Source organism: Heteronotia binoei, chromosome 5, assembly GCF_032191835.1.
Source record: "Heteronotia binoei isolate CCM8104 ecotype False Entrance Well chromosome 5, APGP_CSIRO_Hbin_v1, whole genome shotgun sequence".
Lineage (NCBI taxonomy): Eukaryota > Metazoa > Chordata > Lepidosauria > Squamata > Gekkonidae > Heteronotia > Heteronotia binoei.
This window is the reverse complement of record NC_083227.1, coordinates 30,983,930-31,126,714: the sequence shown is the minus strand read 5'-3', so window position 1 is coordinate 31,126,714 and position 142,785 is coordinate 30,983,930. Positions and strand designations below refer to the sequence as shown.

At 46.7% G+C, this 142,785-nt stretch overlaps 4 protein-coding genes across 4 annotated transcripts; all 4 read right to left on the bottom strand.

Annotated features, from left to right (window-relative positions):
- Window positions 1–2,978: 2,978 nt before the first annotated feature.
- LOC132571309 (zinc finger protein RFP-like) lies at window positions 2,979–19,364 on the bottom strand. The gene is made up of 8 exons (XM_060238108.1): window positions 18,899–19,364; window positions 18,026–18,121; window positions 11,744–11,974; window positions 9,864–9,886; window positions 7,894–8,012; window positions 5,871–5,903; window positions 3,488–3,646; window positions 2,979–3,403 (listed from the first exon to the last, which is right to left on the bottom strand). Exons 1-8 carry the CDS (start codon window positions 19,310–19,312, stop codon window positions 3,009–3,011), a joined length of 1,470 nt encoding a protein of 489 aa, XP_060094091.1. The 5' UTR covers window positions 19,313–19,364; the 3' UTR covers window positions 2,979–3,008.
- Window positions 19,365–33,456: 14,092 nt separating this feature from the next.
- On the bottom strand, window positions 33,457–46,434 carry LOC132571326 (zinc finger protein RFP-like). The gene is made up of 7 exons (XM_060238133.1): window positions 45,992–46,434; window positions 43,994–44,089; window positions 42,603–42,833; window positions 40,612–40,634; window positions 37,946–38,064; window positions 35,179–35,211; window positions 33,457–33,937 (listed from the first exon to the last, which is right to left on the bottom strand). The coding sequence occupies exons 1-7, from the start codon at window positions 46,403–46,405 to the stop codon at window positions 33,711–33,713; spliced, it is 1,143 nt and encodes a 380-aa protein (XP_060094116.1). The 5' UTR covers window positions 46,406–46,434; the 3' UTR covers window positions 33,457–33,710.
- A 14,855-nt stretch (window positions 46,435–61,289) lies between these two features.
- LOC132571311 (zinc finger protein RFP-like) lies at window positions 61,290–86,346 on the bottom strand. The gene is made up of 7 exons (XM_060238112.1): window positions 85,933–86,346; window positions 80,529–80,624; window positions 78,769–78,999; window positions 76,638–76,660; window positions 71,093–71,211; window positions 64,044–64,076; window positions 61,290–61,798 (listed from the first exon to the last, which is right to left on the bottom strand). The coding sequence occupies exons 1-7, from the start codon at window positions 86,344–86,346 to the stop codon at window positions 61,290–61,292; spliced, it is 1,425 nt and encodes a 474-aa protein (XP_060094095.1).
- Window positions 86,347–96,132: 9,786 nt separating this feature from the next.
- On the bottom strand, window positions 96,133–127,605 carry LOC132571352 (methanethiol oxidase-like). The gene is made up of 10 exons (XM_060238156.1): window positions 127,535–127,605; window positions 120,574–120,759; window positions 118,987–119,107; window positions 117,356–117,538; window positions 115,059–115,237; window positions 110,075–110,153; window positions 107,082–107,203; window positions 105,793–105,885; window positions 96,723–96,841; window positions 96,133–96,348 (listed from the first exon to the last, which is right to left on the bottom strand). Exons 2-10 carry the CDS (start codon window positions 120,739–120,741, stop codon window positions 96,186–96,188), a joined length of 1,227 nt encoding a protein of 408 aa, XP_060094139.1. The 5' UTR covers window positions 120,742–120,759; window positions 127,535–127,605; the 3' UTR covers window positions 96,133–96,185.
- Between the last annotated feature and the right edge of the window lie 15,180 nt (window positions 127,606–142,785).

The following is a 142,785-nucleotide window of genomic DNA, read 5'->3' as shown; positions in this document are numbered from 1 at the left end:
AGTGATCTTGGATCCCAGAAATGTGAAGTCTGTCACTACTTCCATGTCTTCCCTTTCTATTTGCCAAGGTGTGATGGGGCCAGATGCCATGATCTTAGTTTTCTTGAAGTTGAGTTTCAAGCCTACTTTTGTGCTCTCCTCTTTCACCTTCAACAAGAGGTTCTTTAGGTCCTCCTCACTTTCTGCTGTTAGAGTGGTGTCATCTGCATATCTGAGGTTGTTGATGTTTTTCCCGGCAATCTTAATTCTGGCTTGTGCTTCGTCTAGGCCAGCATTCCGCATGATGTACTCTGCATATAAATTAAATAAGCAGGGTGACAATATACATCCTTGCCGAACTTCTTTTCCTATTCTAAACCAATCAGTTGTTCCATATCCTGTTCTGACAGTTGCTTCTTGACCCTTATACAGGTTTCTCAGGAGACATGTGAGGTGGTCCAGTACTCCCATCTCTTTAAGGACTTGCCAGTTTGTTGTGATCCACACAATCAAATGCTTTAGCATAGTCAATGAAACAGAAATAGACATTTTTCTGATACTTCCATGCTTTCTCCACAATCCAGCGAATGTTGGCAATTTGATCTCTAGTTCCTCTACCTCTCCGAAACCCAGCTTGAACTTCTGGTAGTTCCCGATCGACATACTGCTGAAGCCTAGATTGTAGGATCTCCAACATGGCCTTGCTGGCATGTGAAATGAGTGCAATGGTGCTATAGTTTGAACATTCCTTGGCATTACCCTTCTTTGGGATTGGAATATAAACTGATCTTTTCCAGTCCTGTGGCCACTGTTGTGTTTTCCAGATCCCCTGGAAATAAAAGTGTAAGATGCAGGGAGCACTGCAAATCCGGATGCTGGGACCAGCTCCTTGCCCAGCTGTGGCATAGGCTTCCCAATCTAGAGGTCCCAGTGAGTGATCCCCCAGTTTGCAGGCTCATTCCCACTTCCAGTCAGCTGGCCAGCAGGGGGAAGCCATGCCCACCATGTGCCTTTTCACTTTGGAAGGCTAGAAGCAACTTGCAAACTGCTTGCTTTTTAGAGGGTATGTATGCCTTTAAATTTGTAGGAGCCAGCCTGAATGGTGGTGGGGTGAGCTAGCAGAACAACATAGCTGCTCCCAGTGAACTGCTAGAAAGGAAGGAAACTATCATAACAGAGTGTTTGTTTTACATTCCTATCAGAAGTCATTTGCACAGTAAGATAGACTGTAAAGAGTAAACTAAAACATTTGGTTTCTTTGTGTTATTCTGAAGAACTCGGTTGAATATACAGCAGATGGTTACGTTCAACAACACTGTGAGTAAATTGCCCCGGGAAGATCACAAAAGTGTGGAATTGCAAACTGTTTATTCTGGCTGCTTTGTGGTGGTGGTAAAGCCCCAGCACAAGGGTTTTGGGCACCCTAGGCAACCACGCCCCCCCCCACAGCCGCTCCTCTGAAGTCTGGTTTGACATTCCCCAAGTGAACTCCCAAACGCCCCAGAGATCACCTAGAATGCCCCCCTGCCTTGGCCTTGGGAGAGGGTCCCTACCCCAGAGAGAAAAGAGGAAAGGTGTGGGGATGGCCCAAGGGGGAAGCAGTCCAGCCACCCCAGTAAGGGAAAGGAAGTGAGCATTGCCACCTCTCTTGCCCAACTGGAGGAGCATCCCTCTGACCCTCCTCAGCTGCCCCCACCAAGCCTGAAGTTCAAAGCCAGTTGTCAGATGGAAGGGAGGCAGCAAGCAAGAGCCCCCTACCCATGACCCTCCTCTGGCTCCTCTGCAGTAGGGAGAACATGGGCATATACTCCCACTAAACTATTCTGGGAACTCAGCCAGCAGTTTCTTGATGATTTAGACTCTATGTGGTTACCTTCCCTAGACAGTTTAGGACAGTGAAAATGTGTGGCCCAAGGGTCAGATCAGGCCCCCAGAAGGCTCTTATCAGGCCCACAAGCAACTCACTATCACCTGCTTCCTTCTCTCTCGCTTCTTTTTGCATCACAGCTTGCTTTGCCAGGCTTCCTCAATTGCACAGGAGCTACAGAGAAAAGCTTTTATTTTCTCCTTTGGCTAACCAGCACATGAAGCAACTTATGTACAAAAGTGCAAAACGCCCAGCCATTGCACATTTTTCTCTGGGTCTTAGGCGCAAAGCTTTGACCATGAGATTTCTGTAATGAATGTCAATAAATCAAAAGTTAGGTTTGCAGCTTACATACACCTGAACAACACCTGAACAGAATACTTAAGATTGCTACAGCACAGACCTTGTCTCCAGATTTTGATGCAATAATTCAGAGCAAGAGGTGTCAGTTATCAGACACTGTTAAAGAAACAAAAATATTGCAAGAGTCTCTACTCTTTTAAGCATGTATTAACTTGTAAAAAATCTTGAATTGTATTTGTTGATGCAGTACAGTCCCAACCGATCAGGGTGTTCCATTTTGCCACCACAAAATGACTTTTATATATAATCCTATATATAGGATTCTTGCACACCTTTGAATAAATTTCCTTTAATTATATTTGTGGTGTTTTGTCTCCAGGTGGCTCCAATCCTAATTCCAGTTCCTACACTAGGTGCTCACCTACCAGGTTAATTGTTTTGTCAAAACTCATTCTGCAACTAGCCTACCTTGCAGGGTTTAGTCCTGGGAAGGCTGGAAACTTGCCTCTTGGCTTCTGACTGTTGCGAAAGACAAAGCTACTGAGACTGGTGTGTGAAGACATACCCCAGGTTTTTGTAATCTTGTGTTCTGCAGACCCATAACACAAATTCCCTTGGATTAGAAGTCTGTGACAATGACATTTTATGCATTACTGTCCTTTTAACAGACAAGGCAACAAAAAGGGGGCGAAATAGACATCATCCATGTTCGTTTTAGGTGAATGGCAGCCTCTAGATTCTAGAAGGTTTTGCAGAGCCAGAAAAGGGGCTGTTGGGCAAGAAATGTGGTTGTTTTTTAAATTAGTTATCCTGATCTCATGAGAACATCAGCAGAGCCCATGAGAGAGTTTTGGCTGCCTTAAGGGCAGAGTCTGATGCAGCCGTTACCATACACAGCAAAGAAGGGATGAAGGGTCTCTCCAGAGAAGGAGGCTCCTGAGAACCTGCAGAGAAGGGCTGCTCTGTCAGCATCAAAAAAGGCTACTTGCCCCTCATCGTAGTTGAGAGAGACTCTGATCCTCTTGAGGTCCCCAGATAGGTTCAGGAGGGTGTAAAAACCCTTTCTGAAAGCCTTGTACTGGTTTATATTACCTACAGCCCAGATCCCTTCTTCATCCCTGATCCCTTCTTCACGAGTAAGGATTAAACTGCCTGTCAGAAGCTTTCTGGCCACCCCCACAGCCCACTTAGCCTCACTTCCCACATTGACTTCCCAGAAATGGCAGCCTGCTGTGAAGCCCTCACAGCCCAACACAGATGGGAAAGTGGAGCGGAAAGTGGGGGGAAAAGAGGGGCCAAGAGAGCGGCCTAAAATGCGAGTGTGGAATAAAGTGGGGTGAAAAGAACAAATCTCCTCTTCCTCTTCTTCAAGCAGGGCTTCACATTTAACGCTTCTTCTATCCTCAGACACAATGAGATTTCTGGTCAGAGCTGGAACCATACGTCTGATTGGATCCAGAGTCACATTTGTTGTGGCTGGATCCAGAGTCACATTTGCTATTGGGGGAAAATGAAGAGACAGAAAGGGAAAGAAAATCAGCCAGGAGGTTAATTTACTATCAGGAGCTCAACTAAATACATCAATGAATAAGCATCAACTGTCCCAGGAAAAACACACCCTTGTAGTCCTGTTTTAAAGCAACGGCTTGGCTTATTTATCTTATTCTTCCTCTCCTTATTTTTGTTTTATATATGAATATGATTTTTTTAAATACAAAAACAAACTCAAGCCCAGAAGATGAACTTCTCCCCAAATACTGTATATGAACCTCTGTACTTTGGATGCTACAGGAGACAGGTAGCAGAGTTCACTGGTGAGAGAAAGGCATTCTTTACATTCTCAGAGATACATTTCTTCCCATATTCAAGAAGTGATTGGGAAGCTGAGCTCAGTGGAGGTCTTCCTATAATTTTCTTTTGAAGGATCGGTGGTAGAATAAGAAAACAGCCAGCCGGAACTGTGTTCCTGTGCGTTCCTGCTCAAAAAAAGCCCTGATTGAGAGTAGCAAGGGATCAGTGCTCAATTTAGCTATAATTCATTAATGTGGAGTGGAAGTCCCAATTTTCTTCTGAAACCTCAAAGCTTTCATTGTAAGAGAAGAATTCATTGCAAGTTCACTGGCTTCCTCCCATTTTTTGCCAGGTACACTTCATTTTAATCTCTAGAATCATGGAGTTGGAGGGGACCTCCAAGGCCATCCAGTCCAGCTCCCCGCACAACACAGGAATTCTATCCAACCAAATCTGCAGATGAAAAGTCTTGGTGGTGGCAGTTGGTGGGAGAGGTGAGAGGGGGCACGCAATCTGAAGTGTGAGGCAGGATGCGAAAGCCAGACAAACAGGTGAATGGTGGAAGTGGGATTCCTCTCTTCCCACAAGTCTCCCTGGGTCCCTTCTTGGAGAACTTTAATACCCAACTTGAACCTGGAAGTCGAATCTGGGGAAACGAAATGAGCACCTGGTCCATGCCTCGCATCGGCTGGGTTCTCATGTTTCCTTTTCTCAAGAAACTTCTGTGTGAAGCAGCTCTCAGTACTGATGCCCACTGCATGTTTCATAGTAGTTTGGAAGTAGTTGTGATGACAACAGCACATCTCCTCAGACTTCAACTTCACTGTTATATTTCACTTTTCCTCCAAAGAGTCTCCCTTCTTTCAGTTAATCATCACGACAGCCCTGTGAGGTAGGCTAGGCGGAGGAAGAGTTGCTCAGGGTCCCCCACTAGTCTTGGCTGAGTGGGAATTTGAACTCAAGGTGGTGCCACACCTAGTCTGACACTTTGAACAATTACACTGCACTTGTTCTCTTTTAGAAAAAGCATTCAGAAACGAATTTGGATCAGGTAACTGAATGAGTGGCGGTGCAGCTATTCCAAGTCTTCCTGTGAGATACCTTCAATTGGATTTCAGGCTACAGGATGGAGACAGTGTTGGTAACCAAAACGTTAAACTATTGTAATATGTTCTATGTGGGTTTTCCTGCAAAGACTACTCAGAAACCACGGCTTAACACAAAACACCACAGATCTTTTCCTGTTGGGAACTAGGCAAAGTATGTGTATTATCACGTGTTCTGCCGTCACTGTCGCTTAGCGATTGGTTCAGCAGAATGTGTGAAATGCTATTTGTTAGGAGGGCATTTTTGCAACTGTAAAAGGAAAGTGGCAAAACTGAACTGCTGTTAGCTGTGAGAGCTAGTGGAGCCTCCATTCTCAGAGGCAGTATACCTCTGAGCAGCATCACAAGCCAATCAAGCCACAAAACTGACTGCCCTATGAACTCATGTCACTAGCCAACATCACCTTGACTCACCTAAATCTCCTTTTAGATAAAGGAAAGAAAGAGGCATCGTGTGTAATAGTTTCCCATATTGTCGTCTGGAAAAGATTCTGGCCTGTCCAAGGTCTGACACTGAGTACCAGGTTCTGGGGCCAAGAAAGTAGGAGGGGATTATTGCTGAGCTTTCCAAAAGCACCTGGATGTCCATTAATGGGAACAGGATTCTGGACCAGATGGACCTTGGATGGATCCAGCATGGCTCATCTTCATAGGATAAAAGACTCACATCTAGTATCAGTTATTGCTCCCATCTTTCCTCTTTTCCACTATTCAAAACCAACTGATTCATAATCCCCATGCTCACAGGATAGAATTCTAAAGAGCAGGGGAACATAAACAAGCCCACCAATGAATTTTGCCCATCGTAAGTCCCCAAAATTTACCTTTTTGCATTCGAAGTTCAGAAACCAGAGTGTCTGGGGAAGCAGAAGGAAGACAGATTAAGCATCAGAATGTTGTATTTATAAGGAATCTTTAGTAATTCACAAAATTATAGATGCAGAAAAATCTGGGGAGAGCAGAAATCACAGACTCATAGAGTTGGAAGGGGCCATACAAACCATCTAGTCCAACCCCTGCTCCATGCAGGATCAGCCTAAAGCAGCTCCCACAAATAATCATCCAGCCGCATTTTGTAATTTGAGCCCATTGCTTCGAGTCCTATCCTCAGCTGCCAAATGGAAAAGCTCCTTGCCCTTTTCTAAATGACAGCTTCAAATATTTAAAGAGAGCAATCATGTCCCCCCCTCAATTTCCTCTTCTCCAGACTGAACATTCCCAAGGCCCTCAGCCTTTCCTCGTAGGGTTCTTCCTCTCAAAGCTGCTTGCAAATATTGACATTCCTGTTGTTCTGATGGTTTGACCCAGATTACATTTTTCACCAGCAGCAGAACAGAAATTTTTAGCCCCTTTCTTTGAAATTGCTGACAGCCTGAGGCATCGCTTGGAGTGCCAGGATACCCGCATGCACCATTCTATCCCATAGTTTGGCCTTTGGATATCAAAGGCTTCTCTGATCGTCAAAGAGGAACATTTGGGCAGATGCCCTTGAAGTCCATTGTTGTTAGAACCTTATCACTAGAATCATAGAATTGGAAGGGACCTCTAGGGTCATCTAGTCCAACCCCCTGCACAATGCAGGAAACTCACAAATACCTCTCCCTAAAGAACTAAACAATTCTTGAGGAAACACTAAACAATTCTTGAGGAAACACTTCAGGATGAGCAGAAGAAGCTGGCTCATCATCTTTGAAGGTGATGCTGCATGCCAATCTCTTGGGCTTCATGCTAGCATCTCCTTTCAAGGTGCCATGTAACTCCCTATAATAGGGACATGTGGCTGGTGAATTACCAGACCACAAATTATGAACTACCATTCACTTGCACTCAAGCCACAGAATTTTAGTTTTTGTACAGCATTCCTCAAGCATCCACTCATGGCCACACCTAGGCATCTCTTCTGAAACCCTGTTATAGCAGTTATAATTCCTGTGAAAAGATTGCGGGGTTTCCTTGATTCTCTCTTCCTCCCCAAATTCCTTGATTCCTTCTTCCTCCCCAAGGAGGTCAAGAGTTTCCTGCTCCTTCCAAACTTCCCCCCTCACCCTGCTCATCCTTCTTGCAGTTGACCAACAAAACTAGCTGCATAGATGAGTACAGTAACCTTTTGCCAACTTCAACTCACAAAGAAAAGAAGTTTGTCTCCCTGCAATATAGGCATGAGATCCATTTGGCAACAAGTCCAGCCAATTGCATCTGGGCATGGATGGGTGAACATCAGGAGGTTTGTTACAGACACCTTCTTAAATTAGCAGCCTTGAACACCCACTGCATAATGAGCTACTTGTTTCCAGGTAACAACACCCATGATCTTACTGTCACAGTCTTAATGTATCAATAGAGTACATGAGATGCCTTGACTCCATTGAGTCACTGGAATCAAGGCACCTTATTGGTGCTGCTATAACTGAAGAGCTATATTGGTTTAGTGCTATAGCGCTCAACTTGGAATGTTAAAAAAAAATCAAGGAAGATTGTATGGTGAAAAAGGGTGGGAAAGAAAAGCAGCGCTATTTGAAATGACCATAGTGCTTCATAGATGTCTTATTAATGGAAGGAAATTCACTGTACGAAACCTCTGTCCCTGTATTGCTTTACTCAAAATTGGGCCAAAAGGAATAATATCCAGTTTAGAATGGTAATGTCAGAACAATGTCAGAGTATTGGACTGGATTGGACACTACTTGATGCAAATGGTGTCTCTTAAGATCTGAAGACCAATTTGGGCACTAAACTAGAATTGCCTTTTCAGTCAGCATTCTTGAGTGACGAAGAGTCTGCCTTGCCAGCCAATTTCTGGTTTGATATAATGACCTTCATGAAATTTCTGCAGCTATTCACTCTTACCTTTGCATTCCTTCATGATACTCCCCAGAAAGGAACCAATACCACAGCAGCCCTGGAGCCTGATTTTCAGGTCAGAAGAGAAAGCCACTGGATTCTTAAAGATCTCTTTCTCCTTATACCTAGCAAGAAAACACTGTCAGTATTCTTGGAAACCAGAATTTGTGAGGGAAGTAAGAGAACAGAAAAGGAAGTGAGCAGAATTCAGGCACTGTACAACAGGCAGCTGAAAGAAATGAGAGGAAGGTGTAAGTTCCAGAGGGGGATGGAAATGGTTTAGGAGACGCAGAAGGTCCCAGGTTCAATTCTTGGCATCTCCAAAAAGAGTCCAGGGAAATAGGTGTGAAAAACCTCAGCTTGAGACCCTGGAGAGCCGCTGCCAGTCTGAGTAGACAATACTGACTTTGATGGACCCAGGGGGGTCTGATTCAGTATAAGGCAGCTTCATATGTTCAGGAGGGGGAGTCCACCTCATTGCAAGCATCAAACTGGATGTTATGAGGAACACACTAGTGCCTTCTCGCAGGACTCCAGCGATGAAAAAGAAACATATTGGGGCACCACTGTACCAACAGTCTCCACACCTCAGCTTCATGTTTCTTGTGGAGAGGTACAGGCAACCTGGTCTAATGTTGTTGTGGTTTCACACATTTCTCTGAATTTTCTGAGTCTATGTGATACTTTATATGTACTTGGTATATTAGACTCTCTACATGCCCCTTGATTTGTCCATGACACCACCTAGAGATTTTAGGCAATTAGCAGAACAGTCCTAAAGCAGAGGGATGACAGTATCCTATAGCTTTAAGGCTTATTGGAACTGCTAAAAGGATTGTGTAACTCTTGCATACAGGTGTTTAAGTGTAAGCATGTGAGTATCATGTGAATGCCATTAACCAAGGAACAATGTGATTGGTTAAGGGGGATACAAATGCAGTAGCCTAACGTCTATCTTGTGTGGAGTTGAACAGACGGATAGAGCGTGGCATGCTGTTGGATTGATGATAAAGGACTGTGACTTGACCATTCTATTTGGACTGTGTATCTGTACCTCTTGCCTGGCTGGACTGATTGTAAGTGAATGATTCTTGGACTGTGACTTGACTGTGATTTCTGCCTGACCCTAATACAACTTTGTTGAACTGGCTGTCTTTGTGAGTGTCTTCATTAGAGCAACAACTGAGACTGGTCTGACCAGAGAGGCCCTGAAGGACGCTTCCACTACTATTCTGTCAAGGGACACCTTTCTAAGTATGTGGAAGTCAAGGGGCTGAGAAGGGGGTTACCGTGCTTAGGGCTGCACTTAGAGTCAGGGCCACCCTCCCAGCCTGGCACCATAAGCAAATGCCCAAATTTTGCTGCCTGGCATCCTCCCCGCCCACTCTCTGATGACTTCGATCATCAGAGAGTGAACGGGGATGGAGCCTGGGAGGCGTGCAGTCTCTGCAGCGTTCTTTGAGCTTCAGGACTACAGAGACTTTGAGCTTCAGGACTCACTACAGAGACTGTGAGCCAGCCGGGCACTCTCCCCGCCCACTCTCTGATGACTCCAATCATCAGAGAGCGAGCCGGGAGGGTGCTAGTTCTCCCACCTGGCAGGTAAGCTCCTGCCTCCATGCTCCATTCCCTGTGCTCTATCAACTGAGCCGCAACACATAAAATGGAAGGAAGTGACTTTGTGGACACTGTGCTGTCACTTCTGGGTGACTGGCTGCACACTCTAGGAATTTTCTTTAGTCTCTATGATCTTTACTATAGAGGTGGGGAAATTCCTAGAGCAGTGTGGCAGGTCATTTTCAGATGATCATCTGGAACTGACATCACAGCATCAGCAACCCCTCACCCTCTCCAGGATCCACCCTGTCTTCCAATAGCTCATGGGTTTGCTATCCCATCACAGGGCTGGCATTCCCCATAATTACACTGACCTTGTCCAAAATGATGTAGATGGAAAATGGATGCGATGCACTTACCTCTGCAAGCTGCTTTTGACATCCTGGAATTAAGAAACAGGAAGAAAGGGAAACTCAGATGCCATGGACCACACTAGTACATGGAAGTTTTTCTCTGCAGCTGGTTTATATGGAACATGCACATTTCCTCATGTGCCAACTGTTCTCTTTTTAGACTTCCCATGTCCTTGGTAAATCCCTTCTGAAACCTGGTTTGGTGCAACCAGTCCAAAAACAATGCAGCAAGCAGGTCAGTATACCATCTGGATGAGAATGTGCCCATATCTGAGGCTCCACTCTCATTGGTATAACTTTCCTTCTGTCAGACCATCAAGGCTGCCATTTCCCCTGCTGTGCCATCAAAAAGCTATTTTCCAATTGATAAATTGCTATCATGCTATAAGAACATAAGAGAAGCCATGTTGGATCAGGCCAATGGCCCATCCAGTTCAGCACTCTGTATCACACAGTGGCCAAGAAGAAGTACCTCCTTTTATCCGTTCTAATCCGACTGCTCAGCAATTTCATTGAATGCCCACAAGTTCTTGTATTGTGAGAAAGGGAGAAAAGTACTTCTTTCTCTACCTTCTCCATCCCATGCATAATCTTGTAAACCTCTATCATGTCACCCCACAGTCTATGTTTCTCCAAGCTAAAGAGCCCCAAGCGTTTTAACCTTTCTTCATAGGGAAAGTGTTCCAAACCTGTAATCATTCTAGTTGCCCTTTTCTGCACTTTTTCCAGTGCTATAATATCCTTTTGGAGGTGCGGTGACCAGAATTGCACACAGTATTCCAAATGAGACCGCACCATCGATTTATACAGGGGCATTACGATACTGGCTGATTTGTTTTCAATTCCCTTCCTAATAATTCCCAGCACGGCGTTGGCCGTTTTTATTGCACACTGCCTTGACATTTTCAGTGAGTTATCTACCATGACCCCAAAATCTCTCTCTTGGTCAGTCTCTGCCAGTTCACACCCCATCAACTTGTATTTGCAGCTGGATTCTTGGCCCCAATGTGCATTACTTTGCACTTGGCCACATTGAACCTCATCTGCCAAGTTGACGCCCACTCACCCAGCCTCAACAGATCCCTTTGGAGTTCCTCACAATCCTCTCTGGTTCTTACCACCCTGAACAATTTACTGTCATCCGCAAACTTGGCCACTTCACTGCTTACTCTCAACTCCAAATCATTTATGAACAAGTTAAAGAGCATGGGACCCAGTACTGAGCCCTGCGGCACTCCACTGCTTACCGTCCTCCACTGCGAAGACTGCCCATTTATACTCACTCTCTGCTTCCTATTAATTAGCCAGTTTTTGATCCGCAAGAGGACCTGTCCTTTTACTCCATGACCCTCAAGCTTACTAATGAGCCTTTGATGAGGAACTTTATCAAAAGCTTTCTGGAAGTCAAGGTAATTTTTGAAAAAAACTTTCTAGCCCTTTCTATTGCAGAGATACCAGGGCACTAGCCATGCAACAAAAAAACTACCCACTTCTGTTAAGAAATGAAAGCTAGCAGAGGAACTACCAGATAGCAACAGATCATTATGGCATTGTGTTGTAGTTTGACAGCAGCTAGCAATTTTTTAAAAAATTGGTGTCACAGGTTATGGGGGTGATACTGGGGAAATAGCAGCTGATGGAGGAAACTGCACCCAAAACTCTCCTGTGCACACTCCATTGCCAGTGCAAATGATTCTGCATTCAAGGGAAACACAATATCTGTCAGGTAGATGTAACCTCAAGAAAACATTTCAGGCCTATCACATTTCACTCAAGGACTGGGGACATGTCTTTATAGAATGTGGCCCTGTTTTCAACAGAAACAGCATGTGAACAGTGTCCCAATGAGGATGACCTTGAACTTTTTTTTTTAAATAGAGACTTACCTGCAGAATTTCACTCTGCGGCTGCTGATGCTTCCCCTCCATCTCTCGGATGAGGCTTTCAAGAGAGGAGAGTTCTTCGGAGAGCTTGGCCAGGTGATCGTCTCTTTTTCTGGCTACCTCCCTCTCCACCTCTTCTATCTGGGCCAGCAGACGGTTTTCTTGCTCTTCCAGCACCTGATGTAGTGTTCTGAACTCAGCCACTGTCTTTTGCCTCTCCGATTCCATAATTTTCTGAGAGAAAGAATTAATCAACACTGACGGCTTTCCCCAGAGAACAGATCAATATTCTCTATAGACCCAACATGAGGTAGAAGTAGGCTTAATAAGCACTGCTGATAGCAGGTGCTTCCCACCACTGCCTACCTGGATGTTGGTGGGAAAATGGCGGGGAACCATTTTCTACATGGGTCCTGAAGTGACATCTAAGTGTCACTGAGGAACACTGGGAGTGCTCTGGCATTTGAGCAAAACTCTATGGTTAAATCATAGAGTTTTACCCAAATGCCAGAGCATCCTCCTTGGTGATATTCTGACATCTCTTCTGGGTGCACTTTTTCCTGCTGGTTGGCAGGGGCAGCCTGGAAACACTATGCAGAAGTTAAAGCACTTGAAGTAGGGTCTGGGAGACCAAAGTTTGGATCTGAACGCTGCCTATGGAATCTTTTGGGGTGACTGTGGGTCAGGTACTCTGTTTTAGTCTAACCTACCTCATAGGGGTTTTTTGTGAAGGTGAAATAGAGTGGGAAGATCAATATTGTAAGCTTCTTTGTGTCCCCAAAGAACACCAGGTATAAACTTCTAAATAAATGCAAACATTCAAGCATTCCCAAGGTCTGTTCCGGAGTTGAACTACTGTAAGAATACACAATTAATGCACAGACACCACCTTACACCGGAAGCCTATTGACATATATGCCTCCAGTTACCATCCTAAACATACCAAATGATCCATTGTATACACTACAGTCCCAGTCTCAATTCCTCACCCACAGTAATGCAACGTCTAATTTGAACATGGACACTGGTACTAGAGCTTGCAATAAACCCAGATGCCAACTTTGCTGCCATATACACCCAGACACATTAATCACTGGTCCTAAAAATATCTACTATACCATCTCAGGCTCATTCACTTGCTTAACTTCTAACATTGTATATGCCATTAAGTGCCAACAATGCCCTTTGGTTCTCTACATAGGACAAACAGGTCACACCCTACGACAAAGGATAAATGGACATAAATCTGACATCAAGAATCACAAAACTGAGAAACCTGCGAGAGAACATTCAGTGGGTGACCTCAAAGTAGCTGTTTTATTGAAAAGAAACTTCAGGAGCAGACTGGGAAGGGAAACTGCTGAATTACAAGTTATTACAACATTCAGAACAAACACCCCCAGGACTTAACAGTGATATTGGTTTCTTATCTCATTACATATGCTAAACTAATTCTCACTCAAAATGATTATACAGCCTTTGTATTTTTATGCATATCCTTTTTTTTTTTTTTTGGTGGGGAAAAATATATTGCATTACTGTTCGTAATGGGGGGGGTGGGGGGGGCTCCCTCTGGGTATCCTACCCCCCCCAGGGAAAGTGTATGCACAATACATAGCCTCTCCTCTCCCGGTGTAGTGAACGCCGCGTGGTCACTGTCTGGCTATGCCTGGCAGATGGTCACTGCAATGGCCTTTCCTGCATTACTGCATCCGTAGCAGCACCTTCTCGCTGGTCCCCCCCGTTTTTCACAGAGTTTGCTACGTCATGGTGCGACCGAATTGTCCGGCGGTATAACCGGATGGGCAGGCTGAGCCCACCAACCTCGCCAGCCTAAGAGAAGGAAAACTCTAACATCAAACCCGGGCAGATAGAGCTCGTTAATGTAACACCTACCACCTGGAGGACTCGCTGCCGGCGTCCCGGCTTACTGGGCCATGGCAGATGACCCCCAGGTGAAAGGGTGGAGCCAGTAACGCGCACACTGCGCTTCACCTAAAAAATTCCTCTGCGCAGGCCTGAAGGGCATATCCACATACACAACCCACAACGCATCAAGTCCTGCAGCGATGGGCAAGGGGCGAAACGGCAGGTGGAAGGTGCCACTGGAAGCCGCAGTCCCGATCCTGCATGTAGGCGGTTCAGGGTATTGGTCGCCTGATGCTAATCCGGAGACGAAAGCATTTTTCGGCAGCACCCTGAACGACCAAGCAGCCTTATCTAGGGACAGCACTGCTTGCTCCACACGGAGAGGGGCCTAGAAAAGGCGGCCTAAACAAAGCTCGTCTCCTCCCCCCCAGTTGGCTAGCTGCGGTCAACGGGCATTCTTACTTGCGGTCAAAAAATAACAACAAAGAAAAGGCATGCACCTGCCTCACAAAGTGTGCAGAGACTAAAGCTTGCGTGTTGAAACATCAGAACCATGCTTGACACAGTAGACAGTGGTCGCCCTGAACGACGCTCTGCTCTAGTTGCCCACGAACTTCTCAGGTTGAATATCGACATAGCAGCTCTCAGTGAGGTCCGTTTCCCTGAGGAAGGTAGTCTTCAAGAACACGGTGCTGGCTATACCCTCTACTGGTCAGGTAAGTCAAAAGCTGAGAGCCGTCTTTCTGGCGTTGGCTTCATGGTCAGGAACTCCATTGCCTCCAAACTCGAAAACCTGCCAACAGGTCACTCAGATCGCATCATGTCCATGCGCCTCCCACTTCAAAACAAGCAGCATGCAACACTCTTCAGTGTGTATGCCCCAACCCTTCAAGCAGATCCTGCAGAAAAGAACAAGTTCTATGCTGATATACACAACCTCGTACGAAAGACCCCTACAGAGGACAAGGTGATCATCCTTGGCGACTTCAATGCCAGAGTAGGTAAAGACTCGGAAGCCTGGAAAGGAGTACTTGGCAAACACGGCATTGGCAACTGCAATGACAATGGGCGCCTCCTGCTAGAATTCTGCATGGAGCACCAGCTCACCATCACCAACACTATCTTCCAGCAGAAGAACAGTCTGAAGACAACCTGGATGCACCCACGGTCCAAGCACTGGCACCTTATCGAATACATTCTGGTGCGCCAGAGAGACCTTCGAGATGTCTTACACACCCGAGTAATGCCCAGTGCAGAATGTCATACGGATCATCGTCTTGTACGCTGCAATCTCTGTCTTCGCTTTAAACCCACACCCAGGAGAGGAGGTATCCCTCGGAGGAAGTTTCAGGTTGGCAGTCTCCAGTCAGCCGAAGTTAAAGCTGCCTTCCAGGCAAAACTCCAGTCAAGAATTGAGGACCCCAGTTGCCCCACAGACCCTTCTCCAGAAGCACTCTGGGAACACCTAAAAACTACCGTCCTGCAGATCTCTGAAGAAGTCCTCGGGTTCTCCACAAGGAAGAACAAGGACAGGTTTGACGAGAACAATCAAGAGATCCAAGATTTACTGGCGAAAAAGAGATCTGCCTACCAAGCACATCTTGCTCAGCCCTCCTGTCCTGGGAAAAAAGCAACCTTTCGCGCTGCATGTAGCAACCTCCAGCGCAAGCTTCGAGACATTCAGAACGATTGGTGGACCAAGCTTGCAGAGAGAACCCAGCTGTGTGCAGACACTGGTGATTTAAGAGGGTTCTACGAAGCCCTGAAGGCAGTATATGGTCCATCATATCAGGCTCAGAGTCCCTTGCGTAGTGCAGACGGCCAAGTGCTCCTCACAGACAAGGCATCCATACTGAACCGGTGGTCGGAGTATTTTCAGGTTCTCTTCAGTGCCAACCGCGTAGTTCAAGATTCAGCAATCCACCTCACCCCACTTCAACCGGTGAAAACAGAGTTGGATGAGATCCCCACCCTAGAAGAGACTGTTAAAGCCATCAAGCAACTGAAAAGTGGCAAGGCAGCGGGAGTTGATGGAATTCCACCAGAGATCTGGAAGCATGGGGGCACAGTACTACATAGCTCACTTCACAAAGTACTTGTCACCTGCTGGGAACAAGGCAAATTACCACAGGACTTTCGCGATGCAATCATCATCACCCTATACAAGAACAAAGGGGAAAAGTCAGACTGCTCCAACTACCGGGGGATAACCCTGCTCTCCATCGCAGGCAAAATCCTTGCCAGAATACTCCTGAACAGACTGGTGCCCACCATTGCAGAAGAACTCCTCCCAGAGAGCCAGTGTGGCTTCAGAGCTAACAGGAGCACCACCGACATGGTATTTGTTCTCAGGCAGCTCCAAGAGAAATGCAGGGAACAGAACAAGGCTCTGTATGTGACTTTTGTCGACCTTACCAAAGCTTTCGATACCGTTAGCAGGAAAGGCCTGTGGCAAATCTTGGAACGTTTAGGATGTCCCCCAAGGTTCCTCAGCATGATCATCCAGCTACACGAAGACCAGCGAGGCCAAGTCAGACACTGCAACGACCTCTTGGAGCCCTTCCCAATAGGCACAGGTGTAAAGCAAGGCTGCGTTCTCGTGCCAACTCTCTTTACGATCTTCTTTAACATGATGCTTCAAAGAGCCGCAGTAGATCTAGATGATGACGATGGTGTCTACATCCGCTATCGCACCGATGGCAGCCTGTTCAACCTGAGGCGACTAAAGGCCCACTCCAAGACAATGGAAAAACTCATCCGAGAACTACTGTTTGCTGATGATGCTGCACTCGTCTCCCACTCGGTATCAGCTCTGCAGCATATGACGTCCTGCTTTGCAGAGGCTGCCAAGCTATTCGGCCTAGAAGTTAGTCTGAAGAAGACAGAAGTTCTCCACCAGCCTGCACCCCAGGAAGATTATCACCCTCCCTGCATCACTGTGGGTGAATCAGTTCTGAAGACAGTCCAGCAGTTCAGCTACCTGGGGTGCATCATCTCCTCAGATGCCAAGATCGACAAGGAGATTGACAACAGGCTGGCAAAGGCAAACCGTGCATTTGGCCGACTGCACGAAAGAGTGTGGAGCAACAAGCATCTGAACAAAGGCACAAAGATCAATGTTTACAAAGCGGTTGTGATGACAACCCTCATCTACGGCTCCAAATCGTGGGTTTTATACCGTCATCACCTGCGACTCCTCGAGCGCTTTCATCAGCACTGCCTTCGCACCATCCTCAACATCCACTGGAGTGACTTTGTGACCAACACTGAAGTCCTCAAGCGGGCGGAGGTTACCAGCATCAAGGCACTGCTGCTGAAGACGCAGCTGCGCTGGGCAGGGCATATTTCTAGGATGGAAAACCACCGCCTTCCCAAGATTGCCCTGTATGGCGAACTCTCCACCGGCCATTGAAATAGAGGGGCACCAAAGAAGAGGTACAAGGACTCCTTGAAGAAATCCCTTGGCACCTGTCGCATCAACCATCACCAGTGGTCTGACCTAGCCTCAGATCGCAAAGCATGGAGGCACACCATCCACCAGGCTGTCTCTTCCTTTGAGAATGCACGCATAGCTGGTCTTGAGGACAAAAGGAGATTGAGGAAGAATCGCACTGCTACAGCACCAACCCTAAATCAGACTTTTCCCTGCAGCCACTGTGGCCGGACCTGCCTGTCCCGCATTGGTCTTGTCAGCCACCAGCGAGCCTGCAGCAGACGTGGACTATTGCACCCTTCTTAAATCTTCGTTCGTGAAGCCAAACCGAGAGACTGTTCGTAATGCAATGCAATATATAGGAATAGACTTTTCTAACAGAACACTTCTAAAGAATATATTGCTATAGTATTTAGAACAGCATATAGTGATTGTAATGTGATGCAATGAAACTTGAATTATATTTCCCTACATAACACTGCACCCCACCCCAATAAAAGAAAAAATGCTGTTTGTTACCTTCACACTTGAGAGGAGACAAATGAGGCATCATAACAGAATCCCAGTTAACTTCCCACAATTAGAAATAAATTGCCCCCTTTATTAAATCCATATAGAAGTTGATCCTATACACCTAACTTGTTATTCCTGTTTTGCCTCAAAACATCTTCATCATGTTATGTGCTAATTTGCTCCTCAACCTCTGTCTATAAGTTTGAATGGTTTTCTTCTATTTAATTCTGTGGATGCCTACTGTAAAAATGATTTTTAAAAACTCCAGGGAAAAAAGGAATACATGTAGTTTGGCCCTTGTAATGAATGCTGATGAATATTTTCTGTGACAGACCAGGTCACTCTGGATAACAGATATCTGTTCTGTGGACTGGGGCTATCTTGTGGTTTTGGACTCTTCCTGCATTCAGTATATCGTTTTTCCTGACAGTCCCAGTTCTTCTTCACTTCCCAGCAACCTGGGCACTTACAAGCATTTCTTGGCTTTCATTTTCAGCATCTGCTAAATATACCAGGATTTTATCTTTCTCAGTCCTCAGAGTCTTCAGGCAGTTGAAGATCTTGTCCTGAAAAAGGGGGGGAGGGAAACCTGGATCAGTTCCTTTGCCCCCCCCCCCAATTTTATTATACATATGCATTAAAACCCCCCCCCCCCATAAAATGAGAAAAGGAAAAACAGTTAATTGAAATGGCACACTTGACTCCTTTCCCTGCCCTGAAAGGTCTCATGTTGAGGAGAGTGAGGGTGTTCACTCAAGTCCCTGAGAGTCTCTGCAGATTGTATTTTTCCTCCATTGTCGTTAGCAGGTGTGTTTTTCCAGGGAAGCCAATGGATGTCAGCGCAGCATATAGCATGGCTCTCCCCTCCTCCATTTTATCCTCACAACAGCCCTGTGAGATAGGTTCGGCTGCAAGACAATGGCAGCTCCAAGCTCATTACTGTCACGCAGAGGTATCATCTCCACAGACAGACTTTGATCCAAACTGAAGATAGCAATGGGAGATAAAGAGGCAAATCTACCAAGCGCAGCTTGAAGCCCTGGATACTTATAATAAAGCCTCAACACAGTGGCACTCATGAAAGTGGGTATTTTTGGTCCTACCTCAGCAACCCCCAGGCACGAATGTGATGATTTTCAGTTTTTTTGTACTTTGGCTGTTTTAGCTTACTTCTCTCCCCCACCCCTCCCCTCCTACCAGGAAAACACTGGAGGCCGGCTAGTTACCCCAGTGCAAGGGAGGCCATCTTCGCTGAAGCACAAGAGCTTATCTACAGAGAAACTCTCAGGACCAACCTGGACATCTTCCCCATCCACATCAGGGCCCACACAGTTTCCTCCTACCTTGTACTCCTGGGCAGCCTCCTCAGCAGGAATCTTCTCATGGTCTTTGTGCTCCTTGGATCTGTCACAGACCATACAAACGAGGATTTCGTCAGTTTGGCAGAAAAGCTTCAGGGGCTCCCGGTGCTTCTCACAGATTCTCTCCTCAGCTTCTCCCCTTTGGAGATTGATTTTTTTGGCTATTTCCACAAATTTTGCCAGTTGTCGATTGGCAGGGAGGTGCCTTGGCTGAACAGTTTGTTTACACACCGGACAGGAAACCTTCACTGCCGCCTCTCCCCAGCTGCGGGTCAGGCAGGCACGGCAGAAGCTGTGGTCGCATTCGGTGAGGATGACCGGGTCCTTGAAATACTCCCGGCAGATGGGACAAGTGAGTTCCTCAGAGAGCTCCTGCACGGGACCCCCAGTGGCCATGGCTGCCTCACCTCTAAAAAGAAAGTCACGATCTTACTTTCGTTTTTACTGCTTTCAAACTGAGTTTAAGTGCTTCCCTTCCAGGAAATGCCTCCACGTCTCTCTGACTTGCAGCATTCGTCTAAGGGGTGAGATTTCCAGGGGATACTCCCCTTCGGGAGGAGAGAGCCTTGGAGGCTTACTGGGTCTTTGTTGTTGCTGCTGTTATTTTAAATGCATGTATAGTTTAGGCATAGACACACTCCCGGGCAACAGTTCTGCTACCCCAATTCAGCTCCCCACAGGGAGATATCTATGTTACGGCTTCCCCAGAATGCACTTTCCCCCTCCATTTGCTCAAGGGGCAATCAGGGTTCGCAATACTGTCAGGGGAGCCATAATCTTTTCACTGGATTTTTCCTAGAAGGTACGGTTTTTTTATCTAATGATTTGGATGAAGGAATAGAGGGAATGCTTATTAAATTTGCAGATGTTATTGATTTCACCATTTGTATAAATAGGGAGTTGCCCAAAAAGACCGCCACAACCACATTTAACTTTAAAAGGGGTAAATTCTCTGAGATGAGGAGGCATGTGAGGAGGAAACTGAAAGGAAAGGTAAATACGGTCAAAACCCTTGGGGAAGCTTGGAGACTATTTAAAACTATAATCCTAGAAGCTCAGATAAAATACATACCACAAGTTAGGAAAGGCACAAACAGGTATAAGAAGAGGCCAGCATGGTTAACAAACAAAGTAATGGAAGCTGTAAAAGGTAAGAAGGACTCCTTTAAGCGGTGGAAAACCAGTCCAAGTGAGATTAATAAAAGGGAACACAGGCAGTGGCAAATCAAATGCAAGACTGTGATCAGGCAGGCAAAAAGGGACTATGAGGAGCATATTGCAAAAAACATAAAGACCAACAATAAAAATTTCTTCAAATATATTAGAAGTAGGAAACCAGCCAGGGAAGCAGTGGGGCCCTTGGATGACCATGGGGTAAAAGGATTACTGAAGGAGGATGGGGAAATGGCTGAGAAGCTGAATGCATTTTTTGCCTCCGTCTTCACCATGGAAGATGAGAAGTGTTTGCCCGCCCCAGAACCACTAATATTGGAAGGGGTGTTGAAAGACCTGAGTCAGATTGAGGTGACAAAAGAGGAGGTCCTACAACTGATAGACAAATTAAAAACTAATAAGTCACCGGGTCCGGATGGCATACATCCGAGAGTTCTGAAAGAACTCAAAGTTGAACTTGTGGATCTTCTAACAAAAATCTGTAATCTTTCATTGAAATCTGCCTCCGTTCCTGAGGACTGGAAGGTAGCAAATGTCACCCCCATCTTTAAAAAGGGTTCCAGAGGAGATCCGGGAAATTACAGGCCAGTCAGTCTGACTTCAATACCGGGAAAGTTGGTAGAAACCATTATCAAGGACAGAATGAGTAGGCACATTGATGAACACGGGTTATTGAGGAAGACTCAGCATGGGTTCTGCAAGGGAAGATCTTGCCTCACTAACCTGTTACATTTCTTTGAGGGGGTGAACAAACATGTGGACAAAGGAGACCCGATAGATGTTGTTTACCTTGACTTCCAGAAAGCTTTTGATAAAGTTCCTCATCAAAGGCTCCTTAGAAAGCTTGAGAGTCATGGAGTAAAAGGACAGGTCCTCTTGTGGATCAAAAACTGGCTGAGTAATAGGAAGCAGAGAGTGAGTATAAATGGGCAGTCTTCGCAGTGGAGGACGGTAAGCAGTGGGGTGCCGCAGGGCTCGGTACTGGGTCCCATCCTCTTTAACTTGTTCATAAATGATTTAGAGTTGGGAGTGAGCAGTGAAGTGGCCAAATTTGCGGATGACACTAAATTGTTCAGGGTGGTGAGAACCAGAGAGGATTGTGAGGAACTCCAAAGGGATCTGTTGAGGCTGGGTGAGTGGGCGTCAACGTGGCAGATGCGGTTCAATGTGGCCAAGTGCAAAGTAATGCACATTGGGGCCAAGAATCCCAGCTACAAATACAAGTTGATGGGGTGTGAACTGGCAGAGACAGACCAAGAGAGAGATCTTGGGGTCATGGTAGATAATTCACTGAAAATGTCAAGACAGTGTGCGTTTGCAATAAAAAAGGCCAACGCCATGCTGGGAATTATTAGGAAGGGAATTGAAAACAAATCAGCCAGTATCATAATGCCTCTGTATAAATCGATGGTGCGGTCTCATTTGGAGTACTGTGTGCAGTTCTGGTCGCCGCACCTCAAAAAGGATATTATAGCATTGGAGAAAGTTCAGAAAAGGGCAACTAAAATGATTAAAGGGCTGGAACACCTTCCCTATGAAGAAAGGTTGAAACGCTTAGGGCTCTTTAGCTTGGAGAAACGTCGACTGAGGGGTGACATGATAGAAGTTTACAAGATAATGCATGGGATGGAGAAAGTAGAGAAAGAAGTACTTTTCTCCCTTTCTCACAATACAAGAACTCGTGGGCATTCGATGAAATTGCTGAGCAGACAGGTTAAAACGGATAAAAGGAAGTACTTCTTCACCCAAAGGGTGATTAACATGTGGAATTCACTGCCACAGGAGGTGGTGGCGTCCACAAGCATAGCCACCTTCAAGAAGGGGTTAGATAAAAATATGGAGCAGAGGTCCATCAGTGGCTATTAGCCACAGTGTGTGTGTGTGTGTGTATATATATATTTGGCCGCTGTGTGACACAGAATGTTGGACTGGATGGGCCATTGGCCTGATCTAACATGGCTTCTCTTATGTTCTTATGTTCTTATGATACGAAATTGGGAGGGGTTGCAAATACAGTAGAAGACAGAAACAGGATACAGGATGACCTTGACAGGCTGGAAAACTTGGCTAAAATCAATATCATGAATTTTAGCAGGGGTAAATGTAAAGTTCTGTATTTAGGTAGTCAGTCAGTCAGTCAGTTTGTATTTAGGTAGGAAAAAACCAATGCATGGTTATAAAATGGGGGAGACTTGTCTTAGCAATAGTATGTGTGAAAGGATCTAGGGGTCTTAGTGGATCATACGCTGAACATGAGTCAACAGTGTGATGTGGTGGCTAAAAAGGCAAATGCAATTTTGGGCTGTATCTGTAGAAGTATAGTGTACAGATCACGTGATGTGATGGTATCAATTTACTCTGTTCTGGTAAAACATCATCTGGAGTATTGTGTTCAGTTTTGGGCACCACATTATAAGAAGGATATAGACAAGCTGGAATGAGTCCAGAGGAGGGTGACAAAGATGGTGAGGGGTCTGGAGACCAAGTCCTATGAGGAAAGGTTGAAGGAGCTGGGGATGTTTAGCCTGGAGAGGAGGTGGCTGAGAGGTGATATGATCACCATCTTCAAGTACTTGAAGGACTGTCATCTAGAGGATGGTGTGGAATTGTTTTCTGTGGCCCTGGAAGGTAGGACCAGAACCAAAGGGGTGAAATTAAATCAAGAGTTTCCGGCTCAACATTAGGAAGAACTTCCCTTACTGCGATTCCTCGGTGGAACAGGCTTCCTTGGGAGGTGGTGGGCTCTCCTTCCTTGGAGGTTTTTAAACAGAGGCTAGATGGCCATCTGACAGCAATGAAGATCCTGTGAATTTAGGGGGGAGGTGTTTATGAGTTTCCTGCATTGTGTAGGGGGTTGGACTAGATGACCCTAGAGGTCCCTTCCAACTCTATGATCTGCATCCTGCTAAACCCTATTATTTTACTATTGCTAATCCAGCAGATACATCCTAGGAACTGTTTGACTGGACTTTGACCTTGCATGCTGAAATTGTGAATAAATTTGAAGCTGTGAATAAAGTTTCACGTATCCAGAAGAGGTATGTTGACCATCTTGTAAATAAGGTCACATTTCAGGGCCAAGAATACTAACCATTACACTGCACTGGCTCTCCTGGCTGTATTGTGGCTAGCTTTATTTTCTAATGAGTTATGCTTGCACTAATAAACTATAGTTTACTATGCAGCAAGCAGAGGCTGTTGAAGTTACATGGGCCAAGAAGTTCTCCTTCTCTCCATCTTTCGCATTGCAACTCCCATTATTGTCTGGGAATTGGTGGTCCATTGTGAGACTCCCGGCTTCAAGTTCTGCTTAATTCTGACTGCTGCAGATTATCAACCTTCGCTTCTGTTGCAAATAGCAATGGGGCTCTCCTGCGGGTAACCTAGGCCAGGATGTTCTGATTCACTGCCATTCCCACAATTGCCCTGAAGCTGGTGGACAATTCTGAGACTCTTCATGTTTTTGACACGCATTCCAGAGGTGGTCCTGTCAGGAAGTAATAGACTGGATCAGTTCACTTATTATAGGAAACTGGTAGGTTCTGAATTATTTGATAGGTGGCTTAAGAGGGGATGGTGACCCCACGGCATAATCTCTTGCTACACCTGCTTGTTTCATTTTCATCTAGGGTTTTTTTTTTCCTATAAGCACATTCAAGATACATATAACTGATAAAATAAACTTGAGTTCCTACCAGGTCATGGTCCACCTTCTGGTGCTACAGATGCTATAGAAGTTCATGGGTAGTGTTGTTTCCTCACCTATGGATACCTACTATTCTAAATTACTGTTCTAAAGCAGGTGCAGGGAGGTCTTAACTGCATCAAAATCTTTTCCATTTTGGACCTCAGAGGCTACTCTGTTATCTATTTAAAATAATTTAAGCCCTCCTTTCTCCTAAAACAGCTGAGACCCAAAACAGGTAGTAACATGAAAATCATGTGAACAGCATAGCAATTAAAAGTATCCCGGCAACATCAGAGAAGTTTACCCTCAAAGTCTCCAGGTATTTCCCAACCTGGAGTTGACAAGTCTAATTCAGACTGACATGGGGAATAAGCTGGTGTGTTTATGTAGGGAGTGGGAAACTGGAACCTTTTACCAAGAGAGGTGGCTGAGAGCAGCAAGTTTCAACAGAAAACAGATGACAGAGACCTGATTTAAAGGTTGAGAAAGGATTTTATTGAGGGATTCAATACATGAGTGGGAAGGCATCTATCCAACCAAATACTAAAGAAGAGCACAGACACATACAATGTTCCCTATCCAAACTAACAACATTAAGAACACAATGAAAAATCCTCCAGAGCGACTCTAATTTGGAGCAGGAGTTACTTTTAAGCCAAAGGTGTAAATGTGGGAGAAATGGGGAATAGGGCAGAGGTGCCCAGTCTTCCAGATGTGAGGCCTAAATAGCAGAGCAAAGCACCAGTTTGCTGCATGGTGCCGGATGGTTTGGATAATAAAGGGAGACAGATCAACATGGGGAGCAAAGATATACTTTCCCTAATCTGCATAAGAGTCATATGAAAAGAGGAAGGCTCTAGCATGTTGGAACTCTTGCATTGCAGTCCATCTTGTAGCCCAGGGCAGACTCAGATTTCTGGCTCTGAAGCCAGGCTAGTTGTACTGTTTTGGAGCCCACAGGATAATGTGGGTTCTTCTCAGGAAACAAAAGATTGCAACAGAAGAAGAGAATAGATTTATACCCTGCCCTTCACTCGGAGTCACAAAGCAGTTTACAGTCTCCTTCCCTTCCTCTCTCCACAACAGACACCCTGTGAGGTAGGTGGGGCTGAAAGAGCTCTTTCTAAAACAGCTCTGTGAACTTGTGACTGATTCAAGGTCACACCATCAGGTGCATGTGAAGGAGTGGGGAATCAAACCTGGTCCTTCCAGATTAGAACCTGCACTCTTTAACTATTACACCAAACTGGCTCTCTGAGGATAGGGTGTTGAGTAATTTATCAAGAAAAATCTCTAGAAATGACCAAATTACTATAGAAGGACAACAGGACTGGACATTTTTGATTGAATATAATTCAGAATTACAAAAACTGGAGACATGATACTGAATAATATGCAGGAACTCTGGGTCAACGGAAATATTTGAACTTAAGGTTCCAGGCCGCCCCAGGGCATTTAACATCCACTTTGTGTTACGGTCTCGGATGTCTCACCTTGTACAAGCAATAGGAAGAGAGATATCCTCTTCTAGCCTGGTGTGATTAATTGCTTTTTCCTGTTGATACCCTCACACTCCCTGATTTCTCACAAAAATACTTCCTTGAAAGTTGATGGTGTTATGGGGTTGTAGTATTTAAGAGTGTTGGACTGGAAGTATCTGGGAGATCCGAGTGCAAATTCCCACTTGTGTCATGGAAGCTCACTAGGTGGCCTTTGTCCGTCGCACTCTCTCTGCCTCACCTACCTTATGGGGTTGCTGTGAGGATAAAATGGAAGAGGGAACAATGTAAGTTGATTGGGGTTTCCAGTGGGGAGAAAGGTGGGGTGCAAACAAATTAAATACATTTCTGTGCTTCCTGCTGCAAATCCATTTTGAGACACAAATCATGGTCATTGCTCCTCTTGCTTGCCTTGCAGGGGCTGGGACTTGCTCATGATGTTCCTCATGAAGTGCATATATTCAGAATGAGAGAGAGAGAGAGCTCTGCAGGTGAAAAGTGGAGGGCTGGTAACAACCACGCCTCCTTGTATGGTGCCTGAATGTCCTCCCTGTGGAACAAACAGCAGTTTTTCAGGAGGGGTGAGCTGCAGTGCTATGCTGAGCAGATTTACATCCCTTAAGTTAACTGAAGCCAATGGATTTAGAAGGGCATCACTCTACTTAGGAGTTCACTGCTAGAGCACAAAAGTTACATGAAAGGGAAAGGTTAAACTCCCCCTTCCACGGCACTGATTCCCCGGGTCTGGCCGCTCCGCTAGTTTCATTAAATTAAAATATATCATTAAGTCTAATTCTCCAGATATGGGTTGTTAAATTCTATAGATTAGGGCCATGTGAAGACAAGACCGCTCTTTCTACAAACTTCGGAAAACTTGCAGATCTGCAGAAAAAACTGAAAACTCCTTTGGAAGGTGAGGGAGATTTAATTTTTTTTTTTAAAGGTGAGAACTCATGATAGAATGTCAGGTGCCATCTTTGCTAGGCAGCTCCCAAGATGCATTAGAAGGAGAGCGAGGGGAACATAACTGGAAGGAAAAGGCAGAGGGGAACCGCAGTTGGGAGGAATGTATGTTATTTCTTGCCTGCATCCCTTGAGCTTTGCTGCCTGTCTTGCTAGAAAGAGAACTTGACATATTCTTTTTTTGGTTGTCATTAGACATAAAACAATTTTTTTTTTTACAATTTGTTTGTATTTGATTTGACAGCAATGTGGATTCTATGACTCATTATAAATGTAGGCACATCATGACAGGAAGGGCAGGAAGGGAAGGGCTAGCACACTGCTCTTGCGGCCTTCTTTATATGCCCAGGGTAATGCCGATCACCATTCAGAGATCAGGAAGGAATTATCCTCCTGGCCAGATTGGCCCAGAGATCCTGGAGGTTTTTTCCCTTCCTCTGGGCATTCAGCAGAAGTCACTGGAGGAGTGGTGTGTAGCACTGGGCAGAAGGTTGGACTAGATGTCCCTTGGGATAACTTCAGGCTCTACATTTCTATGTATACTTCCACTTGGTTTACAGTCCTTTCTCTCATAAATAGAAAATTCTCAAAGATCCACTGAAACCACAGTCCTCTAAGGTGGGATGAGCTGCAAATATCTGTGTAAGCATAAGTTTGCAAGGGTTTCTTTCTGCATGGGGTGACAATCTAGCCAGCGAAGAAGAGGAGGAGGAGAAGGTGGTTTTGGAGGAGGAGGAGACGCCATAAAAACATTGTGACACGACATCACCCCAGAGTCGGAAACAACTGATGCTTGCACAGGGGACTCCTTTACTTTTATTCACTCAGTCTAAGAGTGGTTTACACTCTCCACAACAGATATCCTGTGAGGTAGGTGGGGCTGAGAGAGCTCTCAGAGAACTTGTGCCTGATCCAAGGTCTCTCTAGCAGCTGAATGCAGAGGAGAAGCATCCCCTTCAATCATACATTAATGAAGTATTTAATTTAAAAAAATCATACCAGAAACTTATTTCCCTGAGGATCTAATGGAACACCATTTATGAATCTTTATCACTGAATCTTTACTATCTCTTTGTCTTATACCTTTAAGAAGAGGTATCCAAGACACAGCTGCATAGAGTTACCAAGTTTAGTTTTCTCTGAGTTTGTTTTTAAGCTTTTTGGAGAGAACATTTTGCCAGTAAAATTCAGAAGGCTTTTGCATTTAGTTAGAGAAGAGATTCAGGAATAGCTGGCTCCTAATAGAAATGTAATGCAGAGAGCATTTGGCTAGGCAAATCCAGAAGGCTTTGGCATCTGGCTTGCTCATAGTATAAACACTTAAGTAAGATTAAGTTCTTCATAATAATCAAGAATATATATTTTAAAAATTATTCATTTAAATTTTTTAAAAGCTGTCCACTTCCATCCACCTTTGTGGTGTAGCTTGCTATAATCACCAGGCCCGGCGCTGAGGTTTCCAGCGCCTCAGGCCGAAATTTGCCCCCCACCCCTCTTTTTTTTAACAAACTTCCGCGCCCCTCTTCTCAGCCGTCTCCTGCATTGAAGCAGGAGAGAGCTAGGCACCCCTACCCACCCCCGATCTTGCCGAGGCTTGCAAAGCCTGGGCAAGAGTTGGAAGACAGCAGGCGCCCTCCTCCCCTCCGTCGCCAACCCACCCACGGCTGATCCTACCCCCCCTCCATCGTGGCACTGCAAGCCAGGTGGCAGTCCCTCCTTTTTACCCCACCCTGCTGCCGCCGCCACGAAGACTGGTCCTTACCAGCGTCAATGTGGTTGCGTGCAGCTTCTAAGCCTTTGAAGGGCTTGCGGCAGGAGAGTTCACTCCACCTCCTTCCTGGAACCAGAAGTGAGGGGGAGCGAACTCTCCTATCACGGGACCGTCAAAGGCTTAAGCCGCATGCAGCCACATTGACGCTGGTAAGGGCGGGGCAGGGGAGTGGCGCTGGCTTCCAGCACCGCAAAGGGAGGAAGGAAGGTGGTGGCGGGGCAACCACAGCCAATTGTGGCAGAGGGAAGTGACCCTGTGGGAGCTGGCGCCCTAGGCTGTCACCTAGTTCGTCAACTCCCATGCGCCGGGCCTGATAATCACCATGGTTTATTCCAGCTTGAGAAATTCTGAAGATAATAAAGAGGTTGCAGAGAGCATTTTGCCAGCCAAATTCAGAAAGCTTTTGCATCTGTAGAGAAGATGTTAAGGCCAGCTGTCTCCCAAAATTAACACTGAATTGTAATAAGAAGTTGATAACTTTGAAGAAAATAGAAATACTCCTGAGAAAGACTTTTGTTGAAATGAGCCTACATCCAGGTGCTCATTGGATGGACTTTTCTTTGCAATCTTGTAAAGCTGAACTTCTTTGTAATGTGTTTTAAAAGTTTTTTAAGACTTCTTAAAAATGTTTTACTAAATATACTGTTAGCCAGTATACCACAGTGTTTTTTTTTTTTTACATTTTCTGAACAGGAACAAGAAGCTAGGCTTCGTTAAGTCATACCAGTCAGGTGGCATTAAAATAGGCTTGGAAAGGGCCTTCTCCCCCCACCCTCTACTGATGGAACCAAGCTTGGCTGTAAGGATGCCAGGTCTAACTTAGAAAATACTTGGCGACTTTGGGGGTGAAGCCAGGAAACTTTCCCATCCCCCCAATATTAAAATACATTGCAGTTCCCCTGAATACGGTCTTTATTTCCTTATCCCCAACAACTGACTGCACTTCCACTAAATGAAAGTGAACTCTCTCTCTCTCTCTCCCTCTCACGCACACACACACATACCAGGGCCAGATCTAGGGGTGGGGGGGCAGAGGAGGGTGCTTGCCCCAGGCGCTGACGGAGGGGGGGCGCTGAAATTGCGTATAGAGTCCATTGTATTCTATGGGACCATAAGATAGAATGGCCCATAAGGGGACGTCATTTTTTAATTTTGCCCCTCCTCAGAAAACATGTAGTTCCAGTCCTGACACATACACACAAAGCAGCCAAAGAAACACAGTTTGCAAGCACACACTTTTGTGATCTCACTGGGGTGATTACTAACTGGAGCAATTTACTCACCAGAACCATCTGCTAAATTTCAACCAACTTCTTAAGACTAACAGGAAAATGAAAGCAGAGCAACTCCAAACAAACAGAGGGGCTCACTTCTCTTCCTTTTATACACTCACCAGGAAGATCCAGGACCCCTCAGCCATTTGGGGGCAGGCTTTCTGTGTCTGTTTCCCTCCTCCTCCCACCCTCAGCCATTGGAATGCAACAGACCTTGATTGATGGTTTGATTGGCTAAAGGTTGATACAGTACAGTCCCAACCAACCAGGGTGCTCCATTTTGCTACCACGAAAGGGCATGCATATGTGTGTGTGTGTGTATATATATGATGTCCAATGCAAATTCAGAATAAAAACAGACTAAAACCTTCATATAGGTAAGATCAAAAGCAATTTCTATCTTCCTCTGAAAAGGCTCCCAGCAGGTGGCAGTTTCAGTTTGTAGAAAATCTGACACAGCAAGTTCTTTACCTGCCATCAAAAATGAATTCAAAGAGTGGCCAGATGGCTCTCCCTAGGAATAAAGCTCCACAAAGTCTGAGTCACATCAGACGATATTACATTGGACTCTTCACAATGAAGAATTTTTCCCACAGGAGAGACTGCTTTCTTTCTTGTTTAAAGATTTGTTTGCTACCCCTCAACCTTCAGACTAAGGTCGCTGTTATGTATGTAAAGGTATGCCTGGACATGCTAGATGTTGTGTTCTGAGCTTGAGGAGCAACACAATAGACTGAGAGGATCCAAAAATCTGCATCCCAATTGGCTGCATAATTCAAACTGGCCAATCGGGAGGCAGTATCTGAAGATCCTAGGCTCTGCCAATGAGTATCCATATTCTAATGAAGGATCCCAAAAGGGCGCCATCACAAGATGTTTTCTGCTTCTTGGGGGCAGGGCTTCCCCATATATTGTTCCCCATAACTGTATGTATTGTTGCATGTTCTGGTGCTTGGGAGTAGTTTGTAGTCACTTAATAAACATGCTGAATCATTAATAAAGAGTTTTGATCACCAGGTAACCAGCCTCCTCAGGCATCGGACCCAGTATCTAGTACTGGCAATGAAGATGGGCTCCTGTTTAGCGAGCCCCGGCCAATGGCACCGCACCATGCATCGCTGTTCCACACTCCTCACAGACCGTGCATCACATCACCACCTCCAGCCATAGCTACCATTCCAGGAACATTTCTGGAGTTCGAGACCGCTCACCCCGAGCTGTGGGAAACGTGGGTGAAGCGCCTGAAATATTATATCATGTTCCATGGCATTGGGGACAAAAATGACGGTGAGAAGGCCTTGCTGCTGAGTTTCTGTGCCATCGCCACCCTGAGGCTGGCTGAGAGCCTGGGTGAACCAGCCATGCTGGAAACCTTGTCCTTTGACCAGATTATCGCCACGCTGACCAGCCATTTCTCCCCGCAACCTTCCCGGCTGACCCGGCGGCACCAGTTTTTCAACTGGCACCAGCTGCCCCAAGAATCCACAACCGACTACCTGGTCGCCCTGCGAGAACTTGGGGTAAAGTGTGAGTTCTAGCAATTGGAGGAGGCCCTGCTCGACCATTTCTCCTATTGCCTCCAGGATGAGCACGCTCGGCGAAAGATCACTGAGTTGGAAGACCCCACACTCCAGAAGGCCCTGAAGGTTGCCGCAGCTGCAGAAAAGGCTGGGAAGGATCATGCCCACCGACTCGATTCCAATGCAGGGTCAGGGGAGTGTTAATGTCCTTTATGAAAGCCTTATACTGGCCCAACCACTTCCCCACTGTCCAGACCTCTTCCTCAGGAGAAAGGATGAAATTGCCCTTCACAGTCTTTCTGGCCAACCCCATAGCCCAGCCATCATTACTTCCCACAAAGATGTCCCAGAAATGGCAGCCTGCTGTGAAGCCCTCAGAGCTCAGCATGTAGGTATACATATAAGTGTTCCCAGGATCTTCAGGCTGTTCTTGAGCTTTACTATGGCATTTAATGCTTCTCCAATCCTCAGACAGGACAGTAGTCATAGAAGGCATTCAAATACCTTTGCAGGCCCACACTTGTGCAAGAGAGGGTAGTAGTATCATTGGCATAGAGTAATAAGGGTACCGCTTGGCCTGCTGGTTTAGGCAGATGACCATTAATAGGGTTCAAAAATTGTACCAGGTCAGTTAAAAATAAATTAAAAAGATGCAGGGCCAGCACACAACCTTGTTTAACCCCCTTTAACACTGGGATTTTGCTAGTCAAGTCACCACTAGAAGAAAATTTCATTTGGCAAAAAGTATTAGAATGAAGTTTCCTCAAGAGAAACAGCAGACAAGGGTCCATTCCCAGGTAACCTAGCTTAATCCATAGTTAGGCTCTATCTATTGAATCAAATGTGCCCTTCAAGTCGATGAAGGCAGCATATCATTTTTTTGTACCAGTATGCATATATTTTTCAGCAAGGAAGGCCGGAGTGCAGCAATGGTCCATAGCAGATTTGCCTTTGGAGAAGCCGATTTGTTCAGGACCTATGATGTTGCCTAGGCGCATCCAGTCAGTTAATTGGAATTCTAAATGTTTGGCATACCATTTGCTCACTATAGATAATAAACTAACGGGGCAGAAATTTTCTGGTAACTCCAACCCCCCCTTTTTGTAAATTGGGATAATTATAAAATCAAGCCAAGAGTTTGGGATGGAGCCATGCAGATCAATGAAAGAGAACAATTTTGCAAGGGGCAAGAGCCACCAATTGGCAAACTTTGTGATACCTCAGCGGGAAGGCCATCAGGGCCTGGTGGTTTACCCACTTTTAAATCCTTCAATAAATCACTGATTTCCTCTAGAGTTACTGGAGGCCAGACCGGCATATCAGTAACTGTGGGGTTTGCTAAGATAGGAGGGGATACACATGGAGCAGCAAAAATGTTAGAGAAGTAATCAACCCATGTTTGCGCAGAAATATTTGGGTCAGTAACAGAATTGTTTTTTAGATTACCCGAAATGATTCTCCAGAAAGCCTTATTATCATTAGATTTTATTGAGTGGTAAAGTTGGTCCCATTTATTCTGAAAGAAAACTTTCTTTTTGGATGTAATAAGCTCCAGGAAGGCTGTCTTACAAGCAATATAGGCCTTAATTTTTGTTGGGTCTTTGGAGTGACAGGCCTCTTTAAATAGTGCTCTCAGTTCTTTTTTCCAAGCTAAACAATCTGTATTGAACCAGCTAGAGAGACTGGACCTAGACAAGATCACAGGTTTAGCTTTAGCACTACAGTAATCAATTAATAATGAGAATCCTGAAAGGATTGTATCATCTGAATTGGAATTTATGATTGAATCCCTTAATCTGCACAGTGCTTCAGAGCTAAAGAGGGAAGAAAACTCCCTTTCTAGGGCTGGGGACTACTTGAATTTTTTTAGAACATTCTCAGAGGCCTTCACAGATTTGTCAAGCATTGTATACCCCTTCTATATTGCTGAAGTCAGGCCTTAGAATTGTTATTGAATTTAGATGGTAGAAATGTTACTAACCCAAAGTTAAAATGTGAGCACATCAAAGTAGCAACCCCCACCTTTTTTCTTTCATTTGTACTAACAGATGCAGGAATGTCCTCTTTGAAGACCTCCTGGGACTTTTTCCCAGGCCTAGCAAGGCCTGAACCCAGGATGTGATAGCTGTAATAGAGATAAGTAACCCAGAGTGTGAATTTCACATGTGAATGTAGAATTGTTTATAGAACCTTTGATGTACAATTTTAAAACTTGTATTCTAGTGTTACAAAGTATCAGTCCCAATCTTCAGCTCGAACGAGCCACATGGATTATCAATAAGCCTAACTTTGTTCCAAAATCCAAGGACTGGTTATTTTGAAATCTCATGCTTGACATTTTGGGACTGATCCTTTATTACAAGTTCATCTGACCTGGCAACTTTTAAGCCGGATGGCTGAAAGAGCACCAGATAACAGAGAACCCACTGACCCATTCAAAGGAGTAGAAGTACGGACTCCCCACTGGCACATCGTTGGGACTAGGAGAGTCGGGGGCCGCAGATCCCCGCTACACGTACAACAGCTATTCATCACCCCGCAGAAGTGGGAGCCGTGCACCTCTACAGCCCTAATGGACGAGGCGCCAGCACGCCACGAAATCATCCTATTGAGGCCGGCGCGAGGGAGCAAGGATTCAAGAGGACCACCTTAAATGGTAAGTTGGATTTCACCAGAGCAGCCAGGCCTGCTTTACTGCAACCTTTAGAATGAGTTCTATAAGCAGGGAGATTAAAAACTTTAAAATCCATCAGTCTAAAACTGTCTTCCGCCCATGTTTCCTGAAGGAAGACACAATCAAAGGATTTCAAAACGTCCAAAAAATCTGAGTCATTCACTTTAGTCTTCCACCCAGCTATGTTCCAGGAGACAATGTGGATATTCCTTGTGGCTTCCCTAGCTAGTAATCAATTGATAATGGATATCCTTTCTAGCACCCTGGTATCATCAGTGAAAATACAGCCGTTATGATGGGGTGCCCTTGAGCCAGTTAGAGAGGCTTCCATAGTCAGATCAGTTAAGTCAGCCGATGGCGGACAAGAGGACAGGGGGTTGCCTGTAGGATCCAGGTTGATTGAAGGAACAGATTTCCCTGGCTCTAAAGACCTTTGCAGCTGCTGCTTTGTCACTTTTGCTACCAGATGAGAGAAGGAGACAGAAGGGGATGGAAAATCAGTTAGAAGGTTAATTAACTTTCAGAAACTCAACTAAATACATCAACATATAAGCACCAACTGTTGCAGGAGAACAACACCATTATAGTCCTATTTTTAAAGCACCAGGAGAACAACACTATTATAGTCCTGTTTTTAAAGCAACAGCTTAGCTTATTTTGTTCCTCTCTTTATTCCTGTTTTATATGTAAATATGTTTTAACAAACAAAAAACAACCTCAAGCCCAGAAGAGGAACTTCCCTCCTAAACCCTAGCTACAAACCTTTGTATTTTGGATGCCACAGGAGAAAGGTATCAAAATATAACAAAGTACCTGTGACAAACTACTAAGGACTGTAAACAAGAACTTATATACTTAGTTTAATCATAGAATCATACAATTGGAAGGGTCCTCCAGGGTCATCTAGTCCAACCCCTGCCCAATGCAGGAAACTCACAAATACCTTCCCCAAATTCACAGGATCTTTATTGCTGTCAGATGGCCATCTAGCCTCTGTTTAAAAACCTCCAAGGAAGGAGAGCCCACCACCTCTGGAGGAAGCCTGTTCCACTGAGGAATCGCTCTGTCAGGAAGTTCTTCCTAATGTTGAGCTGGAAACTCTATAATGTCCAAACCAAAGTGGGACTAACAAACAAGTCCCAAAAATCCAAAACGCACAAATTTGCAAGGAATTTTCCTCTTCAGTCCAGAAAGGTGGTTACCGTGCTGCAAATCGCTGGAGAACCAACTCACTCTGAACAACAACATTGCACTTGCTTGCCTTTGAACAAAGCATTCAGAAATTAATTTGGGCAGGGTAACTGAATGAGCAATGGTGCAGCTATTCGAAGTCTTCCTGCAAGACCGTCTTCTTCCAGCTGGCTTTTTAATGTGGAATTATTATACCATCGTTATGCAAAGCTATGTTATATTTGTAGCACCAAAGTAATCTGTGGTTTTAAATTCTTGTTTTATTGATGTTTCAATGTTTAACTGAGGAATAATTGTAAATTGGGGTATTTTATTTTGTTTTATTATTGTACTACTGTATGCTGTATTTTATGTTATGTGAGCCGCCCTGAGCCTGCTTTGGCGGGGAGGGCGGGATATAAATTAAAAATTATTATTATTATTATTCTCAAAAGTCAAGGAAACATAAACAGAAAATGGCTTGACAAGTTCACCCTCCTTCCTATGAATTTTTTTCCACCAAAATTTACCTTTTTGCATTTGAAGTTCAGAAACCAGAGTGTCTGGGGAAGCAAAAGGAACAGAAATTAAACATCAGAACACACTATTTATATGAAATCTTTAGCAATTCTTGAAATCATAGATACTGAAATACATCCAGAGAGAGCAGGAATTCTCCTCCCAAAGTTGCTTGCAAATATTTACATTCCCATTATTCCAATGGTTGGAGCCAGATTAAATTTTCTGCCGGTAGCAGAACAGAATTTACACCCCACTGCAGCCCACTGGCCTGTCCAAAATGGTGCTTATGGGCGGGGCTTTTTTGTAGAATAAGCCCAGCATGAATTAAAAGCCTGGCAGAAGAGCTCCGTCTTACAGGCCCTGTGAAACCTTGAGAAGTCCTGCAGGGCCTGGATCTCCAGCGGGAGCTCATTCCACAAGTAAGGGCCCAGACCGAAAAAGCCCTGGCCCTCGTTGAAGCCAGCTGGGCATCCTTAGGACCAGGGACTATGAGATGTTGAGCAGCAGACCTCAGAGCCGAGGGGGGTTCATATGGGAAGAGGCGGTTCCAAAGTTATGCAGGCCCCTGGCTGTAAAGGTAAAGACCAACACCTTGAACTATTAAAAATCACACCATCACAAACATTCAGTTTGAAAATCATACTGCCATCACATTGTGCTTTAACACAGGCAGAGGTTATCCAACAAATAATAGCAGTATTAGCAGCTTCATTTATAGCCTGCGTTTTTCACTGAGGCTCAGGGCAGAATACAATTAAAAACAATTTAATCAAATGGCAAGGGCCTCCAATAAGCAATTGGTGTAGGACTATAAACTCCAATAAGCAATGCATTAGGACTCGGATTACAAAACTGGAGAGCGATGCAAATGAATGACTTGATGAAGTTAACAAAAACAGTCTATCAAGCATGGCATAAAAGCCCTGACAAAAGTGAAGCCCTTTTAATTAATTTCAGTATGAAAGATAAGCCCATCCACTCTTCACTTGCTCCCTAAACCAAAAAGCGCAACATTTCAGAAGTGAGGTAAAGGACAAGGTAAGATTGCTCCGTGGCGCAGAGTGGTAAAACTGCAGTACTGCAGTCTGAGCTCTCTGCTCACGACCTGAGTTTGATCCCAGCGGAAGCTGGTTCAGGTAGCCGGCTCCAGGTTGACTCAGCCTTCCATCCTTCAGAGGTCGGTAAAATGAGTACCCAGCTTGCTGGGGGGAAAGTGTAGATGACTGGGGAAGGCAATGGCAAACCACCCCATAAAAAGTGTGCCATGAAAATGTCGTGATGTGACATAACCCCAGAGTTGGAAATGACTGGTGCTTGCACAGGGGACTACCTTTACCCTTTTAACTGATAGATATCTGAAGATATCTGAAGAACTGTGCATGCACATGAAAGCATATACCCGGAATTAAACTTAGTTGATCTTAAAGGTGCCACTGGACTCAAACTTTGTTCTCTTGATCCTGGGTTTAAGAAAGTATTCTAAAAAGCAGAATGGTCTTTAGTTCTGTTCCTACCCACTAATGATTTCTCTAGTACGTTTACTTTCCTGGAAACAAAGACAAGCAAGAACGTATTTAGAGTGGGTGAAGAATAATTTAAGTTTAGGTCTTCTTCTTCACTCACATAGCCAGAACAGCCAGCTAGACATTACACGTGGACACACACACACACACAGAGTGTGAGTAAACCTGCCTAGCATCAAAGAGCATTAAAAAGAAACCCATTTTAGTAATATTTTTGCAATATTATGCTCACACAGAATGGGGGTGGGAAGTTGCGTTTTAAACACTGAAAATAAATCAGTGTGGTTTTCAGTACTACACCAGCTTTGAGGGGGGGGGAGGGAACGGTTATCATTTAAACAAAGTTGGACTATAAGGAAGGCCGAGTGCAGAAGAATAGATGCTTTTGAGATGTGGTGCTAGAGAAGAATCTTGAAAGTTCCTTGGACTGCAAGATCAAATCAGTCAGTTCTAAGGGAAATCAACCCAGACTGTTCCCTGGAAGTTCAGATGCTGAAGCTGAAGCTCAAATACTTTGGCCACCAAATGAGAAGAGAGCACTCACTGGAGAAGACCCTGATGCTGGGAAAGACAGAAGGCAAAAGAAGAAGGGGACGGCAAAAAGATGAGATGGTTGGACAGTGTTACTGATGTAACTAGCATGAATTTGAGCAGACTTCGGAGGATGGTGGAAGACAGGAGGGCCTGGTGTGACTTGTTTCGGAATTGACTATGCAACTGAACAACAACAAACAATAAAGAACTGCAGCAGCTCCAAGTCTACCAGAGAGCCAGCACAGAGATGATAATCCTTTGTGCATTTGATTGGATTTGGCTACAGGGCGAGCAGGTGCAAAACTAAACCAGGATAACCCTCAGACCCTTAGAAAGTCAGATTTTTTTTTCCAGTAGGGGCATTTACATTTCTTAATACAGCAATAAAAGCTTGCATTGTGTGAAGAGGGACACCCTGCATTCTCTCACTATGTTTGCTTGTGTAGGAGAGAGAATTAACAAACAGACCAGACCAAAGACTGTGACTTTGGAAGCAGAGGAGATTTGTTGCCTGGGTGCCAGGCAGAGAGCCAGCCACTCACAGGCTGGTGCAACTTAATAAATACTTCTTAAAATGTGATAAGGGCAGCTGAAACAGGGGAGTGCAAATGTCATTGTGGTGGGGAGAGACTGCAAGGCTCTCCTAACCGCTGGTTTGTTGGGCAAGTTAGGACAAGGACAAGAGTGTGTGTGTGGGGGGGAATGCATTCACTCTTACCTTTGAATTGCTTCACGATACCCCCCAGAACGGGACCAATATCACAGCAGTCCCGGAGCCTTTGTCTCAGGTCAGAAGAGAAAGCCACTGGATTCTCAACAATTTCCTTCTCCTTACATCTTGCCAAAACAAAAACAACCCCCCCCCCCACGGTTAATGATCATGGAAGCCAGAATATATGAGACAACAAAAAGGGAATTGAGCAGAGCTCAGGCATTGTACAACAGGCAAGTGTAAATTCCAGAATGGGGTGGAAATGCTTTTAGGGAGGGAAGCAAAGCTGCAAAGAAAACATGAAATGGATTTTCCCTAAGAATCTATCTAGGCACAGAGACAGAGTAGTCCAGGGGTGGCCAATGATAACTCTCCAGATGTTTTTTGCCTACAACTCCCATCAGCCCCAGCCAGCAATGACTGAGGCTGATGGGAGTTGTAGGCAAAAAACATCTGGAGAGCTATCATTGGCCACCCCTGGACTACTCTGTCTCTGTGCCTAGATAGATTCTTAGGGAAAATCCATTTCATGTTTTCTTTGCAGCTTTGCAAGCCCATAATTGTTTTCTGTTTTAGCCTGCAAAGACAAGGAAGTAGGAGCTGGAACCTTTGGCAGCCTTGAAGCTTTGCAGCAGAAGGACAAAAGGGTGGCTAAAAGAGCCCCATGGGCCTGATTAAAGCCCTGGGTAAGCTGGTTCTGGCATGCAGGCCTGACATTTGACACCCATGATATAGATGGGCCACTTGTTCGATTAAGCAAAGCTCTTATGTTATGCTGCTGGAATGCTGGCACCAAGCTAGCAGAGGCTTAAGTCCATCTAGGATGACCTTTCCCTTCCTCTTCCTGTAGGTATTAAAAGCCTAGGTTGGGCTGGGCTGGAGGCAGGAACTCTCGGATGCAAGCTGAAGGGCAAGAAACTCTTGGCTCACAGCATGGGACACGCAATGGTCAGCTTGATCAATTCAGACCAACCTAGAGTTGTTCTGCCTTTTTTTGTTTGCTTGGTTGCTTTACGTGTAAGCCACTTCAAGTCCCCTTGGGGAGAAATGCTTCTTGAAACCTTGAAGAATCTGGAGCCTTATATAGAGATGGGCATGAATTTATTTATTTGGTTCGTTTATATTCCGCCCTTTCCCAGACAGGCTCAGGGTGGATCACATACAGATAAAAAACAGTCACATATAACAAAACCAATAAATACAATTAAAACAACAGCATTACATCAACATTAAATAACAGAGGCGGGCGGCATATAGTCCAAATTTAGGCTGGAATTGAATTATGAACTGAAATTCAGCATGAAACAGGCCCAGTTTGTGGTTTGCAAGCCTCAGTTTGTGCCCATCTGTCAATCACCCCTGTTCACTCAATAAACTGGCCATTGGGTATAAACGGTTCCGTTTAATAGGGGCTTCAGGTAGGTAATACAGATTGGACAGGGTCCGAGTTAAGACTAACATGAGTTAGAATAATTATACTTCGCCAGAAGCGATAATGTGCAAGATCAGGCCCCCTCCCATACACTTCCCATGGTCACTTTGCTTTGAGAACAATAGTGATACACAACTTAATTCTCAAGATAACATTCTTGGTAAACATTCTTAGGCTAGCGAATGCGCTAGCCTAAACATAGTCTAAACAGCAGGTGCAAGCTTGGGAAAGAAGGGAACTGATAATGGTAAGAGAGAAGCATTCAAAGACATACAATTTTCAGCATTAACTTCATCATGGCAGGGGTACTTGACACCATCCTATATGAACTTCTCATAACCCTCCATGTGGTTTTGGAGGTTTGTGGTTGGAAGTGGGGTGGGGGGGAGTGAATGGGATCGCTGAAATGGCTTGCATCTGTTTCAGCCTAACAAACTGAAATAGATGTAAGCTATTTCCGCAATCCCTCTTGCTCCCGCCCCCCTTCCTGCTTTTGCAAGTGGCCACTGTGTGGGAGTGGAGTCCACTTCCACATGAATTCACTAAACTCCCACATAGCACCTGCTTACAAAACCCATTTTAAGGGAACGTTCCCTTTAAATGGCTTTCGGAAGATCTCTCCCCCACCCCTTCCATTCTGCTGGCATCAAGGAGCTGCCATCAGCAGAGGAGGGAGGGAAGAGCCAGGAGCCTCACAAACCTGAACCAGTTTGCAAAGTGGGGGAAGGTTGTCGCAGTTCCTGGTTTGTAGGACCTTACAGACCACACACTGGGATGAACCTCAATTTTTTCTGTTCTTGTCCATCCCTAGTTGTACATGCTGTCACATGGAGCCTAAGGGCCACACACTTCTACTGCTGTCCTAAGGCTGCCTAAGGCTTGACAGGGAAGCTCCTCCCCCCTCCACTCCATTCCCCATGCTCAGTCAACTGAGCCACAAGACATAAAATGAAGGGAAGCAACAGTGTGACATCACTTCTGGGTGACTGGCTGGACACTCTAGGAATTCCTCTAGTCTCTATGATCTTCACTATAGAAGTGGGGAAAATACTACAGTGGTGTGGGAGGTCACTTTCAGGTCATCACCTGGAAGTGACATCACACCCCTAGCAGCACTCTCCAGGCTCTAGCCTGTCTCCCCAAAAGCTCAAGGGTTTGCATTGCCATTACAGGGCTGGCAACTTTATATTATTCAGACCCCATCCAAAATGATGAAGAAAAATGATTGTGATGTACTTACCTCTGCAAACTGCTTCTGATATCCTGGAATTAAGAAAGAGTAAGGGAAGATCAGTGACTGCCATGGACCACGCTAGCACAGAGGTGGCCAACGGTAGCTCTTCAGATGTTTTTGCCTACAACTCCCATCAGCCCCAGCCATCAGCCATGCTGGCTGGGGCTGATGGGAGTTGTAGGCAAAAAACATCTGGAGAGCTACCGTTGGTCACCCCTGCACTAGCACATGGAAGTTTTTCTCTACAGCTGGTTTATTTGGAACACTCACATTTCTTCATCCTCCAACTAACCTCTTTTCAGACTTTCCATGTCCTCAGTGCATTCCTTTCTCATATCTGCGCATTCCCTTCTCAAACTTGGTTTGGTGTAACCAATGAAGTCCAAACATCCTATTACTGTTAGATGGATCTGTAACTGGTTGACAGATCACACACAGAGTACTTGTGAGTGGTTCCTCATCCTCTTGGAGAGGAGTGACAAGTGAAGTGCCTCAAGGATCTGTCCTGAGGCCTGTTTTGTTTAACATCTTTATAAATGATTTGGATGAAGGAATAGATGGGATGCTTATTAAATTTGCAGATGATACTAAATTGGGAGGAGTTGCAAATACAGTAGAAGACAGAGTCAGGATACAGGATGATCTTGACATGCTGGAAAACTGGGCTAAAAGAAATAAAATAAATTTTAAAGTAAATTTGTGCATTTAGGTAGGAAAAAATCCAATGCATAATTATAGGATGGGGGAGACTTGTCTTGGCAGTAGTATGTGTAAAAAGGATCTAGGGGTCTTAGTGGACCATGCACTGAACATGAGTCAGCAGTGTGATGTGGTAATTAAAAAGGCCAATGCAATTTAGGGTTTTTGCCTTTGGTGACTTCGGGTGTGTTCCTTTTGGGTTTGTTATAATTCGTGGTTTATTCTAAGAAACATATTGCATTTTTTCTAAGAGTTGTTTGCAGTGTATTAATTTGGAGGCTGGTTCTCACGGAGGTTCGTTGTGACCTTGTTTTTCTGCTCCAGTATCTGCGTTGTTCTTTGTTGGTTGCTCAATTCTGTGAACTTCAGCAGATTGTGAGAAGGAGGGCAGAATGGGTTGCATCAGTGCTTAGTTCTTGTGCCCCTTTCTTACATGCTCAGGGAATGCTGATCACCACTTTGGGGTCAGGCAACAGTTTTTCTCCAGGCCAGCTTGGCCAGGGATTCTGAAGGGTTGTTGGGTTGGGGTTTTTTTTTTTGCCATCTTCTGGGAGTGGAGCAGTTGTCACTGGGGGTGTGGAGAAGAGCTATTTGTGAATTTCCTGCATTGTGCAGCAGTTTGGGACTATATGACCCTGGAGGTTCCTTCCAGCTCTATGATTCTAAGGAGGTTAGTATTCCGTATTGATGGGAAAGTGCCCATTTTTGAGGCTTCACACTCACTGGAACCATTCTCCTTTTGTCAGCCCATCATAACTACAGTCCTTAATGTTATGCCACCAAAAACCTACTTTTTCAATTGAAAAACTGCTATCATGCTGTAGCTTTCATTTTTAGAAAAAAGTCAGGGGACTAGCCATGCAACAAAAAGTGTTAACCACTTATTTTAAGAAATGACAGCTGGGTAGTCAGAGTGTAGCAACTAGCAGACTGTAGCAACAGATTGTTAAGGCATTTTGTTGTAGTATGATAGCAGCTTTTAAAAAGTCCTCTATGATGGGGGGAATACTAGGGAAACAGCAGTTGATGGAGGAAAATACACATAAATCTTTCCCATGGACACTGCACTGACAGTGCAAATAACTCTGCATTCATGCTGGTTATGACAGGTAAAGAAACAGAGTATCTTTGCCAAGTAGATGAAACCTCAAGAAAACACTTCAGAACTACCACAATTCACTCAATGACTGGGGATATATATTTACAGAATGAGACCCTGCTTTCAACAGAAACGAGATGTAAACAGTGCCTTCATTGTGGATGATCTTGAACTTTTTCTTTTTCAACCAGTGACTTACCAGCAGGATTTCACTCACTGGCTTCTGCTGCTTCTCCTCCATCTCCAGGATGAGGCTTTCAAGAGAGGAGAGCTCCTCAGAGAACGTGGCCAGGTGGTCATCCCTTTTTCTGGCTATCTCCTTCTCTACCTCTTCTATCTGGGCCAGCAGATGGTTTTCTTGCTTTTTCAGCAACTGGTATAAACTTCTGAACTCACCCACTGTCTTTTGCCTCTCTGATGCCATAATTGTCTACAAACAAGAAAGAAAAGACCAATGTCAGGAATGTAATTGGTTCTTAAAGGGTTAAATCATTTAGAAAGGACACTAGTGACTTTTCACAGAGACCACATCAATATTCTATATAGATCCAGCATAGGGTAGACGTAGGCTTACTAAGGCCCACTGATTGAGGGTGCTTCCCATCACTGCCTAGGTGGCTGGTGGAGATGGGAGGAAATGGTGGGAAACCAGAGATATATCGCCAGCATTCCAACATGCTGACGTCTCACTCGTTGCATCCTGAAGTGATATCAGCATGTTGGTGGGGAACACTGGGGATGCTCTGGCATTTGAGAAAAATGGAATGTTCTGGCATTTGAGCAAGATAACCCACAGAATTTTGCCCAAATACCACTTGTTGATAAGCTGACATCACTTCTCGTTACCCAGGGAAATCCAGAAACCTACGCAGAACTTAAAGTGCTTAGAGTAGGGTCTGGGAGACCCAGGTCCAAATCAGAACTCTGCCCATGGAATCTTTGTGGGTGACTGTGGGTCAGGTACTCCTTTTTTTAGCCCCAGTCTACCCCATAAGGTTATTATTGTGAAGGTCAAATAGAGCAGGGGAAAACAACATTGTAAGCTGCTTTGTGTCCCCAAAAAACACTGAGAATAAATTTCTAAATAAATGCAAACATTCAAGCATTCCCAAGGCCTGATCCAAAGGCTGACATGGTGTTCACAATTATGTGTGGTTTTTCTACAGGTTCCTTATAAATATGCAAAACTCAGGTTTCCGCACTAAAACTGCCTCCAACACTGCATAACTATTTTCATATTTCCTTTATAAGTGGAAGGAGTTAAAAACAAACAAACAAACAAACAAGAGTAGTGTAGTACAAGTCCCTCCCTCCTACATTTTCTAATTCAGACAGCAGCTTCTGGCTGTCTACTGTAAAGGGAGGGGGGAGACCTCCAGGAGAAAAGGAATACGACGTGTAGTTTGGCCCTTAGAATGAATTCTGTGTGAATGACTAGGCTATTCTGAATGGCAGAGATCCATTCTGAGTACCGGGGCTATCTTGCAGTTTTGGACTCTTCCTGCATTTGGGTTATTGTTTTCCCTGATATTGTTTTCCATGATGTTAGCCCCAATTATTTGTTCACTTCCCAGCAACTGTGGCACTTACAAGCATTTCTTGGCTTTCATCTTCAGTGTCTGCTAAATACACCAGAATTTTCTCTCTCTTCATCCTCAAAGTCTCCAGGAAGTTCAAGATCTTATCCTGAATGGGGGAAAAACCCTTCTGGATTAGTTCCTGTCAAGCATGCATATTTCTGTGTCTTAAAGTAGAATTAGAACAGGCCTGCAACTCATGTTATTCTGCCCTCCCTTTTTCAACAAGGGAGAGAACAGTAAATCCATCTGGTCTCCAGGATATTTAGGCCACGGCTGAATTGATATCGTTCTCATGATGCCTCTCCCCAAGGTTCACACAGCCAAGCAGTATCTCTATTGGGGGAAGTGTGAGAATGGAGTGGCATAGTCTGCATTCTTTAACAATACATAGATAATATGTTTGAAATGTTTTATATGATACACCTTTGATATGTTTTATATAGCAGTGCTGTAACCAATAAGTTTCATTACTCCCAAGGATTTGTTCCTTGGCACAGCTCCTGAATTTTCAAATAAAGCTTCCTTTTGATGACAACACAAAAGAGAGGTTATTGGAAATACCGGTGCTTGACAGTTCCTTTGAGATTTTTTCCCCCCTCTCCCCAGTTTTACTATACATAGGCATTAAAAAAAAAATCAGAGAAAAAAAATAAATAGTTCCTTGAAATGGGCACATTTAGTTTCCTTCCCGACCCTGCAGTCTTGTGAGGAGGCTGGGAAGTTCCCTGAGATTCTCTATAGGTTGATAGTATTTTTTCTCAGCTGTGGTTAATAGCTGTGTTGTTATAGGGGAGCCAGAGGGGCATACAATGTGGCTTTCCCTCTCCATAAGCAGACAAATTACAAATGTTAATTCACGTGGGTAACCATTTTGGTCTGAAACAGCAGAATAAAGTTCAGAAGGGGGCCTGTGCATGAAAGCTTATATCCAGAATTAACCTTTGTTAATCTTAAAGGTGCCACTGCACTACAAACTTTGTTCTTCTACCAAGCGTTGGATAGTTATAAAGGCTGAATGCAGCTGTGCTCATGAATTAGGGTTGCCAAGTCCAATTCAAGAAATATCTGGGGACATTGGGGGTGGAGCCAGGAGACTTTGGGGGTGGAGCCAGGAGTAAGGTTGTGAAAAACATAATTGAACTCCAAAGGGAGTTCTGGCCTTCACATTTAAAGGGACTCACACCCTTTTAAATGCCTTCCTTCCATAGGAAATCATGAAGAATAGGGGCACCTTCTTTTTGGGCTCACAGAATTGGACCTCCTGGTCCAATCCTTTTGAAACCTGGCGGGCATTTTGGGGAGAGGTGCTGGATGCTACACTGAAAATTTGGTGCCTCTACCTCAAAAAACAGACCCCCTCCTCGAGTCCCAGATACTTGCAGATCAATTCTCCATTATTTCCTATAGGAATAATAAGTCTCTGTAGGGAATAATAGAGTTCCCACAGACATTTCCCTCCCCTCCCCCGCTTTCTGATGACCCTAAAGGGGGGGAGGGCATCCAAACCGGGGGATCCCCAGCCCCTGCCTGGGAATTGGCAACCTTCAAGAGGGGGTTAGATAAAAATATGGAGCAGAGATCCACCAGTGGCTATTAGCCACAGTGTGTGTGTGTGTGTATATATATAATTTTTTTTTGGCCACTATATGTAATTTTTTTTTGGCCACTGTGTGACACAGAGTGTTGGACTGGATAGGCCATTGGCCTGATCTAACATGGATTCTCTTATGTTCTTATGTTCTTAACCCTATCATGAATGTGGAGATTTGGGAGCCTTCCTTCAGCCATCAGCAGGCACTAAAGTGATGATTTTCGGTCTCTTTGCAGTGTTGCTGTTTTGGCTTGCTGCTTTCCCGATTCTGTCATGAAAACATTGGATCTGGGTTCTTCAGCGTAGGGGTGACCATCTTAACTAAAGCACAGGATTCATAGGAGTAAATCCAAAGACACTCTCAAGAGCAACCCAGAGCTCTGCCCCACCCACATCAGGACGCACAAAGTTTCCTACCTTGTATTCCTGGGCAGCCTCGTCAGCAGGAATCACCTCGTGGTTTTTGTGCTCCTTGGATCTGTCACAGATCCTGCAGATGAGAAGTTCATCGGTTTGACAGAAAAGCTTCAGGGGCTCCCGGTGCTTCTCACAGAGTCGCTTCTCGGCTTCCGCCCCCTGGAGACTGAGTTTTTTGGCTATTTCGACAACATTCGCCAGCTGCCGATTCGGCCGGAGGTCCCTCGGCCGAGCCGTTTGTTTACACACCGGGCAGGAAGTTTTTGCTGCCGCCTCCCCCCAGCTCTGGGTCAGGCAGGCCCGGCAGAAGTTGTGGCCGCATTCGGTGAGGATCACAGGATCCCAGAAATAGTCCAGGCAGATGGGACAAGTGAGTTCCTCAGAGAGCTCTCGGACGGGACACGCACTAGCCATGACTGCCTCACCTCAAAGAGGAAGGCGGGGTCTTACTTTCGTTTTCGCTGCTTTCGTGGTTTCGCTTCCTGGAAATGACTCCACATCTCGGCTGTCTTGCTCCATTCCTCTGCTATATTCAGGGGATGAGAGATTCCAGGGATTGCTTCTCTTTGCAAGGAGAGAACCTTGGAAGCGGCGGCGGTGGGGAGGGAGGGGGGTGTCTTTAAATTTCAGCTTCCCTGAATTTCAGCTCCATACGAGAAGACTGCAGATTTATACCCCGCCCTTTTCTCTGAATCAGAGACTCAGAGCTGCTTACAATCTCCTGTATCTCCCCCCCCCACACACACAACAGACACCCTGTGAGGTGGGTGGGGCTGAGAGGGGCTCTTGCAGCACAGCTGCCCTTTCAAGGATAACTCCTGTGAGCTATGGCTAACCCAAGGCCATTCCAGCAGGTGCAAGTGGAGGAGTAGGGAATCAAACCTGGTTCTCCCAGATAAGAGTCTGCACAGGTAACTACTACACCAAACTGGCTCTGTGTTCCTGCCATGCATACCGCCCCCTCTGTACTCAAGGGGTAATCACACTGGTGGTGCGGGTGGGGAGCATAGTCTCTTTACTGGGTTTTCCATAGGAGATACAGGTCTTCATCTGTATTCTTGCTAAACCCCAATTATTTTACTATTTCTAGTCCAGCAGATTCATCACAGGAAGTGTAAATTTGCCTGGACATGGACCTTGCATGTTGAAACTGTGAATAAAGTTTCATTTATCAGGAATACCTATGTTGACTGTTTTGCAAAGGTCATACCTTGGGGTCAAGAATACTACACTACACTGGCTCTCCTGGCTGTATGGTGGCTAGTTTTAGTTACCATATCGAAAGCGGGGGGGGGGGGGGGGAGCACCATGGACATGGTGCAGAGTAGTAAGCAGCAGTACTGCAGCACAAGCTCTGCTCATGACATGAGCTCAATCCTGGCTGGAACCAGGTTCTGGTAGCTGGCTCAAGGTTGACCCAGCCTTCCATCCTTCCGAAGTCAGTAAAATGAGAATGAGCAGAAGCAGATTTTCTGTGCTGGGGAAGCACCATAAATTCTAGCAGGGAACAATTAGCTACAAGCTTCAAGGCCACAGATAAGACAGCTAATGAAGTAGAGCACAATGCGCAGGCTTGATAGACTTATGAATATTATCTAACACACCCTGAATAGCTAATAAACTCATTATAATGCACATACAATGTATGAACAGGAGGGGATATCATATCAATGAGCTAATGTGTAGTAGACGGTTGGGAAGGCTGCAACCTCCAAGTACCTCAACCAATGGGGAAAGGAGGAGGGATGACTGGCCAGAGCAGGGAATAAAATTAAAAGTTTTACTGTGTTCAGGCAGCTTGTCAATTATAGTTCCCGATGTTATTTAACATCTACATGATCCCCCTTGCCAGACTGTCCAGAGACTTGGGCTGGGGTGCCATCAATATGTGGATGACACCCAGCGGTATCTATTGATGGGAGGTCGGTCTGGCTGCGCCCTGGAAAATCTGGACCTGGCACTACAAGCCGTAGCAAAGTGGCTCAGGCAGTTGACTGAAATTGATCCCAACAAAGACGGAGGTCCTGTGCCTAAGCCACAGTAGTCTGGGAAGGGAGATCCCTCTACTGACCTTTGATGGGGCGCCTTTAGTGCCAGCTTCTAGGATCAAGAGCCTAGAGGTGCTCTTGGAGCCTGTAGTGTATCGGCAGCTCAATGGGACATGCGCGATGGCGACCGGGTGGCCGGGCGCCTAGAGCAGGGCACGACAAGCCCCGCCCATTACCAGCAGCGGCAGGAAGTTTAACGGGCCAGGATTGGCCTGACCTGTCCAGTAGGCTGTACCGGGGTTGTATATAAGCGGGACCCGGCCCGCGTGTTCTCTCTCTTGCAACGTGCTCCTAATAAAGAATGTTGCCCTACTTGCGTCTCCCGTCTGAGTACGTTACACTGGCGACGAGGATGGGATTCTAGCCTCATCGGCTATGAAGGAGACCAAGGGCACCACCCGGCCATGACCGCCGCCGCAGCCACCATGGCCAACCAGGGCGGAAACACCGGTCACATTGAGCCGTTCGACCCTGCGAATCCAGAGGCCTGGGAGTCCTACCTGGAACGGGTCGAATGCTACCTGAGGGCCAACAAGGTCACGGAGGACAGCATGAAGAGGGACGTTCTCCTGAGCGTTTGCGGAGCGGCCACATTTGAGATCGCTAAGGGTCTCTCGAACCCCGCTCGCCTCACAGAGAAGTCCTTCACAGAGGTCAGCCGACTCCTCACCGGCCACTTCTTGCCCGCCGGTTCCTGTTCCACAAAAGGGACCAGGCTGCAGGCTAATCGGCCGCCGACTACTTGGCGGCCCTCCGCAGGATCGCCGGGAACTGCAACTTCCCCCAGCTGGAAGACACCCTGGCCGATCGCTTCACGTGGGGCCTCCGCGACGAGAGGCTCCAGCAGAAGCTCTTCGCCAAAGAAGAGCTATCCCTCCAGAGCGCCTTCAACGAAGCAGTGGCGTTCGAGAGGACCGCGAGGACCTTCCCCAAGACCCGGTTGGACGCCGTGCACCACGAGGACCTGGACCAGAACCGCCCGGAGGAGGGAGAGGCCCACCAGCTGCGCCGGCCAGTCGGCCCACCTAATCGAGCTTCTCAGCGCCCCTGAGCGGCCGAACGACCTCCAGCGGCGGAGAGGCAGCCTGCCCCCAAGTGCGCCAGTTGCGGCGACCCCCACGACAGGCGGGACTGCCAGTACCGGACCTGGGACTGTCGGAGCTGCGGGAAGACCGGACACATCGCGAGGGCCTGCCGGGCCAGGCAGGGCCGTCGGAGGCCCGCCACCCACCAAGAGTCGGCGGACTACCAAGCCACCGCCTCCACCTCCCTCCAGGTACTGAACTTGCCCCCATGCATCCCCAACAAAATCAAAATGGCGGTCCTAATCGAGGGCGCCCCATGTCAAATGGAGGTGGACTCGGGTTCCTCCATTTCGATCATATCGGAGGAGACCCTGAGATACCTGTGCCCCGGGCGGTGGTTTCAGACAAGACCGGCGGACTTTGTTCTAAGGGGCTTTCAGAAGAACCCGGTCCAGAACGCGGGGTGGGCCCGGGTGCATGTAGAGCGGGGGTCCTTCAAGGGGCGGTTGGACATTCTGGCGGTCAAGCGCCAGCTAACCACCCTGTTGGGGCTGGCGTGGTTCAAACCCCTGGGAATACGGCTGGAAGGGGTGGGGCAAATCCTGTCCACCAGCGGGGTCGGGGATGTATGCCGCGAGTTCCCCGACGTGTTCGATGGGTCCCTGGGTAGTTACAAGGGGCCGGCCATCTCCCTACCGCTGGACCCCACAGTCCGACCAATTAGGCTCAAGGCCAGGCGGGTCCCGTTCGCGCTAAAGCCTAAGATAGAGGCTGAACTGGACCGCCTGACGGCTCAAGGGGTACTGGAGCCAGTAGACTACACCACGTGGGAGACCCCAATAGTCACACCGGTTAAGCCCAACGGAGAGGTGCAGATCTGCACCAACTACAAGTGCACCATAAACAGGGCACTTCAAGACAACCCGTACCCAGTACCGGTAGTAAGCCACGTCCTGGCAGCCCTAGCGGGGTCCAAGATCTTCGGGAAGCTGGACCTGGCACAGGCCTATCAGCAGCTCCCGGTAGACGAAAAAACGGCAGAGGCCCAAACTATAGTCACACACAGGGGGGCCTTCAGGGTGCGGAGGCTACAGTTCGGGGTGAGCGTGGCTCCGGGGATTTTCCAAAGCATAATGGATGCTCTCCTTAAAGGGATCCCCAGAGTCCAACCGTTTTTTGACGATGTTTTGATCGCGGCTCCCGACCCCGAAGAATTCAACAACTGCCTCCGAGAAGTGCTCCGCCGGTTCCAGTCAGCGGGGCTCAAAGTCAAGCGGGAAAAGTGCTTGCTGGGCGTTCCACGAGTGGAGTTCCTAGGGTTCGCGGTAGACGCAGCAGGGATACACCCAACGGAGGAGAAAACACGAGCCATTGTACAAGCCCCGGCCCCCACTTGCAAAGCTGAACTCCAAAGCTTCTTGGGGTTATTAAATTTTTATCACACGTTCCTCCCACACAAGGCAGCATTGGCGGAACCCCTACACAGGCTGCTGGACAAACACGCTCCTTGGGTATGGGGCAAATGCCAAGCCGCCGCGTTCCAGGCGGTTAAAGACACGTTGGTCTCAAATGCGGTGCTCCACCACTTTGACGAAAACCTCCCGGTCATACTAGCTTGCGACGCATTGCCATATGGGGTGGGCGCAGTCCTGGGGCACCAACTCCCGGACGGGAGGGAGGTGCCAGTCACGTATTACTCCCGCACTCTCACGCAGGCCGAGCGCAATTACGCGCAAATCGATAAGGAGGCGCTGGCCATTGTAGCGGGGGTCCACAAGTTTAATGATTACCTTTATGGGCGGAGGTTCACGATCGCCACCGACCACAAGCTGCTTCTGGGTCTGCTAGCGCCGGACCGCCAGACCCCCCAAATTCTGTCCCAGAGGGTATTGAGGTGGAACCAGTTCCTAAACTCCTACATGTACACTCTGGTCCACCGGGCGGGCAAATCCATGGGCCACGCGGACGCACTCAGTCGGTTGCCGCTACCCGAAGAGGGTCCAGACCCCGCCCCCGCACACCATATCATGCTAGTGGAGAGCCTCCCGGAGCAACCCCTACATGCGGCGGAGGTCGCCAAGGCCACTCAGAAACACAGGATACTGGCATGGGTGCTCGACTGGGTGGTGAGGGGTTGGCCTGAAGGGAACATGGGGGAGGAATTCAAACCATACAAGACCAGGAGGGAGGAACTAACAGCCCACAAGGGGTGCCTCTTATGGGGGAGCAGGGTGGTGGTTCCGCCCCCGCTACAAAAGCGGGTACTGGAGTCCTTACATGAGACCCACCCCGGCATAGTCCGCATGAAGGCCTTAGCCAGAAGCTACGTATGGTGGCCGGGAATGGACGGGGAGATTGAGAGCTGGGTGCGAGGGTGCCAGGCCTGCCAGGAGACGCGACCCGATCCGCCCAGCGCCCCCGCCACACGGTGGGAGTCCTCCAGGAAGCCGTGGTCGAGACTTCACCTCGATTTCGCGGGGCCCTTTCAGGGGCAAATCTTCCTGATAATCGTGGACGCCTACACTAAATGGCTGGAGGTTTTTCCCGTAGCGTCCACGTCCTCAGCTTCCGCCATCCGGGCGCTGCGCAGGGCGTTATGCACCCACGGCATCCCAGACACCATCGTCTCGGACAACGGGGCGGCTTTTACCTCGGGGGAATTCCAGGCGTTCCTCCAGAGGTACCTCATCAAACACATACGGTCCGCCCCGTTCCATCCGGCCACAAATGGCCAAGCTGAGCGCATGGTGCGCACTACAAAGGAAGCCTTAAGCCGGATCGTACAGGGGGATTGGGATCACCGACTGGCGGCCTTTCTATTCGACAACCGAGTGATCCCCAACCCCGTCACCGGGGTGAGCCCCGCAGAACTCCTCATGGGGCGCAAGCTCATGACCCGACTCGACAGGCTGCACCCTGACAGGGCTTCAGACATTAGCGGGGGCCCCGAGGTCAGGGAGGCAGCCCGGGGGTTCTTTGCAGGCGATCCGGTATACACCCGGAACTACGCCAGGGGCCCCGAGTGGGTGGCGGGACGAGTACTGAGGGTCACGGGGTCCCGCCACTACGATATATCTACTGAGGGGGGCCAGGTAGTAAGACGGCACATTGACCAAATACGCCGCCGCACAATACCGGAAGAACCAGTGGACTTGGAGGAAGCGAGACCCAGGGAGGAGCCACCCAGGGCTCAGCCAGAGGACGCCTCCCCTTCGCCAAATATTCCGGCACACGAAGCACCCAGGCCGGCAGCGCCCGAAAGACCGGCGGAACCAGACCAGCAGCCACTGCCCGCACCGCCATCAGCAGAACCACCGACAGCGGGAGCCACGCCTCCCCCGGAAACCCTAAGACGGTCCACCAGGGAGCGGCGACCTCCAGCTTATCTCCAGGACTATGTGCATTTACTAGGAGGGGAGGGGTGTAGTGTATCGGCAGCTCAATGGGACATGCGCGATGGCGACCGGGTGGCCGGGCGCCTAGCGCAGGGCACGACAAGCCCCGCCCATCACCAGCAGCGGCGGGAAGTTTAACGGGCCAGGATTGGCCTGACCTGTCCAGTAGGCTGTACCGGGGTTGTATATAAGCGGGACCCGGCCCGCGTGTTCTCTCTCTTGCAACGTGCTCCTAATAAAGAATGTTGCCCTACTTGCGTCTCCCGTCTGAGTACGTTACAGAGCCTTCATTAACCACGGAAGCCCAGGTAGCGGCCACTGCCAAATCCTCATTTTAAGGCAGTTGGCCCCATACCTAGAGCACAGCAACCTGGCAACAGTGATTCACATGATGGTCACCTCGAGAATAGACTACTGTAATGCCATCTACATGGGGCTGCCCTTGATGCAGATATGGAAGCTGCAACTGGTGCAAAATGCAGCAGCCAGGTTGTTAATGGAGCTACCTTTATGGGTGCACATTCAACCTGCCCTGGAATCGTTGCACTGGTTGCCTGTGGCATTCCAGATTCGCTTCAAGGTGCTGGTTATGACCTTTAAAGCCCTATATGGCCTGGGACCTGTCTACCAGTGGGACTGCCTCTCCCCATATGAGCCTCAGAGAGCACTTCGATCAAGTATACAAAATCTTATAATCCCCAGGCCAAAAGAAACATGGCTGTCCACCACTCAAGTAAGAACTTTTTTGGTGGCAGCCCATGCCATGTGGAATGCCCTCCCCAAAACCATCAGGGCCCTGTGGGACTTGCAACAATTCCGCAGGGCCTGTAAGACAGAATTATTTAAACTAGTGTTTAATAAACAACAGGGAGGCGACCACCACCTCACCACCCTGCAGCACTGATACCAGAACTGTTGAATTATGTATCTGTTCTGTATGTCCTTTGCAATGTTCTAAAGTTCCAGTCATTATAGGGTTAACATTGTGCCTGATTCCCTACTGTCTGCATGACCTAGGAAGAAGATACTGACTGCTGTCAATCAAAATCTAGAAGTGGGAAAACCTGTTTTGTTTGTTTGGTCAGTTATTCAGGTGACTTCCTTTGTTCAGGCAAAAAGGTCAAGAAGAAGGAGGAAGTATTCTCCATTAAGCATGTGGTCTTCTAGTGTGAGAATTTAGTTCTTTAGTGTTTGTGTTTTTCATCTCCCAGTATCCTTTCCCTGCTTTCGTGTTAAATGCCTCTCAATGATTGTTTGATCCAGCGATCCATCGAACTGTTTGAGATAAAGAAATAGAATTTCAAACAGAATTCCCTACAAAAATTGATAGCAGAGGATAGTTGTTCTTGCTACAAAATTGATTATAGCATGGACTGTTTTTTGAACTCTAAATGATTTTTTTTTAAATCTGGATCGCCTTTGAGAGCGTTTGGAAAGCAAGCTGCTATGCTGAGCCAGTCAAGCCTGAATTTTAAAACGATGCTTTTTTCCGTCTTGCCATTATTGAGAGTGTTCTAACTTAAATGAGCTTTGAATTCAGATTGTCTTGATCTGAAAATGCTGCTACTTTGTTCAGAGCTTGCCTTGGATGTACTAGAGAGAGATTTTTGGAGCTTTCTAACCCTTTTTCTGTGGATTACGTCGGAGACTTTGGAAGAGACTTGCTGCAGCCATGCACGCACATCCAGCTGCCTTTTTCTCTCCAGTGAGGAAGGAAGAATCTATAATCCTGGCCTGCCTGATTGCTGTGAAAAATGTCAAGCCCAGAGAGAGAAGCCACTGGATCTTCTGTTTCTACGTCTGCAGGAGCAGTCACTGCAAATCTAGGTTGTGGTACTGTGCATAGCCTGCCTGAGATAGGATTTAGTACTGTGAAGTTAACTAAGAATAATTTCTTATTCTGGCTCTCGCTCCTAATGCAAAGACTTGAGATTTAAGGAGCTGAAAGAACTTTATTTGGAAATCCCCCTGAAAATGAGCCAGAAAAATCAACGTTTAAACGGCTAGATGGTTTTGTGAAAACTCTCATTTTAGAGTCTATTGAGCCATATGAAATTTCTGGATTGCATAATCTTAAAACTGCAAAACAAATGATTGAATGCCTTGAACGTAAATATAATGAAACTCCCATCAGCACTATTCATGATTTAATGGGCAAAATACTTGGTTTTCAAGTGCGAGAAGGGGGAAATGTGACTAAACGTCTGAAGGAACTTATGTGCATGCAATCAAAGCTACAGGAGCTTGGTGAGCCTATTGCAGAAAGAGACTTAATCTCAACTATATTGAAAGCTCTACCCAGTAGTTACAAGTCTATCAAGATGATCTTGAGACTGCAAACAGATTTGAGTCTGGAAGATCTGTTAAATGCTATCATGGAGGCAACAGCCTCCAGATATGGGGACAAGGACACTGAACTATCTGACTCTATGTCTGCTTTAAGCCTGAAACCATTTTAGAGTCTATTGAGCCATAGGAATAAGGCAAGGAAGGATATAATTTGCCATAGATGTGGGCAAAAGGGCAATATTATGATATATTTTAATAATCAGAATGCTGCTACTAGACAAAGGAACTTTGAATCATGTTTCAAATGAAGGAACATGGGCACCATTTCGTGGCTGTAAAAATAATAGCAGTCAGAAATTTTTCAAGCCACATGGCCCAGGTGGGAACAAAGAAAAGAACAGAGAAAGCACCATATATACTAATAATGTGAATTTTATTGGTGAAAGAGGAAGATTTTTGATTGATAGTGGAACTTATATGCATATTTGTTGATATAAAGGCATGTTTACAGAGTTGGATGAAAGTCAGAGACCTGAAATGATAGGTGCCAACCAGAAACCCTTGAAAATTCTTGGTGAGATAAAGATGAAATTGCTTACCACTGATGGAGTTTTAATGCCAGTAAGACTGAAAAATGTAGCTTATGCATCTGAATCAATTGAGAATTTACTTTCAAGCCAAGTGCTTATAAGAAATAATTGTGCTGTATATCTTGATGAAGGAGATGATGGTGAAATTATTAAGAAGAATTCTGGAATTAGTTTTAAACTGGATAAAAGAAATGGAGCTCATTATATTATGGACTTAAGTGAAAGGTCAGATGCTGTTTATGTTGTGGAAAAGACTTTGCCAGACTGAAGGCAAAAAGTGTGACCATAGGAGATGTGTTTATGCTTGGCATGTAAAGCTAGCGCACAGAAGCATGCAGAGTGTTGAGAAGTTGCTAAAGGATTGTGGACTTGATGTTGTACATTGTGATAAATCCAAGGAAAGATGTGATGTTTGTCTGAGAGCAAAGGGAACTGCACCTTGCTTCAGTGGAAAAAGTAGTGTTCATAATGAAAGGTTTTTGGAGACAATATTCAGTGATGTTGTTGGGCCTATAAAAGCCTCGATTGGGAGAAATGATTTTTTTTGTTTTCACAGAAGTAAAGACAAAATATAGCACTGTCTATATGCTCAAATCAAAAGATGAGACTCTTGATAAATTTAAAGAATATGTTGTCATGGTTAAAAACAGATTTGGGCGTGCACCTCAAGTTTGCTGACAGATGGAGGTGGTGAATATTGCAATACTGAGTTTAAGAAATTTCTGAAAGCAGAAGGGATTGAACACAAAGTAACTGTCCCATACACTCCACAGCAGAATGGGAGTGCAGAGAGATTTAATCGTGTGTTACAGGAAATGACCAGAGCAATGCTCATGCATTCTGGATTACCTAAAGGCCTGTGAGCTGAAGCTGTAAATACAGCAGTGTATATTCACAATAGAATTCCTTCAAAAGTAACAGGAATTACTCCATTCCAAGCTTGGTTTTGCAAGAAGCCAGGACTTATTAAAACTTTTGGAGCAAAAGCCTATGCATATGTTCCTAGAGAAAATAGAGGGAAGCTTGATGCAAGGACTGAGATTGGATTCATAGTAGGATATCCCTCAGTGGGAAAAGGCTACAGGGTCTATGATCCAAAGCTGAATAAGATGAAACATTGTAATGTTGTGTTTGTGGATGACAGTAATTTGCCTAAAGCACCCTGTGTACCTGAATCTGATCCTGAGGTTACTGATGATGCTTCTGAAGATTGGTATAGTTGGTTACCTGTAGTGAACCGGCAGGTCTACCTTCTGAAGACTACTGAACCAGAAGGGGAAATGGGGACCACACCACAGGGAGCGACAGAACTTCCACTCATTTTAAGATGATCAGAAAGAAGCACAAAAGGGCAACCACCACAGAAATATGGATACTATGATACTGTGTAATCTATAGCAGGGGTGGCCAATGGCAGCTCTCCAGATGTTTTTTACCTAGAACTCCCATCAGCCCCAGCCATCAGCCATGCTGGCTGGGGCTGATGGGAGTTGTAGGCAAAAAACATCCGGAGAGCTACTGTTGGCCACCCTTGATCTATAGAGACTATGAAACCTAAAGAGAAACCCAAGAGCTGGAAACAAGTGTGTGATTTACCTAATGAAGAAAAGGAGAAATGGATTCAAGCAATGGAACAAGAGATACTATCCATTTATGAAAAAGATGTATGGACTCTTACAAAGTTACCTGCAGGAAGAAAGCCTGTTGGATGCAAATGGCTCTACAAAATAAAGTACAAAGATGATGCAACTATAGACTTGTACAAAGCAAAGCCAATAGCCAAAGGATATGCACAAGAATTTGGAACTGATTATTCAGAGACTTTTGCGGCAGTTATCAATAGTGCTACACTTAAAACACTACTGAGTGTGGCATCATCTAGAAATATGCTCGTAGAGCACCTAGACATTAAGACAGCATTTCTAAATGGTGAACTATCAGAGGAAATCTATATGGAAATACCTGAAGGTTTTCAGGTCCCTGGCAAAGAGAACTATGTTTTCAAACTCAACAAAGGACTGTATGGTTTGAAACAGGACACGAAAAGCTGGTATGACAAAATAACTGGACTACTACAGCAGCAAGGATTTGAGCAAGGGAAAGCTGAACCCTGCATGTACACTAGACTCAAAGATGGAGAATATCAATACATTCTGGTTTACGTTGACGATTTGGTTGTGAGCTGCAAGAACAAAGAGGACATTAAAGATATTGTTGAAAAGCTGAACAAAGAGTTCAAAGTCAAAAGACTTGGAGATATTAAACACTATCTAGGAATACAGATTGAGAGACTCGAGGATGGAACATTTCAACTGTGCCAAAGATAAAAGATTATGGACTATAGAATCTCTTGGCATGAGAGACTGTAAAGAATCTAAGATACCTCTTGAACCTGCATACCTGAGAGCTCAGAGTGGTCAACCACTCAAAGACATTGGAGAGTACAGAGAAGCTACAGGGAAACTCCTGTACCTGAGTAAAACTACCAGACCTGATATAACAGCTGTTGTTGGAATACTGAGCAGAAAAGTAAGTTCACCTAATCACCAGGATTGGAATGCAGCAAAGAAACTTGCCAGATACTTAAAAGGGACTATGGACTTAAGACTGATCATTGAACCTTCTGAGAATCCCAGACTAGTTGGATACATGGATGCCAACTATGCGGAAGAATCATGCAATTGCAGATTGACCAGTGGATGCTTGTTCTTCTACGGAAATGGACTTGTAGAATGGACTAGCAGAAGCTGAGTGTGTGTCAGTAGCCAGTGCCTGCAGTGAACTTGAATGGATTTTTCATCTGCTGAAAGACTTCAAGATAAAAGAACCTGTACCTATTGTAATGTTTGAAGATAGCCAAGCGTCTATTGCTATATGTAAAGGGAAAAGTAGAACAGCTAGAAGTAGATCTATTGACATTAAATGTGAGTTAGTGAAAGAGCTACACCAGAAGGGGCTGATTAAGATAGAATATTGTTGTACAGAAGCTATGGTAGCTGATATACTTACAAAGCCACTACCTTGCGCTAGATTTGAACGTTTACATGAAATGATGAATCTAGTTGATGTGAATGTTACAGTGAATAATGAGTAATGAACTATTGAATGTATAATGACTTTGACATTAGACATTGAGAAGAGGTGTTGGATTATGTATCTGTTCTGTATGTCCTTTGCAATGTTCTAAAGTTCCAGTCATTATAGGGTTAACACTGTGCCTGATTTCCTATTGTCTGCATGACCTAGGAAGAAGATACTGACTGCTGTCAATCAAGATCTAGAAGTGGGAAAACCTAGAAGTGTTTGGTCAGTTAGTCAGGTGACTTCCTTTGTTCAGGCAGAGAGGTCAAGGAGAAGGAGGAAGTATTCTCCATTAAGCATGTGGTCTTCTTTCCATTAAGCATGTGTAGTTCTTTAGTGTTTGTTACTTTCACTTCCCAGTACCCTTTCCCTGTAGTAATAAATATATCTTTGCTTTCATGTTAAATGCCTCTCAATAATTGTCTGATCCAGCAATCCATCTAACTGTCTGAGATAAAGAAATAGAATTTCAAACAAAATTCTCTACAGGAACCACCCCAGTACATATTCAGAGTGCCAAAGAATTAACATCGTCAAAAAATAACATCGTCAGATGCAGCGCTCAACAAGAACTAAAACCCGCCATTTGGATCCTAGTGATTGAATTTGAAATTATACTATATTTTTAAATTGCTTTGAACTGTTAAATTGTTTTAATGATTTTATTGTATCTTGTTCTTAATACTATGTTTAGTTAATTGTTGTTAGCCGCCCTGAGCCCGCTAGGGGAGGGCAGGATATAAATACAATAAATAAATAAATAATTGAGCCAGTTTCCTTTCAGAGACAATTAGGTTCAATGGTTTACTGTGGCAAACAGGACAATAAAAGAAACAATAAAACAATAGTTACAATTTTATTTAACAAGGCAAGCAATTTAGAGTTAGACTAATGAGCTAAAAAATAACAACACAATATATCTGACTAAACATAACATATCTGACTAAACATAATTACAGCAACAGGTTTCCAAAACAAGGTTACCAATTAGTAGGTTCAAAGTCCAAGCTTCAAAGAGACCGCACATCTGCATAGGCCTCTCTTGTGAAGTGAAGATAAGTCTTAATTTTTTTTAAAAAATCCAAACCAACACCTCCTCCCAGCCCAATGAGCTAACAGCATAAATCTATCTCAGCTAGTCCATGATAGCTAAAAATGAGCATCCATGAGGTATGAAATCAATGACTAGCTTACAATGACTAGTCAAACTGATTCTCGTGGTGCAGCTGAAAGACATACATTAATTGGGAGGAAAGATAAGAGATTGAATTAACTTTTTCAAGGTTGGATTGAGCTCTTTCCCACAGGTGTCACGGTATCAACACTTCAAACTTTAAGAGCGCTGCTAAAGAAAATGAGTTTTAGTAAACAGGCCAAAAAGCCCGAACCCTTATCAGACCTGAAAGAAACCATTAGAAAAGTTGTATTCAGGGCTGTCTTTGTAGAAAAAGCCCAGCAGGAACTCATTTGCATAGTAGGCCACGCCCCTGGTGCCAAGCCAGCCTGCGTTGCCAAGCCAACTGCGTTCCTGTGTGTTCCTGCTCAAAAAAAGCCCTGGCTGCATTCATTATATGTGCAACTAACATTTGTTTAACCCCATAATGCCTGAAATGTAAATAACTTTAATTCCAACAAGTTCACTGTTAGAACACAAAAATGATATGGAAGGGAAGGATTAAGCTCTCTCGCCCATAGCACGGCTTTCCTGATCTTCCACCTCCTGAAGTTTTATTGAATTAAAATATATCATCATTATGTCTAATTCCCTAGATGTGGATTGCTAATTCTATGGTTTAGGGCCATGTGCAGATAAGACATCTTTCTGCAGACTCATGTTTGCAGAAACATCTTGAAACCTCTTTGGGAAGGGCAGGGAGATTTAAAATGCTTTTTAAAAGGTGAGCTGTCATGATGGCATCTCAGCTGCCATCTTTGCTAGGCAGCTCCCAAGGTGCTTTATATGGGGAGTGAGGGGAACACAGTTGGGAGGAAAAGAAGGTAGCGGCAAGGGGAAACAGTAGCTGACAGTGTTTGTTTGGGATGGGAGAAAGTCTCAGTAGCCGCAAGTTCCCTCAATGCCCATATACTGCCAGCAATCAGCAGCTCTCACTATTCATGATGAGAGGATAGCTTGCACTGCTGCTTCTGTTCTTTTCCACATATCCCAGAGTAAGAGAGCAATGATGGCCCTACTTTCTCTGTCCTTCCTTTTTCATATGCTGCCCCAACCTCCAGTGGGGGGTGGGGAATGGTAGGCAAGTAGGGGCAACTGTGGGGAACTTGCTGATGAGCCTTGCTAATATTATAATATTCAGGGGTCATTTTGTAGAAAAATAGGCGGTGGAGCTCATCCAGGGATTGTTATGCAGCTGCACCTACTATTCAGTGGACAAGGAGGTGGAACTCTCAGAAAGGTTCAGGAGCTGTGCTCCTGTGAGCCTCACTGAATCCGAGGCCTGTTTATATTGGAGATCTGATCCTGAGTGTCTTGTCTAGTTTGTCCCTGAAAAACCCAGAATGAGCATCCCCAAGTCTGTTGAGGGGCCTGAGGAAAAACTGGAAAGGTCTGAGGGGGAGAGCCTGGATCCCCAACGACCCATAGTTTCACTTTATCTCTGAACAGCATATGAGGGTTGTTTATGCATTACTTCTCCTTCTAAGAGATAATAAGACAACAAAAAGGGTGCCCAGGGGGAAAAAAATGAGGGAAAGCAAACACCATGTGTATTAGTTTTGAGTGAGTGGCAGTTGTAGAAGCTTTTGCAGAGCCAGGAAAGGGGCTGTTGGACAAGAAAAGTTAAAAAAAAAAAATTAGTCATCCTAATCTCATGAGCAACATCAGCAGAGCCTGTGTGAGAGATTTCACTGTTTTAAGGATGGAGTATGAGGTAGCTTTTATCTTTTATAGCAAAGAAGGGACAAAGGGTCTCTCCAGAGAAAGAGGCTCCTGAGAACCTGTAGAGAAGGGCTGCAATGTCAGCATCAAAAAAGGCCACTTGTCCCCCATTGTAGTTGAGAGAGACTCTGATCCTCTTCAGCTCTCCATACACGGTTAGTGGAGGGTTAGTGTCCTTTATGAAAGCCTCAAATTGGCCCCTCCTTCTCCCCACAGCCCAGATCCCTTTCTCAGGAGTAAAGGTGACTCTGCCTTTCACAGACTTTCTGGCCACCCCCACAGCCCAGTCTCCCTCATTTCCCACACTGACTTCCCAGAAATGGCAGCCTGCTGTGAATCCCTCACAGCCCAGTACATAGGCATAAATGGTCTCATCAGGAACTTCAGGCAGGTCTCGATCTTTACTTCGGTGTTTAATGCTTCTCTGATCCTCAGACACAATGAGTTTGTGAGAAGCTGTGGTTGGATCCAGGGTCACATTTGCTACTGGGGGGAAGATGAGGAGAAAAAAGGGGAAGGAAAATCAGCCAGGAGGTTAATTTCCTTTCAGAAGCTCAATTGAATACATAAACGCATAAGCACCAACTGTCCCAGAAAAAAAACACACCCTTACAGTCCTGTTTTTAAAGCAATAGTTTGGCTAATTCATCTTGTTCTTCTCTTTATTTATATTTTATATGATTTTTTAAGACACAAAACAAATTCAAGCCTAGAGGAGGAACTCACCCCACAACACTATATATAAACTTCTGTACTTTAGATGCCACAGGAGAAAAGGAGATGGCAGAGATCTGAGGTGAGAGAAAGGCACTCTGCACATTTTTAGCGGTACATCTCTTCCCATATTCCAAGAAAACACTGAGAAGTTGACCTCAGTGGAGCACTTGCTATCATTTTCATTTGCAGTGTTGGTGGGAGAATAAGAGAACAGAGTTTATCTAGGAAGTCGTGGAAAATAACTTTTGGGTTATGCTAGAAAAACAAGAAGCTGATTATGCCACATGGGACTGGGAGGCAGCTATTCTTGAAAGTAGTAAGGGAGGTGTGATCAATGTTGAATTTCCAAAGAGGAGCATATGCTATCATTCATTAATGTGGTGTGAAAGTCCCAGGTTTCCTCTGAAACACCAAAGCCCATAATTCATTGCAAGAGAAGAACTGGAAGACAGAATTTCACAGGTTGTTTCCCATTTTTTGCCAATATCCAACCACAACGTTAGATTAAAAAAATCTTGGTGGTGGCCAGTTGACAGTGGGGGAGGGGTGAGATGGGGCACACAAGCTGGACCCTAAGGTAGGATGGGAAACCAGACACAGCAGAGGTGAATGGTGGAAGTGGGATTCCCCTCTTCCTCCAAGTCCCCACAGGTGTCTTTTTGGAGAACTTAATCAACTTAAACCTGGAAGGCAAATAGGGAAGTGGAATCTGGGGAGTGCAGATTCAATTTGAAGAATCACAAATCCTTTCCTGAGGACCTGGCCTATGCCTTGCAGTGGCAGTATTCTCATGTTTCCTTTTCGCAAGAAACCACTGTGTGAAGCAGCTCTCAGTACTGATTGCCCAGAGCTGGTTTCACAGTTTAAAATTAACTGTGAAGACAACGGTGCATCCCTTCAGAGTTTAACTTCACTGTTATGCTTCATTCTTCCTCCAAGGAGTCTCCCCTCTTTCACTTCAACCTCACTACAACCCTGTGAGGTAGGCTAGGCAGAAGAAGGTCCCCCACTAATCTTGGCTGAGTGGGAATTTAAACTCAAGATTGTGCCAGGCCTAGCATGACAGTCTGAACTTCGACACTGCACTTGTTTGCCTTTGAAAAAAGCATTCAGAAACGAAGCAAGGTAACTGAATGAGTGGTGGTGAAGCTCTTCCTCGATGATACCTTTACTCCAGGTTACTTTGAATTGGGTTTCAGGCCACAGGATGGAGACAGTGTTGATAACCAAAACTTTAAACTGTTCTATGTGGGTCTTCCTGCAAAGACTACTGAGAAACCACAGCCTGACACAAAACGCCACAGCTCTTTTACTGCTGAGAGCTAGGCAAAGTATGCTTATCACTACCTGTTCTGCAGTCTCTCTGTTAGTTACCAATTAGTTCAGCAGAATGTGTGAAATATAACTCGTTCAGGAGAGCATTTTTGCAAAGGTAATAGGAATGTGGCAAAACTGAATGGCTATTAATCATGATAGCTAATGGAACCTCCATTCTTAGAGGCAGTATACCTCTGAGCAGCATCACAAGCCAGTTAACCCACAAAACTGACTATGGACTTATTTCACTAGCCAACACAACTCACCTAAATCTCCTTTTAGTCAAAAAATGAGGCAACATTTGTAATGCTTTCCCATATTGTCATCTGAAAGAGATTCTGGCCTGTCTGAGGTCTGACTCTGAGCACCAGGTGCTGCTGATGCCAAAAGGGCAGGAGGGGGCTGTTATGTCCATTGCGTGGGCTTTTCAAAAGCACCTAGGTGCCCATTGATGGGAACAGGATTCCAGACCAGAAGGGCCTTGGATGGATCCAGCACAGCTCATGTTCCTACATTTAGTATCAGTTCCTGCTTCCATCTTTTCTCTTTCCCATGATTTGAAACTAACCCATTCATAATCTTCATGCTCACAGGATGCAATTCTCAAACACCAATGAAACATAAACAGAAAACTTATTGACAAGCCCATCCTCCTTCCAAAGAAATTCGTCCACCATAAGTCTTCAAAATTTACCTTTTTGCATTCGAAATTCAGAAACCAAAGTGTCTGGGGAAGCAGAAAGAACAGAGATTAAACATCAGAACACACTATTTATACAAAACCTTTAGCAATTCACAAAATTATAGATGCTGAAATGGTTTGTCATTTCTTTCCCTTGCACAGTGGCCCTGGACTTCCTTTGTGGTCTCCCATCTAAATATTAAGAATATATTCATTTTATTGGTTTTAACCCAGTTTTCCAGCCTGTCAAGGTCTTCCTGTATCCTGTTTCTGCCTTCAACTATATTTGCAACCCCTTCCAATTTAGTATAATCGGCAAATTTAATAAGCATTTCCTCTATTCCCTCATCCAAACCATTTATAAAGATGTTGAACAAAACAGGGCCTAGGACAGATCCTTGAGGCACTCCACTTGTCACTCCTCTCCAAGAGGATAAGGAACCATTAACAAGCACTCTTTGGGTGCGATTTGTCAAGCAGTTACAAATCCACCTAATGGTAATAGGATCCAAACCACATTTGACTAACTTGTCAACAAGGATAGTATGTGGAACCTTATTAAAAACCTTACTGAAATCAAGATAAATGATGTCTACAGCATTCCCCTGATCCAGCAAGGTAGTCACTTTCTCAAAAAAAGAGATCAGGTTAGTCTGACATGACTAACTAGAGTGTTGGTCTGATCCAACATGGTGTCTCTTATGTACTTAAAGATTTAAAGACCAACTTGGACAAAAAACCTCATTCCACAATGAACTGGAACTGTCTTTTCAGCCAGCATTCTTGAGTCACAAAGAGTCACCTTGCTAGTTTCTGGTTTGATATAATGACCTACAGGGGCGTAGACTTTTCAGTTTCCTGGGGGGAGGGGAGCTGGGGCCCAGCCAGAGACATTTGATCCAGTGACATCATAGGGAGGAGCCAGTGACATCACAGGGAGGGGCCTCCATTATCACTACCTATGAATTTATGGAGAAGCCCCATAAATTTAGGGAGCACTCTCCCCAACAATGCCCATGGACCGGGCCAAACACAGAAAAAGGTGGGAGTTGGCCAGTGGTTATAGTGGTATCTCAGAGGTCTCTTGCTGTGTCCTGTTTCCGAAATTCACTTTTAGAATAGTCACTTTATGATCTGCAAATATACATATCATGTGCATAGGACAAACTAATGGTCACAAATTTGACAGTAATAGGCAATACAGAAAAGCTTTAGGGGAACATTTCTCTTTCCCCTGCTGTTTTCTGATGACTCTGAAGCACAGGGAGGGCCTCCAAACTGGGGGATCCCCTGCCCCAACTGGGGATTGGCAACCCCGCACTTCTCTCTGAATCAGAGACTCAGAGCGGCTTACAATCTTCTCCCCCCACAACAGACACCCTGTGAGGTGGGTGGGACTGAGAGGGCTCTCACAGCAGCTGCCTTTTCAAGGACAACCTCTGCCAGAGCTATGGCGGACCCAAGGCCATTCCAGCAGGTGCAAGTGGAGGAGTGGGGAATCAAACCCGGTTCTCCCAGATAAGAGTCCGCACACTTAACCACTACACCAAACTGGCTCTCAATTGTCAATACACACCTTCTTGACCAAGTCTTTAAGAGTGTAGTCATTATGAAAAAAAAAAAGGCTTGCTGGGGCCATTAATTTTCAAAAGGATCTGGTTCAGCATCCACTTAAATGAATGTAAACAATCACAGGCTTGAAGAAGACACAAAATATCTAGCTACCAAAAGAACCCACAAATGCTATAGCAATATGTATGCAACATAGCAATACAGTGTTATTCTTCCCCCCAATTTCTTCTCCAATCATTAACTAGTTGAACAAAGTTTGAGTCCAGTATTATCTTGCTATGAGGAGTAGCATAGAAAAAAGGGTAGAGACACAAAGTGCCCTAGTGAGCCATAAAAAAACCTATAAAGGCATTATTCAAAGGAAGAAGAAAGAGTATACTCGGAAACTATGGGAGGAACTTATACAGGCTGTAAAACTAAAAAATTCTGCGCTTTTTTGGAAATTAACAAAGATTGGGGGGTTTAAGATAGCCTCTCCCCTGGACATGTATATTCCGGCGGAAGCATGGACTGTTTTCTTCCAGAATTTATATGATGACAATGTCCAACCCTCTTTTCCAGGTAACATAGAGAACTTCCCTCAGTGGCCACCAGTTAGTACGCAAGAAATAAAAGCCCATATAATGCAACTGGAAAATAGGAAGGCTCCAGGTATAGATGGCATACCAGCTGAGATGCTTAAAGAGAATGTAAATTGGTGGGCGCAATTTCTGGCATCTTTTTTCACTTATGTTGATCAAACAGGCCGAATCCCAAAGCAGTGGGGGACAGCTATAGTTGTCCCTATTTTTAAAAAAGGCAATCGAAATAATCCCGCCAATTATAGGCCCATAAGTCTTTTAAATATAATAAGTAAGATCTATACAAGACATCTTTTAGAAAAACTAGAAATATGGATGGAACAAGAAGAAATTATTCCCCTGGAACAGGCTGGATTTAGGAAAGAAAGGTCGACAATCGAGCACTGCCTGATATTGCAACAGCTAATTGGGAAGTACTCTGCCAAAGGTACAACTGCTCTATATGCTGCTTTTATTGATTTAAAGGCAGCATTTGATTCCATTTCAAGGCAACGATTGTGGCAAAAACTAGCGGCTTCTAATATTGATAAAAGGCTGCTATTTCTTATTCGTGGACTCCATGAAGAATCATTTCTTAGAGTGAGATGTAATATGCAGGGATTACTTACAGAACCAATAAAAACTCAGAAGGGTGTAAGACAGGGTTGCCTTTTGGCCCCCATCCTATTTAACTACTATATCAGTGATATGGTGGAACATATGACTGATACTAAATTTCACCCCCCAAAGCTGGCTCTTCGCCATCTTTCAGTACTGCTATATGCAGACGATGTGGTACTGTTATCTAGAACACCTATTGGGTTGCGGAGAGCATTAGACAGCTTTGTTAAGTACTGCGAAAATGAACGGTTGGTAATAAACTTTGAAAAAACAAAAGTGATGGCATTTGGCAAAAAAGCCAAGAAGAGGTATTGGACTATGAAAGGGAAAAAAATAGAACAAGTAACAAAATTTACTTATTTGGGAATGGTAATTCAGAATACAGGTGCCTATACTGAACATTGTAATATGAGGGTGGAGAAAGCTGAGAAAACAATGTACGCTATCCTGAGATTTTTTCGCTCTAAGGGGGCCTTCTATGTTCCAGCAGCACTGAAACTGTTCCAATACAAAGTGTTAACACAATTGCTCTATGGTATTAACCTGGGCATTTCGGCTAAAAAACTGAAGGCTCTCGAGAAAGTGCAATCTAAATTTCTTCGTAACGTTTTGCAGCTTCCGCCAGGTGTGTCAAATGCCCTTTTGCGTTTAGAAACTGGGCAAATGAGAATTGAGGCCAGAATTATGTTATCTTCGGCATATCAATGGCTAAGGATCCATAAAAACAAAAAAGGCCTCTTCCCTTTAATAATTCAAGACCCCTATAGGCCAAGGTGGCTGCAATTGGTCAGAAGCAACTTAGAAAGTATAGGATTCTCACTTGAAAACCTCTTGGCGCAGAGCTATGCCACAGCAAAAAGTATTATCAAACAAAGAATCTGCGATATAGAGAGACAAAGGGATCTAGAACAGGCCCCCTCTTTTTTAGCATCTACTGAGACCAAATATGTTATGAGGACGGCCAAGTACTTTCTTTTTTGGAGGTACCAGCCCACAGAAGAGCCTTTACGTTGGCTCGATGTGCAGCTATGCCCTCAAAGGTGCTAGAAGGGAAATATAGAAAAGTCCCGTATGAAGACCGACGCTGTCCTTGTGCTATGGGAGAGGTGGAGTCGATGACCCATATGTTTTTTCGATGCCCTTTCCACCAAGTACAGAGGGATAGGTTTGTTTCCCCGTTTGTAGTTAAACCAATGGCAGACGCGGATGAGGCATGTTTGGAGAAACTTTTGGTGGATGCAAGTCCAACTATCTCTAGACAGATAGCCAAATTTTGTCATTATCTTGTGAAGTTCCATACTAAGAAACAAGAAACTGCATGTCTTGTATGACCTCTTGGAATTTTAGTTTATAAATGTTTTTATATACTCTGATTTAAAGGATTTATATAAATTGGAACTGACTTGAATTTTAAAATCGGTTAAATTATATTTTAGTTATCTTGGATTGTATAGGTGGGGAATGTTCAAGTATTTTATGTTTTTTAGGAGGGTATTTTATACTATCTTAGGTATTTTAAGAGGGTTTTATATGATGTGTCGTAGTTTTTATATTGGTCTATGACTGTAATAAAGTTCATTCATTCATTCAAAAAAAAAAAAAAGAGTCCAGTAACACCTTTAAGACCAACAAAGTTTTATTCTGGGTATAAGCTATCCTGTGCTAGCACACTTTGTCAGATACACTGAAAACAGTTTCCTCAACCCATACTTACAGGGGTTGGGCGGTTGTCAGAAGAGCCAAGATGCATAAATACTGGGTGATTATAGATGATTACAACTAAGACTGGATATGAGAAAGATCTGTGAATTGCATAAAATTAGCATGCAAATACTAGAGTTAACAAACAGGTATGGGAATGAGGTTTGAGGTTTCAGTGGCACCTACAAATCAAACAACATTCCATTATGGGTACAACTGAGAAGCTTAGTATGTCCACTCCTTAAGATTCACTGAAACAGGTTTCCTCAAGTAACTGAGCAATAAATCCAGCTAAGATTGGAATAACACATTGGGTAAGATGTGTAAATCACAGTAAATTATAATAGATAATAAGGTAAAGGTAGGTAAAGGAAGTCCCCTGTGCAAGCACCAGTCATTTCTGACTCTGGGTGACGTTGCTTTCACAACGTTTTTACGGGGTGGTTTGCCATTGCCTTCCCCAGTCATCTACACTTTCCCCCCACCAAGCTGGGTAATCATTTTACCGACCTCGGAAGAATGGAAGGCTGAGTCAACCTGGAGCCGGCTACCTGAACCCAGTTTCTGCAGGGATTGAACTCAGATTGTGAGGAGGGAGCTCAGACTGAAGTACTGCAGCTTTACCACTCTCTGCCACGGGGTTCTTACAGATAATAAAGCAATCAACAAATGTGAGAACTGAGTTGGAGTCCAGTGGCACCTTTAACACCAACAAAGTGGTGTCTATAGCCCACTTCACAGTGCCTTCTTACTTTTTGATATCTTTTTAGACACTAGAGTTTCTGGGGTTACGCACACAGATGAATATTTCTCTGACATGAGGCATGGGTGTTTTTGTTGCTAGGGGGTAGGATGGGATATAAATTGAGATGAGGAGGAAGAAGGAGGAGGAGGATATTATTATTGGATTTATATCCCGCCCTATACTCTGAATCAGAGTAGTTCACAATCTCCTTTACCTTCCCTCCCCCCAAAACAGACACCCTGTGAGGTAGGTTGGGCTAAGAGAGCTCTTACAGCAGCTGCCTTCTCATGGACAACTCCTACAAAAGTGATGATTGACCCAAGGCCATTCCAGCAGCTGCAAGTGAAGGAGTGGGGAATCAAACCCAGTTCTCCCAGATAAGAGTTTGTGCACTAACTACTGCACCAAACTGGCTGTCACCAACTACATGTTGGGTTCAGTATATGCTACAGTTTACAGCTGCTGTTGATACCTAAATCATTCAGTTTTCACTTACACTCAGAAATCAAACTTTCATTTCATTTCATGTGTTCAACATATCCTGCCCTACCCACAAAATGGGCTCAGGATGGCTCACATCATAAAACCAACAGCAGCAAAACAATAAATAAGATCAATGATTAATAGCAAAAAAAAGGCTCATGTCAGATAAAATAAGGGTGTGTGCAATCTAAACGAAACAGTGTACATGCACACAAAAGCTGATGCCCAGAATTAAACTTGGTTGGTTCTTAAAGGTGCTACTGGCCTCAAATTTTGTTCTTAAAGACCTCTGATCTTCATGTCCACCCACACTCAATCTCACTTTCCCCCCAAAAGTAAATTGGAACCAAGCAAGTACCGTATTTTTCGGACCATAAAACGCACTCCCCCCCCCAAAAAAAAAGTGGGGGGGGGGAAGTACGTGCGTCTTATGGTCCAAATACTAAAAGATGAGGGGGGAGGGGCCTGCAGCCCCCGGGAGACAAGTGGCGAGATCGCTCCCTCCGCCCCCATCGCCAACCCAGCACTTCGCAGGGAGCGATCTCGCCGCTTGTCTCCCAGCCAGGCGTGCTTCCCCCGCGCCTGCGTGCCTGGCTGGGAGACAAGCAGCGAGATCGCTCCCTGAGAAGTGCTGGGTTTGCGGTGGGGGCGGAGGGAGTCACCGCTTGTCTCCCAGCCAGGCACCTGCGTCTTATGGTCCGGTGCGTCCTATGGACCGAAAAATACGGGTATTTTGAATCCACCAAAGAGAGCCTGCAGTCTGACTGTTGGTACATTAAAACTGGGTGTAGCCACCAGCCAGGCTTTATTTTCCAACAGACACCAATCTTATAAGGATTGATATGTGCTGGATATCAATACTTTAGTAATTAACCCAGAGAAGCCAAAGATACAAGTGAACACTTTTGCAGATCTCCCAGTTACCTTACAATATCAAGAGTCCTTCAATACTCTAGATCGGCTGGATGAATCTCAGAGAGGTCTGTATCTCATGTGTGCTGTGAAAGCTATGATCTCCTCACCCCCTTGACTTCCGGTCTGCCAATGTATTGATTTACCAACTTAGAGCTTACCAACACTGGTTATTACGCATATTGACACCTAGCCTCTGGCAGGAGAAGCTCAATTAGCATTTCTAAGGAGTTGGGTTGTAAAGTCATTCATAAAGTCATTCACTGACTTTGAAGCTCAGAGGGAAAATCACACATAGCCTTTATCACCCCATTCATGCCTTTGAAGCCTCAAGTCCTGTGTTGGTTGCCCGGCGTGGGCTTAGCCCCGGGCGGGGAAAATCGGGGGTGGGGCTGCAGCCCCCCAGGCCCCGTGTAGTTTGCGCTTATGATGACCTACATGAAATTCCTGCAGCCATTCATTCTTACCTTTGAATTGTTTCATGAGACCCTTCAGAAAAGGAGCAATATCACAGCAGCCCTGGAACCTCCATTTCAGGTCAGACGAGAAAGCCAGTGGAATCTCAAACTTCTCCTTCTTCTCACACCTAGTAAAAGACCCACCATGGAAACCAGAATTTATGAAAGAAGACAACAGAAAGGGAAGTGGGCAGAATTCAGGCACTGTACAACAGGCAGGTGTAGAATTCCAGAGAGGGATGGAAATGCCTCCTCATTACAAGAATCAAACTCAATGCTATGAGGAACATACTAGTGTCTTCTCACAGGCCTCCAGCAATGATAAAGGAACATAATGGGGCACTACTGTGCACCCAGTCTCAACACCTCAGCTTCATTTAAGCTACCTCTTGTGGTGAGCTACAGTCAACCTGATCTAATGTTGTTGCAGTTTTCCACATTTCTCTGAATCCTCTGATAATATGTGATATTTCTTATGGACTTCTTGTCCTCTTGGACTCCCTATCTGCGCCTTCAGTTGTCCCTGCCACTACCTGCAGATTTTAGGAAATTAGCAGTGCAGTCCTAAGGCAGAGTGACACCCTTCTAACTGCATGGAAGCCAAAGGGCTGAGAAGGGAGTAACTCTGCTTAGGGCAGCACTTAGTTCTAGGTCAGTCAATAACTGTCCTCTTGAAGTAGTTTGTACTTATGCATGAGATAAGGAAATGATTCAACTTCCCCATCAACTTTACCCCATTTGGCAGGGTAAACTTAAGAGTGTCCAGAATGTCACAATAATAACTCAAATTGTTTCTCAAAGCCAGTGGACAAAAAGTCTCTCCCACACACATACAAATGGGCTAGTAAATATATTTAGGGGGTTAAACTACAGAGTACAAAAATCAAAAGGGCAATGTCTTGCTACCTAAAGTGTACATGAGTTTTAGTGCCCCCTTACTTGGAGATAAATAATCTTTCCCTCAGCACACTCCAGACTTTATAAGATGATCAAGGCTTCCTCCTTTCTGTCCATATTTCATGGGGTCCCTCAGAAAGTGGGATGCTCATTCAAATTTTCAACCAGAGTAGCATTTGTCCAATAAGCTACTTCCCCAGGATCAGATGGCTGGCCTAGCAACACCTGTATGTTGATATCCCCCACTCCCATACCTAGGAATGTTTATGTGCTGTGCCCTTCTTCAGTATAACAGAGTTCTAAATAAAATAAGAATATTCTAGAGCAGATGCTATGCTACATTCCATCTTTCTTTAGCCAGAAGGAAGAGTTGCAGGGTTTCAGCTCCCCATAACAGCCAAATTATCCCCATGTCTAACCAGGGGTTGTTTTGTCGAAAAATAGGTGGTGGAGTTCTTTAGCATAATTCATTAGCATATGCCACTGCCCCGCCCCCCCAGCCAAAAGCAACCCAATGCAAGAAAGGAGAGCCTCAGGCGAGCAAGGCCTGCTTGGGTCGGCTAGAGATCCAGCCAGCCCAAGCAGACCACACTCGCCTGGGGCTCTCCTGGGCTGCCCCCCCCCCCCAGTCAAAAGGCCAGCAAGCCACCGGCTGCCCAAAATCACATAAGAAGTGGAGAAAGGTTGGGGCAGGCTTATCTGGGGGTTAATGGGGGTGTGGCAAAGCTCCTGGTGGCTGGCTGGCTGCTCTCCTAATCCTTATATTGTTATGCAGCTGCACCTACTAATAGACAAAGTAAGTGGGGAGGAGGAGGGGGAACCATCAGAAAGGTTCAGGAGCTATGCTCCTGTGAGCTCCTGCTGAATCTGAGGCCTGTGTCTTAATAATAATAATAATACTTTTTATTTATATCCCGCCCTCCCCGCCAGTTAGAGCCTATCCAATGTATGTTATCACTCTCAAAGACCCTCTACAGCAGAGACATTGTAAATCCAATAAAGAAACTTATTTCTAAAAGAAAGAGTTCTATTATTCTGGAATTCCGATGAACCCTGCGCTGACAGCCAGGGCAGGCTCAGGGCAGCTTACAACATAAAAATAAAATACAATATACATCAACAGTTGTACTTATAAAATCATAATTAAAAACAATTTACAAATTATATTAAAATTAACATTATGGTGCTATAAACATTAAATCTTCAGTAGAATTCAGTAGCTAAAAGCATTTCCAGCGGCACTTTCTTAGCTTGTCATTAGTTGAAGGCTATTTTGAAGAGGTAGGTTTTACAGGCCCTGAGGAATTGATCTAAACATCGTAGGGCCCGTACCTCCTCCGGGAGTTGATTCCACAGCAGTGGAGCTGCATTTAATAAAAATGTAGTGTTAGAAACACAACCCATCCCCAACTCATCCTTCCTTGGGAGTTATTTTTGGAGATGGCCCCAGAGTCTCTTTAATGGGCAGTCATCAGGGATGTTCCTCATTAGAAAGGACCTTCTGGCTAATCTATATGCCAGCCAAGTCCATTAGCAGGAGTAGCCAAGGAGAGAAGGGCAGCGCTCAGGTCATGATCCTTGAGGAGGCAATTGAGGGAGAGGCACTAATATGACTGGGTGACCCAATTTCCTGCTGGTTAGCTGGGGAAGGGGAACTAAGGAAGATCTAGATCAGGGGTCCCTTACCTTTTTGAGCCTGTGGACACCTTTGGAGTTGTGACATGGGATGGTGGGTGCCAGAAAGAAGAGGTGGAACCAATCACAAAAGCACATTATTATTTGATGCTTTATTTCAAATATTTACATGCTAATATCCAAATATTTACCTCACTACTAGTCAGTTAATCTCCTTTCCTCCTGGCATTGCTACTGGACAGGAAAAGAAGCTGACTGGCTGGGGGGAAAGGCTTTCCTCTTCTTTCCCTTCAGGCTAGTTAGTCTCTTTTCCTCCAAGGTGTTGCTGCTCAGGAGGAAAAGAAGCTGGACTGCGTGTTGGTGACCTCTGATCTAAATGAACGGCTTGTTTGTTTCATAGAATCAAAGAGTTGGAAGGGGTCATACAGGCCATCTAGTCCAACCACCTGTTCAATGCAGGATCAGCCTAGAGCAACCCTGGCAAGTGTTCATCCAGCTGCTGCTTAAAGACTGTTAGTAAGGGGGAACTCACCACCTCCCTCAGCACCTAATTCCACTATTAAACAGCTCTTACTGTAAAGAAGTTTTTCCCAATGTATCCAGCCAGTATATATCACTGATAAAAAGTAGTAGGCCCAGAACCAAGCCTTGGGACACCCCACTGGACATCTCCCTCCCTCAGATGAAATGCCACTAGGGTTGCCAAGTCCAATGAAAGAAAAATCTGGGGACTTTGGGGGCGAAGCCAGGAGACTTTGGGGGTGGAGCCAGGAGACATTGGGGGTGGAGCCAGGAACAAGGGTGTGACAAGCATAATTGAACTCCAAGGGAATTCTGGCCATCACATTTAAAGGAACAGCACACCTTTTTAAATGCCTTTCTTCCATAGGAAATAATTAAGGATAGGGGCACCATCTTTTGGGGCTCATAGAATTGGACCCTCTGGTCCAATCGTTTTGAAACTTGGGGGGTATTTTGGGGAGAGGCACTAGATGCTATACTAAAAATTTGGTGCTTCTATCTCAAAAAATAGTCCCCCCCAGAGCCCCCAATACCCACATATCAATTTCCTATTATTCCCTATGGGAATCGTTCTCCATAGGGAATAATAGAGTGCCCAGTAGACATTTCCCTACCCCCCCACGCTTTCTAAAGGGGGGGAGGGCCTCCAAACCAGGGAATCCCCTGTCCCCTCCCTCTCACACACAAATACTTACTAGATCTTCTTCCTGCAGAACTCTACTTGCTGTGAAAACGAAAGCAAAAGAAAGGGAGGGGCCGTTCTCCATGGAAACTATTATTGACCCTTTCCAATGAAGCCCTTCCTGTTTCCTGCGCAGCCTTAAAGGCACACATTTTACAAACGGATCAGGAGCTCTACAACTACATGATGCCTACAGGCATGTTCTCTCCCCCCCCCTTCTTTCAGATTTTTGGAGAGCGGGGGAGGAGGCTGCAAATTTGGGAGTCCCCCGCCAGGGCGGGGGGGTTGGGAAGCCTAAATGCCACTGACAAGTATTCTTTCAGTGCAGTTGTCCAACCAGTTCCCAATCCATCTAACTGTCCTAGAGTCCAGTCCACAGTTCTCTAGTTTACCCATCATGGGGAACCCTGTCTAAAGTTTTACTGAAATCCAGGTAAATAACATCAACAGCACTCTGTCAATCCAGGAAGCTCGTCACTCAATCAAAGAAGGAAATGAGGTTTAAACAAAGATGTTATGCTGCTAGAATGCTGGCAGCAACCTAGGAGAAGCTGCAGTCCATCTAGGATGCCCTTTTTCCTCCTGTAGGTATTTAAAGTCTGGGCTGGGCTGGAGGCATGAGTCTTTGGGTGCAAGCTGAAGTGTGAGAGACTCTTGGCTCACAGCATGGGACATTCAATGGTCAGTTTGGTGGATTCAGACCAATCTAGATTTGTTCTGACATGTTTGTTTGTCTAGTTGTTTTTGTGATTTGTAATTTTTTCCCTTACATGTAAGCCACTTTGGGTCTCCTTGGGAAGCTATGCAGCTTGGAACATTGAATGATCTGGAGTCCTGTATGCTGTCATATGGAGCCTAGGGTCACACACTTCTCCCCCTGTCCTAAGGCTGCTGTTTCCTCACCATGACAGGGAAGCTACTGTCTCCACACTCCATTCCCCATGGTCAGTCAATCAAGCCGCAAGACATAAAATGGAAGAAAGTAGGCTTACCAAGTCCAATTCAAGAAATCTCTGGGGACTTTGGGGGTGGAGCCAGGAGACACTGGGGTGGAGCTAGGAGCAAGGGTGTGACAAGCATCACTGGCACACCTTTTTAAATGTCTTCCTTCCCTCCAACCTCCCCTTCTCTGATTTCACCTCAGAGGCGGAGCGGAGCGGGCGACGCTGCTGCGCGGCTGCCGCCTCTTCTCCGCTTCACCATAACTGCTCCCCCGAAATGGAGGAGGAGCAGCTACGGTGAAGCAGAGAAGAGGCGGCAGCACAGCGGTGTCGCCCGCTCTGCCTCTGAGGTGAAATCAGAGAAGGGGAGGGTGGAGGCAGGCCAGGAGCGTGGCGAGCCACAAATCCGGGTCCTAGAAGGACCCAGATTCGCAGCCTCTTCGCTGGTTCACCTTAGCTGCTCCTCCGAGATGGGGTGGCTTGCCACGCTCCTTGGTGCCGTTTCCCCCCTCCCCCCGCTTCCGTTTTTTTGGAGAGTGGGGGAAGAGGCTGTAAATTCTGGGGTCCCCCGCCAGGGTGGGAGGGTTGGGAAGCCTAGAAGAAAGTGAAACTGTGACATCACTCTGGGTGACTGGCTGCACACTCTAGGAATTTCCTCTCTATGATATCTACTACAGAGGTGGGGACATTCCTAGAGTGCTATGGCAGGTCACTTTCAGGTGATTGCCACAGCATCAGCAAACCTCCCCCTCTCAAGGTTCCACCCTGTCCCCCTAAGAGCTCATGGGTTTGTCATGTCTACAGAGGGCTGGAGACCCCATATTATACTGACCATGTCTGAAATGATGAAGGAGGAAAATGGATGCAATGTGCTTACCTCTGCAAGCTGCTTCTGATATCCTGGAATTAAGAAAGAGGAAGAAAGAGAAACTCAGTGACTGCCATGGATCACACTAGCACATGGAAGTTTTTCTCTGCAGTTGGTTTATTTTGAACATTCACTCATCCTCCAGTTGTCTTCTTTTCAGACTTTCCATGGTCTCAGTGCATCCCTTCTCAAGCCTGCTTTTGTGCAACCAGTCCAAAAACAGTGCAGCCCAAGCAGGTTAGTAGACCATTTGGATGGGAAAGTGCAAATTTTTGAGGCTCCACTCTCACTGGTATCATTTTTGTTATGCCAGCCCAACAAGGCTGCCATTTTCCCTGATGTGCCACCAAAAAGCTATTTTTTTTCAGCTGATGGACTACTATCATGCTACAGCTTTCATTACCCCCCCCCCCAGCCCTTTTCATTGTAGAGATAATAAGGTGACTAACAAGGCAATTAAAAGTGCTGGTGACTTATTTTATATGACAGCTGGGTAGTCAGAGTGAGAGGAGTGAAATAATGAAATGAGCTGAAACAGGAGGAACCAAATGTAATGTCTTAGTGATTGTTAAGGTGCAAGGAGCGGAACCGGGTACAAACATTTAGTAACCATAGCACAGGGGTAGTAGCCATTGTTAAAACGCAGAAGCCGAAAAGAAATAACACGGCTGAACAAGCCATGGCAACAGTAAAGATTAATAGCAATCGAGATTAATAAGCAGCAAGTACGCAGGCGTAATCAAGTAATGAATATTAACTGACACACCCCACCTCGGGGAAAGGTAAATTTAAATGCACATGCAATGTATGTAACGGGAGGGGTACATATCAAGGAGGGGGTGAAGTAGGCGTGCCGGGTAGCCTGTACCCTCTAAGTACCTCAGCCTATGGGGAAAGGAGGAGGGACTCATCGGCCGGGAGTAAAGGATAAAATGGCATGTATGGAACTAATCAGGGAGCTCGTTGAAAAGCGACTCCCCTCTTTCTTGATATCAATAAAGTTGTATACTTCAAAGGAGACTCCCGACTGACAGCTCTTTTTCTTTGCATCTCCTGGAGGGGCCAGGGGAGGCATACAAATTGTCTCTAACAAGAGGAATTAACAGACTGTGTAATAGATTGTTATGGGATTGTACTGCAGTGAGATAAAGGTAAAGGTAGTCCCCTGTGTAAGCACCAGTTGTTTCCGACTCTGAGGTGATGTCACATCATGACATATTCACGGCAGACTTTTTACAAGGTGGTTTGCCTTCCCCAGTCATCTACACTTTACCCCCAAGCAAGCTGGGTACTTGTTTTACCAACCTCGGATGGATGGAAGGCTGAGTCAACTTCGAGCCGTCTACCTGAATCCAGCTTCTTCTGGGATTGAACTCAGGTCATGAGCAGAGCTTGGACTGCAGTACTGCAGCTTACCACTCTTTGCCATGGGACTGCAGCAAGACAGCAACTATCCATTTTTTTAAAGCTTTCTGGGGTTGCATATGATGAGGGAGATACAGGGAAAATAGCAGCTGATGGAGGAAACTGCACCTGAAACTCCCCAGTGGACACTTCTATGCCAGGGCAAATGACTCTGCATTCATGGTGGTGATGACAGGCAGGGAAACAGATTATCTTTGCCAGGTAGATTAAGCCTCAAGAAAACACCTCAGGCCTACCACACTTCATTCAAGGATGGGGGTGTGTCTTTATAGGAAGTAGGAATGACTGGAAAGGAGGCAGCTGAGGGGGGATATGATCACCATCTTCAAGTACTTGATGGTGCAGAAGGTAGGACCAGAACTGATGGGTTGAAATTAATGCAGAAGAGTTTCCGTCTCAACATTAGGAAGAACTTCCTGACTGTTAGAGCGGTTCCTCAGTGGAACAGGCTTCCTTAGGAGGTGGTAAGCTCTCCTTCCATGGAGGTTTTTAAACAGAGGCTAGGTGGCCATCTGACAACAATGCTGAACCTGTGAAGTTAGGGGGAAGTACTTGAGAATTTCCTGCATTGTGCAGGGGGGTTGGACTAGATTACCTGGGGGTCCCTTACAACTCCATGATTCTATAGAATATAGCCCTGTTTTCAACAGAAAAGGTATGTAAACAGTATCCCACTGAGAATGATCTTTAATTTTTTTTTTTACAAGTTACTTACCTGTAGGAGTTCACACATTGGCTGCTGATGCTTCTTCTCCATCTCCTGGATGAGGGTTTCGAGAAAGGAGAGTTCCTCAGAGAGCTTGGTCAGATGCTTGTATCTGTTTTTGGCTATCTCCTCCTCCACCTTGTCTATCTGGGCCAGCAGACGGTTTTCTTGTTCTTTCAGAAACTGGCTTAGTGTTCTGAATTCAGCCACTGTCTTTTGCCTCTCTGATTCTGTAATTTTCTGGAAGGAAGGAAGGAAGGAAGGAAGGAAGGAAGGAAGGAAGGAAGGAAGGAAGGAAGGAAGGAAGGAAGGAAGGAAGGAAGGAAGGAAGGAAGGAAGGAAGGAAGGAAGGAAGGGGAGAGAGAGAGAGAGAGAGAGAGAGAGAAAGAAAGAAAGAAAGAAAGAAAGAAAGAAAGAAAGAAAGAAAGAAAGAAAGAAAGAAAGAAAGAAAGAAAGAAAGAAAGAAAGAAAGAAAGAAAGAAAAGAAAGAGAAATCCAATGTCAGGAATGTAATTGGTTCTTAGATGGTCAAGTCATTTAGGAAAGACACTGGTGACTTTTCCCAGAGACCACATCAATATTATGTATAGGTCCAGCATGGGGTAGAGGTAGGCTTCTCATCACTGCCAAGCTGACGGGGGAGGGGGGGTGGAATTGCAGGAAATCATAGTGATGTCACAAGGTTGTCCTTCAAGGAGAGAGGGAGGGATGGAGGGAGGGCTTCCAGTCCAGAGCCTCTGGACAGTGGCAGTGATGGCAAAAAGGTTGGTTGGCCTGGAGGCGGGGCCAGGTGCCTAGGGCACCCAAAAACCCACGGGTCACCCAGGGAAACCTGGAAACACCATGCATTAGTTAATGCACTTAAAGTAGGGTCTGGGAGACCAAGTCCGAATCTGCCCATGGAATCTTCATGGGTGACTGTGGGTCAGGAACTCTTTTTTTAACCTAATCTACCTCATAAGGTTGTTGTCATGAAGGCAAAATAAGGAGGGAGAGAACAACACTGTAAGCTGCCTTGTGTCCCCAAAGAACACAGGGGATAAATTTCTAAATAAATGCGACATTCAAGCATTCTGAAGGCCTGTTCCACAGACTGACATGGTGCTCAGTTGGTTGTAGTTTTTCCTCAGGATCACTTTAGCTTTGCAAAATACATAAAAGACCAGTACAGGTTGAAGAGAGGATCTTAATCTCACCTTCTCTCAGGTTTTCCCACTAAAACTGCCCCCTACACAGCTTTACTGTCTTCATTTATCCTTATATCATTGGAGGAGGGGAGCACAGTTTTTTATTTATAAAAATACAGTGAAGTAGAAATAATTAAAAAGATCCTCCTCCTACATCTTCTGTAGTTGTCTATTGTAAAAAAAGAAAGAAAGAAAACTCAAGGAAAAAAGGAATATTACATGTAGCTTGGCTCTTAAATGAATTTTCATAACTGTTTTCTGTAACAGACTAGGCCATTATGAATGGCAGATAAAAAGACACTCTTGCCCAATCTTCTAATCCAGACTACAGCTTCAGTTTTAGCAGCTGTCTATTGTAAAAGACAGAAAAACTCCAGGAAAAAAGGAATGAACATGTAGTTTGGCCCTTAGAATGATCGTTGATTACTGTTTTCTGTGAGAGACCAGGCTACTCTGAACGGCAGATATCTGTTCTAAGGACTGGGGCTACCTTGTGGTTTTGAACTCTTCCTGTGTTTGGGATATTGTTTCTCCTGATATTAGTCCCAGTTCTTGTTGACTTCCAGCAGTTGGGGCACTTACAAGCATTTCTTGGCTTTCCTCTTTAGCAGCTGCAAAATATACCAGAATTTTCATTCTCTCAGTCCTCAAAGTCTCCAGGCAGTTGAAGATCTTGTCCTAAAAAGGGAGTGGGGACAGTCTGGATTAGTTCTATTGTTTTTCAGTTACACTATATGTAACTATATGAGTCAACAGTATGATGTAGTGGCTAAAAAGGCAAATGCAATTTTGGGTTATATCAACAGAAGTATAGTGTCCAGATCATATGATGTGATGGTATCGCTTTTCTCTGCTCTGGTAAGACCTCACCTGGAGTATTGTGTTCAGTTTTGGGCACCACATTTTAAGAAGGATATAGACAAGCTGGAACGGGTCCAGAAGAGGGTGACGAAGATGGTGAGGGGTCTGGATACCATGTCCTATGATCAAAGGTTGAAGGAGCTGGGGATGTTTAGCCTGGAGAGGAGGCGGCTGAGAGGTGATATGATTACCATCTTCAAGTACTTGAAGGGCTGTCATCTAGAGGATAATGTGGAATTGTTTTCTGTGGCCCCGGAAGGTAGGACCAGAACCAATGGGTTGAAATTAAATCAAAAGAGTTTCCGGCTCAACATTAGGAAGAACTTCCTGACTGTTAGAGTGATTCCTCAGTGGAACAGGCTTCCTCGGGAGGTGGTGGGTTCGCCTTCTTTGGAGGTTTTTAAACAGAGGCTAGATGGCCATCTGACAGCATGAAGATCCTGTGAATTTAGGGGGAGGTGTTTGTGAGTTTCCTGCATTGTGCAGGGGGTTGGACTAGATGACCCTAGAGGTCCCTTCCAACTCTCTGATTCTTTGATTCTATACGTATGCATAAAACCCGCATAAAATCCAAGAAAAAGAGAAATAGTTAATTGAAGTGGCACACTTGGCTCCTTTCCCAGCCCTGCAATGTGTTGAGTGTGTGTATAGGGGGGCGGGGAGGTCCCTGAGAGTATCTATAATTTGATAGTATTTTTCTTCTACTGCGATTAATACTTGTGTTTTTCTAGGGGAGCCAATGGACCCCAGAGTGGCATACAACATGGCTCTCCCCTCATCCATTTTATCCTCGCAACAGCCCTGTGAGGTAGATTGGGCTGCAAGACAATGACAGCTTCAAACTCATCACTGTCACACAGGGCTGTAGCCGGGATTTCAAATTTGGTGGGGCCAAATTTATTAGCCACAGTGTATTGTTGGAACTCTCTATCTGGGGCAATGATACTCTGTATTCTTGATGCTTGGGGGGCGGACAGTGGGAGGGCTTCTAGTGTCCCAGCCCCACTGATGGACCTCCTGTTGGCACTGGGTTTTTGGCCATTGTGTGACACAGATTGGATGGGCCATTGGCCTGATCCAGCAGGGCTTCTCTTATGTTCTTATGTCAATAGCCATGATTTTTGTTTGGGAGCCAGGGAGCATGGGTCAATACACCAAAATGGTTCTCCCTTCTTCTCTTTCTCCCTCCAATCATGCAAAGTTGGGCCAGGGTGGTCAGCTCCAGGGGTCCCACAAATACTGGCAGCCTCTTTGCTCCTCACCTCCCAGCCCTGCATTTCTTCCCCTGTAGGGAGCAGCAGTGGGGATGCCTTCCACTTTTCCTCCTTTGCCTGCCTGCTGTGCCCAGTGGAGAGGTGATCCCCCACCAATAGCACCCCCCTGTGTGTGCGCCAATTCCTTGGAGTAGCAACGTCCTCTTCTGGGTATCCCCCTGGTGCCAGGGCTGCTGCAAGTGAACTCATCTCCAGGTTTCTTCCCCTGCCCACCCACCTGCTCACCAGCGCTGCAGCTACTCAGAACAGATGAGTTAGGGTTGCCAAGTCCAATTCAAGAAATATCTGGGGACTTTGGGGGTGGAGCCAAGAGACTTTGGGGGTGGAGCCAAGAGACTTTGGGGGTGGAGCCAGGAGCAAAGGCTGTGACAAGCATAATTGAATTCCAAAGGGAGTTCTGGCCATCCCATTGAACAGAGACCACTGCACACCTTTTCAATGCCTTCCCTCCACTGGAAATTATGAAGGATAGGGGCACCTTCTTTTGGGGCTCATAGAATCCCCCCCCCCCCGCGGGTCCAATCTTCTTGAAACTTGGAGGGTCTTTTCAGGAGAGGCATTGGATGCTATGTGGAAAATTTGGCGCCTCTACCTCTAACCCCACCCCTGGAGCTCCAGATACCCACAGATCAATTCTCCATTATACCCTATGGGAATCGGTCTCCATAGGGAATAATAGAGTGTCCAGCAGACATTTCCCTCCTCCTCCTCCCCCACCCCCTACTTTTGGATGACCCTGAAGCAGGGGGAGGGCCTCCAAACCGGAGGATCCCTTGCCCCCACCTTGGGATTGGCATCACCAGAAGAGCTCCATGAACGGGGAAACACTCAGCTGCGATGGTAGCAGGCCCCAAGTGGGGCTGAAGCTGAAGTGGTCTCACCATGGCCAAGCAGTACGATGTGCCTTTTCACCTGTTGCTCATCAGGGACTCGGGTGAAGGCAAGACTCTCCAAGGGCTGGGAGGGCTGAGAAGACTTGCCTTTGACTGGGAGGCTGCCTGTTGTTCTTTGTGCACTGCCTGTCTGAAGTGGGGGAAAGTCAAGGAAGGTGGGGCCAGAAAGGTTTCAGAGGGGTCTGACAGGCGGGGCCTGGACCCTCAGGGCTCCCCCTAGCTATGGGCCTGCTGCCACACAGACATTCGCAAGACAGCTATGGGAGACAAGCAGACAAATCTACCAAGTGTTGATTCGGGCGAGTAGCTGTACTGGCCTGAAGCAGTAGAGCCAGGGCCAGCCCTAGACTATCTGGCATCCTAGGCAAGGTTAACTTCTGGCAACCCCCTCCACACACACTGATAACCAGTTTTCAAAAACAGATGAATTGTGGGGAAAATGAAAAGCACAAAACTTGAAATTGCTCCCTGACCTGGATAGCCCAGGCAAGCCTGATTCTGCCAGATCTCAGAAGAAGAAGAAGATATTGAATTTCTATCCCGTCCTCCACTCCGAAGAGTCTCACAGTGGCTCACAATCTCCTTTACCTTCCTCCCCCACAACAGACACCCTGTGAGGTGGGTGGGGCTGGAGAGGGCTCTCACAGCAGCTGCCCTTTCAAGGACAACCTCTGCCAGAGCTATGGCTGACCCAAGGCCATGCTAGCAGGTGCAAGTGGAGGAGTGGGGAATCAAACCCGGTTCTTCCAGATAAGAGTCCACACACTTAATCACTACACCAAACTGGCTTAACCACTACACCAAACTGAAGCTGAGCAAGGCCGACCTTGGCAAGTATGTGGATGGGAGACCTCCTTGAAATAACAAAGTTGGGAGGGCAGGCTCTATTCCGCCCCCTCTCTGAATATCCTCCAGGCCCCCAGTAGAGGTCAGTCATCAGAGCTCGTCATGACTTCCAGGTGTGCGCATGCCCACCTGCACACACAGTCTTCATCAGTTTACCCTTCCTGCTCCAGGGTCCTACTGTGGAAAAATGTTTCCTGTAGCCAAAGGCTCCTTTGCATGGGGTGAAGATGGACAAAGGATGGTCTTCTTGTGCCCACACTCCTTCCCCCTTTCCTCACAACTGGCTTCTTCTATATTTCTCTTTTATTGCTTTTGGGAGAGGGGACTCATCCTGATATGTGAGAGGGAGGAGAGCATGCCCAAAGGTTGCCAATTCTGGGTTGGGAAATTCCTAGATATTTTATGGTGGAACCTGAGGAAGGGAGGGACTTCAGTGGGGCGTAATGCTATAGATTCCCAAAGCAACTAAGGAGAAGTTTGGAGCAAAAAAATAATCTCTGGCACACATGGTGTGTTATTTCTTAGCAGCAGCTCATACTTATTTGTGTATGTTTGTATGTATGTAAAGTGCGGTCAGGCCTCAGTCAATTTATGGTGCTGCATCCAAAGGTTCCGCTCCAGAAAATACAAGGGAATGCCAATCTGGGCAACAGGCAGCCTCACCAAACGCCCTTGGATGGCAAGAGAATGAGGAAGGGGGATGAAACATGCCAGGACCCAAAGACAAAGTGCGCTCTCGGTGGCTGGAGAGATAGCCCTACACGGGACTGATGATTCAATATATTCCCTAACCGCCCCCCCCCCCCCACCCTCCACTGCGACAGGTGGATGCCATTTTAACTCAAACACATCCAGGATATCGTTCTTCTCTCCCCGCTCCCCAACCCCGGACCTACAAAACCCAGAACGAAGTTTGTATCATGCAACTTATGGCAGCGATCTGCAGCGATGCAGGGACCTCAGGATGCTGCTGAGTCTCTTCTCGGGAGGAATGGGGGGGGGATTCTTCTACCTTCCTGAGCCTGGTCTCAAGTCACGACGGTGGCGCTGGGTCTCCAGAACCCCGGGGAGGGAGGGGAGGGAAAGGGGAAGGAAGGACACCGCCCTTGTCTACCCCCATCGCTGGCGCGGGAGGGGGAAAAGAAGGAAGGACACTACACTCATGGCACTGCTGAAGTCCGAGGGAGGGAGGGGAGGGAAAAGGGAAGGAAGGACACCGCGCTTATCTCTGCTGCCGCCGCCGCTGCGGGAGCCCCAGGGAGGGAGCGAGGGGAGGGGAAAAGGAAGGATGCCATGCTTGTCCACTCTCTTGCCTCCACTGTTACTGGAGCCTCAGGGAGGGAGAGAGGGGAGGAAAAAAGGAAGGAAGGACACTGCCCTCGTCCATGCCACTGTCTCGGCAGGGGAGGATGGGAAGGGTAGCTCTTGGTGCCCCTGGGTCATTAGCGCCCTAGGCAGTTGCCCAATTTGCCCAGCAGCAGGGCCATCCCTGAGCAGAACAAAGCTCTGAAGTGTGCTTTTGCATGAAAGCTTATAAAAAGAATAAACCTTTGTTGGACTTAAAGGTGCCACTGTGCTCCAACTTCGTTCTTCTACCAAGTTTTAGATACTTTTAAACAGGGCTTTTTGGGTAGAAAAAGCCCAGCAGGAACTAATTTGCATGTTAGGCCACACCCCCTGGTGTCACTATTGTTTCACACAGGGCTCTTTTGTAGAAAAAGCCTAGCATGAGCTGATTTGCATATTAGGCCACACCCTCTGGCACCAAGCCAGTCGGAACAGCGTTCCTATGCGTTCCTGCTAAAAAAAAAAAAAAAAAAAAAAGCCCTGCTTTTAAAGCATGAATGCAGCAGTGCTCCTAAATGCGGATATTTTGGAGGCTTTCGTCAGCAATCCCCTAACCCTAAAGTGATGATTTTCAGTCCCTTTGTACTGTTGCTATTTCAGCTTCCCCGACTTCTGCCAAGAAAGCATTGGACATGGGCTAGTTACTCCAGTGCAGGGGAAGCCATCTTAGCTAAAGCACAAGAACTTATAGGAGGAAATTTACAGAGACACTCTCAAGAGCAGCTCAGAGCTCTTCCCCATCCACCTCAGGATCCAGTTTCCTACCTTGTATTCCTGGGCAGCCTCCTCAACAGGCATCACCTCATGTTTTTTGTGCTTCTTGGATCTGTCACAGACTGTACAGATGAGGATTTCATCAGTTTTGCAGAAAAGCTTGAAGGGCTCCCGGTGTTTCTCACAGATTTTCTCCTTTGCTTCTCCCCCCTGGCAACTGAGTTTTCTAGTTATTTCCACAACATTTGCCAGGTGCTGATTCGGCAGGAGATTCCTTGGCTGAGCAGGTTGTTTACAAACCGGACAGGAAACCTTCACTGCCGCCTCACCCCAGCTCTTGGCCAGGCAGCCTCGGCAGAAATTGTGGCCACACTCTGTGAGGATCACTGGGTCGCTGAAATAGTCCAGGCAGATGGGACAGCTGAGTTCCTGAGAGAGCTGTTTGACAGGAACCCCAGTAGCCATGGCTGCCTCACCACTAAGGAGAAAGCTACAATTCTACTTTCGTTTTTACTGCTTCCTAGCTGAGTTCCTGTATTTCCCTTCTAAGAAATGACTCCACTTTGCTGCTGACTTGCTGCATCCCTCTGATATATTCAGGGGGTGAGAGATTCCGGGGGTTGCTTCCGGGCTTTTATTGTAGAAAAAGCCCAACAGGAACTCATTTGCATATTAGTTGTTGTTCAGTTGCACAGTCGAGTCTGGCTTTTTGCACCCCCATGGACCAAGTCACCCCAGGCCCTCCTGTCTTCTACCATTCTCCGAAGTCTGCTCAAATTTGTGTTAGTTACATCAGTAATGCTGTCCAGTCATCTCATCTTTTGCTATCCCCTTCTTCTGTTGCCTTCTGTCTTTCCCAGCATCAGGGTCTTCTCCAGTGAGTGCTCCCTTCTCATTTGGTGGCCAAAGTATTTTAACTTCAGCTTCAGCGTCTGATCTTCCAGGGAACAGTCTGGATTGATTTCCCTTAGGACTGACTGATTGGATCTTCTTGCAGTCCAAGGGACTCTCTTCTCCAGCACCACAGCTCGAAAGCAGCTATTCTTCTGCGCTTAACCTTTGCATATTAGGCTGCACCCCTAATGCCAAGCCAGCTGGAACTGCATTCCTGGGTGTTCCTGACAAAAAAAGCTCAGCTCCACACTGTGGGGTAGAGTGGGAAGCCATAGTCTTTTCAGTGGATTTTCCCCAGAAGGTGCAGGTCTTGATCTGCATCCTTGCTAAACTCTGTTTTATTATTTCTAATTCAGCGGATTCATCATAGGAACTGCCAGTTTGTCTGGACATTGACCTTGCAAGTTGAAACTGTGAATAAAGTTTCCTTTGTCAGGAAGAGCCATATTGACTATCTTCAGGGCCAAGAATACTAACCACTACAACACACTGGTTCTCCTTGTTCTATTGCAGGAGTGTCAAACGTGCGGCCCATGGGCCAAACTGGCCCCCCAAGGGCTACAAGCAGCCACGCTGGGCTTTCTTCTCCCCTTTCCCACCTCCAGTTCTCACCCTGTGAAGCTCCAAGGCTGTCAACATTCCCAGTTCCTTCTACCTTCTCTTTGCAGAAGCTAAAGCAGAAGCAAAGCTTCAAGGGAAATGTGGGATGGATTTCCCATCAGGCCTATGGGCAGAGCAGACCAGAATGGAAAATCCACTCCATGTTTTCCTTGCAACTTTATTTTAATGGAGAGGTTTAACTTCCCAGCATTCCTATGGCCAGCTGAAGCTTCCTGGAGTTGTGACCTTGCAGACCAAGCCTTGATGCTCTGAGTCAGCTTTGTCTCTTCTCAGTGGAGTGAGAACTAGTTGTAAAATCCCACTATTCTCCTACTTTTCCGTTTTAAACAAAATATTGCAAGAGTTTTAAGCATGTTTGTATTTTAAGTTAAAAAATAATATCTTTAATTGTGTTTGCCTGTGTCCTTTATATAGTCTATATCTTCTCTATCTTGCATTACATTTTAAGACATGGCTTGGCCCCACAAAGTCCCATTTATGTCAGATTTGGCCCTCCTGAGTTTGACACCCCTGCTCTATTGTGTCTAGCTTCAATTACCATGTAGAAAGCTCTGGAGAGGAGGCTCTAGAACAGGGGCGTCAAATGTCCAGCTTATGTATGATTGTATTTTTTACATATTTTTCTAAGTTAAATTAAATAAAATTAAGTTAAATTAAAACTATTTTAACTCTGGAGTTTTCCTTCTGAGATACTGGACCTTCATATTATTGGTAAAAGATCAGCTCCTACACTCTACCAGGGTCATCCGCTGCAAATTCCTCCCCCCCCTCCATAAAAAAAGAAGACCCCCAGCAATTTTGCTAACACCACCATGGGGTGGAAATACAGAAAGCATAATCCACAGAGAGTGATTCAAATCAAAACCAGGGGTTGTTTTATAGAAAAAGAGGTGGAGCTCATTAGCATAACTCATTAGCATATTTGCTTCCCCCAGGCAAAAGCAACCTGATGCAAGAAAGGAGAACCCCAGGCGAATGAGGCCTGCTGGGGCTGGCTAGAGATCTAGCCAGCCCAAGCAGGTCTTGCTTGACTGGGGCTGTCTTGGGTCGCCTCCCCCTCAGTCAAAGGGCCAGCAAGCCACCTGCTGCCCAGAATCACATAAGAAGTGGAGAAAGGGTGGCGTGGGCATCTCCAGGGTTTAATGAGGGCTGCTGGGGATCTGGCAAAGCCCCTGGTGGCTGGTTGGCTGCCCACTCTCCTAATCCAGGGATTGTTATTTAGCTGCACTTACTATTCAATGGATAAGGTAAGTAGGGAGGGAGGAAGAGGGGGAACCATCAGAAAGGTTCAGGAGCTGTGCTCCTGTGAGCTCCTGCTGAGTCTGAGGCCTAATCAAAGGCGTAACAACTTCACTACTGGGATACTGCAGAGTAAAAACAGAATATAGAAAGGCCCATCAAATGCCTAAAGGAATGAGATGTAGGAGGCCACCACCATACACAGCAAAGAAGGGATGAAGGGTCTTGCCAGAGAAAGAGGCTCCAGAGAACTCATAGAGAAGGGCTGCTGTGAAATCATTGAAAAAGGCCACTCGCCCTGCATCATAGTTCAGACAGATTCGAATCCTACTAAGCCCCTCCCACCTTTTTTTTTTAAAGCCCCAGCAGACATGCGCATTGCCAGATCATCCAGGAATCTGAGGTGACGCTTCTGTTTCTCTGATCAACACGGGATCGGAGGGGGGTGGGGACGTTATCCCATTATTCAGAACAGGAAAAACATATTTTTTTTCAATGTGGAGGTCTGTATGAGACAGAGAGTGCTCTTCTGTAAGCCTATGGCTTTGTCTCACAGGTGAAAGTGCAAAATTTCATCAATAAGTTTCACGTCAATATCTTCTGGGTATGCTTCTATCAACAGTTCAACACCTTGCTGAATTTCTTGCTTAGATGCTGTCAGATTAGAAGAATGGAGAACAATTGTGCGACATCACTGTACACACACTGTACGAAAGCTTACGTTCTAAATAAAACTTGGTTGGTCTTAAAGGTGAAACTTGACTGCTGTTTTGTATCACTGTAAATAGTACTTCTTCTTAAATTGGCTTCAAGTGCATCTAATATAAGAATAAAGGATTTTATCCTAAACTTATCTTTTGAAGAAAGTGCATCTTAGGCATCAGGTGCACTTTTGTCATTTCTTTGCTGTTCCCTTACTCTTTGTCTCCTTGTTTTGTAGTTAACATTTGACAAGATGGCTTTTCCTTGTTTCTCAAGCTCATCAAAATTTTCTCTAATTTTCCTTTGAAAATCCAGAAGTGAACTGTACAAACTTGTGCAAGAACTCAATAACGAGTCTGATTTCTGAAGGACTTTGCTGACCTTGTGAAAATGACCTAGCACACGGGTCCAAAAATGCAGCATAAACACAATCTCCAGTTCTTCCCTTTTCTGCAAATGATTGTTAGCTTGAAGCCTGGTGTCCCCCTTCCCATTAATGTCAGCGTACAAATGACTGAGGGCGTCAGTGATAGCACTGTATCTTTCCAAAACAGCTTCTGTGGCTTTTGTGTGTGCATCCCACCTAGTGTCTGACAAATATTTAGGCTGAGGTGGCAAAAATGATTTTAGAACTGCTGATCTCTTTGTGGAGGATGAAAAGAAGGTATAAATTTCATTGATAATGCTAAAACAGTTCACTGCATCAAGGCAGCAATCCACAGCTGAACGACCCACCAGATTTAAAGAGTGACCTGTGCATGGAATAAATCTTGCAAATTGGTTTTTTTGCTGATTTTTTGCTGCATACCATTGTACTTACCAGCCATGTTGGCAGTGTTGTCAGGACACTTCTTAAGGTACTGGTAATGGACAGATTTTATTGACTATTTACAAGTAACAGGATTTTAAACACAAAAAGGCACACTTTAAATCAATCACAGAAAGGAAAACATCATCGGGCACAAATAAAATAAGTCAAAACGCAGTTCCTCTGTCCTTGAACTGATCCCTATACTTTTTTCCCCTGGGATGAGGTTCAGTTACCAACCTGCAGCCTGGCCTCCTGCCTTTTACAGGTAGTTCTGGATCCCTCTGAGGATCCCTTCCCACTGCTGCCTTCCCTGATCCCCAAGGCCTCTCTCTGCCTGTGGGCAATCCGCAGCAAGAGCCTCCTGGCCTCTCTGAGGGTTGCAGCATGACTCCCCTCTCCCAGGCTGGCTGGAGCATTTATATTTTCTGACTCCACCCCCTGACTTTCCTGCACTTTTTGGCCATAGAGGCATCTGGGATTTGTAGGCCTACCTTGGCGTTTTGCCCTATTTTCCATGGTGGGTGGCCATTTTAACTAAACTAAACAACCTAAACTAAAACAAACACAAGATGGAGTCTATTCTGTCACATCCAACAAGCCAACCCTATAGCACAACATCATTTAACAATCTAAACATTTTCAGAACTTTATAAACTCCCAAAATTGCCAAAAGGATTCAAAATAATCTTCTCCAAAATAATCTCCAAAATTGCCAAAGGATTCAAAATAATCTTCTACGCATGCAATTAGGAGGCTTGAAAATGATGCAAAAACATAGGTTAATAATTAACTATAATTTCTCATATAATAATTCCATCAGCAGCAAGCACCAGGCTCCCATCCAACAATCAATACTAGCCATTTAAAAAGGCCAACTGCCAAAAAATGTTATATAAAATAAATATGTAAACCTTTGATTAGATTCTTCAATCACTTCAGAACAATTAATCTACTATTAATGTATGAAGCAGTACTGTTAGATTTCTTGGCATGACAATTGACACCATCAATATTTTTTTCATATCCAAGAAGTTCTGAGAAAGGGGTTGCAAGTGCATGCCGCAGGCACCGACAGGGCTCTGGGAAGTGTGAAAGAGAGACTTCCCTGCCTGGGAGGGGTGAGGCCATTGCCAGTCACATGTGCTTGCTCTGTTCAAGCCAAGGAGGAGGGAAGGAATGGAAGGGACTTGGGAGAGCTTGCTTGCCTGGTCTATCTGCCCCAGCTGGCCCCCCACTCGCACTCTCCCACTGGTTGAAGTGCAGCACATACCACTACTGACCTGACCCTTGAACTGGGGAAGGCTGTGCAGCTGGTTATTGTTGACTCTGGGCTGCTGGCTCTAGAGTCCTGGAGTCTGTACTCTGAATAGTGGCACCAGGAACCTAGAAGGGGCAGGGCTAGTCAGTCCAACCCCTACACAGTCTCATCAGGGCTGGCCTTAAGGCAATTGGAGCAATTTGGCCAAATTGGGTCCCAATGGCCACTCCTAAGGGGGCCTCCACACCAGGGCAATCTAGATGGATTTTATTTATATCTCTAGGATTCTGCAGACTTTGGCTGCGAACTGGGGCCCCACAAAAATTTTTCCTGTTGGGCCCCAGAGTTTCAAATTGGGCCCCACTGGCTGGCCCTGAGTCTCATAGTTGCTGGGCCCAAGTTGCCTTGCCCTTGCATGAAGTCTTGGGTTTGCAATTTTGGGTGAGGGGGGACTGCTCACGGGGGGGGGGGGGGGGCAGAGCTGTGGAGGCCCCCTAGATTTAGAGTCCCTAGGCTTTAGCCTACTTAGCCTATACATAAATCTGGCACTGCCCACTAGGCAAACTAGGCATTTGCCTAGGGCACTGGGAGGTGGGGGCGTCAAATTGGGCTCCCCCCCCTCCCGGTGCCCCTGACAAATGCCTGGTTTGCCTGCCTCCCCCCTTGCACCATCCCTTTCCCTTGTGCTTTCCCTCCCCCCCCCATTTCTGCCCAGCATTATTTCTGTCCAGTGTCTTCCTTCCCCTCGTCTTTCCCTCCCTCCTTGCATTCTCTCCCTTCCTATTTCTGCCCAGCGTCATGCTTCCTCCCCCACTTTCCCCTCTTCTTTCACTCCTTCTTTGCATTCTCTCCCTCCCTGTTTCTGCCCAGCATCGTGCTTCCTTCTCCTCGTTTTTCCTTCCTTCTTTGCATTCTCTCCCTCCTAGTTTCTGCCCAGCATTGTGCTTCCTTCTTTCCCTCGTCTTTCCAGGCCTCCTTGCGTTCTCTCCCTCACCATTTCTACCCAGCATCGGGCTTCCTTCCCCACCTTCCCCTCGTCTTTCCCTCTTTCTTTGCATTCTCTCCCTCCCTGTTTCTGCCCAGCATCATGCTTCCATCCCCACCTTCTCTTGCCTTCCCCCCCCCCCACCTTTCACTGTGTGGTTATTGGGGGGAGGGGTGCCAGAAAATACTTTTGCCTAGGGCATCACACAGTCTAGGGCCGGCCCTGTCTGCAAGCAAAGCAGATGCTCTGCCATGGAGCCACATCCCTCTCCCCTAGAGTAGGATTCAGTGGACAAGGAAAAGACTACAGGCTAAGTATTGCCGTGGGAGTTATGCTGGACCTGGAGAGCTGGAATTTACTAAGCTCCAACTGGGAGATTTAGGCTCAGGGCATGAAATGAAGGAGGGCAGAAACTCATAGAATTCTATGAAGACAATCATTTATTCATTGCAAGTGTGTTTCAGGCAACCAAACAGATGATTGTATACAGGGGGTTTTTTGGTAGCAGGAACTCATTTGCATATTAGGCTACACCCCACTGATGTAGCCAGTCCTTCAAGAGTTTACAGTAGTCCCTGTACTCAGAGCCCTGTAAACTCTTGGAGGATTGGCTACATCAGAGGTAGGGTTGCCAAGTCCAATTTAAGAAATATCTGGGGACTTTGGGGGTGGGGCCAGGAGACTTTGGGGGTGGAGCCAGGAGACATTAGGGGTGGAGCCAAGATCAAGGCTGTGGCAAGCATAATTGAACTCCAAAGGGAGTTTTGGCCATCACATTTAAAGGGACGGCACACTTTTTCAATGCCTTCCTTCCATAGGATATAAAAAAGGATAGGGGCACTTTCTTTTGGGGCTCATAGAATTGGACCCCCTAGTCCAATCTTTTTGAAACTTTGGGGGTATTTTGGGGAGAGGCGCTAGATGCTATACTGAAAATTTGGTGTCTCTATCCCAAAAAACAGCCCCCCCAGAGCCCCAGATACCCGCAGATCAATTCTCCATGATTTTCTATGGGAATAAATCTCCCTAGAGTTCCCAGCAGATATTTCCCTCCCCTCTCCCCGCTTTCTGATGACCCTGAAGCAGGGGGAGGGCCTCCAAACTGGGGGATCCCCTGCCCCCACTTGGGGATTGGCAACCCTAATCAGAGGTGTGTGGCCTAATATGCAAAGGAGTTCCTGCTACAAAAAACACCCTGATTGTATACTTTGATATCTTCAGATGGCCAATACAGAAATCAAATAGATTATGTAATTGGAAGCAGAAAACAGAGAAGCTCTGCTCAGAGAAAACCATGCTGCTGGGTGCCCTCAAACCGGTTTTGGAGCCATTAGAACTAGGGATTCTTTTGAACTCAAAGGAATTGCCCAACCACATTCCAGCCAAGTGACAGAGGTAGAAGCTCTTCGCTGTATCCTGGAGTTCAAGACTATAGATCAAGGGTGTCAAACTCATTTGTTATGAGGGCCAGATCTGACATAAATGAGACTTCGTTGGGATGGGCCATGTCGGGCCAGGCCATATGTGTTCCTATTTAAAATTAGGTAGCAGAGATATAAACTTTATAAAGGACACAGACAAACACAATTAATTTTTTTTTTTAAAAAACCCAAAAACCTTAAAACATGTTTAAAATGTTAGCACTCATTGGTCTTAAAGGTGCTTTCTTTGTATTTCTTTGTATTTCCAGGGAACTGGGCAAAGGAAGCTCTGGCTCTTTCCTTCCTTCCCCATGGGGGCCAGGAGGGGAAGGAGCCTCAACCAATAGAAGGAAGAGAGGCTTGGCTCAGTAGATCTGCTGTGCGATTGAGAGAGCCTGGCAAAACAAGCTCCCCCCCCCTTCCTCCCCAAAGGAGAAGCCTCAGCCAATGGAGAAAATAGAGGTTTTGCTCTGTGGCTCCTGTGCAAGCCTTGCAAAGCAAAGCAAACTGTTATACAGAAGGAAACAAGAGAGAGGGAGAAGGAAGTAGATGACAGTCAGTTGCTTGAGGGCCTGATAGGAGCCCTCTGAAGGCCTGATTTGGCCCCCGGGGACGCATGTTTGACACCCTTGCCTTAGAATATCCAGTCAAATACTCTGTGGGCTTCTGTGAGGTCTGGGAAGATGAATGATCTGTGGGTCTGGATCACTGCCGTACTGCTGAAGCTAAAGTTGGAATTACCACAGAACTCACTCGGAAGCGCCAAAATAATTTTTTTAAAGCTCATGCTTTACCATGGAGTAATGGCTAAAGTTGCCAGCCAGGAGCATTGGTGGGCTGAGGGCATTTGGGGGGTGGAGACTGTGCCAATGGATTGCATGCTGACATTCCTCCCCGCCTCCCCGGTCCCATTTTGCTCCTGCTGCTCTATAGAGCAAGGCCAGAGTGGATCAAGACAATCACACCACAGCCAGTATCCCAAAGAATTTCATTTTTATCCTCAGCCCTTGAGCTTCTGCTGATATGTACGAAGTTTCGTGCAGAATTGGAGCCATTTTGTTCTGCATTACTTAAGTTGGAAAATGTCATCAATTCCTCCCCTTCTTCCAGTGCTTTCCTTTCCATCCCTTGTTTTGACTACAAATGCTACTTAAAACCCCATTGCACAGACTTCTTTTTAAAAATAAAATGGTGTTTCATCTGTTTGTTAACGCTTGCATTTGTGTGCTAATTTACTGCCATTCACAAGAGTCTTAATCCAATCTCAGCTATAATTGCCCAGTTCTTGACCTAACTAGCCCCTACTGGCAGCTAATTTCTTCCACCCTCTCTTCCTATATGTGATGGCTGAGGAAATTCTGCTTCACTGTATCTGAAGAAGTGTGCTTGCACATGAAATGTATTTGCACATAACAGTATTTGGAAGGACTTCCCCACGAACAAAGGTGAAAGAGGCTAGGGCTCTTTAGGTTAGAGAAATGACAGTTGAGTCGAAATTGGATTAAGAGTGAGTCTGAACTGCTTTGAAAATTGAGAAAGACACAGATATCCAGGCAGTATGGAAGAAAACTTTTTATTGACTCAGACCCAACTTTTCTCATCCCAAGGAAGCCACATCTGAGTTGCATTAAGACCTGCGTGCATAAAACCAAGAGGCCTTGACTGAGTTATTTCACCTCTCAGGATTTCTCAATCAGTTGACTCCTTTGAGAAACCCAGTGCTTAGGGATGCCACCCTCCAAAAGGGGCCTGGAGATCTCCCAGAATTATAAGATATCGCCACACTACAGAGATCAGTTTCCCTGGAGGAGAAACAGCAGCTTTGGTGGACAGACTCCACGGTATACCATCAAGTTCAGGAGGAATGGAAATCCTAGAGCAACATCACATCCCTGCTGAGCCTTCCTCCCCTCCCCAAACCTCACTCTCCCTAGGCTCCACCCCCAAATCTCCAGGAATTTTACAGCCCACAGTTGGCAACCCTAGAAAGTTTCTATGCCACAAATCAGCACAAATGTACATTTGAAAAAACAAACTAATAATAATACATTTTATTTATATCCCGCCCTCCCCGCCGAGGCAGGCTCAGAGCGGCTAACAGCATCGGTCGATATAACAGATTATACAATGATTTAAACAGTAGGTAACAATTAATTAAAATTCTAAAAACAGTAAAACAATAAAATTAACATCTTGGTGCTATTCCGGCAGATGACAAGAATAATTTAAGCAGTCTCTCAGTTTTTAGTCGGTGAAAGCTGATGAGTAGAGAACCCCAAACTGATGAGTAGAGAACCCCAAACCACTGTGTGCATGCCTTCTCCAGAGCACTCCCCCAAAGCTAGCATTGGAATAGGTTTGTGTATTCCCCAGCTAGACCCAGATATCCGAGGTGCAGTCTCCCCCAGGGTAACGCATCTCATGAGCCCGGGCAGGCCCGCAGGGTTCCTTCCCGAAATCAACCAGGAAGTCTTCGTTCAAGTACAGACCTCCGTGTTCTGTGTCCACATCGATCTGCAGCATGACAGAACCTTCCCTGAAGAAGAAGAATTGCAGATTTATGCCCCACCCTTCTCTCTGAATCAGAGACTCAGAGCGGCTTACAATCTCCCATGTCTCCTCCCCCCACAACAGACACCCTGTGAGGTGGGTGGGGCTCAGAGGACTCTCACAGCAGCTGCCCTTTCAAGGACAACCTCTGCCAGAATTATGGCTAACCCAAAGACATGCAGCTGCAAGTGGGGGAGTGGGGAATCAAACCCGGTTCTCCCTGGTAAGAATCCACACACTTAACCACTACAGCAAACTGGCTCTCCAGGAAAGGAGGAAGGAAACAGAGTCCGGGTGAACAAGCGATGAATGAAGAGGGGAGAGGGCCAGCCACAGGAAGAGGGAGAGAAGGTTGGTTACCTGACCAATTCAGGGTAAAACTGCTTGTCCCAAGGAGTGTACAGACTGTTGGTGCAGTAAAGTCTCTTGCCGTCCAAGCTCAGCTGAAGCATTTCAGGTCCCCCGTAGACTCTTCTTCCCTAAAAGACAGGGGGAAACAGGAGGGAGGATGAAGAGATGCAGATGGCAAAAAGTAAAAAAGACTGTGTGGCATAGGTTTGCCAGTCCCCAGGTGGGCCTGTAGAACAAGCATAAGCACCGTGTATCACTGACTCCTGTGATAGAGTTAATCCTTGACAAACCAATACAAAAAGTATAGAAATCGTGTCCAAAAATATTATATTTATTCATTAAGTGGTAAGTCACAACCACAAGGACTTGAAGATTTTTTTGAGGCCAAAAATTAGTTCCCATAAGGGAAAAAAAGCTGACAGGCAAAACCGGTCTATTTTTCCCTGTTTCTCTGTAAGCTTTATCTAAGTCATTGCTTATTCCTATAACGAAATACAAAAAGAGCGTTATATTAATATAATTTACAAAGACGCAACCCTAGGTAACCTATTGGTTAAAGCATTAAAGATTACTTACACTTTTCAAATCAACTTCCACTCTCAAAAAGCATATCATTGCAGTACTTTAAAGAATCAATTTCTGTATGTCTTCCCAAATGATCCCCACTAAATGGGAACCCACAGGTGTGCTTCATTAATTACAAAAACCCTAAAAGTTATACACCCTAAAAAACCCCACACATTGACTACTTTTAACTTTTTTTTTTACAAAAAGCACAGCAAATCCCAATTGTTGTTCAGTCCCAAAGGTTCCAATGTTTTTAAGTAATGAATCCACCGCCATCTCCTTCTGCAACAATAATTTACCAATGTCGATTTGTGAATTCCCACTTAAAGATATTTTTTCCAAAACCAAAAACCTAGGGGAATCAGGGGCATATCCAAATTTTGAAAAATGATCGAAGAGAGGAGCTTCACATACAGAATTCTTCAACCTCGACCTATGCTCCAAAACATGTGTCTTGACCATATAGACACGTGTATGGGAACATGGACAGGTAATTGCATATACAGCACATTTAGTTGAGCGTGAGGTATGTTGTTTTAACCTCACAATTACTCCCGTTTGGGGAATGAAATCCTTTGTTTGTAAACAAAATTGACAGGCAAGACAGGTTCCGCATTTAAAATTATCCAGTAATACATCATCATTCCGTTGTTTTCTATTTATATCTGAGTGTATCGATATATCTCTGATATTCCTAGTTCGTTTAAACCCTACAGTGGGTGGACTCTGGCAACCCAGAATATCCTCTACCAGATGCCAGTGCCTTCTGATAATTTTACTAACCTCGCCAGCTATCGAGGAAAATAACAGAGTCCAGGTTAATTAATTATGCCCTTCCTGCCTTGTTTTATATCTCAAAAGCTCCCGTCTGGGAATATTGTCGACTTTTTCTTTAGCTTTGGTCATAAATCTAAGCGGGTATCCTCTCTGGCTGAATTGTTGACACCACTTAACACTTTCCACTTCAAAATCACACTCATTAGTAGAATTGCACTTGAGACACAAAAGTTGGCTGTATAGTAAGTTGTTTCTTAAATGAACTGGATGGTGAGACTGAAAATGGAGGAGGGCGTTCTTGTCTGTTGGTTTTCTAATATTTCTTATGGCTATTTTATTTTCAGCAGTTCTAAAAACCTCAGTGTCTAGAAAGGTGATAGAATTTTTATCCTATTTATGGGAGAACTTAATTGAATGGTGTATGGTGTTAAGCCAAAGTACCCATTCTTCTATGGAACTTTCATCCTCATAAATGACTATAATGTCATTTATAAAATGTTTGAAATATGGAAAAGAAAGGTCCCCTGTGCAAGCACCAGTTGTTTCCGACTCTGGGGTGACGTTGCTTTCACAACAGTTTCACAGCAGACTTTTTATGAGGTGGTTTGCCATTGCCTTCCCCAGTCTTTTACACTTTCCCCCCAGCAAGCTGGGTACTCATTTTACCGACTTCAGAAGGATGGAAGGCTGAGTCAATCTTGGACCGGCTACCTGAATCCAGCTTCCGCCGGAATTGAACTCAGGTTGTGAGCAGAGTTCAGACCACAGTACTGCTGCTTTTCCACTCTGCACCATGGGGCCGCTAGATCTTATTCAAAAATGGATTAACGCTGGCATTACAAATCACACCATTTCCCAATTTTCCCATAAATAGGCAGGCTATGCTCAGGGCATAAGCACTACCCATAGAAACCCCTTTGATTTGTTGAAAAAAATCTTCTCCAAAACAAAAATATGTTTTTTCAAAAATTATGTCCAATAATTCTATTAGAAAAAAAGTTGGAGGATCCTGGCTTTCCTTTTTCAGCAATACTTCCTCTATTGCAAGCCTAGTTTCATCATGAGGAATTTGGATGTAAAGAGAATTAACATCTAAAGAAACCAATACTGCCCCCTGGGAAATAGTTTTGCCTTCAATGCTGTTGATAAAATCCAAAGTATCTTTTAAAAAAGATGGAATACAAGATACAAAAGGCTTAATGAAATAATCAATATACTGGGCTAAGGGTTCCAAAACTGACAAAATCAGTTTTGCTGACAAAATCAGACGTCCTGGTGGGGGAAAGGTCTGTTTATGAATTTTGGGTAATACGTAAAAAACCGATACCCTTGGGTTTCGTTTAATCAAAAAACCGTAAGTTGTTTCAGAAATATAGCCCATTTCACAGGCCTCAGTTACTGTAATGTTAATTAATTTCTCTATTTCTTTGGTAGGTTCAGACGATAACAGAATATAAAAATTCCTATCATCAAGCTGTCGTTTGTCTTCAGTCACATATATCTCCTTATCCAAAAGAACAATTGCCCCACCCTTGTCTGCTTGTTTAATAACCATGTTTTCATCCTTTGATAGATCACTCAAGCATCTTCTGTCTAAACCAGATAAATTATTCCATGAATTCATACATTTACTTTCAAGCCATTCTATGTCTTTAAGAATCATCTTTTCAAACAGGTTTTGCCTGTCAGCTTTTTTTTCCTCATGGGAACTAATTTTTGACCTCAAAAAAATCTTCATACCCTTGTGGTTGTGACTTACCACTTAATAAATAAATATAATATTTTTGGACACAATTTTGATATATTTTTTTATTGGTTTGTCAAGAGTAACTCTATCACAGGAGTAAGTGATACACGGTGCTTACGCTTGTTCTTCAGTTCCACACCCTGTGTAACTCTTTTCTGGTTGCCTAATCGCCAGGTGGGGGCAGGGGATCCCCTGGTTTTAGGGTGGCCATAATGTCTGAAGGCTAGCCAGGGACACTTTGGGGGGGGGGAGGTAGGGGTGCGCGCGCGCCTCCGGAAACAGGAAGTGACGTCACTTCCGGTGACATCACGCCACCTGCCGGAAGCAGGAAGTGACATCACTTCCTGTGACACCATTTCCCCCGCGCCACCTGCCGGAAGCAGGAAGTGACATCACTTCCTGTGACATCATTTCCCCCGCGCCACCTGCCGGAAGCAGGAAGTGACATCACTTCCGGTGACGTCACTTCCGGTGACGGCATGCCACCTGCCGGAAGCAGGAAGTGACATCACTTCCTGTGACATCATTTCCCCCACACCACCTGCCGGAAGCAGGAAGTGACATCACTTCCTGTGACATCATTTCCCCCGCGCCACCTGCCGGAAGCAGGAAGTGGCATCACTTCCTGTGACATCATTTCCCCCGCGCCACCTGCCGGAAGCTGCTTGTATTAAAGATTATTATATGCTTCTTATGTAAAGCATTTGCAGTTGCTTTATGTCTATGTAGAATGATTCAAAATGTTTTTTTGAAAGATGGGGCATTAACTAGAAGTAGGCTCTATAACAGGGGTGGCCAGATTTGCTTGTCACATAGAAGAAATGTCAGATGTTTGAGAACCGCAAGACATGAACATGAGGAAGAGAAAGTGATAGAGCAAGAGGGAGGGAATGAGGGAGGCAACTTTAAATGCGTTCTCCAAGCCCCGCATCTTGACTGGCTTGACTTGGCTTGGCTAAAAAGGAAAAGGCATTTTCTTCACCACATCATAAATCTTTCTACTATGTGCCTGATTACTTGAAAGTTCACACTTGCACACATAATGTGAAGGTGGACAGAGATATCTTTTTAAAGAATGTGGAGGAGGAACACACTGGAAAGTGAGTGTCTCAATTCACAGCAACTCAGAAACTGTAATATAGATTGAACACAACTCAGCAGGCATGAAATGCACCCTAAGTTGCATATAAAATCCAACTTAAGATAAATTACAAGTTAAAATTTACAAATTATAACAAGATGGTAAAACATTAGAACATAAGAGAAGCCCTGTTGGATCAGGCCAGTGGCCCCTCCAGTCCCAACACTCTGTGTTGCATATAAAATCCAACTTAAGATAAATTACGAGTTAAAATTTACAAATTATAACAAGATGGTAAAACATTAGAACATAAGAACATAAGAGAAGCCCTGTTGGATCAGGCCAGTGGCCCCTCCAGTCCAACACTCTGTGTTGCATATAAAATCCAACTTAAGATAAATTACAAGTTAAAATTTACAATTTATAATAAGATGGTAAAACATTAGAACATAAGAACATAAGAGAAGCCCTGTTGGATCAGGCCAGTGGCCCCTCCAGTCCAACACTCTGTGTTGCATATAAAATCCAACTTAAGATAAATTACAAGTTAAAATTTACAAATTATAATAAGATGGTAAAACATTAGAACATAAGAACATAAGAGAAGCCCTGTTGGATCAGGCCAGTGGCCCCTCCAGTCCAACACTCTGCGTCACATAAGAACATAAGAGAAGCCCTGTTGGATCAGGCCAGTGGCCCATCCAGTCCAACACTCTGCGTCACATAAGAACATAAGAGAAGCCCTGTTGGATCAGGCCAGTGGCCCATCCAGTCCAACACTCTGCGTCACATAAGAACATAAGAGAAGCCCTGTTGGATCAGGCCAGTGGCCCCTCCAGTCCAACACTCTGTGTTGCATATAAAATCCAACTTAAGATAAATTACAAGTTAAAATTTACAAATTATATTAAGATGGTAAAACATTAGAACATAAGAACATAAGAGAAGCCCTGTTGGATCAGGCCAGTGGCCCCTCCAGTCCAACACTCTGCGTCACATAAGAACATAAGAGAAGCCCTGTTGGATCAGGCCAGTGGCCCATCCAGTCCAACACTCTGCATCACATAAGAACATAAGAGAAGCCCTGTTGGATCAGGCCAGTGGCCCATCCAGTCCAACACTCTGCATCACATAAGAACATAAGAGAAGCCCTGTTGGATCAGGCCAGTGGCCCATCCAGTCCAACACTCTGCATCACATAACAACATAAGAGAAGCCCTGTTGGATCAGGCCAGTGGCCCATCCAGTCCAACACTCTGCATCACATAACAACATAAGAGAAGCCCTGTTGGATCAGGCCAGTGGCCCATCCAGTGCAACACTCTGTGCCACATAAGAACATAAGAGAAGCCCTGTGCCACATAAGAAGATAAGGAAGGGAAGGGAAGGGAAGGGAAGGGAAGGGAAGGGAAGGGAAGGGAAGGGAAGGGAAGGGAAGGGAAGGGAAGGGAAGGGAAGGGAAGGGAAGAAGGGAAGAAGGGAAGAAGGGAGGAAGGGAGGAAGGGAGGAAGGGAGGAAGGGAGGAAGGGAGGAAGGGAGGAAGGAAGGAAGGAAGGAAGGAAGGAAGGAAGGAAGGAAGGAAGGAAGGAAGGAAGGAAGGAAGGAAGGAAGGAAGGAAGGAAGGAAGGAAGGAAGGAAGGAAGGGGGAGGTAAGGAAGGAAGAAAGAAAGAAAGAAAGAAAGAAAGAAAGAAAGAAAGAAAGAAAGGAAGGAAGGAAGGAAGGAAGGAAGGAAGGAAGGAAGGAAGGAAGGAAGGAAGGAAGGGAAGGAAGGGAGGAGGGAGGGAAGGAAGGAAGGCCGCCCCCCCCCTGCTTTCGGCCCCCTTACCTTCTTTCAGCGGCGACGAGTCCGGCGGCGGCGGCGAGGCCGGCGCTGGCTGCTGGAGGGCAGCGGCGCAGCCAGGCAAGCCCGGGGATTGCTCGGCGCCTGGGCCGGAGGGCCCAGCCGCCGAGCAGGTGACGGGGGGCGGGCGGGGAGCAGGAGAGGGCGGTGATTGGGGGTGGCGAGCCTCGTAGGCCTCGGCTGGCTAGCCGAGGCCTCCGAGGAGGTAAGCGGGCGGCGGGCGGGCAGCAGGAGAGGGCGGGGGTTGGGGGGGCGAGCCTCGTAGGCCTTGGCTGGCCAGCTGAGGCCTCCGAGGAGGGAAGCGGGACGCGGGCGGCGGGCGGGCAGCAGGAGAGGGCGGGGGTGGGGGGGCGAGCCTCGTAGGCCTCGGCTGGCCAGCCAAGGCGTCCGAGGAGGGAGGCGGGCGGCGGGCGGGCAGCAGGAGAGGGCGGGGGTGGGGGGGGCGAGCCTCGTAGGCCTCGGCTGGCCAGCCGAGGCCTCCGAGGAGGTAAGCGGGCGGCGGGCGGGCAGCAGGAGAGGGCGGGGGTGGGGGGGCGAGCCTCGTAGGCCTCGGCTGGCCAGCCGAGGCGTCCGAGGAGGGAGGCGGGCGGCGGGCGGGCAGCAGGAGAGACCGGGGGTGGGGGGGTGAGCCTCGTAGGCCTCGGCTGGCCAGCCGAGGCCTCCGAGGAGGTAAGCGGGCGGCGGGCGGCGGGCGGGCAGCAGGAGAGGGCGGGGGTGGGGGGGGCGAGCCTCGTAGGCCTCGGCTGGCCAGCCGAGGCCTCCGAGGAGGTAAGAGGGCGGCGGGCGGGCAGCAGGAGAGGGCGGGGGTGGGGGGGGCGAGCCTCGAAGGCCTCGGCTGGCCAGCCGAGGCCTCCGAGGAGGTAAGCAGGCGGCGGGCGGGCAGCAGGAGAGGGCGGGGGTGGGGGGGGCGAGCCTCGTAGACCTCGGCTGGCCAGCCGAGGCCTCCGAGGAGGTAAGCGGGCGGCGGGCGGGCAGCAGGAGAGGGCGGGGGTGGGGGGGGGCGAGCCTCGAGGGCGGGGGTGGGGCAGGCGGGAGGCTGGTGCAGTGCTGCTGGCGGCGCTGCTGGCGGCGAGTGAGGGAGCCAGCGCCCTGTGCGTGCGCACGACGGTGTGGCGGGCCCTACGCATGCGCTGGCTCCCTCACTCGCTGCCTTCCCCGCCCGCGCGCGCGGCCAGCTGGCTAAACCGGGACGTTTTAATGGTCCCGGTATAGCCAGGGCGGGAGGCGGGAAACAGGGGCCAGACCCGGGAAAGTCCCGGGCAACCGGGACGGTCTGGCCACCCTACCTGGTTTAGAGGGGGGAATGTCTGCTGGGCACTCCATTATTCCCTATGAAGACCAATTACCATAGGGTATAATGGAAGAATTGATCCATGGCTATCTGGGGCTCTAGGCGGGGCTGTTTTTTGAGACAGAGGCACCAAATGGTCAGCATAGCATCTGGTGCCGCTCCTCAAAACACCCTCCAAGTTTAAAAAGGATGGGTCCAGTTCTATGAGCCCCCAAAAAAGGTGCCCCTGTTCTTCATTATTTCCAATGGAGGGAAATTTCCAATTTCCAATTGGCCGCTGTGTGACACAGAATGTTGGACTGGATGGGCCATTGGCCTGATCTAACATGGCTTCTCTTATGTTCTTATGTTCTTATGAAGGCATTTAAATGTGATGGCCAGAATTTTCTTTGGAGTTCAATTATGCTTGTCACAACCTTGCTCCTGGCTCCACCCCCGATATCTCCTGGCTCCACCCCAAAGTCTCCTGGCTCCATCCCCAAAGTCCCCAGATATTTCTTGAATTGGACTTGGCAATCTTAGTGTGGCCCATATTCTGCTCTTAGGACCTGCTGGAGTTGCCGGTACTGTGAGGTTCAGTGATGCAGTCAGCACACATGATTTTGAGGGGTGGGGGATGCTCTCATGGAAGCAGAATGGGGATTCTGGGGTCCAAACCAGGCCTAGGCTGGCCTGATCTCGTCAGATCTCGGAAACTAAACAAGGTCAGTTTTGGCTAGTACTTGGAAGGGAGACCTCTAAGGAATACCAGGGTCAAGGTGCAGAGGCAGACAACAGCGAATTACCTCTGAACATCTCTTGCCTTCAAAATCATATGGGGTCACCATAGATCAGCTTTGACTTAAGGGCAAAAGAAAAAAAGAAAAAAACCCCAAGAAGATGCAAGTGACATCTGAGGTGAGAGTTCTTGCCCAGGATCTAAGATCACAAGGAGAGGCACTCTTGACTGTCCCAGCAACAAAAGTGCTTGTCTAGTGGGTAGATGAGACAGGGCCTTTTTGGTGGCAGCCCCACAACTATGGAACAATCCTTCTAGTGTCTGGCTCAACTTAGTGTCCCCTCAACCTTTAAGAGGCAGGTGAAAACTGATAGCATTTGATTAATTTCAGTTTTTCTGTTTACCACGAATTTTAAACTGTTGGTCTTAATTCATGGTTTTTAATGTGTTTTATTGTTTTGTTGAGGGTTTTCTGCACTGTAAATCACCTTGAGATTCTGTAATGTAGAAAGGTGCTAATAAATGTATTGGGGCTTTTTTTGTAGCAAGAACTCCTTTGCATATTAGGCCACACACCCCGATGTAGTCAATCCTCCAAGAACTTACAGTAGGCCCTGTACTAAGAGCCCTGTAAGCTCTTTAAGGATGTGTGGCCTTAATATGCAAAGCAGTTCCTGCTACAAAAAAAGGCCCTGAAATGTATTCAATAAATAGAGAGTGTTCAGGGACTCATAACGCATCCTTTTTTTCATTTGAGGTAGCTGAGACTCAGCACCTTAAGAACAACAATGGGGGCAGTATTGCCTGCCCGCTAGGGTTACCAGCCTCCAGGTGGGGCCTGGAGTGTTCCCAGAGATCTCTACAGAGATAATTTCCCTTGGAGAAGATGGCTGCTTGGATGGTGTACTCTATGGGGTTATATCATGCTGAGGTTCCTCCCCTCCCCAAACTCCACTCTCTTCACCTCCACTCCCAAATCTCCAGGTATTTTCCAAGCCAGAGTTGGTATCCTGCCCACCCAGCCTCCACTCTCCCCCTCCATTTGTGATTGACTCACCTGGATGATTAAAGGATCAGGTTGGCAGTCCAGCTCTGGGTCTTCAAGGACAGTGACCACCCCGCCTTTTGGGATGCTGCCGCCCACAAACACCTGTGTGCACACAAAGATCCCCAACCGCCACCCAAAAAGAGACGGGATTGGTCAAATGAAAGAACCAATGGGTCAGAGGGGCTGTCTATAAAATGCCATGATAATCTGATGCAGAATAGCATATTAATAATATCTCGGCACCTTGGTTCAAGCAGAAAGAAGGGATTAAAAGGATTGAAATCAAGACCATGGGCTCTTCTGCATTCTCCTTTTTGTCACTTATGTGTCCCTATTCAGGGTTTTCTCTTTTCCATATGTGTTTTGCTCCCTCTAGTGGCTGATTCAATATTTCATCACTGTATGTCCGCCATATTTCCTAATGCTTTAAAACTGCAGGGAAATATGCCAGATGCACAGTGATGTAATATTCAATCAAGTGCTAAAGGAAGAGAAAGAAGAGACTGGATTTACACCCCGCCCTTCACTTGGAGACTCAGAACAGCTTACAATATCCTGCCCTTCCTCTCCCCACAACAGACATCCAGGAGGTAAGTGGGGCTGAAAGAGCTCTGAGAGAACTGCTCTTGAGAAAACTGTGACTGGCCCAAGGTCACCCAGCTGGCTTTATGTGGATGAGTGGGGAATCAAGCCCTGTACTCCAGATTAGAGTCCACTGCTCTTAACCACTACACCAAACTGGCTCTCAGGAAGCATAGAAAAGCAAAAAACAACAACAACCAACACCCCCCCCCCCCGAAGCAGTAGGGACATGAAAGTGACAAAAATGAGAATGCAGAAAAGGTTTTGGATCCAGTAGATCCATTCAACTGCCCAGGGAAAAAAAGCCCAATGCCAAAAGAATCTTTTAGGCTGAGGTGAAAGGCATGGCTGTTAGCAAATCGAATCCGTTGCATTCAGCCTAATAGCTTCCATTTCTTGGCATGATGCTGATGGGTGACCCAGAATTACTTCCCAGGACTCTTCCCCTCTCCCTTTGCAAGGAAGAAATGGGATGCCCACAGGCAGGTTAAGGGTCTGCCCTCTGAAGGACTAGTGTAGGTCTGCCCTCTGAAGGACTAGTTTTTTGGGGCCACCTTTTAGCTGGGACTGAACCTTCTACATGCCACTCTACAACTGAGCCCTGGGTCTCCCCTTGGTGATGTCATCTTAGTGGATTTTAATTCTGATGCATGATCGCATATGCCTGGCTGCCTCTCCCATCAGAGAGAAAAGGATCTTTGAAGAAAGATGCTTACCTGGCCAACCAACTTGGGGCAGAAAGGGTTGGTGATGTCATACTGACGGATGTCGCCATGAAGAAAGTTGCTTATATATATGAACCGATCGTCCAATGAAATGACCATGTCGGCGCATAAGGCTGTAGAAAGATAAGAAGGTGGGGGTATATATGTTTACAAGATTATGCATGGCAGTAGTCGAGTTGCACCTTTAAGTCCAACCAAGTTTTATTGAGAACATAAGTTTTCGTGTCCTCTCTAAGCACACTTCATCAGACGAGAGGATCATGGCTGCCCTCTTGGATCTAAGATTATGCATGGGATAGAGAAGATGAGAAAGAATTACTTTTCTCCCTTTCTCACAATACGAGAACTTGTGGGCACTCAATGAAATTGCTGAGCAGTCGGGTTAGAACAGATAAAAGGAAGTACTGCTTCACCCAAAGGGTGATTAACACATAGAATTCAATGCCACAGGAGGTGGTGGCAGCTACAAGCATAGAAGAAGAAGACTGCAGATTTATACCCCACCCTTCTCTCTGAATCAGAGTCTCAGAGCGGCTTACAATCTCCTATATCTTCTCCCCCCACAACAGACACCCTGTCAGGTGGGTGGGGCTGAGAGGGCTCTCACAGCAGCTGCCCTTTCAAGGACAACTCCTGCAATAGCTATGGCTAACCCAAGGCCATTCCAGCAGGTACATGTGAAGGAGTGGGGAATCAAGCCCGGTTCTCCCAGATAAGAGTCCACACACTTAACCACTACACCAAACTGGCTCAAGAGGGCTTCAAGAGGGGATAGACAGCTTCAAGAGGGGATTGGATAAGCATGTGGAGCAGAGGTCCATCAGTGGCTATTAGCCACAGCGTATGTTGGAACTCTGTCTGGGGCAGTGATGCTCTGTATTCTTGGTGCTTGGGGCGGGGGGAAAACAGTGGGAGGGCTTCTAGCGTCCTGGTCCCACTGGTGAACCTCCTGATGGCGCCTGTTTTTTTGGGGGCCACTGCATGACACAGAGCATTGGACTGGATGGGCCATTGGCCTGATCCAATATGGCTTCACTTATATTCTCTTATGTCTCTTCCCTTATTCTAATCACTAGCAGTTTTTTGAGGCCAGATATCGAAACTCCACCTCATGATGCGTTTTGCAGTGAATTGGCTGAAGGAAAGCATTCAGCTGAGTTTTTTTTTTTTTTTTAAAAATGGTCTGATGTTTAAATGCTTGAATCTTTTTTCTCAAATAAATGATTTAAAGGGACCAAGCAATAGCTGCATCGATTCTGTGTTCTGAACACATCGGTGCAATGAAAGGTGTAGGTCTGCCCTCTGAAGGACTAGTCTGGTACCTAAAGAAAGGTGACAACAGGCAACCTTCTACATCTCACAAGGTCACTACTCTTCCCTGCAAATAGGATCAAAAATAGGGCCTACAGTCACTTCAGAAAGGCAAAATGGCTCTCCGTTTTACCTTTCTGAAGTGCCGAGACTAATGTGTTAGCAATAACATTGAGCAAAGGTTCCTAGATCAGCAACGTGGTCAGGAAGAAGGTTGCTTATCAAAACATGCTAACCAGGAACCTAGGGAGCATGTTGCCACAGCCACATGCTGTTGAACATTATTTTCTTCTATGCCTGCATCATTGGCATATCATGCATTAAACTGTTATACTAGAATTGTACGCGTATTGCAACTGAGGAGCGAAGAAAGTGACTACATTGGACTGCAAGAATTCTGTTCATTGTATGCTTTCAATAGTATTGTTTCTGACAGCATTGTTATTGCGATACATTACAAGTTGATTTTATCTATTGTGTACACAGTTTATCTTTAAGTGATTGCCCTACCTGGAGGTTGGCAACCCTAGAATAAAGAGAGTTTGACAGTGGCAGTGGAGCATCCAGATGTAGGTTTCTTATGTACTTTCCTCCCCTTGTGGCTACTATTCCCCCCACTTGCCACTGGAGTGCTGCATTCTTTTTTTTTAAAATGCTGGCTGCTATATCGCTATAGCATTATAATGCTCTAGCAATATTGCAACTATCAATTATCTTCAAAAGCCAGTCAAAAGCCCACTAGTGGCAGAGTAGGGAAAATGGTGGCCCAACAGGGAAATGGTGCCAAGAGGGCTTTTTTTGTAGAAAAAGCCCAGCATGAACTCATTTGCATATTAGGCCACGCACCCTGATGTCAAGCTAGCCAAAACTGCATCCCTGTGTGTTCCTGCTTTTAAAAAGCTCTGGGTGCCACTGTGGGCAAGAGGTTGGAAAAGCACACTTCCCATCCAGGAAGCATGCAAATGCACTTGGATTACATTCTTGCCAGAGACAGCATACCCAAGCAGATCAAAGCAAACTGAAGGACTGTCTAGAAAGCAGATAACTGGAGAAAAACAGCATGTGGAAGGTCATAAGAACATAAGAGAAGCCATGTAGAATCAGGGCAATGGGCCATCCAGTCCATCACTATGTCACACAGTGGCCAAAAAACCAGGTACCATCAGGAGGTCCACCAGTGGGACCAGAACACTAGAAGCCCTCCCACTGTGCCACCCCACCCCCCAAGCAACAAGAATACAGAGCATCACTGCCCCAGACAGAGGGTTCCATCAATACCATGTGGCTAAGAGTCACTGATGGACCTCTGCTCTATATGTTCATCCAATCCCCTCTTGAAGCTGTCTGTGCTGGCAGCCGTCATCACCTCCTGTGGCAGTGAATTCCATGTGTTAATCACCAAAAAACACCACTTGAACTGGGAAGCTGAAACCAAGGGAGAGCAAAATGGTGCTGCTATGGATGCAACCAGACACTCCCTCATGGTGTGCACTGCAAACAGACCAAGGCATGATTGACACAGGCCAGAGTCTCTGCTCTTCCAGTAGGGGGCACAGTTGCTTGTCTTCTCAGGAAGCTAACAAAAGGATTTGCTAAAACCAACTGTGGTTTGCAAAGAGCAGAGATGGAGGAAAGTGTACAGAACAGTCCCAAACTCCATTCTTCTGACCAACCTGGCATTTCAGGTAATGACCATCCTGACACTTTCTTGCTTGGAATCTGGATCACTTTCTCTGCTGTCCAACTTCCATCCTGTGAAAGAAATACATATCATTTATTTATTTATGTTATTTATAGTTCACCTTTTTCACAGGGACTTTAGGCAAGTTACACAGAGTGAGTCAGTACAAATGACAAAACGGGACAATCAGTAACCAATCCATTGGGATTTTAGCAGTCTGGAACCACCAGAAAGAAATGCAGCATGGCATAAGTATTCACACAGCCCATTAAGCAGAACAACAATTACATAAATAGCATTCTACTTGCAGTAGAAAAGACCAAAGCCAATTTCACACTAGGGCTTGCTCTGGGTGGAGAGTCCTTTTGCTCCAGGGGCTTCTCTCCATTTTTGCACAAGTTGCCCTGGAGCTGTGAGTTGATGTGCCATTTTCTTGCGTAGGGTTGCCAAGTCCAATTCAAGAAATATCTGGGGACTTTGGGGGTGGAGCCAGAAGACATTGGGGTGGAGCCATAAGCAAAGTTGTGACAGCACAATTGAACTCTAAGGGGAATTCTGGCCATCACATTTAAAGGAACTGCACACCTTTTAAATGCCTTCCCTGCATTAGAAATAATGAAGGATAGGGACACCTTCTTTTGGGGCTCAAAGAATTGGACCCCCTGGTCCAATCTTTGTGAAACTTGGAGGGCGTTTTGAGGAGAGGCACCAAATGCTATGCTGAAAATTTGGTGCCTCTACCTTAAAAAAACAGCCCCTCCAGAGCCCCAAATACCCCCAGATCAATTCTCCATTATACCCTATGGGAATCGATCTCCATAGGAAATAATGAAGTGCCCAGCAGCTATTTCCCTCCCCCCCCCATTTCTGACTACTCCGAAGTGGGGGAGGGCCTTCTCCCACCTGAAGATTGGCATCTCTACTCACGAGTTGCTGAACTTCCAACTTTTCAAAGTAACACAGAGTAAGGTTCAAGTTTACCTTTCCTATGCAAACAACCTCTGAAAAGATTGTGCAACCATTGTAGGGTCTGGGCTGCTTTCACAATCACTGGGAGCAGCCATGTTGTTCTGCCTGCTTCCCCTGCCCCCATTCAGCCTTAAAGACACAGACACACCATCCCAAGAGGAAGCCTTTCCAAGTGGAGTCAGAAGCCTCCAGAGGTGGAAAGGCACATGGTGGCTGTGGGGGCGGGGCTTCCCCCTGCCAGCCAGCTATCTGGGAGTGGGAAGGAGACTGGGAAAGCGAGAGAACCCCTGCTGGGACCTGGGGATTGGCAAGTCTACTCCCGTGGGAAGCAGAAAACACTTGGAAGAAGATCCTGCTTTCTGCAGAAGAGCGCATGGCAACTTGCAGCTCCGGGGCAACTTGTGTGAAAGAAGCCTCGTGAGCAAAAGGGTTCTCCACCCAGAGCAAACCTTGTGGAAAATCAGTCCAAGAGTCCAGAAGCCCCTTAAAGACCAACAACATTTGAGGCACGGGAGGAGCTTTTGTGAGTCACTTTTCACTTCTTCAAATACAGCTATAAGCAGGCCACAGATTCAGTGGGAGCTCACAGGAGCGCAGCTCCTGAACCTTTCTGAGAGTTCCACCTCCTTGTCCATTGAACAGTATGTGTAGCTACATAACATGATGAGCTCCACCACCTATTTTTCTACAAAACGACTGCTGGCTATAAGGACAGTGATATAAGGACAGATGGACTCACATTCTAGCTGTATCTGAAGAAGTGAGCAGTGACTTATGAAAGTTCTTCCCCTGTCACAAATTTTGCTCGTCTTGAAGGTGCCACTGGACTCTTGCCCTTTTCTACTGCAACAGACAGACTAAAACACGGCTAAGCATCTTGATCCTGCTTTCAATCAGCTCAGCGCAGCAGTACAGACCACAATCTCTAATCACTTTTCCAAGCACGTTTGTAAAACCAAAATGTACCACACAGCCTTATTACCTGTGCAGGAAAGTTTTGCATCGTTTGCAGACAGCCAGAAGAGTGGGAGTTTTCGTGACTTCCTCCTGCAGGCCATTCCACAGGGTGGGAGCCACAACAGAGAAAGCATCTATATGGCAGGGCTTTTTTTTTTTTTGTAGCAGGAACTCCTTTGCATATTAGACCACACACCCCTGATTTAGCCAATCCTCCAAGAGCTTACAGTAGGCCCTGTAATAAAAGCCCTGTGTATGGGAAGTTGTTGATTTCAATGTGAGTGCTGCCTGATACAGAATCAGACCGTTGCCCCATCTAGGCCAGCCTGGCAGCAGCATATGGGGACCTTCCAGCCCCAGAAATGCTGGGGAGGATTAAACATGGGCCTGAACACCCTCTTCTGGGAAGCCAAAAGACCCATTATCCTTGCAGTGGAACTGTGAAGGCCATTTCATTTTATTCGATTTATAGGCCATAGCTGCTGAATGTTTGTTGCCGTCCCCTAAGGCTGAAAAGCACATTTGTCTCTGCTGTGCTGTTGTACTCTGAACATCTTAATCAAACATGCCTTCTCCCTTTTGCTTGTAAGGCAACCATGCAGAGTTCACCATCTTGCAGAGGAGCTGAGGGCAGATGAGGAAGTGAGTTTTGAGCCAGCAGCTCAGGTTTTGCAAAGAAACACACCAGAGCTACTGAGCCAAGCCTGTCTTCCTTCTATTGGCTGAGGCTCCTCCCCCTCCTGGTCTCCTGGGCAGAGAGAGAAAGAACCAGAGCTTCCTTTGCCCAATTCCCTGGATCCCATGGGAGAGATACAAAAAAAAGGCATCTTTAAGACCAACAAGTGCTAATATTTTAAGCATGTTTTAAGCTTTTAAAAAAATCTTTAATTGTGTTTGTCTCTGTCCTTTATAAAGTTTATAACTCTGCTACTAGCCATTATATTTTATGACACACATGGCCCAGCCCAATAAGGTCTCATCTATGTCAGATCCGGCCATTATAACAAATGAGTTTAATACCCTTGCCCTAAATCTTGTTGGCCTCCAAGTTTACAGGGGAGGGGTCCCCAACATTTTCAGGGGACACGTTTTGAATGCTGGCCCAGCTTGGTGTATGCAGCCACAAAATGGCTGACAGAAAATGGCTACTGAAGGAGGCAGAGCCAGCAAAAATATGGCTGCCACAGCTTACTTTCAGTCACACGGTGAAGATGCTTGTGCTGATGTGGCAGCTGTTGCCAAAGCAAGGGTTTTTTAAAACAAAATCTGCAGAGCCAATCAAATCTCCAGTGGCCGATAAGAAACCTTGTTGGGCAAAAGGCCCATCTGACCCCACCCACTTTCTCAACACACTTTCTGGGTGCCAGGAAAGGTGCTCGCAGGCACCACGTTGGGGACCCCAGCTCTATAGGATTTAAAACCTTTGTTATGGGCTAAAGCAAGGGTGGAATTCTAGCAGGAGCTCTTTTGCATATTAGGCCACAACACCTGATGTAGCCAATCCTCCAAGAGCTTACAAGGCTCTTTTTTGTAAACTCTTGGAGGATTGGCTACATCAAGGGGTGTGGCCTAATATGCAAAGGAGCTTCTGCTAGAATTCCACCCCTGGGCTAAAGACCATGAAAAGATCAGCAGTGAACTCCTCAGTGCTGGTGACCTTGGGTAACTGGGACTGTCCACCACCACCATCTCTGCTTCAGTCATAGGCTTCCCAACCCTCCTGCCCTGGCGGGGGACCCCAGGATTTCCAGCCTCTTCCCCCCGCCCCCCAAAAAAACAGAAGCGGGGGGAGGAGGGGGAAATGGCGCCAAGGAGCGTGGCAAGCTGTCCCATCTCGGAGCGGGCAACGCCGCTACGTAGCTGCCGCCTCTTCTCCGTAGCTGCTCCTCCGAGATGGGCTCAGCCTGAGCCCATCTCGGAGGAGCAGCTACGGAGAAGAGGCGGCAGCGCAGCGGTGGCGTCGCCCGCTCCGCACCGCCTCTGAGATAAAATCAGAGAAGGGGAGGCTGGAGGCAGGCCAGGAGCGTGGCGAGCTGCGAATCTGGGTCCTTCTAGGACCCGGACTCGTGGCTCGCCATGCTCCTGGCCTGCCTCCACCCTCCCCTTCTCTGATTTCACCTCAGAGGCAGGAGCGAGAAAAAGAGGGCCCCAGCGAACACAGAGCGCCAGATGAGAGAGAGAGAGAGAGAAGGAGAATTAATTGCAATTTGCTCAGAGACGCTCAGAGGGGTCTCTGAGTTAATTAAAATTAATTCTTCCGCTGTGCCAATCCTCTCTTGTTTTTTTGCCAAATTTGCAAGGGCTGACAGGAGCCAGGTAAAACTGCTGCTTGGGCTGAGGCCAGCGACCTCCCTGCTTGACGTCTTCTTCTTTTAGCCGCTCTCTGGAGCACATTAGTCCCCAGACACAGCGGCTTCTCTGCAACTGGTTTTGCTGGCTGCCCATTTGGAGCCCGGGGCTGGAAAGTCACCTGATGGGAAGCTGACTAGGATTGCTGAGTCCAAATCAAGAAATATCTGGGAACTTTGAGGGTGGAGGCAGGAGACTTTGGGGGTGGAGCCAGGAGCAAGGATGTGGCAAGCACAAGAGTTCTGGCCATCACATTTAAAGGGGACCACACAATAAAGCTGCAGTACTGCAGCTGGAGCCCTCTGCTCACAACCTGAGTTCGATCCCAGCGGAAGCTGGTTCAGGTAGCCGGTTCCAGTTTGACTCAGCCTTCCATCCTTCTGAGGTCAGTAAAATGTGTCCCCAGCTTGCTGGGGGGAAAGAAATCAGAGAAGGGGAGGGTGGAGGGAAGGAAGGCATTTAAAAAGTTGTGAGGTCCCTTAATTGTGATGGACAGAACTCCCTTGGGAGTTCAATTGTGCTTGTCACACCCTTGCTCCTAGCTCCAGCCCAGAGTCTCCTGGCTCCACCCCGAAAGTCTCCTGGCTCCACCCCCAAAGTCCCCAGATATTTCTGGAATTGGACTTGGCAACCCTATTCAGGCAAGAAATCTCAACTGGCCATTTTCTTATTACTGTTCATAAACAGTTGCTGATGTTCACCTGTGTCTTGTAGAAGTGCATGATGATGCCCGAGATTCCACAGATCACCATTCCATGTGCAGCATCGGGGTTGTGCAGGAACCGGACTGCAACGGGGGTGGAATCCTCCCCTAAATCAATCGACTCGAGAAGGCAGTGGGTGGTCCAGTCCCAGACGTTCAAGCGACGACCATAGCGTCCTGAAGGTGGACGGAGGAGGAGGAGGAGAAATTTGATTTATATCCCGCCCTATACGCTGAATCTCAGGGTCTCAGAGCAGTCACAATCTCCTTTACCTCCCCCCACCCACAACAGACACCCTGTGAGGTGCGTGGGTCTGAGAGAGCTCTTACAGCAGCTGCCCTTTCAAGGATAATTCATGAGAGAGCTATGGCTGACCCAAGGCCATTCCAGCAGCTGCAAATGGAGAAGTGGGGAATCAAACCCGGTTCCCCCAGATAAGGGTCCACGCACTTAACCATTGCACCAAACTGGCTCGCATAGAAGGAAAATAAAATCAGACAGCCTGTGAGCGACTGTGAATCCACTGGTGGTAAGAGGCTTCTGGTCACTGAGAAACCATTCAAGCCATGGTACAGACATCCTGGTCCAGAAACCTCCTGGTCCTAAGAAGCCTTAAATATGTCTCCATGTGCCAATTATGGCCATCTGAACAGCCAAGACTTTGCCAGGGTTTGCTCTATGATCAGCAGCCACAGAGGACCAGACAGGCTTGAAGAAACTGAAGCTTAATCTGGATAAAAGGGAAGTAAGGTGGATTAGAGGGGGAAAGATCTTGGGGTAGTAGTAGATAGCTCAAGGAAAATGTCAACCCATGTGCTGCCGCCACCCCCACCCCCCCAAAGGGCAATCCAGCCCCCAGAGGTCCTGGCCCTCCTCATCCTAATGCTGGTAAGAGGTGCCTTCCTGTCTGCCACCTGCCTGCCTGACTCCACAGCTGAGTGCCGGGACAAAGGCTGCCCCCGCCCCCCGCCGGGATCCTGCACAGGAGCCAAGTGATCCCATATTCTTATATGGAGCAAAGGTCCATTAGTGGCTATTAGCCACAATGTATAGATGGAACACTATGTCTGAGGCAGTGATGCTCTGTTTTCTTGGTGCTTGAGAGGGGAACAGTGGGAGGACTTCTGGAGTTCTGACCCCACTGGTGGACCTCCTGATGGCACCTGGGTTTTTGCTGCTGTGTGCCACAGTGTGTTGGACTGGATGGGCCATTGGCCTGATCAAAGATGGCTTCTCTTACATTCTTATGTCTACTTACATATGTCTCCATGTGCCAATTATGGCCATCTGTTGGCTTTCGCACTGCTTAGGGTGGCCTGTCTGTCATTGCCCAGAGCCCAGGTCCTTTCCATCACAGCTCTGGCTCTGTGGAACAGGTTTCCCAAATAGTTGTGGGGTCCCCCTCCTTGGAGATCTTCACAAGACCTGCCTGTTTGCCTGGGCTTTTGAGGGGATTTGAACTGGCAGATGTGTTTAAGGGTGGGATGGGAGAGATTTGGAGGTTTGTTATTTTATTCCGTTTAACTGTTTTCATAAGCTACTTTGAACCACAAGGAAAAGTAGGATATAAATGTCTTAATAAACAAGATGAACAAAACCCAGCATATTTTTAATGTTTTATTTATAAGTATAATTCATAAGTATATTATGTAAAGTCCAATAGTTTTTAACCAGCCTAAACGGATGCTCGTAAACAGGGGTGGAATTCTAGCAGGAGCTCCTTTGCATATTAGGCCGCACACCCCTGATGTAGCCAATCCTCCTAGTGCTTACAAAGCTCTTTTCTGTAAGCTCTTAGAGGATTGGCTACATCTGGGGTGTGTGGCCTAATATGCAAAGGAGCTCCTGCTAGAATTCCATCCCTGCTCGTAAAACAGTTTTCAGGCTAGAAGCAGATAATAAAAATGGTTTCAAAAGATGAAACCCTACAGGAAAAATAAATGTTTTGCAATGCAGTTTTGGTGTTTAGTTAAGAGTAGTTTTGTTTGAATGACTCATCCCTTGTTCCAGAACGGTGTAAGCTGTTCTGTGTCGCATTGGAGAGAAAGGCAAAATATAGACACAGAGCCACTGGAGGTGGTGCGAGAACCATAAGAGAAGCCATGTTGGATCAGGCCAGTAGCCCATCTAGACCAACACTCTGTGTCACACAGTGGCCAAAGCCCAGGTGAATTTCCTGCATTGTGCTGAGGGGTTGACTAGATGACCCTTGAGTTCCCTTCCAGCTCTATATTTCTATTTCTGGAAATAAACAAATATATAAATAAATGCATTCCCTTGTAGTCAAGCCTTACCTTTCCCCAGGTCAGTTGGATTGAGCCCGGAGACAAAGAATTTTGGAATCCCCCATTCACCGCTCATCATGACATTGTGTCTTGGCTGGTACCAGAAATCACCACCTTGAGGGGCTGCTTGAGTGGGTCTCTCCCAGTTCCCCTTCACTTCAAATGTCTCCGCATCCAGAAGGACAAAACCACCTGGCAGAAGAACAAATTCCCTGTTCAAGACATGCACCCCATCCTGAACTCCTTGCTCAAGGGGTGGGATGAAAATGAAATCGAAGGGATCCAAAACAAATTAAGTGATGAATCTGTTCACTGAATCAATTTAAGAGGTGCTCCCAAAACAACCAAGATCAACGCCCTGATTAAAATCGTTTATACTTAAAAATTAAGTGCATGTGCTCAGGGCTGTCAAGTTGTTTCCAACTTATGATGACTCTATGAACTGATGCCCTCCAAAATGTCCTGTCATTAACAGCCTTGCTTAGGTCTTGCAAACTGAAGACTGTGACTTCCCTGATTGCATGAATCCATTTCAACAATCCATCTCAATTTAAGCAGCAAGCATGAATTAAGTTGCGAGCAAATTCAGCAGCGAGTGCTTTCCTGGAATAAGAGCTGCCCTCAATTCCCATGCACTTGCATGCATCCTTTGGAAACCAAAGGTTGGATCTGACTACACCAGGGATCCTCTTTTGAGACTGCAGGCACCTTTGGAATTCTGACACAAGGTGATGAGTGCAGACACAAAATGGCTGTCCCAGGAGGTACAGCTGGCCACAGAATGGCTCTGGCCGCTTATCTTCATCAGAACATAACAGAAGCCATGTTGGAACAGGCCATCCAGTCCAACACTACTTGTGTCACACAGTGGCCACCCAAGGCCCATCCAGAGGTCCACCAGTGGGGTCAGAACTCCAGAAGCCCTCCTGCTGTTCCCCCCAATCGCCAAAAAGACAGAGCATCACTGCCCAAGACAGAGTATTCCATCTATACTTTATGGCTAATAGCCGTTCACAGCACTCTGCTCTTAAGAACATAAAAGAGGAGCCTTGTTGGATCAACCAATGGCCCATCCGGTCCAACACTCTGGGTCACACAGTAGCCAAACCTCAGGGGCCAACAGGAAGTCCCCAAGTGGGGCCAGAACTCCAGAATCCCTCCCACAATTGCCCCCCAAGCCCCAAGAACACAGAGCATCACTGCCCAAGATAGAGTGCTCTGTCTATCCATTGTGGCAAAGACCCCTGACCTGGATAGCCCAGGCAAGCCCAGTCTCATCACATCTCAGAAGCTAAGCAAGGCTGACCCTGTTGAGAACTTGGATTGGTGACCGCCAAGGAATACCAGGAGCAAGGGGCAGTGGCAGGTCATAGAAAGCCACCTCTCTGAAATGTCCAAGCCCCACAATAGGTCACCAAAAGTCATCCATGACTTCCATGCGCACACGCACACACATTTGAAAAAATAATTCCCAATAGTCATTCAGAAGCCTAGCTGAGCCTTCACTTCCTAAAAGCACTTGGCAGGCTCCAGAAAAGGTCTCAGGGGGCACTATGGCACCCACAGGCACCATGTTGGAGACCCCTGGTCCAGACCACCCTTAGCCAGGATTCCCTGTGGGAAGCCATACCATGAAATACCTTTTCCGTTGCCACGCGGGTCCCCAATAGCACTGATCATGACTTCCCCGCTGCCCAGGCAGTGAGAGGTGTGCAGAAAAGCCAAATCACATTTCTGGAAAACTTCTTTCGGTTCAATCACCTGCAGAAGTGAAGGAAAGCACATTTGCAATGAAGTCACAATGAAGTTGAACTGTTTCCCTCCCGTAATCGAGGAGCCTGAAACCAGGCAGGGCTTTTTGTTGTAGGAAAAGCCCAGCAGGAATCATTTGCATACTAGGCCACACCCCCAGATACCAAACCAGCCAGAACTGCATTCCTGTGTGTTCCTGCTCAAAAAAAGCCCTGGTTCCAAGGGGCAGCCATGTTGGTCTGCAGAAGAAGACCTAGATTTCAATCCAGCGGCACCTTAAAGATCAACAAGATTTTCAGGGGATGAGCTTTCAAGAGCCAAAACTCCCCTCAGATCTATCAGTATCCGACAAATATGAAGGCTTAACTCTCAAAAACTCACACCCTGAAAATCGTGTTCCTTTCTAAGGACTTGAAATTCAGCGAGATCATAAACTGAACTTCGGGATTGCCAGGAGACATTGTTTTGCCCCAGCTGGAGAAGTCAAATGTCACACCCAGAGGCACACAGGTGAACTGCGGGGGTGGCGGGGGAGGAAGAGGAGGACAAATCAAATGCATAATTATAGGATGGGGGAGGCTTGTCTTGGCAATAGTATGTGTGAAAAGGAACTGGGGTTTTTTGTGGATCATATCCTGAACATGAGTCAGCAGTGTAATGTGGTAGCTAAAGAGGCAAATGCCATTTTGGGCTGTATCAACAGAAACAGGGCTGTTGCCTAGGAGTAGGCCAAGTAGGCAGCCGCCAAGGACACCACCTGGTCTACAGGGGCACCACCAGGTCCCCCCTGCCACCGTACTCACCTTCCCAGATCTGCTCAGACCTGGGACGCCGGGAGCAGAGGGTCAGCGTGTGCTCTCCTCCGAGCCCACTTTGAAGGCAGGTTCAGAAGAGAGAACACACTGACAAGCTGCTCCACCAGTACAAGCTTTTGTTGGTCTGGGGACTACTGCAAGTGGTTCTTCTTGGGGCTACCCTGGAAGATTGTTCAGAGGCTGCAGTTAAGTATATAACACAGCATCTAGACTGCTGGTTTCTTACGAGCCCAGATAAATGCTGATTGCCACTTTGGGGTCAATTTGGCAAGGGATCCTGGAGATTTTCTGCAATCTGGGCATGGAATAGGAGTCACTGAGGTGTGGGGGGAGGCATTTGTGAATTTCCTGCATTGTGCAAGGGGTTGGACTAGATGATTCTGGAGGTCCCTTCCAACTCTTATGGTTCTATGATCCTAGGATGACTGGCCCAAGGTTACCCAGCCAGCTTCCACAGCAGGGTGGTGATTCAAACCTGGGATCTCACAATCCTAATCTGGCCCTTTAGCCACTACACTGCACCAGCTCTAGATGCCATCGCTTACTGATTCCAACAGCCCAATGCCAAACTTTCTGCAGCCCTCCCCAAACCCCATCTCCTCCTCAAGTCCCCCCCCCCCCTTCCCAGGGCTCATTTGTGCTGCTCCAATAAAGTCATACTGTGTGGAGCCTGGGAGCTCTCTGGTCAGTCCCTGTGTCCACCACGTAAATGCGAGCGGAGCCGATGCAAGGAAGTATCAGTCTGTTCCGCTTCTTGGTGGTATCCCCGAAACAGCTGCTGCAGGCATTCCACCCGGTGTGGTGGAGTTCATCTTCGATGTAAGGCATGGGCAGGCGGTGGATCACCTGTGGAGGAAGGCAGGAAGTTAGCTGCTCTCCAATTCAAGTCTTTGAAGGACTGTCCCTAAGAGGAGAGCAGGGAGCTGTTCCTGTTGGCAGCAGAGGAGAGAACTCACAATCAGCAGTGTTCCCTTTAAGCTGAGTTAGTGTGAGCTAGCTCACATTTTTTTTAGCCTCCAGCTCACACATTTTTGCCTTAGCTCAGGAAAAATGGACCCAGAGCAAACTAATTTATGCAGTAGCTCACAACTTTAATGCCAGTAGCTCACAAAATAGAATTTTTGCTCACGACCCCACAGCTCAGAGGGAACTCAAGGGTTTAAATTAAGGGCAGGAAGGTTTCGGCTGGATATTAGGCAAAACTTCCTAACAGTGAGTTGTTCAACTGTGGCATCAGCTAACTCAGGACGTGGTGAGCTTCCCCTCACTGGCAGTCTTGAAGCCACAGCTGGGCAAACGCTTGTCAGGGATGCTCTCAGCCGATCCTGCATCGAACAGGTAGTTAGACTAGATGGCCTCTATGGCCCCTTTCAACTCTGAGTGATTTTATAATTCAATCTAGGGGTCCCCAACATGGTGCCTTTGGGCATGATAGTACCTGCCAACACTGGTGCCCACCAAGTGTTTTCAGAAGGTTGGCAGATCTAGGTAGGGATTTTGCCCAGCAAGGTTTCTGACACTGCTGGAGACTTAATCCACTACAGATTTGTGAAAACATTGCTTGGGCAGCAGCTGCCTCCACAGCACAAGGGTCTTCACTGTGCGGCTGAAGATGTACTGCGGCAGCCATTTTGTGACTGTGTCTGCCCCTCACACATACTGTGTCAGAATTCCAAAGGTGCCTGCGGGATCAAACAGGTTGGGGACCCCTGATCCAATCAGATTCATCAGGTCCATGAAGCTCAGCACTGGAGCTCTCAGGGGCTCTCGGGGTGGGGGGGGAGGAGGGTCTTGGGCAGAAAAATACTTTTCTAATGCCTATTATCTGAGGGCCTAAACAGACAGGACAAAGGTCACCCAATTGGCTCTGTCCATAAAATGAAAACTTGTTGGCAGGGGTGCAGGGAAGATGGCCATCTGATAGCAATGCTGATTCTGTGAACTTTGGCAGATAGATTCAAGTGGGCAGCCGTGTTGGTCTGAAGCAGTAGAACAAAGTAGGAGTCTTAAAGGTCTTAAAGATGCTTCTGGACTCCTACTTAGGCAGATGAAGAGAGGGAGGGCAGGAAGGGCTGCATCAATGCTTCGTTCTCGAGTCCCTTTCTTACACGCCCAGGGAAATGCTGCTCGCCACTTTGAGATCAGGAACCAATTTTTTTCTCCAGGCGAGTTTGGCCAGGCATCCTGAAAGGGTTTTGGGGTGGGGTTTTTTTTTTGCCATTTTCTGGATGTGGAGCAATGGTCACTGAGGGTGTGGGAGTAGATATTTGTGAATTTCCTGCATTGTGCAGGTGGTTGGACCCTGGGGGTCCCTTCCAACTCTATGATTCCATGAAGGGAGAAGAGGCTTAACCCTTCAACCTCTGCTCTGTTTTGCTATTCAAAACTGGACTTACACGCCCAGGGAAATGCTGATAGCCACTTTGGGGCCAGTCAGCAATTTTTCTCCAGGCAAGTTTGGCAAGGGATCTTCTGGGTATGTAGCAGGGTCACTGGGGATGTATGTATGGGGGGAGGTATTTGTGAAGTTCCTACATTGTGCAGGGGGTTGGACTAGATGACCCTTGGAGGTCCCTTCCAACTCTCTGATTCTATGACTTTGTGCTTTCTTCTTAGCAGGTCAGAGGGAGCAACACAGGTTTTGAAAGGACATGGCTTTTTTCTCATTCAAATTGATAATGAAGCAAGGAAGACATTCTGAAGAGCACAACCGAATGGAATTTGAAGGGTTAAGCCCTCTCTCCCTTACTTGCAGGTCACCGTGGCAAACTGAGGCTGCATAGTTTGCCCTTCATGACACAACAAGATCTGTCTGAGGCCTCCTGGCCTTTTAACTGGAGGTGTCAAGGACTGAATCAGGGACCTGCCACATGCAAAAGCAGGTTCTCCACCACTTAAACATAGCAGCAAGATGCTGATAAGACAATGGATTGCAAACAAAGGTAGCTGTGGTCTGATTATGCCGTACACAGCCGTGGGCAGAGTCATGCTAATTTTCTTTTTTCTCTCTTATCCAGTCCACTGACACTGCAACTATCAAAACACCCCGCCTGGCGTTACAAGCTTGGATGATTCTTGACAAGTTCAGGGCTGTTTCTGGGTATGTCACATTGCTCAGTCTGCAGAGCCAGCAATGCTACCTGTACCTTTAGGGGTTCATCTTGGTTTGGAAGGGACGCTGCTGAAAATCTTATTAAGTATTTCACAAAATTAACACAAAAGCTGCCACTGGGAGGTTGTAAGCGTGCAGCTGCAGGCCACCTGGGCAATTTTCTTAACTTGATTAAACTGCTCTTGCTTCCCAAGAAGGCTTTTATTTGTTTCTTTCTTAGAAATGGGTTTTCATGGCCTCCTCTGAATGTTGCTCATGGGCTAAAGAGAGAGTGGAAATCAGCCTCAAATCAAAGATACATTCTGAAAAGTTGGCTTTTTTCATTCGCTTTTTCAACTGACCCAATTACATTGGTAATGTGTAGGACAGATTACTACAACACACTGTGGGAGGGAGCTGCCCTTGAAGATAATTTAGAAATTACAGATTTTGTATGTATGTGTGCATATCATCAAGTCACACCAATCTATGGCAACCCTGCAGGGCTTTCAAGGGAAGAGACATTCAGAGACGGTTTGCCATTGCCTGCCTCCGCATTATACCCTTGGACATCTTTGGTGGTCTCCCATCCAAATACTGCCTGGAGCTGACCGTGCTTAGATCTGAGATCTGATGAGATTAAGCTAGCCTGGGCAAACCAGCTGAAGGCAAGATATGTTTAGAGGTGGTTTGCCATTCTGTGGCTCTGTGTAGCAACCCTGGACTTCCTTTGTGCAGGGCTGGATCTAGGGGGCGGGGCAGAGGGAGTGCTTGCCCCGGGTGCCAACAGAGGGAGGGTGCCAAATTGGGTATGGAGTCCATTGTATTCTATGGGACCATAAAACAGAATGGCCCATAAGGGGGCATCATTTTTTAATTTTGCCCCCCCCTCAAAAATATGTAGATCCGGTCCTGCCTTTGTGGTCTCCCATCCAAGTATTAATCAGGGCCAATAACCCTCCTTAGCTTCCAAGATCTGATTAGATTGGTTAATTTGGGCCATCCACATCAAGGCAAGAAATGCACAGAGGTGGTTTCCCATTGCCTGCCTCTGAGTATTAACCCTGAACTTCTCGGGGGGGGGGGGGGGGAGGTCTCCCATCCAAGGACCAACCAGGACCGATCGTGCTTAGCTTCGGAGATCTGATGAGATCAGGCTAGTCTGGACCATCCAGGTCTGGTGCAAAAGTAATCGTCGATATAAAATGCAACAGTGAGAATTGTTACTGGGACATGCCAAAATGAACCAACAAAACCAGTAATAATTTAGTTGTGCTGACTTCCAAGTTGATCTTGGACTCAAAAGATTTTTCAGTTCAGCGCGCCTTACTTTACACTCACTGCACCTCATTTGTCATGTTGTTGCCCATTCACAAAATTCAGAGAAAACTTTCTGTAGTTCTTCACAAACCCTTCCTAAATAATTTGGTATCATCAACAAATTTGTCCAGTGCCCTGCTCATCCACTGTTCCAAATCTTTAAGGAACAAATTCAATCCCTGGCATCTCCAAAAAAGGGTCTAGGCAAATTGGTGTGGAAAACCTCAGCTTGAGACCCTGGAGAGCCGCTGCCAGTCTGAGAAGACAATACTGACTTTGATGGACCAAGGGTCTGATTCAGTATAAGGCAGCTTCATATGTTCATATGTTCAATACCACCAGTCCCAAAACCAATCCTTGTGGGATTTCATTGCTCACTTTCCTCCATTGCATGAACTGTCCATGTATTCCTTCTCTCTGCTTCCTGTTACTTAACAAAATTTTTATCCATAGGATAAAGCTAAAGGTTATTTAGGAGTCTTTGGTTAAGGAACTGGTCCAAGTAAAAAAAAAAAAAATCTGTAGAGCTAGTTTGGTGTAGTGTTTAAGTGCACGGACTCTTATATGGGAGAACCGGGTTTGATTCCCCACTCCTCCACTTGCACCTGCTGGAATGGCCTTGGGTCAGCCATAGCTCTCACAGGAGTTGCCCTTGAAAAGGCAGCTACTGTAAAAGCTCTCTCAGCCCCACCTACCTCATGGGGTGTCTGTTGTGGGGTGGGGGGGGGGAGGTAAAGGAGATTGTGACCGCTCTGAGACTCTGAGATTCAGAGGGCAGGATATAAATCCAATATCTTCTTCTTCTAGTTAGATCACCTTTATCCACATACTTTTAAAAAGATCTCCAAATGTTCATGAGGCCAGACTTCCCTTTGCAGAAGCCATGCTATTTTTCCTTCAGCAGATTTTGTTCCTCTATGTGATTAACAATACTATATTTAATAACTAATTTATTTGGAAAAAGATGTTAAGCTATATTTCCAGGATTGCAGCCATTTTCTGCAGGGGAACTGAACTCTGTCTTCTGGAGATTATTTGGAATTCTTAGAGCTCTCCAGACCCCACCTGGAGGCTGGCAGCACTACAAATTTCACTCCTTTATCATCCAAGGGCTCTACCACCTCCCAAGCTGATGTTCTGACCTATATTCTTGGTATTATTCTTAATGCTTTGCTCCTCACATTTTCTTTTTGCTCTCCATACAGGGCCTTTTTTTAACAGAAACGCACAGGAACACAGTTTCAGCTGGCTTGATGTCAGGGGTGTGTGTCCTAATATGCAAATGAGTACCTGCTGGGCTTTTTCTACAAAAAAGCTCAGTGGAAAACAGTGGTGACATTGGGGGGCATGTCTTAACATGCAAATAAGTTCCTGCTGGGCTTTTTCTACAAAAAAAGCCCTGTCTCCATATATTAGCCCAGAATCTTTCTCTCTTCTCTTCTACTTCCCCTTAGGACTGCCAACACTAAATGGGGAAATTTCTGGTGATTTAGGTGGTGATGCCTAGGGAGGGTGAGGTTTGGGAAGGGGAGAGACCTCAGAGGCAGTGTTCCCTCTACACTGAGGTAGCATGAGCTAGCTCACATATTTATAGCCTCCAGCTCACACATTTTTGACCCCAGAGCACACCAATTTATGCAGTTTTCACAACTTCAATGCCAGTAGCTCACAAAGTAGAATTTTTGCTCACAAGACTCTGCAGCTTAGAGAGAGCATTGCTCAGTGATGATCTGATGTCATACAGTCTGCCCTCCAAAGCAGCCATTTCTCCCCCAGGGAACTGATCTCTGCAGTCTGGAGATCAGTTGTAATTCCAGGAGATCTCCAGGTTCCACCTGGAAGCTAGCAATCCTAACTCACTTTCTGTTTTTACCTTGCCACACCAACCACCCTGGCTCCTCATGTGTAACTTAATGAGACCATCTGCTGTCAGCCAATTTGTTGCTTGAGGCCCTTGGATCACGCTCTTGTCTAATTTGCCCTGGGAGGGGTGGCTTGGGAGATGCCAGACACCTTTTAAGAAAGTCTTAAAGCAGCAGAATCAAAAGGCTGGCCTCAGGAGATGGTACAAGGGCTCAGTGCCAAGGGGAAAAAGAGCATCTTGTCAGAGCCTTGGAGCTCTGATGGGAATCTCAAAACCTCTCAGAGTTCCATGGATCTGCTCTCATCTGGGACAGTCCAAGGCTATGTAAAATCATGACAAATCTCCCCACATCTAGAAAACGGGCAATGGACATAAGAACATCAGAAGAACCCTGCAGAATCAGAACAATAGTCTATCTAGTCCAGCTTCCTGTCTCACTCAGTGGCTACCAGTTTGCCTTGAGGGACAACAACAGGCCATAGAAGACAAGGTCTTCTCCTGAGAAGAACATAAGAAGAGCCATGCTGGATCAGACCAGTGGTCCATCTGGTCCCCCATCGCATCTCACACAGTGGCCAACCAGTTCCTCTGGAGGTCCAACAACAGAGCAAAGAGGCCAAGACCTTCCTCTAATGTTGCCTCCTGGTACTGAGATTCAAAGGATGACTTCATTAGAGCCCAGATGTGGCATTGGCTTTCATAGTTTTGAAGAAGAATCTGATGAATTAGTGTGGATTGGGGCTGTCGATGGATATTGGCTCTGGAAGTCCCACAGAACCTCTGTGTTTTCACTGAGGACTTTCAAAAATTGAGAGCAGTTCACACCAACCCTTTTAGACCTTTTTCGTGATTGCCTCAGGGGCAGCTGGGAGGTCCTTGTTGAGAACAGGGAAATTCCTGTGTTCATTTTTGATGGTGAAAACTGCTTTCAAGTGCAACCAACTTATGGCAACCTCTCATAGGGTTTCCCAGGCAAGAGACAACCTCAGATTACCTCAGTGGTCTCTCATACAAGTACTAACCAGGGCCCACCTTGTTTAGCTTCCAAAATCTGATGAGATTGGGCTATCTTGGACTATCCAGGTCAAGGCCAAAGACATTTAAAGGTGGTTTGCCGTTGCCTGCCTCTGTGTAGCAACCCAGAACTTTATTAATGGTCTCCCATGAAGTCCCATCCAAATACTAGCCAGGGCTGTATTAGCTTTTGAGATTGAATGAGATCAGGAGAGCCTGAGCTATCCAGGTCAGGGCATGGTAATTTCTACCCTCTCTTAATCCATCCCTGGAAACTGAGGGGAAGAACGGCACAGTCAAACATTCCCAAATGAAAAGATCATGGTCAGAACCTTGCAATAAGTTGGAGATTTTGGATCCACGTCTACCGTAGCCAGGTAATCAGGTGCTCGGATGCCGGACCCGGTTAAGATGCAGGTAACGTAGATGAGTTTCTCTTTGGGACCTTGGAAAGCAAAGAGGACATTTAGCAATCAAGCAGTGGGACTGTTAGAAAAGCAACTACAGTGTTCTTGATTCAAGGCCCTCTCTCTCCTATAGGGCTGCCAAGCCCATGGTCCAGGCGAGGCTTCCCCTGCCCAGGAGGTTTCCAATCCTCTGGCCGGTGGGGGGAGCCTCCCCTGACATCGTCAGCATGATGAAGTCACCTGGAAGTGATGTCATCGCACCGGCTATGGCACGCAACAGCCACTCTAGGTGTTTCCAGGGAAACTCTATGGTTTTCCCAGATGCTCTAGCCATTTGGGAGGGAAAACTCTATGGTACAATAGATACTTTAGTGGGGTACAATGCCACAGAGTCCACCCTCCAAACCATCCATTTTCTCCAGGGAACTAATCTCTGTTGTCTGGAGATGAGCTGTCATTCTGAGGGATCTCCAGGTTCCACCTGAAGGCTGCCCTCCCTAGTCATAGTTGACTTATAGTGACTCCAGAAAGGAGTTTTCAAGTCCAGTGAGATGGTTTGCCATTGCCTTCCTCTGCAGAGTCTTCCTTGGCATTCTCCCTTCTAAGTACTGAGTGACCCTGCTAAGCTTCTGAGATCTGATAGGATTGGGTAACACTTCGCCTTTCCCCATCCCCTCTAAAGTACTACTGGACTTGAATCTAACTGTCCTTCAGTCTCATTTCCCTCACCAAAACTGAGGATACTGTGCTGGTCCTTATTAGGCCTTCAGAGGTCTATAAGATGGTCTCCTTTCTTTTGCTGATCTAAACTGGTGCATGGCTGAAACAGCTCTTTTGAAATTGCTGGGAAGATCAGTCGCTGGCATTTTGACCCAGGATGTGACAGAAATCTTCCTGGCAAACAGTGGTCTCTCTAGTTGAGTTGGAGCTAGCTCGCAATTTTTTAGCCTCTAGCTCACAATTTTTTGACTTAGATCAGGAAAGATGGCCCTAGAGCAAATTAATGAATGCAGGAGCCAAATTGCTTGTTCACAACTTTTATGGCAGTAGCTCATGAAGTAGAATTTTTGCTCCCAAGATTCCACAGCTTAGAGGGAACATTGTGCAAGTAACTGAAGTGCCAGGAATTTTGACTGCAGGATCCTTTTTCATAAGGCAGCAGAGCAGACTCAGCATTCAATTCCAAAATTCTTTGATGTTCCCTCAAACCCCAGGCAGGTGATGAACAAAATAGCGGTTTTATTTGACTATCACACGTTTTCTCCTTAGGGTGAGAAGACAGAAAGTTCCCAGGGGAGCTGATGCCAGAGAAAACTTTCCAGAACAGCTGCATTGTGGGAAGGCAGGCACTCTCTATAATGGGTCTCCAATGTGGTGCCCACCAACACCTTTCCTTGGGCACACTAAGTGTTTCTAGAAAGTGAGTGGGGCCAGGAGGGGCTTTTGCCCAGCAAGGTTTCTGATTGACTGAGCAGGGTTGTTGTTTTTTTTAATGTTGCTTTAGCAGCAGCTGCCACTACATCACAAGGATCTTTACTGTGTGATTGAAGTAAGTGGTGGCAGCCATTTTATGGCTGGCTCTGCCTCCTGTGTCAGCCATTTTGTGGTCGTGCCCACCATGCTGTGTCAGATTTTCAAATGACCCCATAGGCTCAAAAAGGTTGGGGACCCACTTCTCTAGAAAGCACCCTTCTATTGAGGCTCAAGTGACCTCAGTGGTCAAAAGGGCTTACCTTTCATAGCATCCAGAGGTGTTGCGTACCCAGGCCCGGTTCCACATTTACAGTCCCCTGTGCCATTTAAAGGGGGAGGGAGGAGAGAAAAAAGGAAAGAGACTCATATTATTTCCAAAAGAATATAAGAAGAGCCCTGCAGGATCAGACCAATAGTCCATCCAGTCCAGCATCCTCTCTCACCCAGTGGCCAACCAGTTCCTCTAGATAGCTAACAACAGGGCATAGAGGCAGAGACCTTCATAAGAACATAAGACCAATGGTCCATCTACTACAGCATTCTATCTCATACAATGGCCAGCCAGTTCCTCTGGGGGGCCAACAAAAAGGCTTAGAGGCATAGAGGCTGAGGCCTTCAGAGGAGGAGGAGATTGGACTTATACCCTGCCCTTCACAAGCCAAAGGAGTCTTTCCCTTCCCTTCCCCTCCCCACAGCAGACACCATGTGAGGCAGGTGGAGGTGAGAGAGCTCTAACAGAAACTGCTTTTGAGATGAACAGCTCTGCATGAACTTGTGATGGACTCAAGGTCACATTAGTAAGTGCATATGGACAACTGGGGAATCAAACACAATTCTCCCAAATAAGAGTCTGCACACTTCCACTACACCAAACTGGCTCTCTTGGGGACGCAGAATGATGTTATGTCACATTGAGGGAAGACTCTCCATGATTGCTTCTCCTAGTGTGCTCAGTCAGGATCCTGAGGCTAAGAATATCTGACTGAGCCCTTTGTAGTCTGCCTTCTAGGTGCACCAGATGTAAGACTGCTAGAATTTTTTTTCAATTCACTCCTTGTATTTTTTAGAACTATACACCATCGTAAATAAATTCTCTTAAGCATTTTAAAACTGTGTCTTCTTTGTTGCTGCTTAAATCATGGCATTCAGGAACGCTGACTCTGCGGGCTTCATGCTACCAGGTTGTGTGTCTGCTTTATGTCAAGCCCTCTCTTGATAGGCTTGTGTCGAGCCTAAAGGTGAGACAGGTCTGTGGAAGGGGGGAATTGGCATTACCTGTGTGTGTGTGGGGGGGGGGGTGGAACTTAAACAGAAGAGGGTTTCAGAGGGTAGCTGTGTTCTCCCAGAGAAGAGTCCACACACTTAACTACACCAAACTGGCTTCCCCCTGAAATTGCAGCTCATCTCCAGACTACAGAGATCAGTTCCCCTGGAGAAAATGGCTGTTTTAGAGGGGTGGACTCTGTGACACTGCACCCCACTGAAGTCCTTGTCTTCCCCAGGCTCTGCCCCCAGGAGTTTCCCAGCCTCCATCTGGTCAACCCTATTTATTTCTTTTTTATTTCTTTTTGGGATTTCAATCCTGCCCTATGCCGCAAGTGGGCTCAGAGCTGTTCACAACAAGATATCAAGCAGAACATACATTAAACCAATTAAAACAACACATTAAAACATTATTATCCATAAGTAATTTTTTTACTTTTTTAAAATAACCTACTGGCCACTTGTCAAATGGTTATGCCAGAGAGGGCAGTGACGAACTCTAACTAGGATAGATCAGTCCAGAGGTGGAATTCTAGCAGCAGCTCCATTGCATATTAGGCCACCTCCCTCCCACATAGCCAATCCTCCAAGAGCTTACAGAAAACAGCCTTGTAAGCTCTCGGAGGATTGGCTACATCAGGGGGCATGGCCTAATCTGCGAGAGTTCCACCCTTGGGTCAGTCCCTCCTGGTGCCCTAGAAGAAGGGTATCAGGTGAAGGGAATATTGACTCCCAAAAGCTTAGACCCACCCAAATTCTGTTAGTCTCTGCTATAAAACTTGAATGAGAGAAAAACTAGTCCCCAGAGACTGTAGATTTTTCCCTACAAACCCGAGTTGTGCTGTTCAGGACCTTAAAAGGGTGCTGATTGATGATTGATTGTTTACTTCATTTGTACCCCACCTGAACCAAACTGGTTTACATCATTCTCTCCTCTGTTTTATCCACTCAACAACCCTGTGAAGTAGGCCAGGCTGAGAGCCTTTGACTGGCCCAAGGTGACCCAGCGGGCTTCCACAGCAGTGAGAGATTTGAACCCAGATCTCCCCACTCCCAGTCCTGCTGTAACCACTACACCACACTGGCTGTCAAAGCTAGGGGTATGTGTGAATTGTACCCTTTTGTGGGGTGACAAAATCTATTTAACTGGCTCTGCCACTGAGTACATCGCAAGATAGCCAACCACTCCATTCCCATCTTTCCTTATTTGCCTGCCAGGTGTCAGAGGTCTTGTCCATCACCTACTACTTGGTCCTTTTTAATTTGGAGATACCAGGGATTGAACCTGGGACATTTTGCATATCAGGCAGATGCTCTACCACTAAGCCATGGCCTCTTTCCAAGCATCAGCACCTGCCTGACTGTAATCAGGTCAGTTCTCCAGCAAAGTCTGTCTGTCTGTCTATCATCTATCTATCTACCTATCTACCTACCTACCAACTTGGCTACCTAACTATCCTCAGGGTCCTGAAGTGGCTTCCACTGTTCTCCTGTCCTCCATTTTATCCTCACAATAACCCTGTGAGGTAGGTTGTGCAGGGAGTCTGTGATTGGCCCAAGGTCACCCAACAAGGTTCTCCCAGATCATAGTCCCCCTCCTTCTCATCTCTACAACAGACTGCCCCTCAATGACCACTATGACTATAGAGGGCCAGAGCAGTGTAGTGGTTAAAGCGTTGGACTAGAATCTGGGAGACCCAGGTTTGAATCCCCTCTCTGCCTTGGTAGCTTGTAAGCCACTCTGAAACTCTTTAAGATAGAGAAAAGTTGGTATAGAAGTCTACTCTTCTTTTCCAGCAGAGTGAAAGTTCAGGTCAGCCTCAGTCAGGGTTCCTTCACACACATCTCTTGTGAGATGAGCCCTTTCTTACCTTTCTTACCTTTCTTATCTTTACTTGACATTTGTGGGCTCAGTCCCTTCACTGTCTGCCATCCTTTCACTGTCTTCTGATATGCAGACATCTCTGAAGTCTGAGCTTGTACTTCTGGCAGCAGAAAGATGCTCTTTGTCACCTGCACATATCTGAAGGGATCTTATATACATAATGATGTGGGAGGGAGAAAGAAATAAGGTGTGGCTCCTTTAAAAATAACTCAGGCTCTGAAGGAAAGAGCTGACACCAAAAATCATGGAGGGATTATCTGTTTCCCTACCTTCCATCCAGTCCCAGTGAGCAGAGGTTGGTGTTCACATACCCTCCTGAGATAGAAAACTTGAGGTAATGCCCTTTCTCTTTTATTTAGAAGATAAAAACAAGATTTCTATTCTGGCTGGTCAGGTTTTTCCCTTTGTAATGTACTAATAAATGGTGCTATAGTATGGATGGCGCACAGAGGAGAAATGGTTGGTACCAATTTGAACTTTCAAAGGATGTGGCGCATGCCAGACTCCATTACAAGTCCTCACAGAGCTAGGGCTGCCAACTTCCAGCTGAGGCCAGGAGATCTCCCAGAATTTGCACTGATCTCCAGACTACATAAATCATGTAGTTGTTATTTATTTAAAGCCTTTATTTAACTTCTTCTGGATCAAATGGCTTCTTTGGAAAGTGAACTGCTTGGCATTAAACCTGACTGAGACCCCTTCCCTCTCTTAAACCTCACTCTCCCAAACTCTACCTTTAAATCTCCAGGTGTTTCTGAACCCAGAATTGGAAACCCTACCCAGGTCAATTGTCAGAGCAATAGCTGGATCTTTTTGGAGCAAGTCTGTCTTTACTTGGAACTAACAGGGTCTTTGAAAGGATTTGACCATATTCTCTCTGAGGATCCAGCATCACCTTAAAGATAGGGTATGAACTTGAGTGAGTCACAAATTTTGTTAGTCTTTAAGGTGCTCCTGGGCTCTTGCTGTTTTCCTACTGCTACAGACAGACGGACATGACTACCCATCTTGATCTCTCTGAGGACGTTTGCAGAATTAATGTGGGGCTGTTTGGGATTATGCCCCCAGGTTCCACCCCCAAATCTCCAGGAGTTGGCAACCCTTACTCCAGATGCCTGGTCTTCTCTGAGGAGTTCAAGACCCTCTCAAAATTCTGTAGAGTTCACTCTCCAAAGCAGTCATTTTTTCCAGGGAAATGGATCTCTGTTGTCTGGGATCACTTTTAATTCCAGGAGATCTCCAGGCCCCAACTGGAGGTTATACAACACAGAGAGACTAACATGGCAAAAGGACAAAAAAAAAATCAAAGGTACATAACCTCATGAAAACCAGCTTCTATTATTAAAGTATACAAAGTCAACAAAGATAAACATACTCATATACAAATCCCACTATCATAAATTACAAAACAACCATAACTTTTAGTCCTTAACGAAAAAGGAAGCATTAGCACCAAGAGTCCTCCTTTTCATCCTATGGTAAAACTTCCCATCTCATCCATGAAATCCTGGTGTAGTACTCCAGATGTTTTAATGTCTGTCAAAAGATGCAGCCATAAATCCAAGTTTCCAAGGACAAGGTCGTACTGAACCCTTGTTTCGCCTTGTAGGTGTTTGTTTAAACATGCTGGCTGTTTGGCCGAAAAATTGCTAAGAGGATTATTGCAGCTTGAAGAAGCTCAAGCGAAACAAGGGTTCAGTACGACCTTGTCCTTGGAAACTTGGATTTATGGCTGCATCTTTTGACAGACATTAAAACATCTGGAGTACTACACCAGGATTTCATGGAATGAGATGGGAAGTTTTACCATAGGATGAAAAGAAGGACTCTTGGTGCTAATGCTTCCTTTTTCGTTAAGGACTAAAAGTTATGGTTGTTTTGTAATTTATGATAGTGGGATTTGTATATGAGTATGTTTATCTTTGTTGACTTTGTATACTTTAATAATAGAAGCTGGTTTTCACGGTGGGTTATGTACCTTTGCTTTTTTTGCCCAATTGGAGGTTGGCACACCTATGAGAAAAACATGTTCCTGCCATCTGTTGTGTGCTGCCAATGAAGAGAAAACCAAAAGGATAACTGACAAGCATTTTTGTGTATGTAAAGTACCATCAAGTTGCTTCTGACATGACTACCCTACCGTTTAATGTCTTCCAAAACATCCTCTCATTTTGCTCAGGACTTGAGGAAAGTGGCTTCCTCTAGGCTTTTTTTTTGGGGGGGGGGCACAGGGGAATGGAGTTCTGGAACCTCTTAGTGGAAACAAATTTCTCAAAAAAAATGTTTAAAAGTTCATGAAGGACACCCATTATGTTTCTCCTTCATTTCCCTCTTGAAAGTTCCAGCACCTCTTTTTCCAGAAAAAAAGCCCTGGGCTTCCTCAATTTAGTCAATCCATCTCACATTGGGTCTCTCTCTTTTCCTGCTGCCTCCCACTTTTCCCAGCATGACTGTTTTTTCCAGTTACTCTTTTGTCTTCTCAGAACATGACCAAAGTACAATAGCCTCAGTTTGGTCATTGGAGGTTCTAGGTAGAGTTCAAGCTTTATTTGATCAAGAAACCATTGATTTGTCTTTTTTGTGGTTCATGGTATCTGCAAAACCCTCCTCTAATGCCACATTTCTAGGAATCCATTTTCCTCCTGTCAGCTTTCTTCACTGTCTAATTTTCACAACAATACATAGTAATGGGGAATACCATAGCATGAATTATCTTGATCTTGATCACCAGTGACACATCCTTCCATTTAAGAATCTTTCCTTCATAGCTGCCCTTCCCAGTCCCAATCTCCTTCTGATTTCTTGGTTGTCATCTCACTCCTGATTGATGAAAGAATAGAAAATCTGCAACAATTTCAATTTCTTCATCAGCTCTCAAGTGGTATGATTTCCCCATAGTCAGTATTCTTGTATTCTTGATGTTCAGCTGTAACCCTGCTTCGGCACTTTCTGATTTAACTTTCATCAGTAGTTTCAAGTCTTCCCTGTCTTCTGATGGTAACATGGTATCATCTGTATATCTCATATTTGTTAATGTACCTTCCACCAATTTTCATACCGCCTTCATCTGGGATTTGATTAAGACTTATATGGTCACAGGAGTCCCTGTATATTTGCTACATGGTGTTTTTTTTTAGCATTCCAGCATAATCCCACCTGCAATGTCTCTCTTCATAAAACTGAAGTGATGGGCTGGATCCATCAAATCCACTCCATTAATGGTAATACCAGTTTGGTGTAGTGGTTAAGAGCAGCAGACTCTAACCTGGAGAACCGGGTTTGACTCCCCACTCCTTCACATGCAACTGCTGGAGTGGCCTTGGGCCAGTTATAGTTCTCTCAGAGCTGTTTCTCTTAGGATAAGTTTCTGTCAGAGCTCTGTCAGCTCCACATACCTCACAGGATGTCTATTGTGGGGAGGGGAAGGGAATGGAGAATGCAAGTCGCTCTGAGACTCTAAGTGAAGGCTGGGGTATAAATCCAACACTACTACTTCTACTATTACTTCTTCTTCTTCTTCATTCCAGGTACAAGAGGCCTCCTTTAACCTGGAGAGGACCCCACCTTTAGCAAACAATCTACAGAATCCAGCCAGGGATTTTATTTTGCAGCTATTTATTTTGATCATATTGTCCTGTTGTATCTACTTCTTGAACTTCTCCTGGCTGAATCTGATCCTAGGATAATGGTATAGATGTGTTATTATAGGTTTTTGTCTGGGGGGGAGGAGGGATTTAAAGGGTTAAGGTTTTGTGAATATTTGACTGCACTTGTATATCGTTTTTAAAAGTTTAATTTAAAAAAGAGAATGCAAAAAATAAGAGTCCTTGCCATTGTTTTCCTATATGGTTATAGGCTTGCTTTGTCTAGAGGAATCCGAAAGTCTGCACCTCAGGAGAGGCCAGTTTATTCCTTCCCAGCCTGGCCTCAATGTTACTCCCGTGTGTTATCTCATGGTGATTTCATATGTTGCTTTGTAGTGTGAAAAACAATTTGTAGCATCCTGCATTTGCCTTGCTTTTGAATTAATCTTGCGCCAAGCACAAAAGGTGTACTTGTAACGATTACACTGAACATACTGTATATATCTAACACACCTGCATTTGTACCTCAGTTCTGACGCTGGTTCTAACCAGTGTCACAAGTTCTGTCTTACAAGAAATACTTATCCTGAAACTATGGAGAGTTGTTATTATCGAAGATAGTTCAGAGACCTGAAATGTATGCCCAGAGGAAGGGAAAAAACCTCCAAACTCTCTGGGCCAATCTGGCCTGGAGGTTAATTCCTGCCCGATTGGCGTTACCCTGGGCCACAAGAGCAGTGTGCTGGCCCATCTCTTCCTGCCCTCCCTCTTATGATCTGCCTACATCTATGTAGTGTATCAGTAAATAATATGCGACCGGGCGCAGGGGCAACTGGGCCGTCCCAGAAGCCCCAGCGCAGGGCGCGAATTCCCCGCCAATCAATAGCTGTGGCGGGAAGTTCAACGGGTCAGGATTGGCCTGACCAACCCCGTAGGCTGTACCGGGGATTGTATATAAGTGGGACCCGGCCCGCGTGTTCCCTCTCTTGCAACGTGCTCCTAATAAACAATGTTGCCCTACTCTCGTCTCCGCTTCGAGTACGTTACACTGGCGACGAGGATGGGATACTAGCCTTATCGGCTACGACGGAGATCTTGGGCAACGAACGACCGGTCACGACCGCCGCTGCCACTATGGCCAACCAGGGCGGAATCACCGGCTACCTCGAACCCTTCGACCCTGCAAATCCAGAGGGCTGGGAGTCCTACTCGGAACGGGTCGAGTTCTACCTCCGGGCCAACAAGATCACCGACGCCGGAGCTAAGAGGGATGTTCTCCTGAGCGTATGCGGGCCTGCCACGTTCGAGATCGCAAAGGGTCTCTCGGCGCCTGCCCGCCTGGCGGAGAAATCCTACGAGGAGATCATCAGACTCCTCACGGGCCACTTCTTGCCGCAGCCCTCACGGGTGGCTCGCAGATTCCTGTTCCACAGGAGGGACCAGGCGGCAGGAGAATCGGCCGCCGACTATCTGGCAGCCCTCCGCAAGATCGCCGGGAACTGCAACTTCCCCCAGTTGGAAGACACCCTGGCCGACCGATTCACGTGGGGCCTCCGCGACGAGAGGCTCCAGCAGAAGCTCTTCGCCAAAGAAGAGCTCACCCTCCAGAACGCCTTCAGCGAAGCGGTGGCGTTCGAGAGGACCTCCAGGACCTTTCCCAAGACCCGGTCAGACGCCGTCCACCACGAGGAGCTGGACCACGACCGCATGGAGGAGGGAGAAGCCTACCAGCTGCGTCGCCCCGCCGGCCCATCCAACAGAGCGGCCCAACGCCCCCGAGTGGCCGATCGACCACCGGCGTCGGAGAGGGTTCCGGCCACCAAGTGCGCCAGCTGCGGCGACTCCCACGATCGGAGAGACTGCCAGTACCGGACCTGGGACTGCCGGAGCTGCGGGAAGACCGGCCACATCGCCAGGGCTTGCCGGGCCAAGCTCAACCGACGGAGGCCGACCACGCACCACGAGTCAGCGGAGTCCCACTCCACAGACTCCACGTCACTACAGGTACTGAACTTGCCCCTCGCCACCCCCGATAAAATTAAAGTGGCAGTCCTCATCGAAGGGAACCCCTGCCAAATGGAGGTGGACTCAGGTTCCTCCATTTCCCTCATAGCGGAGGAGACCCTGAGGGAACTGTGCCCCCGGCAGCGGCTGCAACTACGGCCGGCGAACTTCATACTCCGGGACTTCCAGAAGAACCCGGTGCAAATTGCGGGGTGGGCGCGGGTGCAAGTCGAGAGGGGGTCCTTCTACGGGCCGCTGGACATCCTGGTGGTAAAGCGTCAACTTGCCACCCTGCTAGGACTGGCATGGTTCAAACCCTTGGGGATACGCGTGGAGGGGGTGGGGCAAACCTTAACGCCCAGCGGGTTCGGGGAGATTTGCAAAGAGTTCCCCGAAGTATTTGATGGGTCCCTGGGAAGCTACAAGGGGCCGGCCATCTCCCTGCCCCTAGACCCCACGGTCAGGCCGATTCGGCTCAAGGCAAGGAGGGTTCCGTTCGCCTTGAAGCCCAAAATAGAGGCCGAACTAGACCGCCTCACAGCCCAGGGAGTCCTGGAGCCAGTGGACTACGCCCCCTGGGAGACCCCCATCGTAACCCCACTAAAGCCAAACGGGGAGGTGCGGATCTGTGCAGACTACAAATGCACGATAAACTGGGCACTGCAGGATAACCCCTACCCAGTGCCGGTGGTGAGCCACGTCCTGGCTGCCCTCGCAGGGTCTAAAATCTTCGGGAAGCTGGATCTGGCCCAGGCCTACCAACAGCTCCCGGTAGACAATAAGACGGCCGAGGCCCAGACGATAGTAACGCATAGGGGGGCCTTCCGGGTGAGGAGGCTACAGTTCGGGGTAAGCGTCGCTCCGGGGATCTTCCAGAGTATAATGGACGCTCTCCTTAAAGGGATCCCCGGAGTCCAGCCGTTCTTCGATGACGTTTTAGTCGCCGCCCCGGCGCCCGAAGAATTCGGCAACCGCCTACGAGAGGTGCTCCGCCGGTTCCAGGCTGCGGGGCTCAAAGTCAAGAGGGAGAAGTGCCTGCTGGGGGTTCCGCGGGTGGAGTTCCTGGGGTTCGCCGTGGACGCAGCGGGAATCCACCCCACGGAAGAAAAGACACGGGCCATCGTGCAAGCTCCGGCCCCCACCTGCAAAGCGGAGCTACAAAGCTTCTTGGGGGTCCTTAACTTTTATCACTCATTCCTCCCCCACAAGGCAGCCCTAGCGAAGCCCCTTCACCGCCTACTGGACAAAAAAGCCCCTTGGGTTTGGGGCAAACGACAAGCCGCCGCGTTCCAGGCGGTCAAGGACGTTCTGGTGTCCAATGCGGTGCTCCACCATTTTGACGAGGGCCTCCCCGTCATCTTGGCTTGCGATGCGTCGCCGTATGGGGTGGGAGCAGTCCTGGGGCACCAACTCCCGGACGGGAGGAAGGTGCCGGTAGCGTACTACTCCCGCACACTGACACCGGCAGAGCGCAATTACGTGCAGATAGACAAGGAGGCTCTGGCGATCGTGGCGGGGGTCCGCAAGTTCCATGAATATCTGTACGGGCGGAGGTTCACCATAGCCACGGACCACAAGCCCCTCTTAGGTCTGCTGGCCCCAGATCGACAAACCCCCCAAATTCTGTCACAGCGCGTGTTGAGGTGGAATCAATTCCTCAACTCCTACACTTACACACTGGTACACCGGGCCGGCAAAGCTATGGGTCACGCGGACGCGCTCAGCCGCTTGCCGCTTCCGGAAATGGGTCCAGACCCCGCCCCCGCACACCAGGTCATGCTGATGGAAAGCCTCCCAGAGCCGCCCCTTCACGCAGCGGAGGTCGCCAAGGCCACCCAGAAACATAAGACACTTGCACGGGTGCTCGACTGGGTGGTGAGGGGGTGGCCAGAGGGGAACATGGGGGAAGAATTCAAACCCTATAAGGTCAGGAGGGAGGAACTAGCGGCCCACAAGGGGTGCCTACTATGGGGAAGTAGGGTGGTGATTCCGCCCCCGCTGCAAAGGCGTGTTCTAGAATCCCTCCATGAGACCCACCCCGGCATAGTTCGTATGAAGGCCCTGGCCAGAAGCTACGTCTGGTGGCCGGGAATGGACGGGGAAATAGAGAGTTGGGTCCGCAGGTGCCAGACGTGCCAGGAGTCGCGGCCCGAGCCTCCCAGCGCCCCCGCCACTAGGTGGGAGTCCACCAGGAAACCATGGTCGAGACTCCACCTCGACTTCGCGGGGCCATTCCAGGGGCAGATCTTCATGATAATAGTGGACGCCTACACCAAGTGGCTCGAGGTCATCCCCGTAGGGTCCACCTCGTCCGCAGCCGCAATCCGAGCATTACGCAGAGTCTTAAGCACACACGGTATCCCGGACACCATAGTCTCGGACAATGGGACCGCGTTCACGTCCGCAGACTTCCAGGCGTTCCTCCAGCGATACCTTATTAGGCACATAAGGTCGGCCCCCTTCCACCCAGCCACCAACGGTCAGGCAGAGCGGATGGTCCGCACCACCAAGGAAGCCCTGGGCCGTATTGTACAGGGAGACTGGGACCACCGATTAGCGGCATTCCTATTCGACAATAGGATCACCCCCAACCCGGTCACAGGGGTTAGCCCGGCCGAGCTCCTCATGGGACGAAAGCTCATAACCTGGCTGGACAGACTACACCCTGACCGGGCGTCAGACACCCGCGAGAGCCCCGAGGTCCGGGACGCAGTCAGGGGTTTCTTCGCGGGCGACCCGGTTTACGCCCGGAACTACGCAAGGGGCCCCAATTGGGTGGCGGGCCGAGTGCTACGAGTCACCGGGTCCCGCCACTACGACATATCAACTGAGGGGGGCCAGGTACTACGGCGGCACATAGACCAATTGCGGCGCCGCACGCTACCAGAGGAACTGGCGGACACAGAAGAGGCAAGAGCCGGAGGGGAGCCCAACGGGGACCGACCGGAGGACGCGGCCCCATCACCCCTAACGCCGGCCCTGGTAGCACCGGAACCGCCAGAGCCCGAAGGTGCAGAAGAACCAGTCCGGCCGCCACCGTCCGCACCAGGGTCCCCCGCAGCATCAGATGTGGTGGCGGCGCCTCCCCCACAGGACCTCCCCAGACGGTCCACCAGGGAGCGCCGACCTCCCGCATATCTGCAAGACTATGTTCATTAACCAGGGGGGGAGGGGTGTAGTGTATCAGTAAATAATATGCGACCGGGCGCAGGGGCAACTAGGCCGTCCCAGAAGCCCCAGCGCAGGGCACGAATTCCCCGCCAATCAATAGCTGTGGCGGGAAGTTCAACGGGTCAGGATTGGCCTGACCAACCCCGTAGGCTGTACCGGGGATTGTATATAAGTGGGACCCGGCCCGCGTGTTCCCTCTCTTGCAACGTGCTCCTAATAAACAATGTTGCCCTACTCTCGTCTCCGCTTCGAGTACGTTACAATCTACATCTATAATGAGACTTTATAGACAGGGCTTTTTTGGTAGAAAAAGCTCAGCAGGAACTTATTTGCATATTAGGCCATGCCCCTTGAAGTCACCACTGTTTAGCAGTGGGTTTTTTGTAGAAAAAGCCCAGAAGGGATTCATTTGCATATTAGGCCACACCCTCTGACACCAAGCCAGCCGGAACTGCGTTCCCATGCGTTCTTGTTCAAAAAAAGCCCATGTCATGGAATCAGCACTGTTGTCAGATCAAATACAACAAATTAAAAAAAATGTTTTATGACTAATGACAACCAAAAAAGAATATGTCCAGTTCTCTTTCTAGCAAGACAGGCAGCAAAGTTCAAGGGATACAGGCAAGAAATAACATTTCTTGGGAAGCCTCCGCAAAATGCTTACCCCCACCTGACTTTGCAAAGGCTGCCCGAGTCTTGGGAAGCCTCTGCAAAGTGTTCCCCCCCCCGCCCGACTTTGCAAAGGCTGCCCGAGTCTTGGGAAGCCTCCGCAAAGTGCTTCTCCCCCCTGCCTGACTTTGCAAAGGCTGCCCGAGTCTCAGGAAGCCTCCGCAAAATCCCGAAGGCAGCAGGCGCACTTGGAGCACCAGTGCTTCCCCCGTTCCCAACTTGGCGGAGGCTGCCTGAGCCTTGGGAAGCCTCTGCAAAGTCAGGACGGCAGCAGGGCGTGGGGGGAGGGGGCGCCTCATGGCGCCCATAGGCCAAGTGGCATCCAAGGCGGCCTCCTACTTGGCCTAATCCTATGCGCCAGCCCTGCACATCCCTCTCCTCTAGAGTAGGATCCAGTGGACAAGGCAGATGCTAAGAATTGCCACAGAAGTTATTCAGGGCCTGGAGAGCTGGCCTTTACTAAGCTCCAGCTGGGAGATTCAAGCTCAGGGCATGAAATGAAGGAGGACAGAAAATCACAGAATTCTGTGAAGACAACTATTTATTCATTGTAAGCGTATTTCAGGTAACCAGATGATTTTATACAGGGCTTTTTTGTAGCAGGAACTCCTTTGCAGATTAGGCCACACCCCCTGATTTAGCCATACTCCAAGAGCTTACAGTAGGTCCTTTAAGAAGAGCCCTGTAAGCTCTTGGAGGACTGGCTACATCAGGAAAGTGTAGCTTAATATACCAAGGAGTTCCTACTGCAAAAAAAGCCCTGATTGTATCCTTCGATATCTTCAGATGGCCAATACAGAAATCAAATAGATTATGTAATTGGAAGCAGAAGACAGAGAAGCTCTGCTCAGAGAAAACCATGCTGCTGGGCACCCTCAAACCGGTTTTGGAGCCATTAGAACTAGGGATTCTTTTGAACTCAAAGGAATTGTCCAACCACATTACAGCCAAGCTGCAGAGGTAGAAGCTCTTCGCTGTGTCCTGGAGTTCAAGCTTATAGACCTGGGGTGTCAAACTCATTTGTTGTGGGTGGTGGTGGTGGTGACTGAGCATCAGGCCGGCTGCATCCCTTCTACACTCCTACTATTCCTGCGGAAGATTAACTACCACTCCCAGAAAACATAGCC

Excerpts from the sequence above, each read along its gene's own strand:
- LOC132571326 (XM_060238133.1), bottom strand. The coding sequence starts at position 46,405 with ATGGCTAGTGCGTGTCCCGTCCGAGAGCTCTCTGAGGAACTCACTTGT. Across the intron at positions 40,635-42,602 it reads CAGTGAGTGAAATCCTGCTG|GATATCAGAAGCAGTTTGCA; the intron begins GTAAGTCACTGG and ends TCTTAATTCCAG. Across the intron at positions 33,938-35,178 it reads TGAACTTCAAATGCAAAAAG|CAAAAGTGACAAAGCAGCAG; the intron begins GTAAATTTTGGT and ends CTCATCTGGTAG.
- LOC132571352 (XM_060238156.1), bottom strand. The coding sequence starts at position 120,741 with ATGCCTTACATCGAAGATGAACTCCACCACACCGGGTGGAATGCCTGC. Across the intron at positions 115,238-117,355 it reads TCCAACTGACCTGGGGAAAG|GACGCTATGGTCGTCGCTTG; the intron begins GTAAGGCTTGAC and ends GTCCACCTTCAG. Across the intron at positions 110,154-115,058 it reads TGCACTTCTACAAGACACAG|GATGGAAGTTGGACAGCAGA; the intron begins GTGAACATCAGC and ends TTTCTTTCACAG.
- LOC132571311 (XM_060238112.1), bottom strand. The coding sequence starts at position 86,346 with ATGGCTACTGGGGTTCCTGTCAAACAGCTCTCTCAGGAACTCAGCTGT. Across the intron at positions 80,625-85,932 it reads AGGCTGCCCAGGAATACAAG|GACAAGATCTTCAACTGCCT; the intron begins GTAGGAAACTGG and ends CTCCCTTTTTAG. Across the intron at positions 64,077-71,092 it reads TCTCATGAAACAATTCAAAG|ACACTTTGGTTTCTGAATTT; the intron begins GTAAGAATGAAT and ends CTGCTTCCCCAG.
- LOC132571309 (XM_060238108.1), bottom strand. The coding sequence starts at position 19,312 with ATGGCCACTGGGGGTCCCGTGCAGGAGCTCTCTGAGGAACTCACTTGT. Across the intron at positions 18,122-18,898 it reads AGGCTGCCCAGGAGTACAAG|GACAAGATCTTCAACTGCCT; the intron begins GTAGGAGGAAAC and ends CCCCTTTTTCAG. Across the intron at positions 3,404-3,487 it reads AGAGGAGATTTGTTCTTTTC|TGTTGGGCTGTGAGGGCTTC; the intron begins ACCCCACTTTAT and ends CTTTCCCATCTG.